This window comes from Conger conger, chromosome 14, assembly GCF_963514075.1.
Source record: "Conger conger chromosome 14, fConCon1.1, whole genome shotgun sequence".
Classification (NCBI taxonomy): domain Eukaryota; kingdom Metazoa; phylum Chordata; class Actinopteri; order Anguilliformes; family Congridae; genus Conger; species Conger conger.
In genome coordinates this window covers 1,771,116-1,912,304 of record NC_083773.1, presented here as the reverse complement: position 1 = coordinate 1,912,304, position 141,189 = coordinate 1,771,116, and the positions used below count along the sequence as shown (strand labels likewise).

Below are 141,189 nucleotides of genomic sequence, written 5' to 3'. Positions count from 1 at the left end.
GATGTGGCATTGAAACTATGATCAATACCTTTTTTTTGGAATTTTCTTTTTTTTGGTATTTTATTTTGAGCAATTCTGGATGAGGTGATCCGAGAGATTACCCTGTACATTGTGTGAGTACCACTGACCGACTGAAGTACCCTTGTCCCTGTCATTCAAACCAGGTTGGACTATTGGGGTGTTTTAAATGACTGCTAAATAATTTGGCCAGTCCCCCCCCCCCCCCGCACACCCACTCAAATACAATTCATTCATATTCTAGCTATTTGACATTTTCGGAAGCACTACTACTTTTACTTTTGTAATTGTTTTGTGGATTTTCCCATCCTAAACTTACACCTATTTCGCAGTTATTCATCAGTAATTTGTTGTGGGTTTATGTGCACTTAAAATGGACTTGAATGTACGGTTGATTTTTGAGGTGGAGTTGCCTTATTAAGAGCTGTTTTTTTTTTTAATCGGTTCAGAAAGGAGACTATATTCCAATATTTGGGGGGTTTTTTGTTATTGATTTCCATGTCCGTTGCGTAAAGCAGGGAAGGCCCACCTCAAGGAACCGCCTCCATTCGCTGGCAGTTTGGTCCCACAATGTACAGAGTGTTCGATGGTGCCCCACCGTGTAAGCCTTCTGCATTGCTTTGTTTGTAAGGGTTAAAGGTCACTTTCCAGCAACTCCTGTGCCTTCCATTCCATTCCATTCCCTGCCCTGTTCCTGTGTTCCTGGAGAACTGTGGATCCACTCCGTTTTCCTGATTTGGCTCTGAAATGGGAACTTAAGACACACGGTTACAGTTAACCTGATTTCTTGGGTCGTAGTTTGGATACTAATTTCAATTTCTGACTTCATTTCAGTGTGTTCAGGTTTGAGACTTGTGCTTATAGTTTAGATTATTATTATTATTCAAGTGCTTATTTTGCTAATTATTATGTTTTCAGTGTAGAGTAATCATCATGAAATGAACAGTAAGCCTGTTTTCAATCTGCTTTTGCAACTGATGATGTTTATTCTGTATGAAATACAGCATCGTCATGATGCTTCATAATTGCCTGCTGAACCGAGAGAGCTTCATTTTCCCTTTTGGGATGTAATGCAGAAGGAATGTGGAACGCGTATAAATCTACAATGTTTATGCTTAAATGTGTGGAAATACTAACACCACGCTGATTAACCTTTTAACATTTGGAAGCTTGCTGGGGGCTGGACCATCAGACAGAGGAAGCATTTCAGAAGCATTTTCTCTGTTTCCACGCCCAGCTAAAGTTTCCCTCCGATACATTTCACAGACTAATTGCCAAAACCCCCCCCCCCCAAAAAAACAACAACAACATAATTTCTAGAATTTCTGCATGTAGACATATTGTGAAACAAACGGAAATGTTTTGACAAAAATATTTTTCAGAGACCAGCCCTGCATTTTAATTCGGAAGGCTTGAAATGCTGGTAATGAAACCAAAGATTCCAACAATTTTAGTGTTGCTTCAAATGCTTAAAATTGTACTCGATTTTGGGAAAAGAAACGGTGCAATTACAAATGAATGAATTTCCCTTGTGACATTTATCCACAACAGACTCCAGCCTCCGGCTCTGGAGGGCGGTCTGACAGCGAAGCGGTCTCTGTATGAGGCCACGTGCAGGGAATCGGGCAAACATCGTCACGCGACACATTTCGGTTCAGATTCGCCTTTGGCTGGCACGGGGACCTGTAACTTGGTTGTTGGACAACCACTATAGTTCTATATTTTAAAGTTAAAACCTATTTTAAAGATGCTTGAATTTTATATATATATATATAGAGAGAGATCTATTCTCATACTACGTTATTCTGTAACTGAGTTGCTGGTCTGCTTGAGTATTTAAAATGGTCGTTACCTATTTAGAATATTTGATAACTACGACAACAACAGTAATGCAGCAAGTATGGAGTTGTTGTTGTTAGTTATAGTGGTAGTACTGTGGTTACAGTTTGACATCCTGAACAGACTATGGTGCTTAACTCCTTTACTAAACGGCAGAAATTGATGTTAACAGAAGCACAAGAGGCAGCACATCGCATGGGGACAGCTCAGTATTTTGGCATTAAGATTTTATTCATGTTATTGATCCTTTTGTATTGAAGCCATAACCACTTATGCTCTGTACTTTGGTTTTAACATTTGTACAGCAATTGTCACTGTGTAACTTCTTGCCGTCACTTTCATGGAAGAAAAGTATTTTTTACTGTATAGGAATAAAGTGACAACTAGAAGATCAGATGTGTGTTTTCTTTCCACGTTTTTTCTAATGATTGCAGCTGGTATGTCTGATCATATATTTAACAATATGTTTGATTGTATGTCAAAGCCTGTTAAAATGCCCTGCCCGTTACGGACGAAAGGGTGCAGATGAGTGAGGGATGCAGTACTACAAGAAGACCACAAGGTGTCAGATATGAGCCAGACTTGAGCTTTGAAGCCTTCAATGTCAAAAGTCTGTAATATCGGTGACGATTGATTTATTTTCTAAATTCAAAACTTGCCTTTGAAGCAGGCCCTCGCCGTTTTATTCAGTTCCACCATGCAACAAGACCCGACTGGAAGCCTAATCTCAACCCCAGATCTGCCACACTGGTCTCCAACTCCAGCCTCTGCTGGTTTCTCTTTATTCCTTTCAATTGGCAGCCAATTTAGGCGAAGGAAACAACATTTGCAGACATTTTAGCGAATCGTTTTCTTAAATTAAGCACTTACAGAAGTGCTAGGACACATAATATAATTTGAGTTTGAGATCCCTGCTCCACAGCTTCTGAATAGGGAGGTTAGGGTTTGTGAGATTAGTTTTGTTGAATATTTCATTTTAACCAATTATGTGTTGCTTTTATAATTGCCTTGAATGGCCATCTGTAACTGGAGTGCGGCCTACCCTACTATCAATGAGGAGTGAAAAGTGACAAACCTTTATTTTATGAAGCAAAGCAAATCCCTGGAATCTGGGCAGACTTGGTTCACCTGAGGGCCTCACAGGTTGTGAGGCTCGGGCTGCTGGAGGCTCTGCTGCCCATCGTGCGTACCATCCTCTCGAAAAAGAACTTTTATATAGCGCCTTTATCCAAAGCTCTGTACAATTGATGTTTCTCATTCACCCATTCATATACACACACACATGGCACCGACCAGCTCGTCAGGAGCATTTAGGGGTTGGGTGTCTTGCTCAGGGCACCGTGACACAGCCCAGGCGGGGGATCGAACCAGCAACCCTCCAACTGCCAGACGACTGCTCTTACTGCCTGAGCCAATGTCACTCCCATCTTATATTCTGCTACCCTCTAAAAATGGGCACATCTGCTTCACCAGAACCAAAAACGGAGAACCTCCAAACTTAACCTCTGGACACTGGATAGGCAGTTTTGCCTGTTATGTTAAGGGAGTCGTGAAGCCTCACAGTCTCTTCACATATTGGTCTGGTTTTACTGAACAATATTACACTTCATCCTGGACTGAATTCAGCTTTGTTTGGTGAATCTCCATTCAAAATAGAATTTAGTTTAGGACTAGGCTTAATCTGTGTCTGTGAAACCGACCCATAATATCCAACTTTTGAGTCCAACATTATATTGTGTTATAAAAAAAAAAATGTTAGTGTGCCACTATGTCCTGGGAAAATCTGGTGAGTCCCAATAAGGCCCAATCTTTTTCAAAGGGCAGTTAGTAGTTCACAATCAAACCCAGAAGGACGGAGGCATGAGTCATGGCATGAGCAACAGGTTGGTTTGGTAACATGACTGATGCCCCGGATTTTGCTCAAGAGTAAATGTGTGGATTTCTCGTCTAGGAGTATTCCAACTCAATTTTACAGATATAGGCCATCTCTTGCAGAATAACACATCCATGTGTCTTAACTTAATATAGATACAGCGCATACAGTGCAGTCTGCATTTATTTGGACAGTGACACATTTTTTGTTGTTTTGGCTCTGTGCTCCGGCACACTGAATTTCTAATTAAACGATGACTACGGAGTTAAAGTGCAGACTTTTAGCTGTAATTTGAGGTTTTTTTACATCCATTTTGGGTGAACGGTGGAAAGTGTGGTGGCGCCACTGTTTCTTGGACAGGCGTGTTAAGTTGTTATCATTAGCTCATGCATAAAACAGCGAGCAAGAGATATGGTTGTAAGAACATTTTTGTTTGCTGGAATACAAAGTGAAAACGACAAAATGTGTCACTGTCCAAACTCTTATGGACTGCACTGTATACCTACGTACAGTTGAAAGGATGGTAGAATAGACAGCATCCCATGATTGCATTTTTTCAGGTTTCAATATCTTGTCAGGGTTTATATATGACACATTCTAAGACTAATCGATTGTGTGTTTAACCGGCTGTATAGAGAATACATTATTTATTATATTAGTAACACCGTTTTGAAACTATAAATAGTTTACTTATTTTTTAAATCATTTCTTTAAGTACACTTCAATTGTGTGTTGTTACTTCCTGTTGTGGAACGGGTTCAGGAATCGGTGCGATGCATGTAGGGATGTGGCACCCGTGACGTCATTTTGTACGCGTTGGAGTTGCTGCTGAAGAACGTGACGTGGCAGAGAGCGAGCGAGACCGACCCGAAAAGCCCCAGCCTGCTTCATTCACGCAACGTAGCCCAATCCATCCCTGCGGTTCTTCCGTCTTAGTTTATATAAACAGTATCTCCCATTTGATTCTTAACTGGGTACGGTCAGAAGATATATAGAAAACGTGCCGATTAGGAGGGCTGAACGAGGTGAAAGAACCGCGAGCCGGTACATCCAAAAAGCAAGTTGTTTAGAAAGGCAGTTTAATTTCAAGTAGCTAGCTAGTTGGCTCTAGCTAAATTGATTTGGCGACAAAGATGGGCCTCTCAATATCTTCTCTCTTCAATCGTCTTTTTGGGAAGAAACAAATGAGGATCCTGATGGGTGAGTTTCTTTTTTTTTTGTTAACGCGAGGAATGTGAGCTATATACTATGGAGCTAGTTAATTGTTAGCAATGGCACTGTAGTATCTAGTGATGCTGACAGGTTTAAAATAACAGGCAACTGCATTTTTGCTGCCTGGAAAACGCCCGCCCTCCTGTTTGTTTCACTGTAATGTTGGCCAAAATAAACTTGCTAACGTGAGCTATCTAGCTCTAACTAGCTAGTCTAGCTAACATTCATTGCTGTGAACTTTTCAGGGAGACGCAACTTTTCTGTAGTCGTTAACTGGCTTTGCATCTTTTGGGCCCTCAATAACTTCGCTGACGTTAGCAGCTGGCTACAACTTTACCCTGAGGAGCGGCTAGCTAATTATCGCGATTGCTAATTTTGAAGTTTGACTTTTGTGGCTAATTTAGCTAGCTTTTGGCAGAATAGTTGATTAGCTAGCTACTAGATAAATAGGCCGTTCACTAAAAGTGTACTTGGCAACCAAAGTTAGCTGGCAGTAACTTTATTGAAGAAAAAGTAACATGTGGCAGCTAGCTTGCTAAGTAGCATAGATATACTAGCATAAGCTCAACTAGGTAGTAACTCAACGTTAGACGGGACGTGACATGAGGAATAGAACGTTTTAGCTACAATCTGTGCTTAATCTAAGTAGTCTTGTAGCAATTTGGGCGGTTCAATAACCCTTTTGGCTAGCTAAGATTGCGAGCTAATGCTACGTTAGCATGATTTGAGATTATCTTACTGTTTGTTAATGCCAGCCCTCTGCTACAAATTCGATGAAAATGGACACCGAATCTGGCCCGGTGATACGATTAGGTAAATTGACTAAATGTAGATAAGATTAAATTATAGCTAAGTTACTCTGCCTACTTCTGAGTGTTACTTAGCTAGCTAAGCTAACTGTTAATGGTGCATAGCGGCAGCTGATTTGATGACAAGCATTTCATTCAGGGCCGTTATGTTGGTTCACGTTAGCTAACATTAGTTGTTAATTTGTCGCTAGATCGCCAACAATATTGCACGTTTTCTTTTTGTATCGTTAGCCAATTAATTTTAGACGTTTCCTTGTTGCCATCACCTAGACGACTAACTGCCTGCTTACAAATGTGGAATGTCAAGAATGCGGGAGTTTTCCTAACTAAATTGGGGATGGTAACTTTAACGTGGCTATGGCTGTCTGCCTTGAGCTCCACTCACTTAACGTTTGTCGACTGCACTCGACTCGTGTCACTCGCCAAACAGGAAATTGGGTACAGATGGACTGAGTCCAAGGAAAGTCAACATTCCCTTCAAGTTTGCGTTTGAGACCAATGTTTGACTTGTAGCCCAATGTTTGAATTGAAGAACGACCAAGCGGAATATTGATTTCACGATGCTGCGATGAATATTATAACATTTCGACACGGTGCTTTTCCCTTTCCCTGCTCGTGTTTCAGTTCACATTGTCGATGCACAAGTCTGTGGAATTTGATGTTTGTTTTTTTGCAGCTGCTTGAAGCCTGAATATATTTTTTACCAACCCTTGCACCTCCTTGTGGTTGAGTTCTTTTTATTTGTAGCATCGGTGCTGAGATTTGATGGAGCACGATGCCAGAGATATACCTGGGAATTTGGTTGCATAGTTCTGTCTTTTGTATTCATGTAAATGAGCTATGCACAGTCATTTTATCTTGTGCATTGCTTCTGAAATGGAGGACATTGACTGTAGCAGATATGTTGGAATTTGCAGACTTTCATTTGTCCTGTGTGGTAATTGTCTTATTTTCCTTCTCAGTTGGTTTAGATGCTGCTGGCAAGACCACCATCCTCTACAAACTGAAGCTTGGGGAAATTGTGACGACGATTCCCACCATTGGTAAGAGCTTCTCTGTGGTGGCAGCAGAATGGGACTCCACGAGCTAGTGTTCCAGCCTTCTCTTTTTTTGTTCCAGTCTACTAATCGTCTGTAACGTGTGTTTTGAAATACTGTAATGAAGCGACTCAAAATTTAAATTTGAGAAAATCAAGATTTGTCTCTCACACACACACACGCATACAATGGATCTCCTTCATCTTGTACAATTTCAAAAAGGAAGCAAAACAATATTACAGGATAAAGCATTGTGGTGCATTATGGTGTATTAGCCATTGCACGTCTGGTAATTTATTCATTTTTTCACGTGTGTGTTTGTGTGTGTGCTGCTCAGGGTTCAACGTGGAGACCGTAGAATACAAGAACATCTGCTTCACGGTGTGGGACGTGGGAGGCCAGGACAAGATCAGACCTCTCTGGAGGCACTACTTCCAAAACACTCAGGTGAGCTCACCTGCCTCGCTGCCACCTGCGTGAGAGCCAGCGTTTCCGTCACCGCCAGCGCGCACCTGAACTTCTGCACTGTGCGTTCACAGGCCCAGGTCTGAGGTTCCTACAGTGTAGCATAGTTAACCACTGTGCTGTCGGCACTGTGCTGTGCATCATAGTTAATCACTGTGTTGTCTTCCTGCACTCAGTTTCTGTACTGTAGTAAGGATGTGAGGGAGTACACTGTGACAGTGGAGGAGAGCGTGAACTTGTTCACACATTGTTCTCAGACGCGTAGCGCTACAGGAAGTGAGCGAGGGGTAGGGGGGGGTGCCGGACGTTGGACAGCTCACCACCACGTTGAGACAATGTTTCTGCAGGCACCGAAAACACAATCGCAACGGCCACTGTGTTCTTTTCAGTGCTGCTCACCCAGTTCAGAAAGACTCTTGGTGACCTCATTACATTACATTACATTATTGGCATTTGGCAGACGCTCTTATCCAGAGTGTACGTCTCTCAAACCTCGTCCTGCGTTGATGAAGCCCCTGGAAGTGGGAATGCTCGGCTTGTGTCCGTTTCCCTTTTAAAGGGGGGCCCGTGGGCCCTGTGGGACGGCCTGTGGGCCCTGTGGGACGGCCGGCTCCCCGCCCACATACAGACCACCCCCCCCGTGCCTGCAGTTCCACTCTCTCCTCCCCCTGACTCTTTCTCTACTGTGATCCCATCTCTGTCTGCCCCTCTGCCCTTCCCCCCTGTGTGTTTCTACTGTGATCCCATCTCTGTCTGCCCCTCTGCCCTTCCCCCCTGTGTGTTTCTACTGTGATCCCATCTCTGTCTGCCGCTCTGCGTGTAAGGTGGTGAGGGAACGCAGAGGGTGGACTGTCTGTCCTCCTTGAACAGGAGCTCCTTAGCCAGCCTCCGAGCAGGGTGGAACGGGCCTGACAGGGCCAGTATGGGAAGGAAGTGTAGCTGCTATTCTGGTCTGATTTAACTGGCCTTCGTGCGCCTTCCTGCCCCGGCAGGGTTCCGTGCCCCTGGGACTTTGTTCCCTACTGATACACATCTGAGGAACACTGGGATGGAAGTGATATTTAGGCCGTTTCTGTATTTCTGGAACAATCCGCTTTGACTCCTGCACTCAAAGACAGGGGAACTGTACCCTGCTGGGAAAGTCACTGAAACGCACACCAATCCAGGACTGGCAGAAATTCCACATTCACGTAAGTTACAGAATGGCTAAGAAGAATCCACAAGCATGTTTTCCTGTGCTTCTGACTGAAATAAAACTACACACGACTGCAGACACTGTGGCCCGCCCCCCATATTTTTATGTTTAGGAAGTCTGAAGACCACATTGAAAATCGGGGGGGAAATGTTTTAGGATTTTGGAAAAAAAAACCAAAACAAATCAAAGCTAATTCAAAGCTATGCAACAACAACTCGAAGACCAAAGTAGAGCAAGGAGTGCTGGACAATCCACAATCTCCTGACCTCAACCCCATTGAACATCAATCGGGGCACTTGAAGACTGACAAAAGCTGAGCATTCAGGAACATCACAGGATGCTGGGATAGCATGAATCATCAGGTTTTACACAAATTTGTGGACTACCTGCCCGCTTGCGTGCACGTTGCCATTAAAGCAAAAGCTGGATGTACCAAATGGCTAGAAATTCTGAAATGAATGTGATTTTTGGCTCAAATAGTTTATAGTGGGAGTAAGGCAGCTGGTGAAGAGCGTATAAGGCAGCAATACGGAGATCAGCAACCTTTTGCTTGGTGTGTGAGGGTCTGCAGGACAAAATGAATTGAGCTTCTTTTTAATGCTGGCTGCGGTGAATCGCCCCAGGGCCAAATTCCTAATAATCCCGCAGATAAAGATCGGTGTGAAGACCATCTTAAGGGGTCGTTTATGTTGAACTCGTCTCTGGCCCGCTCGCTCTCCTGCCCTTGCTGGGAGGGGTGTATTAAGGCCGGGGAGACGGGGAGGATGATGGGAACACGGTCTCAGCCCAGCCCAGCCCAGCTCTCTCTCCCAGCACAGCCCTCTCCCCATTTAACACAGTGGCTGTGACTTGGTAAATGGTTGCCATTGATACAGCGCCTTTATACAATTGATGCTTTTCATTCACCCATTCACACACACACTCGCACGCCAATGAGACGACTGCTCTTACCTCCTGAGCCAATGAGACGACTGCTCTCACCTCCTGAGCCAATGAGACGACTGCTCTCACCTCCTGAGCCAATGAGACGACTGCTCTCACCTCCTGAGCCAATGAGACGACTGCTCTCACCTCCTGAGCCAATGAGACGACTGCTCTCCCCTCCTCAGCCAATGAGACGACTGCTAGTCCGCTGGTATCAGTGCCGGTACCTTAGGAGAGTCCAAACACAATGTGCATTCCCCTGCATGTATCCTGTGGCAATGTTGCTTTCTTACCAGAGCTGGTCAGGCCTGAGGGAGATTAATGGGGCCTGAGCTGCGGAATACATTTTGGGCTTTCTGGGCTGATTTGTGACTGGAGGTCCTGATGATTTGGCTGCGTTAGGCGCTGCACCTGTGGGGCAGGTCACGGAAGGTGTGAGCGGGGCTGAAAGGGGGCGCCTCTCCGGGCGGTTCTGCAGTGTGGTGCGGGTGGAGCTGGCCTTTATCGGTCATCAGCCCAGCAGTAGTGCTGGTTTGGAAGCCCTTTAATCTTTGGCCCGGAGTTGTAAGATGTGTGTGTGTGTGTGTGTGTGTCTGTGCCACAGGGTCTCATCTTTGTGGTGGACAGCAACGACCGCGAGCGTACACAGGAGGCTGCTGAGGAACTGCAGAAGATGGTGAGTGTGAATGCTGAGGCCTGTGTGTGTGTGTGTGTGTGTGTGTGTGTGTGTGTGTGTGTGTGTGTGTGTGTGTCTGTGTGTGTGTGTCTGTGTGTCTGTGTCTGTGTGTCTGTGTGTCTGTGGCCTGAGTGAGTGTGTGTGTGTGCTGCGGCCTGTGTCTGTCTGTGTCTGTCTGTCTGTGTCTGTCTGTGTCTGTCTGTGTCTGTCTGTGTCTGTCTGTGTCTGTCTGTGTGTGTGTGTGTGTGTGCTGCGGCTTGAGTGTGTCTGTGTCTGTCTGTGTCTGTCTGTGTCTGTGTCTGTGTCTGTGTCTGTGTCTGTGTCTGTGTGTGTGTCTGTGTCTGTGTCTGTGTCTGTGTCTGTGTGTGTCTGTGTGTGTGTCTGTGTGTGTGTCTGTGTCTGTGTCTGTCTGTCTGTCTGTGTGTGTGTGTGTGTGTGTGTGTGTGTGTGTGTGTGTGTGTGTGTGTGTGTGTGTGTGTGTGTGTGTCTGTCTGTCTGTCTGTCTGTCTGTCTGTCTGTCTGTCTGTCTGCTGCGGCCTGAGTGAGTGTGTGTCTGTGTGTGTGTGTGCTGCGGCCTGTGTCTGTCTGTCTGTCTGTGTCTGTGTCTGTGTGTCTGTCTGTGTCTGTGTGTGTGTGGCCTGTGTGTGTGTGTGTGTGTGGCCTGTGTGTGTGTGTCTGTGCTGCGGCCTGTGTGTGTGTGTGTGTGTGTGTGTGTGTGTGTGTGTGTGTGTTTCTGCTGCGGTGTGTGTGTGTCTGTGTGCTGCGGCCTGTGTGTGTGTCTGTGTCTGTGCTGCGGCCTGTGTTTGTGTGTGTTTATTTCTGGGCCACATGCAGTAGGCTGACGTGTTGAGTTTAGTTGTGGCGCTGATGTGCGTGTCTGACAGTGAAAGTGCGTGTGGTTTCTGCTCTGCTAATGCCCTGCTAATGCCCTCCTGCCCCTCTGCCCCCCAGCTGCAGGAGGATGAGCTGGCCGACGCCGTGCTGCTGGTGTTTGCCAACAAACAGGACCTGCCCAACGCCATGCCCATGAGCGAAATGACTGAGAAACTGGCCCTGCAGTCATTGAGGAACAGAAAAGTGAGTGACAACGGCCTCCGCCAAACACTGGAGCCTCCGCCAAACACTGTAGCCTCCGCCAAACACTGGAGCCTCCGCCATACACTGTAATCTCCGCCAAACACTGGAGCCTCCGCCATACACTGTAATCTCCGCCATACACTGGAGCCTCCGCCATACACTGTAGCCTCCGCCAAACACTGTAGCCTCCGCCAAACACTGTAGCCTCCGCCAAACACTTGGGGGGGTTTATTGGGTTTTCCCCATTTCAGATTTTCTCTGCCCGCTTGCTGCTTGCCATGTAGCATGTCTAGGTTTTACGACGTAACGGCCCTTAAATTCCACGCTGAACACGGTTTCATAATATCAATCGCGTAATTGCATTGGTATAAATGAATATAACTGATACTAGCATGCATGTACCCCCACCTCCTTTTGGGGGAACTGAACAACTGACATCAAAAGTTTACAAAAAAACTATTTACATACGAAAACCTTTACAGGTATTTTGAATTCATTTTTAACTGGTATAATCGTACGTGCGTTGTGTTTCACATTGCATTACATTATTGGCATTTGGCGGACGCTCTTATCCTGAGCGATGTAAATGGTAAATGGCAGGCATTTATATAGCGCCTTTATCCAAAGCGCTGTACAATTGATGCTTTTCCATTCACCCATTCATACACACACACACACACACACACACCGACGGCGATTGGCTGCCATGCAAGGCCCTGACCAGCTCGTCGGGAGCATTTGGGGGTAAGGTGTCTTGCTCAGGGACACTTCAACACAGCCCGGGCGGGGGATCGAACCGGCAACCCTCCGACTGCCAGACGACTGCTCTTACTGTCTGAGCCATGCCGCCCCTGTACAGTTGTACAGTTGATTAGACTAAGCAGGAGACAATCCAGGGTTAAGGGCCTTGCTGAAGGGCCCAACGGCTGTGCGGATCTTATTGTGGCTACACCAGGATTCAAACCACCGACCTTGTGTGTCCCAGTCATTTACCTTAACCACTACGCTACAGGCCGGCTTCACATGTTGCCCCGACACCAGTGATTAAAGGTGTTCAGCATGAACTGTGAGATGGGGCACACCAGGTATCCTTCCTGATGGGTTCAGCACAATGGCAGAATTGAATCCTGCCTTATCCACGCAGAGGTGGTGCTGCAGCTAGCATAGCCAAAAGCATAGCCACAATAAGAGCAAGGCCCTTGAGCAAGGCCCTTAACCCTGCATTGCTCTAGGGGAGGACTGTCTCCTGCTTTGTCTCACCAACTGTACGTCTGCCAAATGCCATTAATGTAATGTAATGATGTGTTCTCTCTCCCCCCCCCCCCCCCCCCCCCCCAGTGGTACGTCCAGGCCACCTGTGCCACTCAGGGATCGGGCCTGTACGAGGGTCTGGACTGGCTGTCCACCCAGCTCAGTAGCAAGAGCTAGGCCTGGATCCACGACCGGAGAGGCGCTCCTTAACCAAGGACATGTGCAGCAGCTGACCTGGAGGGGGGAAGGAAGATGGCTCGTTTGACATTTAAAGCGTTCCCTGTGCTCTTGTGCTGATGGCATCAGACCACACGCCTCCCTCTGCCTCCTTTCCCCTCCCTTCTCCCCCCCCATCCACCCCTTCTCTCCCCCCCCATCCACACCCCTTCTCTCCCCATCCACTCCTCCCATCCCCCCCTCCTCTTCTCTTTTTTCTTCTTTGTACAAATGCCTTTGCCAGCATTCACCACCCATTTTCTGATGCACATGTAGCGATATGCCGTCGTCAAGGCGAATCCTATAACGTCTATCCAAACTGGTCAGTAATCAATGGGGTGGGGTGGGGTGGGGCGGGTGTTTACATCAGGGGTTCCATTGGACGTGGCCTGGCAAAACGGTTTGTTTCGGCAATTTACAGGGCAGATGTGTGTGTGTGTGTGTGTACGTGTACGTGTACGAACACGGTAGGAAACTTGGAAACTTCAACTCTTCCACCCCCCAATTCTCACTTTTTTTTTTTTCTTTTTTTTTTGAAGTCATTCAGATTTGTTCTAAAGACATTTAGCCTCCATTCCTGTAGTGCACTTCTGTCATTCCAAGCTCTGTCTGCATGCTGGCAATCCTGTCTCTGACTAGCTTTTCTCTGTAAATATGAGGACCGTTTGTTTTTGTTTTGTCTGTTCTTCTTGCAATGGCTGCTTATCATTCCAAGATTCAAGTGCGATTTCTGTGCCCCGCTGCAGAGAGAGAGGCCTGGAATAAGAGTGTGTTGCTTACTTTCCGACACCTCATTGACACGAAAGATTTGGTTTTGGATAAGTATGCGTTTTAAGTTATTAGAACTGTTTCCAAGTTAAGCCACAACCATGTTTTAATAGTTTTTTTTTATTTTATTATTATTATCAGATTAATTAAAATCTTGTTTAAAATCTTAATCACCATGTCTGCCACTGGAATTGGAAGCTTCATTCGGGATATTATTTCCCTGTGATTTTGTAATTTTTGGATCAAATAACTTTCCAATATGAGCTTTATCATATTCCCATTTACCATTATAATTCCTAATAAAACGATTGAAAAAGTAATGCTGAGACTCTTGCCTGTGATTTTGGATCCCTCGGTACCTTGATAACTGCACTTAATCCGACGTGATAACGGAGTACTGCTGCTGCATTCTGGGAGCGATTGGCAGAACGTGATTGTGATTAATACAGTATTTTTGCTGATTCTTCGAGTAGAAGAGTGAATAAGTCCCGCGCCAAGGGCAGTGCAAATTGGCCGACGATCTTCTTGCTTCATCCTTTGAACGAAGTCGACCGCACCTGAATTCTGGGCTTCCTGGTTTATTTTTTCTGCTGTCCCATTTCTCCAGACTTGTGATTTGGAATATAAATTTGCATATAATGTGCCCAAGTGCACAGGGATTTAAAAAAAAAACCCATTTGGGTTTGTTCCCTGGTCCCTATGTAAAGTAATGTATTGTAGTCGCACCACAATTAATTGCTAGTGATAGCTGTGCAAGGCTTGATGCGAGATTACTAACTACAGACGTTAACTGAGTTGGCTAAAGTTAACAATTCCATAATGATGCTGCCATACGAATAAAATAGTTAACGACATCTTTGCAAACACATTTCGGGATGTAAATTAAGAATTCTGCGCAATGTCTGATTTCGTTACGTCAACCCGACCGGTGATCGTTGTTTATTTTCACCAAAAATCTAATTTTAAAAATATTTCCCACAATGCCACGCAGCATACATTTTCGAAATCATCCGTGCAGGAAGAGGTGAGAGTCGAGTAATATTTAATATAGTAGGCCACTGGTCATAAACGATTAATATTTTTTTCCACGATATATCAAGGGTCGTTTATAATCCCACTGGTATTCTGTGTAAATCGGAAGGTTTACAACGGAAATGAATTACGAGAAAGCTGTTCTGACGCGGTCAAACTGCGCATGTGCGTAGATTTGTGAATGGATTCGTCAATCGAACTCTCCCTCCGAGATGAAGTTACAGCGACAACCAGACGAAGTATTAATATTATGAAAATCATCGAAACTTCATTCACATTGAATATTAATATACTTCACAAAATACACAGACTGTGCGCCAGTGAATCATTAACGTAACACCTCTCTCATAAAATAATAACCTTACGACAGAGACTGAAGCATTACTTCAAAATATAAGTATTATATTACAAACAAACAGGTTACAAGTCAAACATGCCAATGTCCATCGTGTTAATTCAACCAGCTATGAACTAAACAAAGTAGGCTATAACGTCTTTATTGGTTACATTTTAAACACCATTCTCGTTCACATCCCCGTTTTTGGACTGAACATTTAAAGACAGTTGAACGGAATATTGAATGGATAGAAGGGCACATACCGACAGGCAATTCTGCATAATGTCTAGCTAGCTAGCTAACACTGGTTATATATTTTAAAGAAGCAATGCAACTTAACTTAAGCGCATTTCTGTTACAATTTGGTGCATAATTTACGCATTAATCATTACGCATATGTTCTTAACACTATCAAAATATGTGCCCTATGTTTAAAAACGACACAAGTAATGAGCAACATGTCCACTTGAACTGCGACAATCTTTTTCAGATAGCATGTATTCCTAATGCCAGTGAAAATAAAGCATGTTTATTACAAATATTTCAGAAGCTACAGCATCGCCACAATCAAAAGTGAAAATAGGTGTCTGACCAATCGGGAAAACATATAAATCAATATCCGATCCCCATCAACACACAATAAATAGGCACTTTTACACAGAAAACCCACTTGCACATACAGACATGAAATAAAGTATTCACACAAGAGTTGGACAAATTAGAAGGAGAAAAAATATATATAACAAAACAGTCTATTTTGTCAACCAGAATATCAGGGGAGAGCGCGAACGCAGTCCCCCACTACCAGAAATTATGCAGTCGAGATTCCCACATTTGAGGAATTCGCAGGGGTCAGCACAACCGGAGTGCAATGGCTGAGCCTCGCCCTGGGTGAACCACCTTCTTGATCATGGTATCTCCCCTGCCAGGTAAGTATGAGTTGTACACATTTCGGGATCAGTCCCTACTCCACACCCTCCCTGTCACACATACGGGGACCACATCTTCCCACTCGCTCAACTGACAACGGCGCCAAATGAATGATTCTGCACAGTGACCGATTTCCTATACGTAAACCCCAATACTGGTGACCGTTATTTGTATTTTCACCTAGAAATACTATTTTTAGTATTTCCCACAATGCCACGCAGCATACATTTTCGAAATCATCCACACAGGAAGAGGCGAGAGTCAAGTAATATTTAATATAGTAGGTCACTGGTCATAAACGATTCATATTTATTTCTCACGATATATCAAGGGTCGTTTATAATCCCACTGGTATTCTGTGTAAATCGGAAGGTTTACAACGGAAATAAATGACATGGAACGAGAAGGTTGCATTGACGTGGTCTCACACTGCGCATGTGCACATGAAGCTCGTCAGTAGAACTCTCCCTCCGAGATTAAATTACAGTGAAAACCAGACTAAGTATTAGTATTATGAAAATAACGTAAGCACATCTTCGAAACTTCATTGAAATGGAATATTCATACAGATACTTCCAAAATACACAATGAACACGGACTGTGCGCTAATGAATGAACATATCTCTCATCAAAAAAAAGCTTACAACAGAGACTGAAAAATTATTTCAAAATATGAATAGTATTATTTCTTTATTAATTTTAAGGTGAAAAAAAGGTGCACAAGGTTGTTGATTTTGATGGCGACTGAATCAAAGTATAATTTCCCTGCATCCAAGTGTGACGTTAGTTTCCATCCGATACCTAGCTAAATAGCGCCCTCCTGTGGGGAAAAAGCAAGAAAAGCTTACAGCACCTGGTATTCCCAGGCGGTCTCCCATCCAAGTACTAACCAGGCCCGACCCTGCTTAGCTTCCGAGATCAGACGAGATCGGGCGTGTTCAGAGTGGTATGGCCGTAAGCGAAAGACCTACGCGCTAAACCAGTTTAAATAGTTAAGCAATGACACAACTCTCCAATATAATCATATAGGTTAAAATGTGCTACATGCTCTCATTGAGCGCACGCATATTTCATCAACAGTAAAACGCATACCATGAATACAAGACCACAAGTAATTGGCTACAGGCTTAAACCAAATCACTCGTACGTTCATTGCATTCTATTCAAAACACGTCTCTCTAAATCAAACATACCAACGCCCATCGTGTTAATTCAACCAGCTGTGAACTAAACTAAGTAGGCTATAAAATGTCTTTATTGGTTACAACATTTTAAACACCATTCTCGTTCACATCCCCGTGTTTGGAGTGAAAATTGAACGGAATAAGTGCAGGATAGACCGGCACATACCGACAGGCAATTTAGCCTAATTTATAGATAGTTAACTAATTAGCATAATATAAATGTTTTGCCGTCAAACTTAAGCAATTTACTTGAGCTCAATTGCATCGCATCAAATGTCAAATCAATAACGTGTCCTCGTCGACACTTTTACCTCAGTGCTGTTGAGCTGTAAGCGACAGAGATGCGTTTGAGGTTAAACTTGTGGGTAAGGTTACCATTAACTACCGTCTCAAATTCAGCATCAACAGTAATGACCGCCAGGTGATCTGTGCGGCAATAGACCGTTCGTGAAAAGACAGGGTACTTTCCTACACAAATATACATGGACTGTACTTTATTGATACCAGGAGGGAATTGTGCTATGTTCTTATTCTCATTCAGACTGCAGTGAATATCACAATAATGTGTGTGAGTAAAACGATAAGTGGGCAGATTTGAAGGTGTTGGGCAGGACACAGGCCAGAGCAGGGCCACAGAAAACCAACGCAGCCTGGAGGTTCTGGAGGGTAAAACCGCATCCCGTCCGATTTCATTACCCGTCGCCTCTTCCGTGCGCCAGTGTTGTCGCAGTATATTTGGATGGGCATGAACAGGCCTCTCTCTGTCCTCCTTCAACCTCGGGGACTCTGTAGACCAGCCTGGGCCTTTTTGAGTTCCCCTTGCTGGTGATCCTGTGTCTCTCTCCCTGTCATTTGGATGTCTGCCTGAATGAGCTGCTAATTGCTTGATTGGCTCCACCTGCCTGCAGCAGAGCGATATTAGAAGATCTTTTGAGCAGACTTTTGGGTATTATTATTATTTTTTTAAGGTGAAAATAAGGGGCACACGGTTGTTGATTTTGATAGCGGCTGAATCGAAGTATAATTTCCCTGCATCCAAGTGTGACGTTAGTTTCCATCCGATACCTAGCTAAATAGCGCCCTCCTGTGGGGGAAAAAAAGCTTACAGCACCGGGTATTCCCAGGCGGTCTCCCATCCGCGCGCTTCCGAGAAAAACGAACGACGTCATTACAGTTCGGATTCCTTAACTTTTCCCATTCATTTTCAACGGAAGTTCTTATCACTTCGGATGCGATATATTCTTGGCCGCACGTTGATATTGCGGCGCTGTTCCGAGAAAAACGAATGACGTCCTTACAGTGCGGATTCCTTAACTATTCGAAATCGGCTGGCGCGAATCATTTCCCTGGGCTCCTTTTGGTAAGTCTATCTAGATAATTATTTAACTATTAACGGGTCCTCGAATGATATTTATGTTGTTGAGGTATTCCCGATGTATTATTGTTATTTTGAATGTTCCAATTGTTCGTTTTTTCTGTGGGAAAATTACAGGTAAACGGGATAATGTCTCTGCATGTCTGTTTCTCAACGTCGTAGCCAGCTACATTAACATGCGATCACTTTACGGTTTTAAAATATCACCGTCATTAATAGTATTGACAATTTGTATACACGTTTGATTTGTGAAGGTTTAGACATAAAATGTATTATTGTTGCTCTTATTTCACTGCCAATTGTTTATTGACATAGGCCTAACTTACTGTCATTCAGACATCTTGGTATATGTTCCTTTATTTTCCATTAATATATTATTGTTGTTGTTGTTGTTGTTGTTAACTTGCCCATATTATGTAGTTGCCCAGCTAAGTACTTAAATAATAGAGCAGTTTCCACAATTATTATATTATACAATATTTACACCCATGTTACCTTAAATTATATGAATGTACAGTAAATACATATACTTTTTGTTCTGTTTTTTCTTTGTTTAGTACAACAATGACTGTAATGCCAGGCATTGCAGTATAATTAGGCACACAGTATAATTAGTACAGGTCTCTTGGTTACTTTCATACATTTGATAACTAATGTTACTTTGATATCTCCAGGTGATCAGCATGTGGAGGCGTCTATATTTTCTCCCAGGTAGGCGCAGATGTACTTCCGAAGAGGTCTGTGAAGTCCTTGGCAAAATCGGAACAATACCAGTACTTCAGGAGACCCAGCCTTCACCTTCCCTCCTGCCCTGGCTATTCCAACTGCCCCAGTCCCAAGCCCAGTCTCCTTTAATACCTATGCATATCCACCATGCTAATGTTGTTACAAACAACAATATATAGTTATTCATTGATATTTTTGTTGCTGTTGTTGTGTTTTTATGTTCATAAGAATTGTAATATGCAATGCCCTCCGTAATGCTTGGGATAAAAACATTAATTTAGCTCAGTACACCACAATTTTATATTCATAAACAAACAATTCAAAGTGCAAGTTCTCATATTTTATTAAAGGGTATTTTTATGCATTCTGGTTTCACCATGTAGACATGACAGCACTTTTTATACATAATCCCCCATTTCAGGGCACCATAATGTTTGGGACATATTTATGTGATGTAAATTACAGTCATGTTTACTGCATATTTTCTGTATGCATGACTGGTTGAAGTCTGTGACCCACTGAGACATGACTGTGGTCTTTTGTGGACAGTAGTCTCTGACACATCCACGCCTGCCTCCTGAAGGGTGTTTCTGATCGGTTGGACACATGTTTGGGATTTTTCTTCATTATGATGAGAATTCTTCAGCTATCAGCTGTAGAGGTCTTACTTGGCTTGCCATGCCCTATGCCCCATTACATGTTCTCTCTCCTTAATGCTGTTCCAAACAGTTGATTTTGTTACACCTAAGGTTTGGCATAACAAAGCAGACATTACAGACTTTTTATTTTAATTTTTCAGTCAATGGCTTCCTTGACATTCATTGGAATTTGGACATTCTGGCCCTCATGTTTAATGCCAACAATAATACAAACCAAAGGCAAGAAAAAGCCGAGAAAAATATGATGTTTATTGTTACTATATATAAAACACACTGTAATTTCAATATGGTGAAACCAAAGTCTGTAAACATGCCCTTCAATATTTGCTGAGAATATGCATTTTTGATTACAAATCTAAAATTGTGGAGAACAGAGCCAAATAAAAAAATGTCTTTGTCCTAAACATTACGGATGGCACTGTATATAACATTGTAATCTTTTTTTGTGTATGTAATAAATTGCAATCATTGATCTAATGTCAGTAGTGATGTAATGTCAGTTCTACATCTAATGTAGAACTTTCCACATATTGTTATACACTGCTATTTTCACATACATACTACTGTACTACTTTTATGTTGCCTCATTGTGTAAGTGTAAATATGTTTATACGGTTCTGTACTTTAATAAGCTATACCCTTCACCTCAGTTACATATTTTGCATGTTCTATTTGAAAATATACACTCACTTTATTGGGTATTTATTAGACGTATTAGGTCTTCTGCTGCTGTAGTCTATCCACTTAGAGGTTTGACGCATTGTGTGTTCAGAGATCTGTTCACTGATGTTATGTGCAGTTATTTGCATTACTGTGACCTTCCTGTCAGCTTAGACCAGTCTGGCCCTTCTCCATTACCTCACTCATCCTCAAGCCATTTCCGTCTGCAGAACTGCTGATCACTGAATGTTTGTTTGTTTTTCGCAACCATTCTGAGTAAACTCAAGAGACTGTTGTGGATGAAAATCCCAGGAGATCAGCAGTTACAGGAATACTCGTACCTTGCACCAACAATCATGCCACAGTCAAAATCACTATTGGTGGATATGAACATGAACTGGAGCTCCTGACCCATATCTGCATGATTTTATGCATTGCACTGCTGCCACGATTAGGTAATCGCATGACTAAGTAGGTGTACAGGTGTTCCTAATAAAGTTCTCAGTGAGTGGATATTTTGGCAATTGTCTGTATCTGTGTGCATGGATAGTAGACAATGTGAAAATATTGTTCTCCTTCAGTTGCCATAAAAACTTTTACCCAATCCAACCAGCTGCCTACCTTTCATTTTATTTCCTGCTTGATATTATTATGTACTTCATTATCGGTCACGACCTGGCTCATTGGCCGTGACAAAGAGGGAGACGCACACTGACGCATTTAAAAAACAAGGTCAAATTTATTTGAAATAAGCAGTTAACAAAAATGTGTAGTGTGAAAGTCAGTTGCATCAGTAGTGTGAGTGAGTGGATGTGTGAAAAGTATGCTGAAGCAATGTTGTCTCATGCAAACCCAAAAAGAACCAACAGGTACGTGGGAAGAGAGTTCCCTCCTTCAGGCAAGAGTCAGGTACATTTTAACATCTGGTCACAGGTGCTCCCAATTGCGCAAATGACCTGGTACTCCACCCACTAGGCACCTGTGAAGTAACGCCAGAATAAGTAGCACAGAGCAGGGGGCCGTAACATATCCCTAATTTTAACAATTGTTAAAATTATAAAACAATAAAATAAAAAAATTTAAAAAACATTCTCAGAGTTACAATAACAGCCATTAAAAACAATGTACTTTAAACAAATTGCATATCCCATATTGTTCAGAGTGAACAGTGGGGGACAGAGCCAAACTAGACTAAACTAAATAGATAACTATTAAGTAGAATGATGGCAGAAAGGATTTCCTATCCATAGTGAAATGGAGCTGGAGATATAATGACACGACAAACATGATTATGGGACAATTCTACAAGGAAATAGTTTCCATTATTTATGTCATGGTTTGGCAAAGGGCGGATTCGAGCCGTGGTGACCATCGTAGGGCTCTACACCTACACACGGCTGGCCCCCGCGTACTAACCAGGCCCGACCCTGCTTAGCTTCCGAGATCAGACAAGATCGGGCGTATTCAGAGTGGTATGGCCGTAAGCGAAGGACCCACGAGCTAAACCAGTTTAAATAGTTAAGCAATGACACAATTCTCCAATATAATCATATAGGTAAAAATGTGCTACATGCTCTCATTGAGCACACGCATATTTCATCAACAGTAAAACGCATACCATGAATACAAGACCACAAGTAATTGGCTACAGGTTTAAACCAAATCATTGCATTCTATTAAAAACACGTCTCTCTAAATCGAACATACAATGCCCATCGTGTTAATTCAACCAGCTATGAACTAAACTAAGTAGGCTATATTGGTGACAACATTATAAAAAAACCTTTCTCGTTCACATCCCCGTGTTTGGAATGAAAATTGAACGGAATAAGTACAGGATAGACTGGCACATTCCGACAGGCAATTTAGCCTAATTTATGGTAAGAGCTTCTCCGGTGGCAGCAGAATGGGACTCCACCAGCTAGTGTTCCAGCCTTCTCTTTTTTTGTTCCAGTCTACTAATCGTCTGTAACGTGTGTTTTGAAATACTGTAATGAAGTGACTCAAAATTTAAATTTGAGAAAATCAAGATTTCTCTCTCACACACACATACACACATACATACGCACAATGGATCTCCTTCATCTTGTACAATTTCAAAAAGGAAGCAAAACAATATTACAGGATAAAGCATTGTGGTGCATTATGGTGTATTAGCCATTGCATGTCTGGTAATTTATTTATTTTTTAACGTGCTCTGTGTGTGTGTGTGTGTGTGTTCTGCTCAGGGTTCAACGGGGAGACCGTAGAATACAAGAACATCTGCTTCACGGTGTGGGACGTGGGAGGCCAGGACAAGATCAGACCTCTCTGGAGGCACTACTTCCAAAACACTCAGGTGAGCTCACCTGCCTCGCTGCCACCTGCGTGAGAGCCAGCGTTTCCGTCACCGCAAGCGTGCACCTGAACTTCTGCACTGTGCGTTCACTGGCCCAGGTCTGAGGTTCCTACAGTGTAGCATAGTTAACCACTGTGCTGTCTGCACTGGGCTGTGCATCATAGTTAATCACTGTGTTGTCTTCCTGCACTCAGTTTCTGTACTGTAGTAAGGATGTGAGGGAGTTCACTGTGACAGTGGAGGAGAGCGTGAACTTGTTCACACATTGTTCTCAGATGAGTAGCGCCTCCCCTCCGTGCCTGCGGAACCACTCCCTTCCTCCCCGACTTTCTCTCCTGTGATCTCATCTCTGTCTGCCCCTCTGCCCTTCCCCCCTGTGTGTTTCTACTGTGATCCCATCTCTGTCTGCCGCTCTGCGTGTAAGGTGGTGAGGGACCGCAGAGGGTGGTCTGTCTGTCCTCCTTGAACAGGAGCTCCTTCGCCAGCCTCATAGCAGGGTGGAACGGGCCTGACAGGGCCAGTATGGGAAGGAAGTGTAGCTGCTATTCTGGTCTGGTTTAACTGGCCTTCGCGCGCCTTCCTGCCCCGGCAGGGTTCCGTGCCCCTGGGACTTTGTTCCCTACTGATACACATCTGAGGAACACTGGGATGTTAGTGATATTAAGGCCGTTTCTGTATCTCTGGAACAATCTGCTTTGACTCCTGCACTCAAAGACAAGGTAACTGTACCCTCTTGGGAAAGTCACTGAAATGCACACCAATCCAGGACTGGCAGAAATTCCACATTCACGTAAGTTACTGAATGGCTAAGAAGAATCCACAAGCCTGTTTTCCGGTGCTTCTGACTGAAATAAAACTACACACGACTGCAGACACTGTGGCCCACTGTGGCCCACTGTGGCCCACTGTGGCCCGCCCCCCATAATTTTAGGTTTAGGAAGTCTGAAGACCACATTGAAAATCGGGGGGGAAATGTTTTAGGATTTTGGGAAAAAAAATAAAACAAATCAAAGCTAATTCAAAGCGATGCAAGAACAACTCGAAGACCAAAGTAGAGCAAGGAGTGCTGGACAATCCACAATCTCCTGACCTCAACCCCATTGAACATCAATCTGGGCACTTGAAGACTGACAAAAGCTGAGCATTCAGGAACATCACAGGATGCTCTTTGTAACATTGTAATGCTGGGATAGCATGAATCATCAGGTTTTACACAAATTTGTGGACTACCTGCCCGCTTGCCTGCACGTTGCCATTAAAGCAAAAGGATGTACCAAATGGCTAGAAATTCTGAAATGAATGTGATTTTGGCTCAAATAGTTTATAGTGGGAGTAAGGCAGCTGGTGAAGAGCGTATAAGGCAGCAATACGGAGATCAGCAACCTTTTGCTTGGTGTGTGAGGGTCTGCAGGACAAAATGAATTGAGCTTCTCTTTAATGCTGGCTGCGGTGAATCGCCCCGTGGCCAAATTCCTAATAATCCCGCAGATAGAGACCGGTGTGAAGACCATCTTAAGGGGTCGTTTATGTTGAATTCGTCTCTGGCCCGCTCGCTCTCCTGCCCTTGCTGGGAGGGGTGTATTAAGGCCGGGGAGACGGGGAGGATGATGGGAACACAGTCTCAGCCCAGCCCAGCCCAGCTCTCTCTCCCAGCCCAGCCCAGCTCTCTCTCCCAGCCCAGCCCAGCTCTCTCTCCCAGCACAGCCCTCTCCCCATTTAACACAGTGCCTGTGACTTGGTAAATGGTTGCCATTGATACAGCGCCTTTATACAATTGATGCTTTTCATTCACCCATTCACACACACACACACTCGCACACCAATGAGACGACTGCTCTTACCTCCTGAGCCAATGAGACGACTGCTCTCACCTCATGAGCCAATGAGATGACCGCTCTCACCTCCTGAGCCAATGAGACGACTGCTCTCACCTCCTGAGCCAATGAGACGACTGCTCTCACCTCCTGAGCCAATGAGACGACTGCTCTCACCTCCTGAGCCAATGAGACGACTGCTCTCCCCTCCTCAGCCAATGAGACGACTGCTAGTCCGCTGGTATCAGTGCCGGTACCTTAGGAGAGTCCAAACACAATGTGCATTCCCCTGCATGTATCCTGTGGCAATGTTGCTTTCTTACCAGAGCTGGTCAGGCCTGAGGGAGATTAATGGGGCCTGAGCTGCGGAATACATTTTGGGCTTTCTGGGCTGATTTGTGACTGGAGGTCCTGATGATTTGGCTGCGTTAGGCGCTGCACCTGTGGGGCAGGTCACGGAAGGTGTGAGCGGGGCTGAAAGGGGGCGCCTCTCCGGGCGGTTCTGCAGTGTGGTGCGGGTGGAGCTGGCCTTTATCGGTCATCAGCCCAGCAGTAGTGCTGGTTTGGAAGCCCTTTAATCTTTGGCCCGGAGTTGTAAGATGTGTGTGTGTGTCTGTGTGTGTGTGTCTGTGCCACAGGGTCTCATCTTTGTGGTGGACAGCAACGACCGCGAGCGTACACAGGAGGCTGCTGAGGAACTGCAGAAGATGGTGAGTGTGAATGCTAAGGCCTGTGTGTGTGTGTGTCTGTGTGTCTGTGTGTCTGTGTGTCTGTGTCTGTCTGTCTGTCTGTCTCTGTCTGTCTGTCTGTCTGTCTGTCTGTCGCTGAGTGAGTGAGTGAGTGAGTGAGTGAGTGAGTGAGTGAGTGAGTGAGTGAGTGAGTGGCCTGTGCGCTGCGGCCTGTGTGTGTGTCTGTGCGCCTGTCTGTCTGTCTGTCTGTCTGTCTGTCTGTCTGTCTGTCTGCGTCTGTGGCCTGTGTGTGTGTGTGTGTGTGTGTGTGTCTGGGGGTGTGTGTGTGTGTCTGCTGCGGTGTGTGTGTGTGTGTGTGTGAGAGTTTGTGTCTGTGTGTGTGTGTGTGTGTGTGTGTGCGGCCTGTGTGTGTGTGTTTCTGCTGCGGCCTGTGTGTGTGTGTTTCTGCTGCGGTGTGTGTCTGTGTCTGTGTCTGTGTGTGTGCGTGTGTGTGTGTGTGTGTGTGTGTGTGCGCGGCCTGTGTGTGTCTGTGTGCTGCGGCCTGTGTGTGTGTGTTTCTGCTGCGGTGTGTGTGTGTGTGTGTGTGTGTGTGTGTGTGTGTGTGTGTGTGTCTGTGCTGCGGCCTGTGTGTCTGTGTGTGTTTATTTCTGGGCCACATGCAGTAGGCTGACGTGTTGAGTTTAGTTGTGGCGCTGATGTGCGTGTCTGACAGTGAAAGTGCGTGTGGTTTCTGCTCTGCTAATGCCCTCCTGCCCCTCTGCCCCTCTGCCCCCCAGCTGCAGGAGGATGAGCTGGCCGATGCCGTGCTGCTGGTGTTTGCCAACAAACAGGACCTGCCCAACGCCATGCCCATGAGCGAAATGACTGAGAAACTGGCCCTGCAGTCATTGAGGAACAGAAAAGTGAGTGACAACGGCCTCCGCCAAACACTGGAGCCTCCGCCAAACACTGGAGCCTCCGCCAAACACTGGAGCCTCCGCCAAACACTGGAGCCTCCGCCAAACACTGGAGCCTCCGCCAAACACTGTAGCCTCCGCCAAACACTGGAGCCTCCGCCAAACACTGGAGCCTCCGCCAAACACTGTAGCCTCCGCCAAACACTGTAGCCTCCGCCAAACACTGGAGCCTCCGCCAAACACTGTAATCTCCGCCAAACACTGGAGCCTCCGCCAAACACTGTAATCTCCGCCATACACTGTAATCTCCGCCAAACACTGTAACCTCCGCCAAACACTGGAGCCTCCGCCATACACTGTAGCCTCCGCCAAACACTGTAGCCTCCGCCAAACACTGTAGCCTCCGCCAAACACTTGGGGGGGGTTTAGTGGGTTTTCCCCATTTCAGATTTTCTCTGCTCGCTTGCTGCTTGCCATGTAGCATGTCTAGGTTTTACGACGTAACGGCCCTTAAATTCCACGCTGAACACGGTTTCATAATATCAATCGCGTAATTGCATTGGTATAAATGAATATAACTGATACTAGCATGCATGTACCCCCACCTCCTTTTGGGGGAACTGAACAACTGACATCAAAAGTTTTTACAAAAAAACTATTTACATACGAAAACCTTTACAGGTATTTTGAATTCATTTTTAACTGGTATAATCGTACGTGCGTTGTGTTTCACATTACATTGCATTACATTATTGGCATTTGGCGGACGCTCTTATCCTGAGCGATGTAAATGGTAAATGGCAGGCATTTATATAGCGCCTTTATCCAAAGCGCTGTACAATTGATGCTTCTCCATTCACCCATTCATACACACACTCACACACCGACGGCGATTGGCTGCCATGCAAGGCCCTGACCAGGGCTCTCGTCGGGAGCATTTGGGGGTTAGGTGTCTTGCTCAGGGACACTTCGACACAGCCCGGGCGGGGGATCGAACCGGCAACCCTCCAACTGCCAGACGACTGCTCTTACTGCCTGAGCCATGCCGCCCCTGTACAGTTGTACAGTTGTACAGTTGTACAGTTGTACTGTTGATTAGACTAAGCAGTAGACAATCCTCCGCAGGAGACAATCCTCCCCAGGAGCAATGCAGGGTTAAGGGCCTTGCTCAAGGGCCCAACGGCTGTGCGGATCTTATTGTGGCTACACCGGGATTCAAACCACCGACCTTGGTGTCCCAGTCATTTACCTTAACCACTACGCTACAGGCCGGCTTCACATGTTGCCCCGACACCAGTGATTAAAGGTGTTCAGCATGAACTGTGAGATGGGGATCCACGACCGGAGAGGCGCTCCTTAACCAAGGACATGTGCAGCAGCTGACCTGGAGGGGGGAAGGAAGATGGCTCGTTTGACATTTAAAGCGTTCCCTGTGCTCTCGTGCTGATGGCATCAGACCACACGCCTCCCTCTGCCTCCTTTCCCCTCCCTTCTCCCCCCCCATCCACCCCTTCTCTCCCCCCCCATCCACACCCCTTCTCTCCCCATCCACTCCTCCCATCCCCCCCTCTTCTCTTTTTTCTTCTTTGTACAAATGCCTTTGCCAGCATTCACCACCCATTTCCTGATGCACATGTAGCGATATGCCGTCGTCAAGGCGAATCCCATAACGTCTATCCAAACTGGTCAGTAATCAATGGGGTGGGGTGGGGTGGGGCGGGTGTTTACATCAGGGGTTCCATTGGACGTGGCCTGGCAAAACGGTTTGTTTCGGCAATTTACAGGGCAGATGTGTGTGTGTGTGTGTACGTGTACGTGTACGAACACGGTAGGAAACTTGGAAACTTCAACTCTTCCACCCCCCAGTTCTCACTTTTTTTTTTTTGAAGTCATTCAGATTTGTTCTAAAGACATTTAGCCTCCATTCCTGTAGTGCACTTCTGTCATTCCAAGCTCTGTCTGCATGCTGGCAATCCTGTCTCTGACTAGCTTTTCTCTGTAAATATGAGGACCGTTTGTTTTTGTTTTGTCTGTTCTTCTTGCAATGGCTGCTTATCATTCCAAGATTCAAGTGCGATTTCTGTGCCCCGCTGCAGAGAGAGAGGCCTGGAATAAGAGTGTGTTGCTTACTTTCCGACACCTCATTGACACGAAAGATTTGGTTTTGGATAAGTATGCGTTTTAAGTTATTAGAACTGTTTCCAAGTTAAGCCACAACCATGTTTTAATAGTTTTTTTTTATTATTATTATTATCAGATTAATTAAAATCTTGTTTAAAATCTTAATCACCATGTCTGCCACTGGAATTGGAAGCTTCATTCGGGATATTATTTCCCTGTGATTTTGTAATTTTTGGATCAAATAACTTTCCAATATGAGCTTTATCATATTCCCATTTACCATTATAATTCCTAATAAAACGATTGAAAAAGTAATGCTGACACTCTTGCCTGTGATTTTGGATCCCTCGGTACCTTGATAACTGCACTTAATCCGACGTGATAACGGAGTACTGCTGCTGCATTCTGGGAGCGATTGGCAGAACGTGATTGTGATTAATACAGTATTTTTGCTGCTGATTCTTCGAGTAGAAGAGTGAATAAGTCTCGCGCCAAGGGCAGTGCAAATTGACGACGATGTTCTTGCTTCGTCCTTTGAACGAAGTCGACCGCACCTGAATTCTGGGCTTCCTGGTTTATTTTTTCTGCTGTCCCATTTCTCCAGACTTGTGATTTGGAATATAAATTTGCAAATAATGTGCCCAAGTGCACAGGGATTAAAAAAAAAAAAACACATTTGGGTTTGTTCCCTGGTCCCTATGTAAAGTAATGTATTGTAGTCGCACCACAATTAATTGCTAGTGATAGCTGTGCAAGGCTTGATGCGAGATTACTAACTACAGACGTTAACTGAATTGGCTAAAGTTAACAATTCCATAATGATGCTGCCATACGAATAAAATAGTTAACGACATCTTTGCAAACACATTTCGGGATGTAAATTAAGAATTCTGCCCAATGTCTGATTTCGTTACGTAAACCCGACCGGTGATCGTTGTTTATTTTCACCAAAAATCTAATTTTAAAAATATTTCCCACAATGCCACGCAGCATACATTTTCGAAATCATCCATGCAGGAAGAGGTGAGAGTCGAGTAATATTTAATATAGTAGGCCACTGGTCATAAACGATTAATATTTTTTTCCACGATATATCAAGGGTCGTTTATAATCCCACTGGTATTCTGTGTAAATCGGAAGGTTTACAACGGAAATGAATTACGAGAAAGCTGTTTTGACGCGGTCAAACTGCGCATGTGCGTAGATTTGTGAATGGATTCGTCAATCGAACTCTCCCTCCGAGATGAAGTTACAGCGACAACCAGACGAAGTATTAATATTATGAAAATCATCGAAACTTCATTCACATTGAATATTAATATACTTCACAAAATACACAAATAACAGACTGTGCGCCAGTGAATCATTAACGTAACGCCTCTCTCATAAAATAATAACCTTACGACAGAGACTGAAGCATTACTTCAAAATATAAGTATTATATTACAAAAAAACAGGTTACAAGTCAAACATGCCAATGTCCATCGTGTTAATTCAACCAGCTATGAACTAAACAAAGTAGGCTATAAAATGTCTTTATTGGTTACATTTTAAACACCATTCTCGTTCACATCCCTGTTTTTGGACTGAACATTTAAAGACAGTTGAACGGAATAATTGAATGGATAGAAGGGCACATACCGACAGGCAATTCTGCATAATGTCTAGCTAGCTAGCTAACACTGGTTATATATTTTAAAGAAGCAATGCAACTTAACTTAAACGCATTTCTGTTACATTTTGGTGCATAATTTACGCATTAATCATTACGTATATGCTCTAAACACTATCAAAAGATGTGCCCTATGTTTAAAAGCGACACAAGTAATGAGCAACATGTCCACTTGAACGGCGACAATCTTTTTCAGATAGCATGTATTCCTAATGCCAGTCAAAATGAAGCATGTTTATTACAAATATTTCAGAAGCTACAGCATCGCCACAATCAAAAGTGAAAATAGGTGTCTGACCAATCGGGAAAACATATAAATCAATATCCGATCCCCATCAACACACAATAAATAGGCACTTTTACACAGAAAAGCCACTTGCACATACAGACATGAAATAAAGTATTCACACAAGAGTTGGACAAACAAGAAAGAGAAAATATATATAATAAAACAGTCTATTTTTTCAACCAGAATATCAGGGGAGAGCGCGAACGCAGTCCCCCACTACCAGAAATTATGCAGTCGAGATTCCCACATTTGAGGAATTCGCAGGGGTCAGCACAACCGGAGTGCAATGGCTGAGCCTCGCCCTGGGTGAACCACCTTCTTGATCATGGTATCTCCCCTGCCAGGTAAGTATGAGTTGTACACATTTCGGGATCAGTCCCTACTCCACACCCTCCCTGTCACACATACGGGGACCACATCTTCCCACTCGCTCGACTGACAACGGCGCCAAATGAATGATTCTGCACAGTGACCGATTTCCTATACGTAAACCCCAATACTGGTGACCGTTATTTGTATTTTCACCTATAAATACTATTTTTAGTATTTCCCACAATGCCACGCAGCATACATTTTCGAAATCATCCACACAGGAAGAGGCGAGAGTCAAGTGATATTTAATATAGTAGGTCACTGGTCATAAACGATTAATATTTATTTCTCACGATATATCAAGGGTCGTTTATAATCCCACTGGTATTCTGTGTAAATCGGAAGGTTTACAACGGAAATAAATGACATGGAACGAGAAGGTTGCATTGACGTGGTCTCACACTGCGCATGTGCACATGAAGCTCGTCAGTAGAACTCTCCCTCCGAGATTAAATTACAGTGAAAACCAGACCAAGTATTAGCATTATGAAAATAACGTAAGCACATCTTCGAAACTTCATTGAAATGGAATATTCATACAGATACTTCCAAAATACACAATGAACACGGACTGTGCGCTAATGAATTAACATATCTCTCATCAAAAAAAAGCTTACAACAGAGACTGAAAAATTCTTTCAAAATATGAATAGTATTATTTCTTTATTAATTTTAAGGTGAAAATAAGGTGCACACGGTTGTTGATTTTGATGGCGACTGAATCAAAGTATAATTTCCCTGCATCCAAGTGTGACGTTAGTTTCCATCCGATACCTAGCTAAATAGCGCCCTCATGTGGGGGAAAAGCAAGAAAAGCTTACAGCACCTGGTATTCCCAGGCGGTCTCCCATCCAAGTACTAACCAGGCCCGACCCTGCTTAGCTTCCGAGATCAGACGAGATCGGGCGTGTTCAGAGTGGTATGGCCGTAAGCGAAAGACCTACGCGCTAAACCAGTTTAAATAGTTAAGCAATGACACAACTCTCCAATATAATCATATAGGTTAAAATGTGCTACATGCTCTCATTGAGCGCACGCATATTTCATCAACAGTAAAACGCATACCACGAATACAAGACCACAAGTAATTGGCTACAGGCTTAAACCAAATCACTCGTACGTTCATTGCATTCTATTAAAAACACGTCTCTCTAAATCAAACATACCAATGCCCATCGTGTTAATTCAACCAGCTGTGAACTAAACTAAGTAGGCTATAAAATGTCTTTATTGGTTACAACATTTTAAATACCATTCTCGCTCACATCCCCGTGTTTGGAATGAAAATTGAACGGAATAAGTGCGGGATAGACTGGCACATACCGACAGCCAATTTAGCCTAATTTATAGATAGTTAACTAATTAGCATAATATAAATGTTTTGCCTTCAAACTTAAGCAATTTACTTGAGCTCAATTGAATCGCATCAAATGTCAAATCAATAACGTGTCCTCGTCGACACTTTTACCTCAGTGCTGTTGAGCTGTTAGCGACAGAGATGCGTTTGAGGTTAAACTTGTGGGTAAGGTTACCATTAACTACCGTCTCAAATTCAGCATCAACAGTAATGACCGCCAGGTGATCTGTGCGGCAATAGACCATTCGTGAAAAGACGGGGTACTTTCCTACACAAATATACATGGACTGTACTTTATTGATACCAGGAGCGAATTGTGCTATGTTCTTATTCTCATTCAGACTGCAGTGAATATCACAATAATGTGTGTGAGTAAAACAATAAGTGGGCAGATTTGAAGGTGTTGGGCAGGACACAGGCCAGAGCAGGGCCACAGAAAACCAACGCAGCCTGGAGGTTCTGGAGGGTAAAACCGCATCCCGTCCGATTTCATTACCCGTCGCCTCTTCCGCGCGCCAGTGTTGTCGCAGTATATTTGGATGGGCATGAACAGGCCTCTCTCTGTCCTCCTTCAACCTCGGGGACTCTGTAGACCAGCCTGGGCCTTTTTGAGTTCCCCTTGCTGGTGATCCTGTGTCTCTCTCCCTGTCATTTGGATGTCTGCCTGAATGAGCTGCTAATTGCTTGATTGGCTCCACCTGCCTGCAGCAGAGGACGATATTAGAAGATCTTTTGAGCAGACTTTTGGGTATTATTATTTTTTTTAAAGGTGAAAATAAGGTGCACACGGTTGTTGATTTTGAAAGCGGCTGAATCGAAGTATAATTTCCCTGCATCCAAGTGTGACGTTAGTTTCCATCCGATACCTAGCTAAATAGCGCCCTCATGTGGGGGAAAAGCAAGAAAAGCTTACAGCACCGGGTATTCCCAGGCGGTCTCCCATCCAAGTACTAACCAGGCCCGACCCTGCTTAGCTTCCGAGATCAGACGAGATCGGGCGTGTTCAGAGTGGTATGGCCGTAAGCGAAGGACCCACGAGCTAAACCCGTTCAAATAGTGAAGCAATGATACAACTCTCCAATATAATCCTTTCGGTTCAAATATGCCACATGCTCTCATTTGGCACACGCATATTTCATCAACAGTAAAACGCATACCATGCATACAAGACCACAAGTAATTGGCTACAGGTTTAAACCAAATCACTCGTACGTTCATTGCATTCTATTCAAAACACGTCTCTCTAAATCGAACATACCAATGCCCATCGTGTTAATTCAACCAGCTGTGAACTAAACTAAGTAGGCTATAAAATGTCTTTATTGGTTACAGCATTTTAAACACCATTCTCGTTCACATCCCCGTGTTTGGAGTGAAAATTGAACGGAATAAGTGCAGGATAGACTGGCACATACCGACAGGCAATTTAGCCTAATTTATAGATAGTTAACTAATTAGCATAATATAAATGTTTTGCCTTCAAACTTAAGCAATTTACTTGAGCTCAATTGAATCGCATCAAATGTCAAATCAATAACGTGTCCTCGTCGACACTTTTACCTCAGTGCTGTTGAGCTGTTAGCGACAGAGATGCGTTTGAGGTTAAACTTGTGGGTAAGGTTACCATTAACTACCGTCTCAAATTCAGCATCAACAGTAATGACCGCCAGGTGATCTGTGCGGCAATAGACCATTCGTGAAAAGACGGGGTACTTTCCTACACAAATATACATGGACTGTACTTTATTGATACCAGGAGGGAATTGTGCTATGTTCTTATTCTTATAGTGGCGTATTTCGTCTAAAAAACTGATGCTTCAAAATAGCCACTGTCCAAGCCGGAGCGGGGGTTTGACGCACAATCAAACAATGGTGGAGATCCGATTTCAAGTTGAAACAAAAAATGCATTTTATTCTGCTTAAATATATTCTCCAAATTGACTTTTTACAATAAACAAAAATAGACTTTGCTTCGGCCTTTTTTGTGTGTTTCTTTCTTTGTATCCTTTCTTTTGTTTGTGTGGTCAAAAAACTATTCCGTCTCCCCGTCTCCCTAGGACTAACACAGGTGCCGCAAATTACTTGGCTGATTAAATAGATGCAGTTGCGGCTCCGGAGGCTTACTATAGGTAGACAAATAATAATATCATATATAATATCAACTCATATCATTATGGCTCCAACATACCGGCCCCTAATTGTTAACATCATAGCAAAACAATTAATCAATCATAATTTAATGGAGCCAATAAATTAAACATAACACACATCATAATTCATGAATGTTCCAGAATGTTCAAAGTCCATATATGTTTAGGTTCTACGTGTATGTAGTTATGTGTAGGTGGAATACAGCAGTCCAGGGGTCAGAGGCGTGCAAGAGGGGGCAAGAGTTCAGGGGTCAGGGGCATGTATGTGCATGTGGATGTATAGGGCTGGTTTCTGGGAATCAGGGACTACCAGCACATAACTCCCATAGGTGCATCTTGACCGTTGACTCTGGAAACCTCTTAATCTTAGCTGACTGAGATTAGCCATCTGCCTCCAGTAGTAGACAGAGTTTATCAATTGGTCTCTGCAAGATGTTGGTCTTGGTTTTTACTAAAACACTCCGTATAAGACCTTTGGACCCTAACAAGGTCTTCACTACACGGCCCATAAGCCATGAGTTCCTGGGTGCCATGTTATCCACTATGACGACAAGATCGCCTAGACAGAGGTTCCGTTTAGGGTTATTCCATTTGCTCCGTTGCTGCATAAGTTGCTGCATTATTCCCTAATCCATCTCCTCCAGAAGAGGTCTGCAAGGTATTGTGCCTGTTTCCATCTCCTCCGGGAGTACAGGTCACCTTTTTGAAATAGTCCTGGTGGCATAACTGGTTTGTTTTTCAACTGAAGTAGGTGGTTTGGAGTGAGAGGCTCTAGATCATTAGGTTCACTTGACACCGTAGTTATTGGTCTGTCATTCATTATTGCCTCCACCTCGCACAAAGTGGTCTGTAATGTCTCATCATCCAGTCTTTGCTCCTTCAGGACTGAATATAATATTTTCTTCACAAGTCTGATTAGCCTCTCCCATACTCCACCATGGTGGGCTCCAAAGGGAGGGTTGAATGTCCATTTCACTCTGTCCTCGAGTAATGCATTTTGAATCCTATTGTGATCCAATTCTTTCAGAGCCTTTCTTAGCTCTGTCTGTGCTCCTATGAAGTTGGTCCCATTGTCTGTTCGAATGCTTGCTACTGGTCCTCTTCGACATATGAACCTGCGCAAGGCATTGATGCAGGAGTCAGTGTCTAAGTAGCTTGCAACTTCTAAATGGACGGCTCGACTCACCAGGCAGGTAAAGATTACTCCCCACCGTTTCACGTGAGCACGGCCTCGCTTCACCTCTATGGGTCCGAAGTAGTCAATACCAACATGGGTAAAGGGTGGTAGATCTGGAGACACACGATCCTTTGGAAGATCAGCCATTTGTTGTTCTCCAACCTTTGCTTGCATGCGCCTGCAGAAAACACAACTCCTTGTGATTTTCCTAGCAGACGAGTTGGCACAAGGCAGCCAGAATCTCTGACCTAGTCTGGAGAGCATGTGACCTCTACCGGAGTGTCCAACTCGTTGATGAATGTGTCGTAGGATCAGTTTGGATATATGAGAGTCTTTGGGCAGGATGATTGGATTCTTCTCTTCTAATGGCATAGCCACTTTGCTTATTCGTCCTCCCACCCTCAGAATTCCTTTATCCACAATTGGATCCAGTTTACAGATGGAGCTGCTTGCCTTGACCCGTCTCCCTGTATCCAAGAGTGCCAGTTCCTTTTTAAAGTGCTGTCTCTGCTCGAAGCGAATGATGGCCTTTTCTGCTTCGTCCATGTCCTCCACAGACAGGTTTTGTGCTCCACATGTAACTTTGAACTGGTCCATTTGTTCCTTTAAATACTTTAAAGTTGTCAGCTCTGATGCTGGATCAGTCTTTGTTAGAGATTTCTTGTTGTGACTTAGCAGTAGAAGGAGTCCTTTCAGTTTCAAAATCCAGGCAACAGCTTTCTGCAATCTGGTCCATGATGAGTAGTACTCAATTAGCTTGCTGGTTGGATTATATTCCTCTACGCTAGCACTGTTCACAGTGAAGTCTCTTCTTACCTCTGGATCCTCCGGAGGGATTTGTCCCAGTTTTTCTGGGATCTGTGGCCATTCGGTTTCCTTTCTCTTCAGGAATTCTGGACCTTTCAGCCATCTTGTGGATTTTAGGAAAGGTTCTACATTTAACCCACGTGAAGCGTCGTCAGCCGGGTTATCTTTGGAGCGCACATGTCTCCATTGTTTCTCTTGAGATAGGTCACGTATCACTGCAACTCTGTTGGCCACATAAGTATGGAATCTTTTTGTTTGGTTGAGGATGTATTTCAGCACGGATGTGCTGTCTGTCCAGAAAGTGGAGCTTTCAAGCTGTACCTGAAGCTCCCTTCTCAGCATCCTGTCCACCCTCACAGCTAGCGTTGCTGCTGCCATCTCCAGTCTGGGGATCGTCATCTGTTTGAGTGGAGCCACCCTAGATTTCCCCAGAATGAATGAAATGTGGACCTTTTCCATACTGTTCGTGAACCTGAGGTAGCTGACAGTGCCATAACCCAGCTCACTTGCATCACAGAAGTGATGCAGCTCTGATGTCTTGACCTGACCGAACACATCGATCAACTTGGAATTTGCACAGCTGATCTAACTCTGTAATCCATCTCTGCCATGGCTTGGATAATTTCTCTGGGATGATTTCATCCCAACCACACTTTGCCTTGCAGAGCTCTTGGAGGATTTGCTTGGCCTTCAGGATGTATGGAGAAAGGAAACCCAATGGATCGTATATTGAGCTGACTGTGGAGAGGATTCCTCTTCTCGTATGAGGTCTGCTCTTGATAGTGACTCTGAAGGTAAATGTGTCACTTTCAATATTCCATTGGATCCCAAGTGCTCTTTCAAGAGGCAGCTTTTCTCTATCCAAGTCCAGTGCCTTTACTAGTGTTGCTTTGTGCTTATCAGGGAGGGATGCCAGGACCCTGCGGCTATTACTGACCCATTTGGTCAGTGTGAAGCCTCCCTGAGAGCATGCATCTCTGAGGTCCTCGGCGAGCCAAATGGCTTGTTCTACTGTGGCTACTGACTTGAGGCAATCATCCACATAGAAGTTGTGCTTGATTGTCTCCATTACCTCCTCATCATACTTCCCACTGTTGTCGTCTGCTGTCCGTTGTAAAGCGAAGTTAGCGATGCTCGGAGATGACACAGCACCAAAGAGGTGGACCTTCATTCTGTAATGTTCCAGGTGTTTTTTGGTATCTCCACCTGGCCACCATAAGAATCTTAGAAAGTCCCTGTGGCTGTTATGGACATGTACTTGGTAAAACATTGCTTCAATGTCTCCCATAATGGCAATTCTTTCTTGGCGGAACCTGAGCAAGACACCAATGAGGGTGTTAGACAGGTCAGGGCCTTGGAGGAGTTCTCTATTGAGAGATGTGCCTTTGTACGATGATGTACAGTCAAACACTACTCTAAGCTTGGCCTTTTGCTTATGGTAAACACCATGATGAGGTATGTACCAGACCTGGCCATCGTTCCGGTGGAGTTGGTCTCGGGGCACTTTCTCTGCGTAACCGTTGCTGATTACATCCTCCATGAAGTCTTTATATTCTGCAGCATAGACCTCATCTTTCTTGAATTTCTTTACCAGGGTCATGGCTCGCTGCTCTGCCATTTTTTGGTTGTCTGGCATGACCACTTCTTTGTTGCGAAAAGGTAAGGGTAAGTGGTAGTGACCATTCTTGAGGATTACTGAGCTGGATGCAATCTGCATGAACTTTTGATCCTCACCTGACATTTCGCTTTTCTCCTCATACGCTCTCTCTGAGAAGTCCTGATTATATTGCCTGACTAGGAGTTCCCCCAGATCAGCAATCGATATTCGGTTGGCCGTCATTGTAGGAGGTCCAGACCCTACCATATCGGTGCAATAATTGAGTGGACCGTTGACCACCCATCCTAAAACTGTCTCCACCGCATATGGTCCATTCCCTTGGCTATTAATTATGCGCCAGGGTTCCATCGCCTTAGGAACGTTGATTCCTATCAGGAGTTCAACGTCTGCATCAATTTCCTTTAATTGGATCCCCTGTAGATAAGGCCACCTTTCCAGTTCAGTTTGAGTGAGTAAGTTTTCTTTTGAGACTGGGATCTTATCCTGGGTATAGACTTTTGGTAGGTCAAGGTATATGCTGCCATCCAGGCTGCCTACCTCTAGTCCAGTGACTTCATAGCTCCTGACAGGTCTCTTCTGCCCCATTGTTCGAAGGAGAATATTTGTTTTGCGTTGGCTAGCATTCAGCTGCTTCATTAGGTTCTCAGTGCAGAATGTTGCTGAGCTGCCAGGGTCGAGGAAAGCATAAGTTAACACAAACTTGTTTCCCTTGGCCACTTTGACTCTGACTGGCACAATAGCCAGTGCACAATCCTTACCGGCCCCAGTCACTTCCCCAGCTGAAACAAGAGCACAGCTGACTGATGTTTTCTTCAATTCCTTAGGACCCACCTCCTTTGGAGGTTCCTGGTTTGAAGTTTTCATTGTTTCAATATGTAATATAGTTGGGTGCCTCCTTTGACACTTTTGACATGTTAGCTTTCTTCTGCAGTCTTTGCTTAGATGACCCTTAGTTAAACATCCGAAGCAAAGGCCGTTCATCTTCACAAACTCCACCTTCTTCTCATGAGTATGTGCCTTGATCTGTTGACAAATCAGTTAGTGAATGGTTGCCCTGACAAAAGTTGCATGAGGCAGTACGAGCACCTGGGGTGTTGCCTTGTTGGTTTTGTTTGAATGACAGAGTAGTAGAGTTGTCATTAGTGTTGCCATCACCCACTATTGCCACTGTAGTGGCAAAGCTGCTCCCTCTATTCTTTGGCATTCTTGATTGCTGTTTAAGGTCAGCTATCCTGCTCTTTAAAACCACCCTTTTACTGGAGAGAGGATCTTGTATATCCCCAAACAGTGGGTCCAAAAGGATTCTAGCTTGTTTCTCCATGAATCCCACTAGGTGTTGGAATGTAGCCCTCGTATTGGTCCTCTCAAACGTGTCATAGGCTGCTGATCTCCATCTTTCACGTAGCTTGTAAGGAAGCTTAGATGCAATCAGCCTTAGATTGGAGGGCATATCAAGCTCCTCCAGATAGTGCAAGTCGTGCATGGCGTTACAGCATCCTCTCAGGTAGAGTGCATAAGCGTGCAGTGCCTTTCCATCCTCAGGTCTAATCACTGTCCAATTCAATGCCTTTTCCAAATAAGCACTTGTGACTTTGATCTCATCCCCAAAGTGCTCCTTTAATAGTCGTTGAGCTTTAGCATAGCCTCTGCTTGCTTCCATGTGTAGGCAGCTGCGGACCAAATCCCTGGGCTGGCCACAAGTATACTGCTCAAGAAAGTAGAGCCTGTCCTGACAGTTACTTGTCTTATCCTCAATTAAGTGTTCAAATGCTCGGATGAAAGATTGATAGGTCAGCGGATCACCGTCAAACACTGTGATCTCCCTAGTGGGGAGTAAGGCTATTTTTTGTTGCATGATGATAAGATCAACAATGTCACTCTGTCTTTGCATAACAGTGGTGATGTCATCATGGTTAGTAGCTGCATTGGTATTCTCATTAGATCTAGATGGATTGGACCCTGCTGGAGGTTGCTGACTGCTGCCTTGGCGATCAAAAACAACCCTTTGAAGTGGTATTTTTGGAAGAGCACCTAGTTGAATAAATTCAGCCACTGGCAGCTCTGATTCCACAAGCTCAGTGGTCTTTTCCTTGCTGGCTTCAAAATAAGAGTCCATGCCGTCTTTTTGGATTTGCTCATCCATCTCAAAACTCTGAAGGGCTTTTATTTTGGTGGCTGATGCTGCTATATTGGTTTCCAGCTCCAACCTTTCCATTCTTGTTTTTAGTTGAACTTCTTCCAGTCTTAAGGCATGTTGGGTCTTTAAGGCCTCAGCACGGGCTAATAGAGCTGCCTGCTCTGCCACTGCTTTCCTGCATGCTGAAGAGACTGAGGAGGCTTTTGATCCTGTCTGGGATTTGTTGGATTTGTGTGACACATTAGAAATGCTGTCCTGAGGGATGACATGTAATTGTGCAATTTGACCCTTTTTCCAGGTTTGTACTTCATTCAAAAAATATTTAAAAATAGTAATTCTGGGTTCATACCAGTCCACATTTTCATTCTCCTGCCCCTCCTCTGAGAAGAGCATTTGCACAGATTTATGTACATCATTAAATTCTTTTACAGCCTGTTTGAATGCTGCAAGGCCGTCATTTACTTTCTCCACATCTCCATCATCCACAAGAAAAGTTTTTAATTCATTCATCCTGCGTGTGCATACACTCAGTTTCCCCCTGCGAGTTGCAATGAGTGAAGTTAACATTTCCTCTGCCGCACCAGCGGCCCCAGTATTGTCAGTCATTTTTACTGTAATCACACTGTATAACGTGGTGCGTTGCTGACGGTGGCTTTTTTTTTTTTTGTCCGCTCTATTGGCGCATTAAAACAGCCGTAGCAGTCCGTCTTTATAGTTATGACCGCGGTTGCAATCAGTCTTTACTTTACATAGTGTCTTTTAAACTCCTTAATTATTTGGTTCATCCAATATCTGCAATGCAACGTATTATTCACAGCACTGTGTTATTATTCCCGTTTCCACCGTCATCAAACATTCCATTCATAGCGCACGGGGCGCTTTCTTTTAATATGTTTGACCAAACCATTGCCTCACGCAGATCAGCCCATACATAATTTGTTGCGGTTACTCACGACCGGCGAATCCTTGTTTGGGGGCTGTCCTTTTGTCCGATGCAAACGGTATCTGGCTGTGACCGTGGCTGTCCTTTCGTCCGTCAATCCTTTGCGGAAAGTTTTTTGACTTGTTATAGTGGCGTATTTCGTCTAAAAAACTGATGCTTCAAAAATAGCCACTGTCCAAGCCGGAGCGGGGGTTTGACGCACAATCAAACAATGGTGGAGATCCGATTTCAAGTTGAAACAAAAAATGCATTTTATTCTGCTTAAACATTGAACAAAAATATTCTCCAAATTGACTTTTTACAATAAACAAAAATAGACTTTGCTTCGGCCTTTTTTGTGTGTTTCTTTCTTTGTATCCTTTCTTTTGTTTGTGTGGTCAAAAAACTATTCCGTCTCCCCGTCTCCCTAGGACTAACACAGGTGCCGCAAATTACTTGGCTGATTAAATAGATGCAGTTGCGGCTCTGGAGGCTTACTATAGGTAGACAAATAATAATATCATATATAATATCAACTCATATCATTATGGCTCCAACAATTCTCATTCAGACTGCAGTGAATATCACAATAATGTGTGTGAGTAAAACGATAAGTGGGCAGATTTGAAGGTGTTGGGCAGGACACAGGCCAGAGCAGGGCCACAGAAAACCAACGCAGCCTGGAGGTTCTGGAGGGTAAAACCGCATCCCGTCCGATTTCATTACCCGTCGCCTCTTCCGCGCGCCAGTGTTGTCGCAGTATATTTGGATGGGCATGAACAGGCCTCTCTCTGTCCTCCTTCAACCTCGGGGACTCTGTAGACCAGCCTGGGCCTTTTTGAGTTCCCCTTGCTGGTGATCCTGTGTCTCTCTCCCTGTCATTTGGATGTCTGCCTGAATGAGCTGCTAATTGCTTGATTGGCTCCACCTGCCTGCAGCAGAGGACGATATTAGAAGATCTTTTGAGCAGACTTTTAGGTATTATTTTTTTTTTTTAAAGGTGAAAATAAGGTGCACACGGTTGTTGATTTTGATGGCGACTGAATCAAAGTATAATTTCCCTGCATCCAAGTGTGACGTTAGTTTCCATCCGATACCTAGCTAAATAGCGCCCTCATGTGGGGGAAAAGCAAGAAACGCTTACAGCACCTGGTATTCCCAGGCGGTCTCCCATCCAAGTACTAACCAGGCCCGACCCTGCTTAGCTTCCGAGATCAGACGAGATCGGGCGTGTTCAGAGTGGTATGGCCGTAAGCGAAAGACCTACGCGCTAAACCAGTTTAAATAGTTAAGCAATGACACAACTCTCCAATATAATCATATAGGTTAAAATGTGCTACATGCTCTCATTGAGCGCACGCATATTTCATCAACAGTAAAACGCATACCACGAATACAAGACCACAAGTAATTGGCTACAGGCTTAAACCAAATCACTCGTACGTTCATTGCATTCTATTAAAAACACGTCTCTCTAAATCAAACATACCAATGCCCATCGTGTTAATTCAACCAGCTGTGGACTAAACTAAGTATGCTATAAAATGTCTTTATTGGTTACAACATTTTAAATACCATTCTCGTTCACATCCCCGTGTTTGGAGTGAAAATTGAACGGAATAAGTGCGGGATAGACTGGCACATACCGACAGGCAATTTAGCCTAATTTATAGATAGTTAACTAATTAGCATAATATAAATGTTTTGCCTTCAAACTTAAGCAATTTACTTGAGCTCAATTGAATCGCATCAAATGTCAAATCAATAACGTGTCCTCGTCGACACTTTTACCTCAGTGCTGTTGAGCTGTTAGCGACAGAGATGCGTTTGAGGTTAAACTTGTGGGTAAGGTTACCATTAACTACCGTCTCAAATTCAGCATCAACAGTAATGACCGCCAGGTGATCTGTGCGGCAATAGACCATTCGTGAAAAGACAGGGTACTTTCCGACACAAATATACATGGACTGTACTTTATTGATACCAGGAGGGAATTGTGCTATGTTCTTATTCTCATTCAGACTGCAGTGAATATCACAATAATGTGTGTGAGTAAAACAATAAGTGGGCAGATTTGAAGGTGTTGGGCAGGACACAGGCCAGAGCAGGGCCACAGAAAACCAACGCAGCCTGGAGGTTCTGGAGGGTAAAACCGCATCCCGTCCGATTTCATTACCCGTCGCCTCTTCCGCGCGCCAGTGTTGTCGCAGTATATTTGGATGGGCATGAACAGGCCTCTCTCTGTCCTCCTTCAACCTCGGGGACTCTGTAGACCAGCCTGGGCCTTTTTGAGTTCCCCTTGCTGGTGATCCTGTGTCTCTCTCCCTGTCATTTGGATGTCTGCCTGAATGAGCTGCTAATTGCTTGATTGGCTCCACCTGCCTGCAGCAGAGGACGATATTAGAAGATCTTTTGAGCAGACTTTTGGGTAATATTATTTTTTTTTAAAGGTGAAAATAAGGTGCACACGGTTGTTGATTTTGATAGCGGCTGAATCGAAGTATAATTTCCCTGCATCCAAGTGTGACGTTAGTTTCCATCCGATACCTAGCTAAATAGCGCCCTCCTGTGGGGAAAAAGCAAGAAAAGCTTACAGCACCGGGTATTCCCAGGCGGTCTCCCATCCAAGTACTAACCTGGCCCGACCCTGCTTAGCTTCCGAGATCAGACGAGATCGGGCGTATTCAGAGTGGTATGGCCGTAAGCGAAGGACCCAGAGCTAAACCCGTTCAAATAGTGAAGCAATGATACAACTCTCCAATATAATCCTTTCGGTTCAAATATGCCACATGCTCTCATTTGGCACACGCATATTTCATCAACAGTAAAACGCATACCATGCATACAAGACCACAAGTAATTGGCTACAGGTTTAAACCAAATCACTCGTACGTTCATTGCATTCTATTCAAAACACGTCTCTCTAAATCGAACATACCAATGCCCATCGTGTTAATTCAACCAGCTGTGAACTAAACTAAGTAGGCTATAAAATGTCTTTATTGGTTACAGCATTTTAAACACCATTCTCGTTCACATCCCCGTTTTTGGAATGAAAATTGAACGGAATAAGTGCAGGATAGACTGGCACATACCGACAGCCAATTTAGCCTAATTTATAGATGGTTAACGAATTAGCATAATACAAATGTTTTGCCTTCAAACTTAAGCAATTTACTTGAGCTCAATTGAATTGCATCAAATGTCAAATCAATAACGTGTCCTCAAGCGAGAGACTAATGAGCCAACACTGGTTATATATTTTAGAGAAGCAACGCAACTGACCGTAAACGCATTTCTCTTACATTTTTGTGCTTCGTTTAGGAATTAAACATTACGCATATGTTCTCAACACTATCAAAATATGTGCCCTATGTTTAAATACTACACAAGTAATGAGCAACATGTCCACTTGAACGGCGACAATCTTTTTCAGATAGCATGTATTCCTAATGCCAGTGAAAATAAAGCATGTTTATTACAAATATTTCAGAAGCTACAGCATCGCCACAATCAAAAGTGAAAATAGGTGTCTGACCAATCGGGAAAACATATAAATCAATATCCGATCCCCATCAACACACAATAAATAGGCACTTTTATACAGAAAACCCACTTGCACATACAGACATGAAATAAAGTATTCACACAAGAGTTGGACAAATTAGAAAGAGAAAATATATATATATAATAAAACAGTCTATTTTTTCAACCAGAATATCAGGGGAGAACGCGAACGCAGTCCCCCACTACCAGAAATTATGCAGTCGAGATTCCCACATTTGAGGAATTCGCAGGGGTCAGCACAACCGGAGTGCAATGGCTGAGCCTCGCCCTGGGTGAACCACCTTCTTGATCATGGTATCTCCCCTGCCAGGTAAGTATGAGTTGTACACATTTCGGGATCAGTCCCTACTCCACACCCTCCCTGTCACACATACGGGGACCACATCTTCCCACTCGCTCAACTGACAACGGCGCAAAATGAATGATTCTGCACAGTGACCGATTTCCTATACGTAAACCCCAATACTGGTGACCGTTATTTGTATTTTCACCTATAAATACTATTTTTAGTATTTCCCACAATGCCACGCAGCATACATTTTCGAAATCATCCACACAGGAAGAGGCGAGAGTCAAGTGATATTTAATATAGTAGGTCACTGGTCATAAACGATTAATATTTATTTCTCACGATATATCAAGGGTCGTTTATAATCCCACTGGTATTCTGTGTAAATCGGAAGGTTTACAACGGAAATAAATGACATGGAACGAGAAGGTTGCATTGACGTGGTCTCACACTGCGCATGTGCACATGAAGCTCGTCAGTAGAACTCTCCCTCCGAGATTAAATTACAGTGAAAACCAGACTAAGTATTAGCATTATGAAAATAACGTAAGCACATCTTCGAAACTTCATTGAAATGGAATATTCATACAGATACTTCCAAAATACACAATGAACACGGACTGTGCGCTAATGAATGAACATATTTCTCATCAAAAAAAGGCTTACAACAGAGACTGAAAAATTATTTCAAAATATGAATAGTATTATTTCTTTATTAATTTTAAGGTGAAAATAAGGTGCACACGGTTGTTGATTTTGATGGCGACTGAATCAAAGTATAATTTCCCTGCATCCAAGTGTGACGTTAGTTTCCATCCGATACCTAGCTAAATAGCGCCCTCCTGTGGGGAAAAAGCAAGAAAAGCTTACAGCACCTGGTATTCCCAGGCGGTCTCCCATCCAAGTACTAACCAGGCCCGACCCTGCTTAGCTTCCGAGATCAGACGAGATCGGGCGTGTTCAGAGTGGTATGGCCGTAAGCGAAAGACCTACGCGCTAAACCAGTTTAAATAGTTAAGCAATGACACAACTCTCCAATATAATCATATAGATTAAAATGTGCTACATGCTCTCATTGAGCGCACGCATATTTCATCAACAGTAAAACGCATACCATGAATACAAGACCACAAGTAATTGGCTACAGGCTTAAACCAAATCACTCGTACGTTCATTGCATTCTATTAAAAACACGTCTCTCTAAATCAAACATACCAATGCCCATCGTGTTAATTCAACCAGCTGTGAACTAAACTAAGTAGGCTATAAAATGTCTTTATTGGTTACAACATTTTAAACACCATTATCGTTCACATCCCCGTGTTTGGAATGAAAATTGAACGGAATAAGTGCGGGATAGACTGGCACATACCGACAGGCAATTTAGCCTAATTTATAGATAGTTAACTAATTAGCATAATATAAATGTTTTGCCTTCAAACTTAAGCAATTTACTTGAGCTCAATTGAATCGCATCAAATGTCAAATCAATAACGTGTCCTCATCGACACTTTTACCTCAGTGCTGTTGAGCTGTTAGCGACAGAGATGCGTTTGAGGTTAAACTTGTGGGTAAGGTTACCATTAACTACCGTCTCAAATTCAGCATCAACAGTAATGACCGCCAGGTGATCTGTGCGGCAATAGACCATTCGTGAAAAGACAGGGTACTTTCCTACACAAATATACATGGACTGTACTTTATTGATACCAGGAGGGAATTGTGCTATGTTCTTATTCTTATTCAGACTGCAGTGAATATCACAATAATGTGTGTGAGTAAAACAATAAGTGGGCAGATTTGAAGGTGTTGGGCAGGACACAGGCCAGAGCAGGGCCACAGAAAACCAACGCAGCCTGGAGGTTCTGGAGGGTAAAACCGCATCCCGTCCGATTTCATTACCCGTCGCCTCTTCCGCGCGCCAGTGTTGTCGCAGTATATTTGGATGGGCATGAACAGGCCTCTCTCTGTCCTCCTTCAACCTCGTTGACTCTGTAGACCAGCCTGGGCCTTTTTGAGTTCCCCTTGCTGGTGATCCTGTGTCTCTCTCCCTGTCATTCGGATGTCTGCCTGAATGAGCTGCTAATTGCTTGATTGGCTCCACCTGCCTGCAGCAGAGGACGATATTAGAAGATCTTTTGAGCAGACTTTTGGGTATTATTATTTTTTTTTAAAGGTGAAAATAAGGTGCACACGGTTGTTGATTTTGATAGCGGCTGAATCGAAGTATAATTTCCCTGCATCCAAGTGTGACGTTAGTTTCCATCCGATACCTAGCTAAATAGCGCCCTCCTGTGGGGAAAAAGCAAGAAAAGCTTACAGCACCGGGTATTCCCAGGCGGTCTCCCATCCAAGTACTAACCAGGCCCGACCCTGCTTAGCTTCCGAGATCAGACGAGATCGGGCGTGTTCAGAGTGGTATGGCCGTAAGCGAAGGACCCACGAGCTAAACCCGTTCAAATAGTGAAGCAATGATACAACTCTCCAATATAATCCTTTCGGTTCAAATATGCTACATGCTCTCATTTGACACACGCATATTTCATCAACAGTAAAACGCATACCATGCATACAAGACCACAAGTAATTGGCTACAGGTTTAAACCAAATCACTCGTACGTTCATTGCACTCTATTAAAAACACGTCTCTCTAAATCGAACATACCAATGCACCCATCGTGTTAATTCAACCAGCTATGAACCAAACTAAGTAGGCTATAAAATGTCTTTATTGGTTACAGCATTTTAAACACCATTCTCGTTCACATCCCCGTTTTTGGAATGAAAATTGAACGGAATAAGTGCAGGATAGACTGGCACATACCGACAGGCAATTTTGCCTAATTTATAGATAGTTAACGAATTAGCATAATACAAATGTTTTGCCTTCAAACTTAAGCAATTTACTTGAGCTCAATTGAATTGCATCAAATGTCAAATCAATAACGTGTCCTCAAGCGAGAGACTAATGAGCCAACACTGGTTATATATTTTAGAGAAGCAACGCAACTGACCGTAAACGCATTTCTCTTACATTTTGGTGCTTCGTTTAGGAATTAAACATTACGCATATGTTCTCAACACTTTCAAAATATGTGCCCTATGTTTAAATACTACACAAGTAATGAGCAACATGTCCACTTGAACGGCGACAATCTTTTTCAGATAGCATGTATTCCTAATGCCAGTGAAAATAAAGCATGTTTATTACAAATATTTCAGAAGTTACAGCATCGCCACAATCAAAAGTGAAAATAGGTGTCTGACCAATCGGGAAAACATATAAATCAATATCCGATCCCCATCAACACACAATAAATAGGCACTTTTACAAAGAAAACCCACTTGCACATACAGACATGAAATAAAGTATTGACACAAGAGTTGGACAAATTAGAAAGAGAAAATATATATATATATATAATAAAACAGTGTATTTTTTCAACCAGAATATCAGGGGAGAGCGCGAACGCAGTCCCCCACTACCAGAAATTATGCAGTCGAGATTCCCACATTTGAGGAATTCGCAGGGGTCAGCACAACCGGAGTGCAATGGCTGAGCCTCGCCCTGGGTGAACCACCTTCTTGATCATGGTATCTCCCCTGCCAGGTAAGTATGAGTTGTACACATTTCGGGATCAGTCCCTACTCCACACCCTCCCTGTCACACATACGGGGACCACATCTTCCCACTCGCTCAACTGACAACGGCGCCAAATGAATGATTCTGCACAGTGACCGATTTCCTATACGTAAACCCCAATACTGGTGACCGTTATTTGTATTTTCACCTAGAAATACTATTTTTAGTATTTCCCACAATGCCACGCAGCATACATTTCCGAAATCATCCACACAGGAAGAGGCGAGAGTCAAGTAATATTTAATATAGCAGGTCACTGGTCATAAACGATTAATATTTATTTCTCACGATATATCAAGGGTCGTTTATAATCCCACTGGTATTCTGTGTAAATCGGAAGGTTTACAACGGAAATAAATGACATGGAACGAGAAGGTTGCATTGACGTGGTCTCACACTGCGCATGTGCACATGAAGCTCGTCAGTAGAACTCTCCCTCCGAGATTAAATTACAGCGAAAACCAGACTAAGTATTAGCATTATGAAAATAACGTAAGCACATCTTCGAAACTTCATTGAAATGGAATATTCATACAGATACTTCCAAAATACACAATGAACACGGACTGTGCGCTAATGAATTAACATATCTCTCATCAAAAAAAAGCTTACAACAGACTGAAAAATTATTTCAAAATATGAATAGTATTATTTCTTTATTAATTTTAAGGTGAAAATAAGGTGCACAAGGTTGTTGATTTTGATGGCAACTGAATCAAAGTATCATTTCCCTGCATCCAAGTGTGACGTTAGTTTCCATCCGATACCTAGCTAAATAGCGCCCTCCTGTGGGGAAAAAGCAAGAAAAGCTTACAGCACCTGGTATTCCCAGGCGGTCTCCCATCCAAGTACTAACCAGGCCCGACCCTGCTTAGCTTCCGAGATCAGACGAGATCGGGCGTGTTCAGAGTGGTATGGCCGTAAGCGAAAGACCTACGCGCTAAACCAGTTTAAATAGTTAAGCAATGACACAACTCTCCAATATAATCATATAGATTAAAATGTGCTACATGCTCTCATTGAGCGCACGCATATTTCATCAACAGTAAAACGCATACCATGAATACAAGACCACAAGTAATTGGCTACAGGCTTAAACCAAATCACTCGTACGTTCATTGCATTCTATTAAAAACACGTCTCTCTAAATCAAACATACCAATGCCCATCGTGTTAATTCAACCAGCTGTGAACTAAACTAAGTAGGCTATAAAATGTCTTTATTGGTTACAACATTTTAAACACCATTATCGTTCACATCCCCGTGTTTGGAATGAAAATTGAACGGAATAAGTGCAGGATAGACTGGCACATACCGACAGGCAATTTAGCCTAATTTATAGATAGTTAACTAATTAGCATAATATAAATGTTTTGCCTTCAAACTTAAGCAATTTACTTGAGCTCAATTGAATCGCATCAAATGTCAAATCAATAACGTGTCCTCATCGACACTTTTACCTCAGTGCTGTTGAGCTGTTAGCGACAGAGATGCGTTTGAGGTTAAACTTGTGGGTAAGGTTACCATTAACTACCGTCTCAAATTCAGCATCAACAGTAATGACCGCCAGGTGATCTGTGCGGCAATAGACCATTCGTGAAAAGACAGGGTACTTTCCTACACAAATATACATGGACTGTACTTTATTGATACCAGGAGGGAATTGTGCTATGTTCTTATTCTTATTCAGACTGCAGTGAATATCACAATAATGTGTGTGAGTAAAACAATAAGTGGGCAGATTTGAAGGTGTTGGGCAGGACACAGGCCAGAGCAGGGCCACAGAAAACCAACGCAGCCTGGAGGTTCTGGAGGGTAAAACCGCATCCCGTCCGATTTCATTACCCGTCGCCTCTTCCGCGCGCCAGTGTTGTCGCAGTATATTTGGATGGGCATGAACAGGCCTCTCTCTGTCCTCCTTCAACCTCGGGGACTCTGTAGACCAGCCTGGGCCTTTTTGAGTTCCCCTTGCTGGTGATCCTGTGTCTCTCTCCCTGTCATTTGGATGTCTGCCTGAATGAGCTGCTAATTGCTTGATTGGCTCCACCTGCCTGCAGCAGAGGACGATATTAGAAGATCTTTTGAGCAGACTTTTGGGTATTATTATTTTTTTTTAAAGGTGAAAATAAGGTGCACACGGTTGTTGATTTTGATAGCGGCTGAATCGAAGTATAATTTCCCTGCATCCAAGTGTGACGTTAGTTTCCATCCGATACCTAGCTAAATAGCGCCCTCCTGTGGGGAAAAAGCAAGAAAAGCTTACAGCACCGGGTATTCCCAGGCGGTCTCCCATCCAAGTACTAACCAGGCCCGACCCTGCTTAGCTTCCGAGATCAGACGAGATCGGGCGTGTTCAGAGTGGTATGGCCGTAAGCGAAAGACCTACGCGCTAAACCAGTTTAAATAGTTAAGCAATGACACAACTCTCCAATATAATCCTTTCGGTTCAAATATGCTACATGCTCTCATTTGACACACGCATATTTCATCAACAGTAAAACGCATACCATGCATACAAGACCACAAGTAATTGGCTACAGGTTTAAACCAAATCACTCGTACGTTCATTGCACTCTATTAAAAACACGTCTCTCTAAATCGAACATACCAATGCACCCATCGTGTTAATTCAACCAGCTATGAACCAAACTAAGTAGGCTATAAAATGTCTTTATTGGTTACAGCATTTTAAACACCATTCTCGTTCACATCCCCGTTTTTGGAATGAAAATTGAACGGAATAAGTGCAGGATAGACTGGCACATACCGACAGGCAATTTTGCCTAATTTATAGATAGTTAACGAATTAGCATAATACAAATGTTTTGCCTTCAAACTTAAGCAATTTACTTGAGCTCAATTGAATTGCATCAAATGTCAAATCAATAACGTGTCCTCAAGCGAGAGACTAATGAGCCAACACTGGTTATATATTTTAGAGAAGCAACGCAACTGACCGTAAACGCATTTCTCTTACATTTTGGTGCTTCGTTTAGGAATTAAACATTACGCATATGTTCTCAACACTTTCAAAATATGTGCCCTATGTTTAAATACTACACAAGTAATGAGCAACATGTCCACTTGAACGGCGACAATCTTTTTCAGATAGCATGTATTCCTAATGCCAGTGAAAATAAAGCATGTTTATTACAAATATTTCAGAAGTTACAGCATCGCCACAATCAAAAGTGAAAATAGGTGTCTGACCAATCGGGAAAACATATAAATCAATATCCGATCCCCATCAACACACAATAAATAGGCACTTTTACAAAGAAAACCCACTTGCACATACAGACATGAAATAAAGTATTGACACAAGAGTTGGACAAATTAGAAAGAGAAAATATATATATATATAATAAAACAGTGTATTTTTTCAACCAGAATATCAGGGGAGAGCGCGAACGCAGTCCCCCACTACCAGAAATTATGCAGTCGAGATTCCCACATTTGAGGAATTCGCAGGGGTCAGCACAACCGGAGTGCAATGGCTGAGCCTCGCCCTGGGTGAACCACCTTCTTGATCATGGTATCTCCCCTGCCAGGTAAGTATGAGTTGTACACATTTCGGGATCAGTCCCTACTCCACACCCTCCCTGTCACACATACGGGGACCACATCTTCCCACTCGCTCAACTGACAACGGCGCCAAATGAATGATTCTGCACAGTGACCGATTTCCTATACGTAAACCCCAATACTGGTGACCGTTATTTGTATTTTCACCTAGAAATACTATTTTTAGTATTTCCCACAATGCCACGCAGCATACATTTCCGAAATCATCCACACAGGAAGAGGCGAGAGTCAAGTAATATTTAATATAGCAGGTCACTGGTCATAAACGATTAATATTTATTTCTCACGATATATCAAGGGTCGTTTATAATCCCACTGGTATTCTGTGTAAATCGGAAGGTTTACAACGGAAATAAATGACATGGAACGAGAAGGTTGCATTGACGTGGTCTCACACTGCGCATGTGCACATGAAGCTCGTCAGTAGAACTCTCCCTCCGAGATTAAATTACAGCGAAAACCAGACTAAGTATTAGCATTATGAAAATAACGTAAGCACATCTTCGAAACTTCATTGAAATGGAATATTCATACAGATACTTCCAAAATACACAATGAACACGGACTGTGCGCTAATGAATTAACATATCTCTCATCAAAAAAAAGCTTACAACAGACTGAAAAATTATTTCAAAATATGAATAGTATTATTTCTTTATTAATTTTAAGGTGAAAATAAGGTGCACAAGGTTGTTGATTTTGATGGCAACTGAATCAAAGTATCATTTCCCTGCATCCAAGTGTGACGTTAGTTTCCATCCGATACCTAGCTAAATAGCGCCCTCCTGTGGGGGAAAAAAAGCTTACAGCACCTGGTATTCCCAGGCGGTCTCCCATCCGCGCGCTTCCGAGAAAAACGAACGACGTCATTACAGTTCGGATTCCTTAACTTTTCCCATTCATTTTCAACGGAAGTTCTTATCACTTCGGATGCGATATATTCTTGGCCGCACGTTGATATTGCGGCGCTGTTCCGAGAAAATCGAATGACGTCCTTACAGTGCGGATTCCTTAACTATTCGAAATCGCCTGGCGCGAATCATTTCCCTGGGCTCCTTTTGGTAAGTCTATCTAGATAATTATTTTACTATTAACGGGTCCTCGAATGATATTTATGTTGTTGAGGTATTCCCGATGTATTATTGTTATTTTGAATGTTCCAATTGTTCGTTTTTTCTGTGGGAAAATTACAGGCAAACGGGATAATGTCTCTGCATGTCTGTTTCTCAACGTCGTAGCCAGCTACATTAACATGCGATCACTTTACGGTTTTAAAATATCACCGTCATTAATAGTATTGACAATTTGTATACACGTTTGATTCGTGAAGGTTTAGACATAAAATGTATTATTGTTGCTCTTATTTCACTGCCAATTGTTTATTGACATAGGCCTAACTTACTGTCATTCAGACATCTTGGTATATGTTCCTTTATTTTCCATTAATATATTATTGTTGTTGTTGTTGTTGTTGTTGTTAACTTGCCCATATTATGTAGTTGCCCAGCTAAGTACTTAAATAATAGAGCAGTTTCCACAATTATTATATTATACAATATTTACACCCATGTTACCTTAAATTATATGAATGTACAGTAAATACATATACTTTTTGTTCTGTTTTTTCTTTGTTTAGTACAACAATGACTGTAATGCCAGGCATTGCAGTATAATTAGGCACACAGTATAATTAGTACAGGTCTCTTGGTTACTTTCATACATTTGATAACTAATGTTACTTTGATATCTCCAGGTGATCAGCATGTGGAGGCGTCTATATTTTCTCCCAGGTAGGCGCAGATGTACTTCCGAAGAGGTCTGTGAAGTCCTTGGCAAAATCGGAACAATACCAGTACTTCAGGAGACCCAGCCTTCACCTTCCCTCCTGCCCTGGCTATTCCAACTGCCCCAGTCCCAAGCCCAGTCTCCTTTAATACCTATGCATATCCACCATGCTAATGTTGTTACAAACAACAATATATAGTTATTCATTGATATTTTTGTTGCTGTTGTTGTGTTTATATGTTCATAAGAATTGTAATATGCAATGCCCTCCGTAATGCTTGGGATACAAACATTAATTTAGCTCAGTACACCACAATTTTATATTCATAAACAAACGATTCAAAGTGCAAGTTCTCATATTTTATTAAAGGGTATTTTTATGCATTCTGGTTTCACCATGTAGACATGACAGCACTTTTTATACATAATCCCCCATTTCAGGGCACCATAATGTTTGGGACATATTTATGTGATGTAAATTATGTTTACTGCATATTTTCTGTATGCATGACTGGTTGAAGTCTGTGACCCACTGAGACATGACTGTGGTCTTTTGTGGACAGTAGTCTCTGACACATCCACGCCTGCCTCCTGAAGGGTGTTTCTGATCGGTTGGACACATGTTTGGGATTTTTCTTCATTATGATGAGAATTCTTCAGCTATCAGCTGTAGAGGTCTTACTTGGCTTGCCATGCCCTATGCCCCATTACATGTTCTCTCTCCTTAATGCTGTTCCAAACAGTTGATTTTGTTACACCTAAGGTTTGGCATAACAAAGCAGACATTACAGACTTTTTATTGTAATTTTTCAGTCAATGGCTTCCTTGACATTCATTGGAATTTGGACATTCTGGCCCTCATGTTTAATGCCAACAATAATACAAACCAAAGGCAAGAAAAAGCCGAGAAAAATATGATGTTTATTGTTACTATATATAAAACACACTGTAATTTCAATATGGTGAAACCAAAGTCTGTAAACATGCCCTTCAATATTTGCTGAGAATATGCATTTTTGATTACAAATCTAAAATTGTGGAGAACAGAGCCAAATAAAAAAATGTCTTTGTCCTAAACATTACAGATGGCACTGTATATAACATTGTAATCTTTTTTTGTGTATGTAATAAATTGCAATCATTGATCTAATGTCAGTAGTGATGTAATGTCAGTTCTACATCTAATGTAGAACTTTCCACATATTGTTATACACTGCTATTTTCACATACATACTACTGTACTACTTTTATGTTGCCTCATTGTGTAAGTGTAAATATGTTTATACGGTTCTGTACTTTAATAAGCTATACCCTTCACCTCAGTTACATATTTTGCATGTTCTATTTGAAAATATACACTCACTTTATTGGGTATTTATTAGACGTATTAGGTCTTCTGCTGCTGTAGTCTATCCACTTAGAGGTTTGACGCATTGTGTGTTCAGAGATCTGTTCACTGATGTTATGTGCAGTTATTTGCATTACTGTGACCTTCCTGTCAGCTTAGACCAGTCTGGCCCTTCTCCATTACCTCACTCATCCTCAAGCCATTTCCGTCTGCAGAACTGCTGATCACTGAATGTTTGTTTGTTTTTCGCAACCATTCTGAGTAAACTCAAGAGACTGTTGTGGATGAAAATCCCAGGAGATCAGCAGTTACAGGAATACTCGTACCTTGCACCAACAATCATGCCACAGTCAAAATCACTATTGGTGGATATGAACATGAACTGGAGCTCCTGACCCATATCTGCATGATTTTATGCATTGCACTGCTGCCACGATTAGGTAATCGCATGACTAAGTAGGTGTACAGGTGTTCCTAATAAAGTTCTCAGTGAGTGGATATTTTGGCAATTGTCTGTATCTGTGTGCATGGATAGTAGACAAGTTGAAAATATTGTTCTCCTTCAGTTGCCATAAAAACTTTTACCCAATCCAACCAGCTGCCTACCTTTCATTTTATTTCCTGCTTGATATTATTATGTACTTCATTATCGGTCACGACCTGGCTCATTGGCCGTGACAAAGAGGGAGACGCACACTGACGCATTTAAAAAACAAGGTCAAATTTATATGAAATAAGCAGTTAACAAAAATGTGTAGTGTGAAAGTCAGTTGCATCAGTAGTGTGAGTGAGTGGATGTGTGAAAAGTATGCTGAAGCAATGTTGTCTCATGCAAACCCAAAAAGAACCAACAGGTACGTGGGAAGAGAGTTCCCTCCTTCAGGCAAGAGTCAGGTACATTTTAACATCTGGTCATAGGTGCTCCCAATTGCGCAAATGACCTGGTACTCCACCCACTAGGCACCTGTGAAGTAACGCCAGAATAAGTAGCACAGAGCAGGGGGCCGTAACATATCCCTAATTTTAACAATTGTTAAAATTATAAAACAATAAAATAAAAAAATGTAAAAAACATTCTCAGAGTTACAATAACAGCCATTAAAAACAATGTACTTTAAACAAATTGCATGTCCCATATTGTTCAGAGTGAACAGTGGGGGACAGAGCCAAATACCTTAATTGTATTTGAGATAACTATTAAGTAGAATGATGGCAGAAAGGATTTCCTATCCATAGTGAAATGGAGCTGGAGATATAATGACACGACAAACATGATTATGGGACAATTCTACAAGGAAATAGTTTCCATTATTTATGTCATGGTTTGGCAAAGGGCGGATTCGAGCCGTGGTGACCATCGTAGGGCTCTACACCTACACACGGCTGGCCCCCGCGTACTAACCAGGCCCGACCCTGCTTAGCTTCCGAGATCAGACAAGATCGGGCGTATTCAGAGTGGTATGGCCGTAAGCGAAGGACCCACGAGCTAAACCAGTTTAAATAGTTAAGCAATGACACAATTCTCCAATATAATCATATAGGTAAAAATGTACTACATGCTCTCATTGAGCACACGCATATTTCATCAACAGTAAAACGCATACCATGAATACAAGACCACAAGTAATTGGCTACAGGTTTAAACCAAATCATTGCATTCTATTAAAAACACGTCTCTCTAAATCGAACATACCAATGCCCATCGTGTTAATTCAACCAGCTATGAACTAAACTAAGTAGGCTATATTGGTGACAACATTATAAAAAAACCTTTCTCGTTCACATCCCCGTGTTTGGAATGAAAATTGAACGGAATAAGTACAGGATAGACTGGCACATACCGACAGCCAATTTAGCCTAATTTATGGTAAGAGCTTCTCCGGTGGCAGCAGAATGGGACTCCACGAGCTAGTGTTCCAGCCTTCTCTTTTTTTGTTCCAGTCTACTAATCGTCTGTAACGTGTGTTTTGAAATACTGTAATGAAGTGACTCAAAATTTAAATTTGAGAAAATCAAGATTTCTCTCTCACACACACATACACACATACATACGCACAATGGATCTCCTTCATCTTGTACAATTTCAAAAAGGAAGCAAAACAATATTACAGGATAAAGCATTGTGGTGCATTATGGTGTATTAGCCATTGCATGTCTGGTAATTTATTTATTTTTTAACGTGCTCTGTGTGTGTGTGTGTGTGTGTGTGTGTTCTGCTCAGGGTTCAACGGGGAGACCGTAGAATACAAGAACATCTGCTTCACGGTGTGGGACGTGGGAGGCCAGGACAAGATCAGACCTCTCTGGAGGCACTACTTCCAAAACACTCAGGTGAGCTCACCTGCCTCGCTGCCACCTGCGTGAGAGCCAGCGTTTCCGTCACCGCAAGCGTGCACCTGAACTTCTGCACTGTTTGTTCACTGGCCCAGGTCTGAGGTTCCTACAGTGTAGCATAGTTAACCACTGTGCTGTCTGCACTGGGCTGTGCATCATAGTTAATCACTGTGTTGTCTTCCTGCACTCAGTTTCTGTACTGTAGTAAGGATGTGAGGGAGTTCACTGTGACAGTGGAGGAGAGCGTGAACTTGTTTACACATTGTTCTCAGATGAGTAGCGCCTCCCCCCCGTGCCTGCGGAACCACTCCCTTCCTCCCCGACTTTCTCTCCTGTGATCTCATCTCTGTCTCCCCCTCTGCCCTTCCCCCCTGTGTGTTTCTACTGTGATCCCATCTCTGTCTGCCGCTCTGCGTGTAAGGTGGTGAGGGACCGCAGAGGGTGGACTGTCTGTCCTCCTTGAACAGGAGCTCCTTCGCCAGCCTCCGAGCAGGGTGGAACGGGCCTGACAGGGCCAGTATGGGAAGGAAGTGTAGCTGCTATTCTGGTCTGGTTTAACTGGCCTTCGTGCGCCTTCCTGCCCCGGCAGGGTTCCGTGCCCCTGGGACTTTGTTCCCTACTGATACACATCTGAGGAACACTGGGATGGAAGTGATATTAAGGCCGTTTCTGTATTTCTGGAACAATCCGCTTTGACTCCTGCACTCAAAGACAAGGGAAATGTACCCTGCTGGGAAAGTCACTGAAACGCACACCAATCCAGGACTGGCAGAAATTCCACATTCACGTAAGTTAAATGGCTAAGAAGAATCCACAAGCATGTTTTCCTGTGCTTCTGACTGAATTAAAACTACACACGACTGCAGACACTGTGGCCCACTGTGGCCCACTGTGGCCCGCCCCCCATAATTTTAGGTTTAGGAAGTCTGAAGACCACATTGAAAATCGGGGGGGAAATGTTTTAGGATTTTGGGAAAAAAAAAATATAACAAATCAAAGCTAATTCAAAGCGATGCAAGAACAACTCGAAGACCAAAGTAGAGCAAGGAGTGCTGGACAATCCACAATCTCCTGACCTCAACCCCACTGAACATCAATCTGGGCACTTGAAGACTGACAAAAGCTGAGCATTCAGGAACATCACAGGATGCTCTTTGGAACATTGTCAAATAATGCTGGGATAGCATGAATCATCAGGTGAATGAATGTAATTTTGGCTCAAATAGTTTATAGTGGGAGTAAGGCAGCAGGTGAAGAGCGTATAAGGCAGCAGTACGGAGATCAGCAACCTTTTGCTTGGTGTGTGAGGGTCTGCAGGACAAAATGAATTGAGCTTCTTTTTAATGCTGGCTGCGGTGAATCGCCCCAGGGCCAAATTCCTAATAATCCCGCAGATAAAGACGGGTGTGAAGACCATCTTAAGGGGTCGTTTATGTTGAACTCGTCTCTGGCCCGCTCGCTCTCCTGCCCTTGCTGGGAGGGCTGTATTAAGGCCGGGGAGACGGGGAGGATGATGGGAACACGGTCTCAGCCCAGTCCTCTCTCCCAGCCCAGCCCAGCCCAGCCCAGCCCAGCCCAGCCCTCTCTCCCAGCCCTCTCTCCCAGCCCAGCCCAGCCCAGCCCAGCCCAGCCCAGCCCTCTCTCCCAGCCCTCTCTCCCAGCCCTCTCTCCCAGCCCAGCCCAGCCCTCTCTCCCAGCCCAGCCCAGCCCAGCCCTCTCTCCCAGCACAGCCCTCTCCCCATTTAACACAGTGGCTGTGACTTGGTAAATGGTTGCCATTGATACAGCGCCTTTATACAATTGATGCTTTTCATTCACCCATTCACACACACACACACTCGCACACCAATGAGACGACTGCTCTTACCTCCTGAGCCAATGAGACGACTGCTCTTACCTCCTGAGCCAATGAGACGACTGCTCTCACCTCCTGAGCCAATGAGACGACTGCTCTCACCTCCTGAGCCAATGAGACGACTGCTCTCACCTCCTGAGCCAATGAGACGACCGCTCTCACCTCCTGAGCCAATGAGACGACTGCTCTCACCTCCTGAGCCAATGAGACGACTGCTCTCACCTCCTGAGCCAATGAGACGACTGCTCTCCCCTCCTCAGCCAATGAGACGACTGCTAGTCTGCTGGTATCAGTGCCGGTACCTTAGGAGAGTCCAAACACAATGTGCATTCCCCTGCATGTATCCTGTGGCAATGTTGCTTTCTTACCAGAGCTGGTCAGGCCTGAGGGAGATTAATGGGGCCTGAGCTGCGGAATACATTTTGGGCTTTCTGGGCTGATTTGTGACTGGAGGTCCTGATGATTTGGCTGCGTTAGGCGCTGTACCTGTGGGGCAGGTCATGGAAGGTGTGAGCGGGGCTGAAAGGGGGAGCCTCTCCGGGCGGTTCTGCAGTGTGGTGCGGGTGGAGCTGGCCTTTATCGGTCATCAGCCCAGCAGTAGTGCTGGTTTGGAAGCCCTTTAATCTTTGGCCCGGAGTTGTAAGATGTGTGTGTGTCTGTGTGTGTGTGTCTGTGCCACAGGGTCTCATCTTTGTGGTGGACAGCAACGACCGCGAGCGCACACAGGAGGCTGCTGAGGAACTGCAGAAGATGGTGAGTGTGAATGCTAAGGCCTGTGTGTGTGTGTGTGTGTGTGTGTGTGTGTGTGTGTGTGTGTGTGTCTGTGTGTGTGTGTCTGTGTGTGTGTGTCTGTGTGTCTGTGTGTCTGTGGCCTGAGTGAGTGTGTGTGTGTGCTGCGGCCTGTGTCTGTCTGTGTCTGTCTGTGTCTGTCTGTGTGTGTGTGTGTGTGTGCTGCGGCTTGAGTGTGTCTGTGTCTGTCTGTGTCTGTGTCTGTGTCTGTGTGTGTGTCTGTGTCTGTGTCTGTGTGTCTGTGTGTGTGTGTGTCTGTGTGTGTGTCTGTGTCTGTGTCTGTCTGTCTGTGTGTGTGTGTGTGTGTGTGTGTGTGTGTGTGTGTGTGTGTCTGTCTGTCTGTCTGCTGCGGCCTGAGTGAGTGTGTGTGTGTGTCTGTGTGTGTGTGTGCTGCGGCCTGTGTCTGTCTGTCTGTCTGTGTCTGTGTCTGTGTGTCTGTCTGTGTCTGTGTGTGTGTGGCCTGTGTGTGTGTGTGTGTGTGGCCTGTGTGTGTGTCTGTGCTGCGGCCTGTGTGTGTGTGTGTGTGTGTGTGTGTGTGTGTTTCTGCTGCGGTGTGTGTGTGTCTGTGTGCTGCGGCCTGTGTGTGTGTCTGTGTCTGTGCTGCGGCCTGTGTTTGTGTGTGTTTATTTCTGGGCCACATGCAGTAGGCTGACGTGTTGAGTTTAGTTGTGGCGCTGATGTGCGTGTCTGACAGTGAAAGTGCGTGTGGTTTCTGCTCTGCTAATGCCCTGCTAATGCCCTCCTGCCCCTCTGCCCCCCAGCTGCAGGAGGATGAGCTGGCCGACGCCGTGCTGCTGGTGTTTGCCAACAAACAGGACCTGCCCAACGCCATGCCCATGAGCGAAATGACTGAGAAACTGGCCCTGCAGTCATTGAGGAACAGAAAAGTGAGTGACAACGGCCTCCGCCAAACACTGGAGCCTCCGCCAAACACTGTAGCCTCCGCCAAACACTGGAGCCTCCGCCATACACTGTAATCTCCGCCAAACACTGGAGCCTCCGCCATACACTGTAATCTCCGCCATACACTGGAGCCTCCGCCATACACTGTAGCCTCCGCCATACACTGTAGCCTCCGCCAAACACTGTAGCCTCCGCCAAACACTTGGGGGGGTTTATTGGGTTTTCCCCATTTCAGATTTTCTCTGCCCGCTTGCTGCTTGCCATGTAGCATGTCTAGGTTTTACGACGTAACGGCCCTTAAATTCCACGCTGAACACGGTTTCATAATATCAATCGCGTAATTGCATTGGTATAAATGAATATAACTGATACTAGCATGCATGTACCCCCACCTCCTTTTGGGGGAACTGAACAACTGACATCAAAAGTTTACAAAAAAACTATTTACATACGAAAACCTTTACAGGTATTTTGAATTCATTTTTAACTGGTATAATCGTACGTGCGTTGTGTTTCACATTGCATTACATTATTGGCATTTGGCGGACGCTCTTATCCTGAGCGATGTAAATGGTAAATGGCAGGCATTTATATAGCGCCTTTATCCAAAGCGCTGTACAATTGATGCTTTTCCATTCACCCATTCATACACACACACACACACCGACAGCGATTGGCTGCCATGCAAGGCCCTGACCAGCTCGTCGGGAGCATTTGGGGGTAAGGTGTCTTGCTCAGGGACACTTCAACACAGCCCGGGCGGGGGATCGAACCGGCAACCCTCCGACTGCCAGACGACTGCTCTTACTGCCTGAGCCATGCCGCCCCTGTACAGTTGTACAGTTGATTAGACTAAGCAGGAGACAATCCAGGGTTAAGGGCCTTGCTGAAGGGCCCAACGGCTGTGCGGATCTTATTGTGGCTACACCAGGATTCAAACCACCGACCTTGTGTGTCCCAGTCATTTACCTTAACCACTACGCTACAGGCCGGCTTCACATGTTGCCCCGACACCAGTGATTAAAGGTGTTCAGCATGAACTGTGAGATGGGGCACACCAGGTATCCTTCCTGATGGGTTCAGCACAATGGCAGAATTGAATCCTGCCTTATCCACGCAGAGGTGGTGCTGCAGCTAGCATAGCCAAAAGCATAGCCACAATAAGAGCAAGGCCCTTGAGCAAGGCCCTTAACCCTGCATTGCTCTAGGGGAGGACTGTCTCCTGCTTTGTCTCACCAACTGTACGTCTGCCAAATGCCATTAATGTAATGTAATGATGTGTTCTCTCTCTCCCCCCCCCAGTGGTACGTCCAGGCCACCTGTGCCACTCAGGGATCGGGCCTGTACGAGGGTCTGGACTGGCTGTCCACCCAGCTCAGTAGCAAGAGCTAGGCCTGGATCCACGACCGGAGAGGCGCTCCTTAACCAAGGACATGTGCAGCAGCTGACCTGGAGGGGGGAAGGAAGATGGCTCGTTTGACATTTAAAGCGTTCCCTGTGCTCTTGTGCTGATGGCATCAGACCACACGCCTCCCTCTGCCTCCTTTCCCCTCCCTTCTCCCCCCCCATCCACCCCTTCTCTCCCCCCCCATCCACACCCCTTCTCTCCCCATCCACTCCTCCCATCCCCCCCTCCTCTTCTCTTTTTTCTTCTTTGTACAAATGCCTTTGTTGCCAGCATTCACCACCCATTTTCTGATGCACATGTAGCGATATGCCGTCGTCAAGGCGAATCCTATAACGTCTATCCAAACTGGTCAGTAATCAATGGGGTGGGGTGGGGTGGGGCGGGTGTTTACATCAGGGGTTCCATTGGACGTGGCCTGGCAAAACGGTTTGTTTCGGCAATTTACAGGGCAGATGTGTGTGTGTGTGTGTGTACGTGTACGTGTACGAACACGGTAGGAAACTTGGAAACTTCAACTCTTCCACCCCCCAATTCTCACTTTTTTTTTTTTCTTTTTTTTTTGAAGTCATTCAGATTTGTTCTAAAGACATTTAGCCTCCATTCCTGTAGTGCACTTCTGTCATTCCAAGCTCTGTCTGCATGCTGGCAATCCTGTCTCTGACTAGCTTTTCTCTGTAAATATGAGGACCGTTTGTTTTTGTTTTGTCTGTTCTTCTTGCAATGGCTGCTTATCATTCCAAGATTCAAGTGCGATTTCTGTGCCCCGCTGCAGAGAGAGAGGCCTGGAATAAGAGTGTGTTGCTTACTTTCCGACACCTCATTGACACGAAAGATTTGGTTTTGGATAAGTATGCGTTTTAAGTTATTAGAACTGTTTCCAAGTTAAGCCACAACCATGTTAAAATTATCAGATTAATTAAAATCTTGTTTAAAATCTTAATCACCATGTCTGCCACTGGAATTGGAAGCTTCATTCGGGATATTATTTCCCTGTGATTTTGTAATTTTTGGATCAAATAACTTTCCAATATGAGCTTTATCATATTCCCATTTACCATTATAATTCCTAATAAAACGATTGAAAAAGTAATGCTGAGACTCTTGCCTGTGATTTTGGATCCCTCGGTACCTTGATAACTGCACTTAATCCGACGTGATAACGGAGTACTGCTGCTGCATTCTGGGAGCGATTGGCAGAACGTGATTGTGATTAATACAGTATTTTTGCTGATTCTTCGAGTAGAAGAGTGAATAAGTCCCGCGCCAAGGGCAGTGCAAATTGGCCGACGATCTTCTTGCTTCATCCTTTGAACGAAGTCGACCGCACCTGAATTCTGGGCTTCCTGGTTTATTTTTTCTGCTGTCCCATTTCTCCAGACTTGTGATTTGGAATATAAATTTGCATATAATGTGCCCAAGTGCACAGGGATTAAAAAAAAAAACCCATTTGGGTTTGTTCCCTGGTCCCTATGTAAAGTAATGTATTGTAGTCGCACCACAATTAATTGCTAGTGATAGCTGTGCAAGGCTTGATGCGAGATTACTAACTACAGACGTTAACTGAGTTGGCTAAAGTTAACAATTCCATAATGATGCTGCCATACGAATAAAATAGTTAACGACATCTTTGCAAACACATTTCGGGATGTAAATTAAGAATTCTGCGCAATGTCTGATTTCGTTACGTCAACCCGACCGGTGATCGTTGTTTATTTTCACCAAAAATCTAATTTTAAAAATATTTCCCACAATGCCACGCAGCATACATTTTCGAAATCATCCGTGCAGGAAGAGGTGAGAGTCGAGTAATATTTAATATAGTAGGCCACTGGTCATAAACGATTAATATTTTTTTCCACGATATATCAAGGGTCGTTTATAATCCCACTGGTATTCTGTGTAAATCGGAAGGTTTACAACGGAAATGAATTACGAGAAAGCTGTTCTGACGCGGTCAAACTGCGCATGTGCGTAGATTTGTGAATGGATTCGTCAATCGAACTCTCCCTCCGAGATGAAGTTACAGCGACAACCAGACGAAGTATTAATATTATGAAAATCATCGAAACTTCATTCACATTGAATATTAATATACTTCACAAAATACACAGACTGTGCGCCAGTGAATCATTAACGTAACACCTCTCTCATAAAATAATAACCTTACGACAGAGACTGAAGCATTACTTCAAAATATAAGTATTATATTACAAAAAAACAGGTTACAAGTCAAACATGCCAATGTCCATCGTGTTAATTCAACCAGCTATGAACTAAACAAAGTAGGCTATAACGTCTTTATTGGTTACATTTTAAACACCATTCTCGTTCACATCCCCGTTTTTGGACTGAACATTTAAAGACAGTTGAACGGAATATTGAATGGATAGAAGGGCACATACCGACAGGCAATTCTGCATAATGTCTAGCTAGCTAGCTAACACTGGTTATATATTTTAAAGAAGCAATGCAACTTAACTTAAGCGCATTTCTGTTACAATTTGGTGCATAATTTACGCATTAATCATTACGCATATGTTCTTAACACTATCAAAATATGTGCCCTATGTTTAAAAACGACACAAGTAATGAGCAACATGTCCACTTGAACTGCGACAATCTTTTTCAGATAGCATGTATTCCTAATGCCAGTCAAAATAAAGCATGTTTATTACAAATATTTCAGAAGCTACAGCATCGCCACAATCAAAAGTGAAAATAGGTGTCTGACCAATCGGGAAAACATATAAATCAATATCCGATCCCCATCAACACACAATAAATAGGCACTTTTACACAGAAAACCCACTTGCACATACAGACATGAAATAAAGTATTCACACAAGAGTTGGACAAATTAGAAGGAGAAAAAATATATATAACAAAACAGTCTATTTTGTCAACCAGAATATCAGGGGAGAGCGCGAACGCAGTCCCCCACTACCAGAAATTATGCAGTCGAGATTCCCACATTTGAGGAATTCGCAGGGGTCAGCACAACCGGAGTGCAATGGCTGAGCCTCGCCCTGGGTGAACCACCTTCTTGATCATGGTATCTCCCCTGCCAGGTAAGTATGAGTTGTACACATTTCGGGATCAGTCCCTACTCCACACCCTCCCTGTCACACATACGGGGACCACATCTTCCCACTCGCTCAACTGACAACGGCGCCAAATGAATGATTCTGCACAGTGACCGATTTCCTATACGTAAACCCCAATACTGGTGACCGTTATTTGTATTTTCACCTAGAAATACTATTTTTAGTATTTCCCACAATGCCACGCAGCATACATTTTCGAAATCATCCACACAGGAAGAGGCGAGAGTCAAGTGATATTTAATATAGTAGGTCACTGGTCATAAACGATTAATATTTATTTCTCACGATATATCAAGGGTCGTTTATAATCCCACTGGTATTCTGTGTAAATCGGAAGGTTTACAACGGAAATAAATGACATGGAACGAGAAGGTTGCATTGACGTGGTCTCACACTGCGCATGTGCACATGAAGCTCGTCAGTAGAACTCTCCCTCCGAGATTAAATTACAGTGAAAACCAGACTAAGTATTAGCATTATGAAAATAACGTAAGCACATCTTCGAAACTTCATTGAAATGGAATATTCATACAGATACTTCCAAAATACACAATGAACACGGACTGTGCGCTAATGAATTAACATATCTCTCATCAAAAAAAAGCTTACAACAGAGACTGAAAAATTATTTCAAAATATGAATAGTATTATTTCTTTATTAATTTTAAGGTGAAAATAAGGTGCACACGGTTGTTGATTTTGATGGCGACTGAATCAAAGTATAATTTCCCTGCATCCAAGTGTGACGTTAGTTTCCATCCGATACCTAGCTAAATAGCGCCCTCCTGTGGGGAAAAAGCAAGAAAAGCTTACAGCACCTGGTATTCCCAGGCGGTCTCCCATCCAAGTACTAACCAGGCCCGACCCTGCTTAGCTTCCGAGATCAGACGAGATCGGGCGTGTTCAGAGTGGTATGGCCGTAAGCGAAAGACCTACGCGCTAAACCAGTTTAAATAGTTAAGCAATGACACAACTCTCCAATATAATCATATAGGTTAAAATGTGCTACATGCTCTCATTGAGCGCACGCATATTTCATCAACAGTAAAACGCATACAAGACCACAAGTAATTGGCTACAGGCTTAAACCAAATCACTCGTACGTTCATTGCATTCTATTAAAAACACGTCTCTCTAAATCAAACATACCAATGCCCATCGTGTTAATTCAACCAGCTGTGAACTAAACTAAGTAGGCTATAAAATGTCTTTATTGGTTACAACATTTGAAATACCATTCTCGTTCACATCCCCGTGTTTGGAATGAAAATTGAACGGAATAAGTGCAGGATAGACCGGCACATACCGACAGCCAATTTAGCCTAATTTATAGATAGTTAACTAATTCGCATAATATAAATGTTTTGCCTTCAAACTTAAGCAATTTACTTGAGCTCAATTGAATTGCATCAAATGTCAAATCAATAACGTGTCCTCAAGCGAGAGACTAATGAGCCAACACTGGTTATATATTTTAGAGAAGCAACGCAACTGACCGTAAACGCATTTCTCTTACATTTTTGTGCTTCGTTTAGGAATTAAACATTACGCATATGTTCTTAACACTATCAAAATATGTGCCCTATGTTTAAATACTACACAAGTAATGAGCAACATGTCCACTTGAACGGCGACAATCTTTTTCAGATAGCATGTATTCCTAATGCCAGTCAAAATAAAGCATGTTTATTACAAATATTTCAGAAGCTACAGCATCGCCACAATCAATCGTGAAAACATATAAATCAATATCCGATCCCCATCAACACACAATAAATAGGCACTTGAAGACAGAAAACCCACTTGCACATACAGACATGAAATAAAGTATTCACACAAGAGTTGGAGAAATTAGAAAGAGAAAATATATACATAATAAAACAGTCTATTTTTTCAACCAGAATATCAGGGGAGAGCGCGAACGCAGTCCCCCACTACCAGAAATTATGCAGTCGAGATTCCCACATTTGGGGAATTCGCAGGGGTCAGCACAACCGGAGTGCAATGGCTGAGCCTCGCCCTGGGTGAACCACCTTCATGATCATGGTATCTCCCCTGCCAGGTAAGTATGAGTTGTACACATTTCGGGATCAGTCCCTACTCCACACCCTCCCTGTCACACATACGGGGACCACATCTTCCCACTCGCTCAACTGACGCTAAATTAACGATTCTGCACAGTGCGCCTTTTCATTACGTAAGTCCGAACATTGGTGATGATCGTTCTTAAATATTTTCTCCGATAAATCCCATTTTAAAGCCATTTCCCACAATACCACACAGCACATTTTCGAAATCGTCCATACAGGAAGAAGCGAGAGGTAGCAAATCTTGAAGATAGTATTCACTGGTCAGAAACGATTAATAGGCCTATTTATTTTTTTACGATTTATTGTAGTTTATCATTTGTAGTTTATTCTGTGTAAATCGGAACGGTTAGTTACAGAACTTAGAGGAGCAAGAGAAAGCAGCTGACACGGTCTCACACTGCGCATGTGCGCAGATTTGAAGCTCGTCTACTCAACTCTCGGAGATGAAGTTTCAGCGAAAACCAAACTAAATATGAACATTATGAAACTTATGCATGTTAAATTAAAACATTCAATATGCACACACAATTCACAAACGCACATAAACACAAACGCTCGTGAATCCGTTAGGCTACGATACGATACGATACGATGAACTTTATTGTCCCGCTCAGGGAAATTTGTCTTGGACTCTGCGATGCGTCATGAATGCCTTGACAGTCACAATGACAACAAACAATACATCCTCAGCCATAACAGCATCAACAATTACATAACAGTATTGCACATATCCCATAACATAACACATACATACACCTCATAATAGTACATGCTAAAAGATCACCGTAATAAAGGCACTATAAAAATTATGACATAAACTTCAGCCTCAAGCAGCATTGTTAAGAAATTGAATGGAAGTTGGAACAAATGAGTTCTTAAAACGATTGAGTTTGCAGTGAGGGACTCTATATCGCCTCCCCGAGGGTAGGAGGTCATACTCTGAATGGAGAATGTGAGAAGGGTCGTTAACTATTCTCTGGGCTTGCCTAAGAACAGTTTGTTCATAAATAGACTGCAAGGTCTGGTAGCTGCTTTTTCCAATGACCTTCATGGCCGTATGCACCAGACGAGCGAGTTTAGTTTTTAGTTTTGCGGTGAGGTTGCCATACCAGGATGACATCCCATATCTGATTAAACTCTCCAGCACTGCCTGGTAAAATAAAAACATGATGCTTTTGTCCACCCCATATACTCTCAGTCTGCGTAGGAAATACAGTCTCTGCTGTAGACGAGAACACAAGATATCAACATGCACATACCAACTAAAAGTGTCATCTAAGTGAACTCCAAGATACTTATAAGAGCTGACCTGTTCAATGGGTGAGTCGTGTATAACGACAGGGCTATGATCCCCTACTGATCTCGGGTCTAAGACCAACTCTTTAGTTTTGTTAACATTCAGAGTGAGGTGGTGAGCATCACACCATTGCACAAAGTTTTCTATTTCAGAAAAATAGGCTGAGGTACTGGAATCTTTGTGCAGTAGACTGAGGATGGCGGTATCATCAGAAAATTTAAAAACAAGGTTCCCTGGGTGGCTGTTTATACAGTCATTAGTATAAAGTGTAAAAAGAACCGGGGAGCTGACACAACCCTGTGGAGCACCTGTGCTGATTGATTTACATTCTGAGAGGGTGTTATTGACTCTAACCTGCTGACTCCGATTGGTTAAAAAGGAAAAATACCACTTAATTAAAAAAGGGTTAACACTCATCTGCCTCAGTTTAGAAATGAGCAGATGGGGTTGAAGTGTGTTAAAAGCCGAGCTAAAATCAATAAATAAAATCCGTGCATATGCTTTTGGGCATTCCAAGTGCTTGACAGTGGAGTGGGTGATGCTGTTAATAGCGTCATCAGTACCTCTCCCCTGCCTATAAGCAAACTGGTATGGATCAAGTACCAAGTTGACCTCTGCCTTAAGCACAGATAACATGTATTTCTCAAAACTTTTCATTACAATCGAAGTCAGGGCCACAGGTCTAAAATCATTGTTATCAACTGGACACGGTTTCTTAGCTACAGGAACTATGATGGATTTTTTCCACAGAGCAGGAACAGTGTGTGAATCCACAGACCGCTGAAAGATGGGGCACCAAGCTGGAGTAAGCTCTTCTGCACATGCCTTTAAAAGCAGTGCAGAAATGCCATCTGGGCCGGTGGATTTATTAGTGCATACATGTTTGAAAATAGACTGAATCCTGAGTGGATCAATTATAATCCTACAGCTAACATCAGTTAAGATAGTTTCTATGACATTATTAGATTCCACAGAAAAGTCATGGTTGTCAAATCTGAGAAAAAAGTAATTCAGTTCATTTGCCTTCCCCAGATCATCATCAGTACTGAGGCGTTTCTTGGTGGTATTCATATTTGTAATAGCCTTCATGGAGTCCCACAGCTTTTTTGAATCCATTGCCATAAAAGTCTGCTCTATGGTGTCCTTGTGATGTTTTCTGGCTTCCCTCAGCCTCTGGTTGAGTTCTCTTTGCACCGTTTTCAGTCCTGCTCTATCATTATTTTTAAAGGCTAACTTTTTCCTATTAATACAGTCCTTTACACTCTTGGATATATAGGGCTTATTGTTGGGATACTCAATAATTTCCTTTTTTGTAACCACATTGTCTGCACAGAAATGTATGTAGTCTGTTATCACTTCAGTAGCCTCATCAATCTCCAGATTAGAGAATATGTCCCAGTCTGTGCAGAGAAAGGATCCTTTGAGTGTTTCTATGCTGTCCTTGTCCCACACTGTCACTGTCTTAGTTTGTGGTTTACTCCTTTTAAAAACAGCCTTATAAATTGGGATTAACTGGACAGTGTTATGATCAGAGTTTGACAGTGGGGACAATGGTTTTGCTATGTATGCATTTTTTATGTTTCCGTAACATTTATCCAAAACTCTGTTGTTTCGTGTGCCGCATGTCACATATTGCTCAAATCCAGGGAGAGATAGTTCCAATTTACAATGGTTGAAATCCCCGAGAATCACAATCGGGGCTCCCGGTGTGCGTTGCAGTTGTTGGTGAACATTCTGATAGCAGCCCTTGCTGCGTTTCCACTGGGGGGAATATACACAGCACATATTAAAATATTTCCAAACTCCCTCGGTAAGTAGTGGGGTCTCAGAGACAGGCACAGCAGCTCCACGTCAGCAGTGCATACAGTCTCTCTCACAGTGTAATTCCTACACCAGCTGTCATTCACAAACAGACAGACCCCACCCCCTCGGCTCTTCCCCGACAGCTAACGCCTCCTCTCATTATGAAAATGATTTCGAAATAAAAATAGCATTCATATTATATTCATAATAATGTATATAATATCACGCAACGTTATAAAAACGAGTTAACGTTATGTTGCACACAGTTATTGATCTTCGGGTGACTGGAGCAAAGTATAATTTCCCTTTTTCTAAGTGTGAATAAATACGACGACGTTTGTTTCCATCTGAAAACCTGCGAAATAGCGCCCTCCTATGGGAAAAAGCAAGAAAAGCTTACAGCACCTGGTATTCCCAGGCGGTCTCCCATCCAAGTACTAACCAGGCCCGACCCTGCTTAGCTTCCGAGATCAGACGAGATCGGGCGTGTTCAGAGTGGTATGGCCGTAAGCGAAAGACCTACGCGCTAAACCAGTTTAAATAGTTAAGCAATGACACAACTCTCCAATATAATCATATAGGTTAAAATGTGCTACATGCTCTCATTGAGCGCACGCATATTTCATCAACAGTAAAACGCATACCATGAATACAAGACCACAAGTAATTGGCTACAGGCTTAAACCAAATCACTCGTACGTTCATTGCATTCTATTAAAAACACGTCTCTCTAAATCAAACATACCAACGCCCATCGTGTTAATTCAACCAGCTGTGAACTAAACTAAGTAGGCTATAAAATGTCTTTATTGGTTACAACATTTTAAATACCATTCTCGTTCACATCCCCGTGTTTGGAATGAAAATTGAACGGAATAAGTGCAGGATAGACCGGCACATACCGACAGGCAATTTAGCCTAATTTATAGATAGTTAACTAATTCGCATAATATAAATGTTTTGCCTTCAAACTTAAGCAATTTACTTGAGCTCAATTGAATCGCATCAAATGTCAAATCAATAACGTGTCCTCGTCGACACTTTTACCTCAGTGCTGTTGAGCTGTTAGCGACAGAGATGCGTTTGAGGTTAAACTTGTGGGTAAGGTTACCATTAACTACCGTCTCAAATTCAGCATCAACAGTAATGACCGCCAGGTGATCTGTGCGGCAATAGACCATTCGTGAAAAGACAGGGTACTTTCCGACACAAATATACATGGACTGTACTTTATTGATACCAGGAGGGAATTGTGCTATGTTCTTATTCTCATTCAGACTGCAGTGAATATCACAATAATGTGTGTGAGTAAAACAATAAGTGGGCAGATTTGAAGGTGTTGGGCAGGACACAGGCCAGAGCAGGGCCACAGAAAACCAACGCAGCCTGGAGGTTCTGGAGGGTAAAACCGCATCCCGTCCGATTTCATTACCCGTCGCCTCTTCCGCGCGCCAGTGTTGTCGCAGTATATTTGGATGGGCATGAACAGGCCTCTCTCTGTCCTCCTTCAACCTCGGGGACTCTGTAGACCAGCCTGGGCCTTTTTGAGTTCCCCTTGCTGGTGATCCTGTGTCTCTCTCCCTGTCATTTGGATGTCTGCCTGAATGAGCTGCTAATTGCTTGATTGGCTCCACCTGCCTGCAGCAGAGGACGATATTAGAAGATCTTTTGAGCAGACTTTTGGGTATTATTATTTTTTTTTAAAGGTGAAAATAAGGTGCACACGGTTGTTGATTTTGATAGCGGCTGAATCGAAGTATAATTTCCCTGCATCCAAGTGTGACGTTAGTTTCCATCCGATACCTAGCTAAATAGCGCCCTCCTGTGGGGAAAAAGCAAGAAAAGCTTACAGCACCGGGTATTCCCAGGCGGTCTCCCATCCAAGTACTAACCAGGCCCGACCCTGCTTAGCTTCCGAGATCAGACGAGATCGGGCGTATTCAGAGTGGTATGGCCGTAAGCGAAGGACCCACGAGCTAAACCCGTTCAAATAGTGAAGCAATGATACAACTCTCCAATATAATCCTTTCGGTTCAAATATGCTACATGCTCTCATTTGGCACACGCATATTTCATCAACAGTAAAACGCATACCATGCATACAAGACCACAAGTAATTGGCTACAGGTTTAAAACAAATCACTCGTACGTTCATTGCATTCTATTCAAAACACGTCTCTCTAAATCGAACATACCAATGCCCATCGTGTTAATTCAACCAGCTATGAACTAAACTAAGTAGGCTATAAAATGTCTTTATTGGTTACAGCATTTTAAACACCATTCTCGTTCACATCCCCGTTTTTGGAATGAAAATTGAACGGAATAAGTGCAGGATAGACCGGCACATACCGACAGCCAATTTAGCCTAATTTATAGATAGTTAACGAATTAGCATAATACAAATGTTTTGCCTTCAAACTTAAGCAATTTACTTGAGCTCAATTGAATTGCATCAAATGTCAAATCAATAACGTGTCCTCAAGCGAGAGACTAATGAGCCAACACTGGTTATATATTTTAGAGAAGCAACGCAACTGACCGTAAACGCATTTCTCTTACATTTTGGTGCTTCGTTTAGGAATTAAACATTACGCATATGTTCTTAACACTATCAAAATATGTGCCCTATGTTTAAATACTACACAAGTAATGAGCAACATTTTTCAAGATAGCATGTATTCCTAATGCCAGTCAAAATAAAGCATGTTTATTACAAATATTTCAGAAGCTACAGCATCGCCACAATCAATCGTGAAAACATATAAATCAATATCCGATCCCCATCAACACACAATAAATAGGCACTTGAAGACAGAAAACCCACTTGCACATACAGACATGAAATAAAGTATTCACACAAGAGTTGGAGAAATTAGAAAGAGAAAATATATACATAATAAAACAGTCTATTTTTTCAACCAGAATATCAGGGGAGAGCGCGAACGCAGTCCCCCACTACCAGAAATTATGCAGTCGAGATTCCCACATTTGAGGAATTCGCAGGGGTCAGCACAACCGGAGTGCAATGGCTGAGCCTCGCCCTGGGTGAACCACCTTCATGATCATGGTATCTCCCCTGCCAGGTAAGTATGAGTTGTACACATTTCGGGATCAGTCCCTACTCCACACCCTCCCTGTCACACATACGGGGACCACATCTTCCCACTCGCTCAACTGACGCTAAATTAACGATTCTGCACAGTGCGCCTTTTCATTACGTAAGTCCGAACATTGGTGATGATCGTTCTTAAATATTTTCTCCGATAAATCCCATTTTAAAGCCATTTCCCACAATACCACACAGCACATTTTCGAAATCGTCCATACAGGAAGAAGCGAGAGGTAGCAAATCTTGAAGATAGTATTCACTGGTCAGAAACGATTAATAGGCCTATTTATTTTTTTACGATTTATTGTAGTTTATCATTTGTAGTTTATTCTGTGTAAATCGGAACGGTTAGTTACAGAACTTAGAGGAGCAAGAGAAAGCAGCTGACACGGTCTCACACTGCGCATGTGCGCAGATTTGAAGCTCGTCGACTCAACTCTCGGAGATGAAGTTTCAGCGAAAACCAAACTAAATATGAACATTATGAAACTTATTCATGTTAAATTAAAACATTCAATATGCACACACAATTCACAAACGCACATAAACACAAACGCTCGTGAATCCGTTAGGCTAACGCCTCCTCTCATTATGAAAATGATTTCGAAATAAAAATAGCATTCATATTATATTCATAATAATGTATATAATATCACGCAACGTTATAAAAACGAGTTAACGTTATGTTGCACACAGTTATTGATCTTCGGGTGACTGGAGCAAAGTATAATTTCCCTTTTTCTAAGTGTGAATAAATACGACGACGTTTGTTTCCATCTGAAAACCTGCGAAATAGCGCCCTCCTATGGGAAAAAGCAAGAAAAGCTTACAGCACCGGGTATTCCCAGGCGGTCTCCCATCCAAGTACTAACCAGGCCCGACCCTGCTTAGCTTCCGAGATCAGACGAGATCGGGCGTATTCAGAGTGGTATGGCCGTAAGCGAAAGACCAACGAGCTAAACCCGTTTAAATAGCTAAAGAACAACAGCAGTCTCCTACCAACGTGATTTTAAATCCAGGTCCAAATCCAGGAGAACCCCCGTATATGCTGAGACCAAACAGCCAAAACGGTTTGAATAGTCACTGTAAGGCAACGCAATCAGCCTCAATGTTGCACCACTTAAATTGAGCTATTTAATGGTATTCACAGTGAATTTATATAATGTGAATATTATCCAGGGGATGTAACTACATTGAGGTGCTAAACTATTTGACAACTATTTTTAATAACGATCATAAGTGTTGGACAGATTGATCAGTAAAAGCTATGTTCACTGAGCACCAGTGGTGTTCAGTACTTGTACCTGCCTATATCTATCCGTTTTCACGGTGAGAATTACAGAATTCCGTTACAGAAAAAGAAGCCAACATGGTTTTCAGTTGATACAAAACCACTGACAACTACTACCGTTAAGCATTGGTAACTCACCAGCAACAATAACACGGGTCTGCTACTACACAAAATAAACGAATGTCCAATTGACAGAAATTGTATCTTATTCAACACGTACTGTGACAAGAAACTAAGTCCGAAAAGAGTTCAAAAGAAAAGAGTGCCTGCATCAGACCAACATTAAACGAAATCACTCAATAATATAATCTGACGTCGCTAAATCAGACGCGAAATTGCACGTGCTGTGAGAAACATCACCTTCAATATGATATTTTTTTCAACCAGAATATCAGGGGAGAGCGCGAACGCAGTCCCCCACTACCAGAAATTATGCAGTCGAGATTCCCACATTTGGGGAATTCGCAGGGGTCAGCACAACCGGAGTGCAATGGCTGAGCCTCGCCCTGGGTGAACCACCTTCATGATCATGGTATCTCCCCTGCCAGGTAAGTATGAGTTGTACACATTTCGGGATCAGTCCCTACTCCACACCCTCCCTGTCACACATACGGGGACCACATATTCCCACTCGCTCAACTGACGACAGCGCAAGATTAACGATTCTGCACACTGTGCCATTTCATTACGGAAGCCCGAATATTGTTGATCGTTATTTATATTTCCACATACAAATACATATTATATGACATTTCCCACAATGCCACACTGCATACATTTTTGAAATCACCCATACAGGAAGAGGTGATATTTAAGAAAACCTGAATATAGCATTCACTGCCTATAAACGATGAATAGGTATTTCTCACAATATAGTAACGGTCTTTAATAATTCAACTGGTATTCTGTGTAAATCGGAACGTTTAAAACGTAAATAAGCGATATGGAACAAGAGAAAGCGGCTTGACAGGGTGTCACACTGCGCATGTGCGCAGATATGTGAAGCTCGTCGACTCAACTCTCCGAGATGAAGTTACAGCGAAACCCAAACTAAATATTAATATTATGAAAATAACTTGAGCATGTAGAATTAATTTATATTCAATATGCACACACAATTCATGAATCGTTAGGCTTACGCTTCATCTCTCATTCTGAAAAATAAGATTGACAGAATCTGAATCTGGCTGAAGCATTATTTCGTCATAGAAATAGCATTTCTAAAAACGAGTTAACGTTACGTTGCGTGAAAATAAGGTGCACACAGTTATTGATCTTAGGCTGACTGCAGCAAAGTATAATTTCCCTTTTTCTCCGTGTGAATAATACAACGACGTTAGTTTCCATCCGAAAGCATGCTAAATAGCGCCCTCCTGTGGGAAAAAAGCAAGAAAAGCTTACAGCACCGGGTATTCCCAGGCGGTCTCCCATCCAAGTACTAACCAGGCCCGACCCTGCTTAGCTTCCGAGATCAGACGAGATCGGGCGTATTCAGAGTGGTATGGCCGTAAGCGAAAGACCAACGAGCTAAACCCGTTTAAATAGGTAAAGAACAGCAGCAGTCTCCTACCATCGTGATTTTAAATCCAGGTCCAAATCCAGGAGAACCCCCGTGTATGCGGAGCCCAAACAGCCAAAACGGTTTAAAAAGTCACTGTAAGGCAATGCAATCAGCCTCAAAAGTGTTGCACCACTTAAATGAGCTATTTATTGGTATTCACAGTGAACTGATGTAATGTAAAAAAAAATTTAAATTAAGGGGACACTTAATCATCACAGTATAACACCAAGTCCCTTAAACTTCAGGGATATCAATCTGTCCATTTAGGAAGCACAAGTGATTGTGAATAAATTTCACCTGCTTTGGTGCAAATTAAATGACAACAGGTGCAATGGAAATGCAAAAGCAAGACAACTCCCAAAAAGATAATGGATTTGCACGTGGTGGCCACAGACAATTGCTCTCTCCTTATCCTTCCTGACTGATTCTTCTCCTCCAGGATGGCACATCCATACATGCAGTGGGTAGGTTTGCTGTGTCTCCTAGCACAGTCTCGAGAGCACGGAGGAGATACCAGGAGACAGGCTGTTACACAAGGAGAGCTGGACAGGGCATCAACCCAGCAGCAGGACCGGTATCTGCTCCTTTGTGTGAGAAGGAACAGGAGGAGCACTGCCAGAGCCCTACAAAATGACCTCCAGCAGGCTACTGGTGTGCACGTTTCTGACCAAACTGGCAGAAACAAGACCCCATGAGGGTGGCATGAGGGCCCAACGTCCTCTAGTGGGACCTGTGCTCACAGCCCAACACCATGCAGCTCGATTGGCACCAGGGGTGGTCTCTCGCACCAGGGGTGGTCTCCAACCCTTTCATTGTTACTCTGCACTTAATTGTAATGAACTAGTCTAATTGATTAACTCACCTCACCTGGTTACCTGGGTCATAACAGGGTGCTGATTTTACGGTGAAAACAAAAACCAGCAAACCCAGTAGCTCTCCAGGATCAGGCATGGAGACCCCTGGTGTAGGCAGTTCCTGGATGAGGAAGGCATTGATGCCATTGACTGGCCCTCACGTTCCCCTGACCTAAATCCAATTGAGCACCTATGGGACGTTGTATCGGTGCATCCGACACAATAAATAAATCGTAGATCCAACGTCAATAATGCAGTGGTGCAACTGTCTCACCCGTTACACAACCAAACATTTCAGGAAGGAACATTTGCAAAAACTCCCCCCGCCAAATACAAAAAAATGAGAATTTCAAGAAATGGTAGGCATTAGCCAAATACGTTTTTTAAGCCTATAGATTTAGTTGGCATAATTATCCGAAACTGGACCAAAACATGCCCAAGCGGACATCGACATCCACATCCCTAACAAATGTTATCTTTCTAGGTTTTGTTTGACATCGATTTTTCAAGCAAAACGACTTTGGCCTTTTATTCTACAAGAAAAAAGGTGCCTTCCAAATCTAGTTCGGTGCAATTTATGCTGATTATGCGCTTTGGGTAATGCCAATCATTATAGCCGTTACTGATTTAATTCAACCTTTGCGATCTTGTTGTTTACAAAAACTGAATTGGGTATTTATCAAAAGCAAACCGTATCTGCCCCCTGCTATCATATAAAGCAATGAAACCTACCTTTGTTCCCAAGACGTCCTCGCTTAGAATATCCAACAGTGAGATCGTTTGGAAAACACGATCAGCAAGAAAACTCTCCATCACGGTAGCCGTTTTTGTTCAAGCAAAGTTCACTGGAAATTTATAAGATATGACATTGCCCAGTACGTTCGATAAATAGCCAACTTGCCACATGTTTAGCTGGCCGTAAATTTGATCGGGCCTGATCTTAGCTAGCTAATTTAGTTGCCTAACTTAGCCAATTAACCAAGTCAAAGCTTCTTTTTTTGTTATCCCGTTTTAACGTCACAGGTTGCAAATTAGATTATAATTATAATAACGTATTATTATACTGTTATTCGTGGTAATTTAATACATAGCACAAACAAAGTAGCCTACATTTGACACGTGCTCACGATATTGAAGCTCAAGTCTCGCTAGCAATGGTTTGATATTGGAAGCTAGATAGCGTTAATAGCTAATTAGATAGCGAAGTTAGATTTTGCAATCGAAAACTAGGTTGTATAACATTAGCTACATTTAACGTTATGCACGGTTAAAGTTTCAATGCAATGTTTAAAATGAGAAGCTGGGAAAGCAATTGCCATCACGTGAAATTCGTAGTAGCCTACAGTCCAGTGAGCCTAGCCACCTTTATGATAGCCTAGATTTATTTATATATAACGACGTTAGGGTGAAGGAATGACCAATTTAGTCAATTTAACTTCCTATGTACCGAGTATAATACCGCCCAGTTTATTTTTTTATAATAAACACCGTCGACTGAATCAAAGCACCAATATTAAAATCAGAACTTAGGCTTTTCTGCTCTTCGTGAGAGATCGAGGCTTAACGTTAGCTAGGCATATTTGGTCTGAACGTTAATTGAGCGGAACTCGACGTGAAACGTCGGTCATAACTAGTGTATGCAAGTATAGATATTAATAGCACTAGTTAACCGGTAAGACGCGAAAATGCTTAACCTAATATAAATATTGCGTCGTCCCCAGTACGCTAGTCAGCAAACACAGACGATCTAACTGGGCAACATGTCCGCCATAACTCTCCGCACCATCTTTGCCCTGTATGAGTCAAAAGTAGGCCGACGCATTTTACGTCTGGTTGTAGCGGACGTGAACAATATTGTACATCTTTGTATTGCACTGCAATTTGAACTTTTAAAATAATAATAAATCTGGTAGTTTATATATAATCGGTTCCCACATGCTTGTGTGCCTTGTTCCAGCTCTACAGTCTGATTTATAAATATTCTACTTGCTAATACACAATTATAAATTAATAAATTCCACCGCACCATTCTTCAACTAAGTCATGTAAAAATATATCCAGCTTTCAGTTAATCTAAAGTCTACCTTGTAAAATCGTTAATGATGACGACTATGCAGTCGACTTAGCCTTAGCCCTAAACACAAACTTGGGTCATTCATCTTTAATGCGTTATAAATATGTGTACGGGACCTATATCCTGCAATTATTGGACACACAAACACCTCCGAAGACTGAAAATGCCACAGAATTACCACCAACATTTTATTCAATATTGCAGAAATATCCATGAAACAACAAACATTTATATATAACTATATATAAAACTATAAATATATTTTAAGTACAGTAGTTGAAATCTTTTGACAATCAAAACATGGTTTACGATTAAAATTACAGTTCATTAAAAAAACCCCAAAAAAACATTTTTCTTTTTTTCACAGTAAAAAAACAGCCATGTCGGCTGTGTCTTGTTCCCGAGTCCGACCAATCAGACCGGGTTAGGGTCTTCCTCAACGCCCGTAATCCACATTAAAGCCTCAGCGTCGACTCCACGCAGAAGTATAAATCAGGCTTCAGGTCGGGACTCCCGGCAGGAGGGCAGCAGCACGAATCAAATAAATAGACGAGGTTCCTCCAGGATGGGTCCAACGCGCGCCCGGAGGCACAGTCCGCTTCAGCTACACCTGGCTGGCAATCTCCGCGTCCTCGTGCAGGAACCACTGCGCCGGGGTCCCGTCGGCGGGGCTGCGGAGGCCAGCCTTCTGGGGGACCTGTGGAGGAGGGACACGGTGAGGGGGGTCACTGCGGCGTTCGAGGTAAAAACACTTCCGCCGTGTTAGCCAGGGCGCTGACGTGGGAGGAGCTGGTACTGGCTGAACCCAGAACCCGCGACGGGCCGGTTCTGAGTGGGTGATGAGTGCTGCCAGGAGAATCATCTGCACACGCTCAGAAATGCAGTGAGAGTGGAGGTACATTTTTGGGCTTCAAGGATCAAATTTCCAAAATGTAGCCTGAAAGTTCAGTAATGTTCTCTTTGGGTGCAAATGAGTATGTTTTCCAAGCAAAAAAGGTACAAATTAATGATATATTGCTGGCTAGGGGTACAATTTTGTGTAACTATAGGGTACCGCCCCAGCAACAGTATTTGTACCTTTTTAGGCACTTTTACCAAACACCTTTATTTCTGAGAGTGTATGGGGGGGCGGGGTGACTTGGTCAAACGTAGAAATTTCAAATTGCCCCAGGTAAGGTTGTCTTGCGAAGTAAACACATATAATATATAACAGGCTTGTATGTTGGAATGCTCTCGAGTCACACAGGCAGCAGCCAGAGGTGAAGCCAATGCCCTGGGCGTTTAGGGGCTCTCAAAATTCTCAAAATTCTCAAAATTCATCAGTCAATCTGTGTCACAACCATGATTTAAAATGATGGAGCTTTAAACTGGAATTTTCCCTAGAAATGTAACTACTTGATGATAAACCCTAAGGCAAGTGAGAACTCAAGAGTTTTCAAGCACACATTAAATCAACGCTTTGGCAATGATATGAGCCTGAAACATTAAAGGAGGCTGTGATGTTTGGGTGATAATGATGAGGGTGATGATGAATGTGAAATGTGGCCAAGCCCAGAGCTAAAGTATGTCTTTGATGTGGTGATTGACAGTGGGCAAACACGGCTGTGGCCAATCACTGAGAGGGGAGGGGAGATCAGCTGACACTGGGACCTCCCACGAACAGTGTGCGCAGTGAAAGCTGTCAGCAGATGAAGGGGCTGTCACTCAACAGTCAATCAGTGGAGCAGGACAGACTGGACTGTGTGTGTGTGTGTGTGTGTGTGTGTGTGTGTGTGTGTGTGTGTGTGTAAAATACTGGACCCACACAGGGCATTCAGCAGCAGTCGTGTTGTCATCTGAAGACACAGCTGCACAAATATAAATCTAACTGATGATTGTGACCAGAGTTGAAGGTGGCACAACATAAAAAAATAAAATTAAAAAATTGAAAGGAGAGGAATGTGACAACTGGTCGACCTTCGTCATGTAGCATGACGATTGTGGATTTGTAACTTACATCACATTAGTTATTTTGCTGACACTTTTCTCGAAAGTGACTGACAGTTGACTAGACTAAGAAGTAATGTGGCCTTGCTCAAGGGCCCAACAGCTGCACTGATCTTATTGTGGCTACACCGGGGCTTGAACCACCGACCTTCCAGATTCCCGTCATCAAGCATCTTAACCACTACGCTGCAGGCTGCCGCTCTGACTTCGTCCCTGACTAACTGAGGCTCAGTTTTCCTTGTGGGGGTGTTGTACATTTGAGCAGGTAAACATCCCTGAATGTATTCAATAGATAACCAGCTATATAAATGGATTGTATATGTATAACAAAAAGTTTTAAAGTGACTCTGGACAAGAGCATCTGCTAAATGTTAACTTTACGTACTTTTACTTGTCTACAAAACACAGCTTCAGATCGGACAAACTGGACATCCAACAAAGATGTTTCTAGAAGGACGTTGGACTTACTTTCACTCAAGTCAAACAGTTCAAAAAAAGGGAAAAGAAAAACTTCCCCATTTCCGAGCTGGCAGGCGAGTCTTTTGCAGTTGTACCACGGTGAGCTTTTGCACAATGAGCATGGTCATCTGAAGTGCGAGCGTTTTCTGTTCTCTGTACGCACGGACAAGCACCCATTGATCTACCCATTGAGTCAGTGTTTAAATTACGCCAAGTCAAGCCTTGAAGAGCAGACATTTTACAACAACAACAAGACAGGGCCTGAGATACAGCCCTGAGGTCAGCCCTGTGGGTGGAGAGCCACACCAGAAGCCCGTTACTGACTCATTCCTGCGGTTTTGAACTCTATGGAGCAGCGGCAGGATCTGTAACCCTCCGATCTGATAAAGGCTCTGAGACACAGGCGTGTCCCTCCCATGTCCCTTTACACCGGGGCCGCCCAACCCTGTTCCTGGAGACCTACCGTCCTGTAGGTTTTCACTCCAACCCTGACAAAGCACACCTCATTCAACAGCTAGAGCAGGGCTGCCCAACCCTGTTCCTGGAGACCTACCATCCTGTAGGTTTTCACTCCAACCCTGACAAAGCACACCTCATTCAACAGCTAGAGCAGGGCTGCCCAACCCTGTTCCTGGAGACCTACCATCCTGTAGGTTTTCACTCCAACCCTGACAAAGCACACCTCATTCAACAGCTAGAGCAGGGCTGCCCAACCCTGTTCCTGGAGACCTACTGTCCTGTCGGTTTTCAGTCCAACCCTAACAGAGCACACCTCACACCTCATGTCAACCCAAATTTGGCACACCCAATCAGTAGCTCTGTTGAATGAGGTGTCTCCAGCAACAGGGTTGGGAAGCCCTGCTCTACGGTCTGGCCAGATTAAATAAATCAATCAAGCTATCAATCACTCTTTATTGACCCACATGGGTAAACTCTCGACAGTCAGCAGACAGAACCCTATTAGCACCACACCAACATGGCCTCTCTGTGTAAAGCTGGTGATGGACAGCCCACCAGGCCAGAATGGAACACGTCATTACATTTAGGCTTTTAGCAGATGCTCTTAAACACAGCTCATATGTTTACATACAATCAATGTACACAGCTCTATATTTCACTGAAGCAATTCAGGTACAACATCAGACCCAGCTAGGAATCAAACCTGAAATCTAGAAGGTTCCAAGCCTGTCCCCAACCACAACCTCCAAGCTGCCCCCGTGTGTCCACAAAAACATTCCCCCAAAACTTTATTCCCCTTTTCACAGCAGACATCATGAGTGTGACATCTACGGAAAGCAACAATGTTTTTTTTTTTTTTTCATCATATTAATTGCGTGTTTTGTGATTGAAGCTTTCAGTAATTACCCATCATCTCAAACCCCCCCACCCCTGTCAGCTCCCTGAGACCCCCCCCCCCCCCCCCTGGCCCCTGCCCCAGCTGAAAACCACAGTGCTACAAAACCATCATTATAACTTGTTTTCTCTGTTACGGGGGCTGAATGAGATTTCAGCAAGAACACACAAAACCGGGATAATGGCCGTCTGTTCTAAAAACAACGGCTAACCAACACAGCCCCCGACCTCCTTCTGACCCGTCAACACATCCATTGTTTCCGAGACGGCACCATCGGCAGGGAGGAATGTGACCACTTCGCCTAAATCCCCCACATGTCCCGGATACGCTCACACAACCCTCCTGTTCCACAACTGGGATCGTTCGGGTCAAGCTGATGAACAAATGACGCCCGTATTGCTGTAGTAGTATTTTTGGCGAAGAACCCCACACTTGGCCACTGTTACCAGCAGCGCACACCCAGAGTGTCATAGTAATAATGGCACGCAGTTCAGGAGCTATGCCGTTCTGCCAGTTTGATTCAGATGTGGTGTGTGCAGCCTATGGGCGGTCTGTAGCGTAGTGGTTAAGGTAAATGACTGGGACACGCAAGGTCGGTGGTTCTAATCCCGGTGTAGCCACAATAATATCCGCACAGCTGTTGGGCCCTTAACCCTGCATTGCTCCAGGGGAGGATTGTCTCCTGCTTAGTCTAATCAACTGTACGTCGCTCTGGATAAGAGCGTCTGCCAAATGCCAATAATGTAATGTAATGTAATGTCATTAATATGAATCGACAGATTACCCATTTCTCAAAGATTCATTTTTGGATTTAATGAGTAAAAACTACATCCGCCGCATCGACTTTTAACTGCCAAGCGTGAACGTGGCACAGATTTGCTTTCTCCCAAGACGTTTGTTGAAAGGCAATGAATAGATGAATAAATTTAAAGAAGAGATTTCCATTTAAACTATGGTTTCCATTTCAGCAACAATGATCAAAACCTCCACCGTGTGATGACTAATGGATGACTCATCTACATCCGAGTTCTCCTCACAACACAGTGAAACAAACAGCCCTGCGATTATCCCGGACTGCTGACGTGTGCAACTCAAAGGGCCACGAAAAGGTGTACGATGGGAGGATTATGACCTTAAATTAAAATAAACGTGCTCATTGCTCAGTCATAGGCATGATGTACTGTTAATGCACAGAACAGACAGCACAGCCCTTGAGCAAGGCCCCTGACCCCGCATTGCTCCAGGGGAGGACTGTCTCCCGCTTAGGCTAAATCAACTGTAAGTCGCTTTGGATAAAAGCATCAACCAAATGACATGTAATGTAATATAATCAAATTTTTATGAACATTTTTATTTTTAAACTTGTTTTATGTTGTAATCTTGGCACCACTGCAAACACAGGCTCGCACTCTCAATGCGTCTTTTGAGAGCCAAGTAAAGGCTGAATTAATTAATATTTTAAATTAATAAATTAACTTCATGTTTTGCACACCGCAAGTGCGTAAAAATCTGGGACTCAAACGCAGGTAAGACACACTCCCGCCACCACACCTCTACACCCGGGTGCGCTGGCTCACTGTCGGAGGGGTGTGACCGCGAAACCGGCCTGATCCAGCAGGTCAGAAACCCAGGAAGCCAAATTAAAAGAAGAAGAAATGGTGCCCTACTGCAGATTCCTCAGGGACCTCGGAACTACCCACAATCCCTTGCTCTGAGAGAGCACCCCACCCATTATGTGTCATATTGTTTTTCAACTACAAAACAGCCTGCATCCCTTCCCCCCATGTGCATGGAACCAGGCTCAATGCCGCCAAGTCAAAAATATTATAGTATCAAATTGCAAACGCTGTTATGGCAGCATCTTGTATTTTAAGCTTAAGCTTAAGTTTCGACCCAAAAGAAAACCACCAGACAGCAGTTTATATTTAAATGTTAGCTCTGGGCCACAGGCAATGCGTTTATAATGTTTAAGACTGGGTTTGTCCAAAATACCTCAATACCTAACAAATAATTTCCATTACATTGTGCCTTGGCTCAAGAAAATCTCACACTTGCATAAAATTCCCTTAATTATTTTGCCATTCTTATCTGGTGTTCTTATGCAAGACCTCCCTACATATTTGTTTTCTCACTCACTGTGGGAAATGGCACACAGTATGTTTTGTAACGTGACTAAGATGGGAGCCTACAAAGAAAAAAACGGTTTTCTGAGAAGTAAGATGAAATCACAAATCAGTTTAATATAATGGTGGGCAAGCCTACAGCCAAGGTGCTTGGCTGGGCCCTGGAAGGTTGGTAGTTAAAGCCCCGGCGTAGCCACAATAAGATCAGTGCAGCTGTTGGGCCTTTGAGCAAGGCCCTTAACCCCACATTGCTCCCGGGAGGATGGATTGCCTCCTGCCTCGTCTAATGAACGGTAGGTTGTTCTGGTTTAGAGTGCCAGCGAGCTGTGATGTGTAACGGGGGCCGGTGTGTTACCTGCTCCAGGTAGCGTTGCTGCGGCGGCGGCCGGCGCTGTTGGCGGTGCGGGAACGCGAGGGGAGACTCCCGCTCCTGGACGCTGCGGAGGCGGACCGCGCCCTTCCTGTCGAGCGAGCGCGGGCGCGGCTCCCTCTGCTGGCCGCGCTGCTGCCACAACGCCAGCCCCTCCGGCACGCGGTCGCCGTGGGGACGGGGCGGGGCCGGCCCTCTGAGGGAGGGGGCGCGGGACAGCCGGGCGTGGGGGGGCAGGGGCCGGGCCGCCAGCCGCGGCGGGGGCGGGGGGGCGTCCTCGTACCAGCACTCGTAGCGCCCGGGGGGGCCGGGGTGGGGGCCCAGGTACAGCCGCCCCACGTCCATTTCGGGAGGGAACCCCAGATCCTCCTCCACATACCCCCTGTAGAAGCTGGGGCTGGACTGGTGCATGGGGTTCTTGTAGAAGCTGGGGCCCGTGTAGGCCAGGGGCCCGCCGTGGGGGCCAGGGAAGTCCAGGGGCGGCCTGTAGGCCACGGGGGGTCCGTGGGGCCCAGCGTAGGCCAGGGGGTGTCCGTGGGGCCCCGGGTAGGAGTACCCGTAGGGGGACAGGTGGGGGGTGTTCCCGGGGAGGTCGCCGCAGGGAGAGGAGGTGTAGGAGGGGGCCGAGTGCTCCGAGCAGCTGTCCTCGGAGCCAGACTGGTACAGCGCGTTACTCATCCCCACCATCAGGGGGCCGCAGTCCCCCGGCATCACGCCAAACTCCACGATCCGCCGCCTCGGCATCCGGGGACGGCCCTGCCGAAGGTCCGGCTCGTGGGGTAGCTCTCTGCTCGGGAGCCTGCCCGGGAGAAAAATTACATTTTTACATTTTGTTTCATATAAATCGCCCTACGTTACAACGGTCTGAAAGGTTTGTGATGTGTGACTTAACTGCAATAGTTGCAAAAGTTGCAGTCTTACTACAAATTAATTTAGCTGGCGTGATTGTAGCAAAACCTTCACCTGCTATGGTAGTTTGCTAGCTAGTAAGCTACAATGTGAGAGGAGGCATAGCAAATTAGCTTGCTAGTTTGCATTACATTACATTACATTAATGGCATTTGGCAGACGCTCTTATCCAGAGCGACATACAGTTGAGTAGACTAACCAGGAGACAATCCTCCCCTGGAGCAATGCAGGGCTAAGGGCCTCGCTCAAGGGCCCAACAGCTGCGCGGATCTTATTGTGGCTACACCGGGGATCGAACCACTGACCTTGCGGGGCCCAGTCCTGCACCTAAACCACTACGCTACAGGCCGTTTGCAAGCATGAAGATACGCTATAAAGGCACTCATGCAGCACTTATTTAAAGAAATGCAGAAATGCATTAAAGAAATATTCAGATATTTTGTAATCCCTGGTCAGACGCCACGGCAGGAGGTAGAGTAACCACGGCGACGCTGACCTGAACGACTGAGACTGCTGTCGGCGCAGTTGCAGCTCCGGGGTGCAGGGGGCGCTGTTGCACTGGGCGGGCCGCAGCTCCACGGTCCTGATTGGAGTGAACTGCAGCGGGTGGGCGGAGCTGCCGAACTGGGGGTCCACCGGGGTCGACACCGGGGTGGACATGGGGGTGGACATGGGGGTGGACATGGGGGTGCTGAAAACGGACACAACGATTTCGGGGAAGTGAGGAAGAGGAAGAAGACCAGGAGGAAGGCCTGGGGCCTGGGGCCCTCCTTGCCTTCACTCCTCTCCTCCCCCCATACCTCCAGACAGGACAAGGTTGTTTTTACTTGGGAACTCGGCGTATTGGGAGGAAGAATGGATGCAGATAGACAAAGACAAAGTATAATATTCTCTGCTCATATTCACGTTCCTGCTTCCAGTTCTTCACACAACACAAAGTACGAGACCCAAGACGTTTTGGATGAGAAAATCCACATTGAATCTGTATTTCAAAACCTAAGATGGTTAAGCTACACATCTCACACAGCTAAACACCCCAAGGCAGTGTGTGAGGAATTAACTGCTTCCACTACAGCAGTAACCTTATTGGAGGTACTGAACCCTGCAAGCTTCATCAGTGCATTCACCGAACCCTTCGTAATTGGAAAAATAAAATATGATTTCTTCAAAACATAGGTATACATTTCATGACCCCTGCCGAACCCCTGGGACTGTCTCAACGAACCCCTGGGGTTCGATCTAACCCAGGTTAAGAACCACTGCACTACAGGGTATTCCCAAAGAAACGTAGCCCAGGGTTTACAGGGGAAATTCTCTGGCACATTTACAGAAATGTAATTAAATGTGAATGTTATGAACATGCATTGACTGTTGAATTAAATTTGCCTGAGCGGGTCAATAAAAATGCCCACAACCAACAAGTCAGAACTGTACACTGCTGCGATCTTGTATTTCAGCTGCAATGTGCCAAGGAAGGGAACACGATGGATGTGTGCCACTGCAAAGACTGTCGAAAACGCCCTGCATCTTTTAATCCTGAGGAATCAACCAAGCCTATGCCCAAAATCATTTTATTCCTCTTTATCTCCTGCAGAATCAGTAGGTGTAACATAATGCGCAATATGACGAAACCACTTCAAGGCACGGTCTCGTCCCGAAACCCGTTTATTGCTTGCTTCTGAGGCCAAAGCTGGCATTAGACTCACATAATTGTGGTGTATTAGGATGCCTTTATCAGCCTCACACACAGTCACACCCACAGGCACACACCTGGTTTGGTGCAGAACCTGATCCCATGTGATCGCACGAGGCGAGGAACGCCAGCGTTTACCTGGCCTGGCTGCTGTAGCTGGAGCGGCTCTTCTTCTTTTGTTTCTGGTAGGGCTCGTCCAGGCTGGACTCTGTCCAGGGAGAGTTCTGGATGGGGGGCAGGTCGTAGTCCACGCTGGGGCTGTAGCTGGGCCTCAGCTCCCCCAGGGCCTGTAGAGGGGGGAACAGCGGGGGGAACAGCGGGGTCTGGGGGGTCTCCGGGGCAGGCGGGAGGGGGTCCGGGACAGGGGAGGACTCTCGGCTTCGGTCCGAACCCTGGCTGGGAGCCTCATCTACAGAAACGACAGAGGCAGGGGTCATTCCTCACCACTCAGGGTTCCTCCTGCTTTTGTCCTGAGAAAACCAGAGACTGGGAAACAGAGGCTGAGCAGATTTCTAAATAACTTTTGTAACGTGTTGACACAGCCCACGTACAAAATCACTTTTTCTGAACAGAAAATGCCAGGAAAGGCCACTTTCTCTTTTGTGTTCCCGACGCCAACACTGATCTCCCTTTAATGCAAGGGAGTAAATGTAACGTAACAATGTAATGTAATGCAGTGTAATGTACAGTGATGTAATGTGATTTAATGTAACAAGATGCAATGTAATGTAACGAGATGTCACAAAATGTAACGTAACGCATTGTAATGAGATGTAACACGTTGTAATGAGATGTAATGTAATGTGATTTACTTTATTTAATTGAGATGTAACAATATGTCATGAGATGTTTTGAGATGTAATGCCACTTCTCCTCACCTTCGTCCTGCAAAGCCGAGTCCGACAGGGAGGTGTCATCTGACGGGCCGAGATCTGGAAACACAAATCACAGACTTCATCAGGTCACTACAGATTCAACCTAACCCCGAAACCCCAAATCCTAACCCTAACCCTTAACCCCTAACCCCTAACCCCAAATCCTAACCCTAACCCTTAACCCCTTACCCCTAACCCCAAATCCTAACCCTAACACTTAGCCCCTAACCCCAAATCCTAACCCTTAACCCCTGACCCCAAATCCTAACCCTAACACTTAACCCCTAACCCCTAACCCAAAATCCTAACCCTAACCCTTAACCCCTAACCCTTTAATGCATTCAGTAGTCTAATTAAAAACTAGTAAAATGTATTGAGATATTGAGAAGCGAGACGTGATTGGGCTTGGCGGCCGGAGGCAGGAAGTGACCTCACCGGTGTGGCGGCGGTGGGGGCGGGGCGAGCCTCGGCCCAGGCGCAGGCGGAGCTGGAAGGCGGACTCCTGCAGCTCCTTCACCCGCCGCTCGGCCGCGCGGCACTGCTGCAGCCGGCTGCGCCGCACCGCCTTGCTGCGGTGTTCCTCCTGGCACAGTCCTCGGGCCGCCTCGTAAATCTGCAGCTGCAGCGCCAGCTCCGCCTCCAGGGGGCCCAGCTCCGGGTGCTGCGGGGGGGCGGGGGGGAGGAGGGGCGGGACGGGAGGGGACAGGTGAGACCCGGAGAACCCCATCCTGTCACGAGTTTAACCAAATGCCGTTTCCTCAGGTTATAAAAACGTCCCGAGGAGAATGTGACAGAGCTCTCGCTCAGCGGGGCTGGATCAGTGACGTAAGCTGTCTGCTCGCGTGAGTTTCATGCGTTAATACTGCGGCCAGTGATTTTTCATCATGCTGCATTTATACCTGATCATCTGTGTAGTTGTGCTTTCTTTAGTTACAGCACAAATTGTGGTTTATTAGGCTAAGGTCACCCACATTGGTTATTAATGGGCCTGCCTGTGTGATATCACAGTTTTGTATTCCTGAGAGTGACACCAATGTTCTCCACTTCCGTACGTTTATCTGGATAAGTGATTCTGCCTTAAAAAAGTAAAGTTTCTTTCGTGGTTTTAGCAAATTCTTTACAAATGTAAAAACATTTTTCTTTTAAAATGCAAACCAATGTTTCACACAATTAATAACCATCCACATTATCATCAATCACGCAGATCAATAATTCAGAAAAGGCTATTATTAACAATTTCAAATAAAGCATTACATCATGTATAATATGGAAAAGTGAAAAGGCCAATATTAACACAAAAGCTTAATAAATACAAAATGTTCCATATATACACATAACCGTTTTTACAAACTGAATCAAAAAGCTAAATGATGAAGGGATTCAAAAGGATGGGTAAAAACTCCATTGTGAGTGAATGATGTGAGGTAATGCTTCCCACAGTCCTCTCTGTCTGGATGAGCCGCCACAATCCGGTTCTCTGAGCCCCTGCAGCACGGGCGGGAGACCCCTTACCTCATCCCCCTGGAGGATGCTCTCCTCGTCCAATCGGAAAGCGGTTCCGACGCGGCGGCGGATGTTTGGCGGCTCCTCCCCCGGCAACAGCGGGTAGTCCGACGACAAGTGCCCGGTCAGCTCCTGCCAGAGACGGAGAGCCCGTGTCAATCAAACCGGCGCTAGGCAACAGAGGTCAGACACAGAACCGGCTGCATGGGCATAAAAATGGACAGCTGATTGTAAGGGCCTTCCTCTGTGAGAGAGAGGGATTACACGGTTTGTTCTAGGGTTGCATCACACCAAATACGCACTGCGAATTCGTGCAGAATCAAGTAATATTTACATTTAAATGCAACAATGACAAACCTTTTTTTTTTTTTTTTTTTTTTTTTTAAGAGAGATAGATCTCATGGCAGTCATCGCAAAGAGTATGGGGTTCCCCTGGCTAAATTCCCAACCTGCCTCTTTCAACCTGCCACCTAATCCTCCCCTGATTTAATGGACTAAAAATTGTTTTCTGACTCTCCAACTCAGCGAATGTGTTTTGAGCAACCTGGCACAAAATGGCTGCCGTTGCTTCACCCAGGTGGGTGCTGCACATTGGTGGTGGTTGAGGCGAGTTTCCTCCTCATCGCTGCAGTTTGAGAAATGCACTACATAAATTAAAAAAGATTTATCTAGCTTTCTTATTTGCTTTAAGAAAGCTGAGGGTAACAGATAGGGACGGGGCCACAGCTGAGACAATGTGGGAATTGAACCCCAGCCATACCCCAGAGACGGCTGCCCCGATGGATCATGTCACATCTCAAACAAACTTTTTTTTTAATGTGTCGAACATTTTGTGCATGTGTCACACCTCCAACACTAATCCCTGAGAAGGAACTCTTAAGCCCTCTTTAAGCTAATATATTACTGTTCATATATTACCGTAAAGCTCTGCCTGTAAATCGAAACTTGGAAAGGTGTAGATGTAAGTGTGGGGGTAGTTTGGGTATGGGTCAGGTGTAGGTGGGGTAACAGGTGAATGTGTGGGGGTAGTTTGGGTATGGGTCAGGTGTAGGTGGGGTAACAGGTGAATGTGTGGGGGTAGTTTGGGTATGGGTCAGGTGTAGGTGGGGTAACAGGTGAATGTGTGGGGGTAGTTTGGGTATGGGTCAGGTGTAGGTGGGGTATGGGTCAGGTGTAGGTGGGGTAACAGGTGAATGTGTGGGGGTAGTTTGGGTATGGGTCAGGTGTAGGTGGGGTATGGGTCAGGTGTAGGTGGGGTAACAGGTGAATGTGTGGGGGTAGTTTGGGTATGGGTCAGGTGTAGGTGGGGTAACAGGTGAATGTGTGGGGGTAGTTTGGGTATGGGTCAGGTGTAGGTGGGGTAACAGGTGAATGTGTGGGGGTAGTTTGGGTATGGGTCAGGTGGAGGTGGGCTAACAGGTGAATGTGTGGGGGTAGTTTGGGTATGGGTCAGGTGTAGGTGGGGTAACAGGTGAATGTGTGGGGGTAGTTTGGGTATGGGTCAGGTGGAGGTGGGGTAACAGGTGAATGTGTGGGGGTAGTTTGGGTATGGGTCAGGTGTAGGTGGGGTAACAGGTGAATGTGTGGGGGTAGTTTGGGTATGGGTCAGGTGTAGGTGGGGTAACAGGTGAATGTGTGGGGGTAGTTTGGGTGTGGGTCAGGTGTAGGTGGGGTAACAGCTGAATGTGTGGGGGTAGTTTGGGTATGGGTCAGGTGTAGGTGGGGTAACAGGTGAATGTGTGGGGGTAGTTTGGGTATGGGTCAGGTGTAGGTGGGGTAACAGGTGAATGTGTGGGGGTAGTTTGGGTGTGGGTCAGGTGTAGGTGGTGTAGGTACAGGTAGAGCTGCAGTGGTGTGTCAGTGTAGGTGTACAGTAGGTGCAGTTGGTGTAGGTGGGGTATCGGTTTGGTGTTCATATATTACCGTAAAGCTCTGCCTGTAAATAGAAACTTGGAAAGGCCCTGGTTTTTGTGGGAATTTCCATTGTAGTTTCGAGCTTTCCATAATTGTGACACCATCGGCTGATCTTTCCCACAAAAGATCTCCCAATGCCGGCAATCACAGATGACTGCAAGGTTCCCTTCCCCTCCCGTCCAGAGTGGTTATACCCAGCACGTCTCACTAACACTGCAGGGTACTGCAACAAGTCAAGACACGGCCATCCCTCTTGCGCAAACACTCCTATTGTAGTTCATCCATTTTCCCCCTTTCACAACAGTTAGGAATGTCTTCACCTGCCCAACACCTTAAAACATTATTTTTTTCTTCCATTTAATCTTCAGCATGATTATCATCATTATTATTATTAATCACATTAGCTAAGAGCTGCACCTCTGCCAGACGTATCATGGCTATTTCATTGTTTATGTACAAAAGCATTACATTAAGCAACTTTCTTTCTGTGCTTGCGGAAGACACACCCAGTTTCACAGCTAAATTACATTATCCTTGTTACCTGCCGGATGCTTTTAAAGCGGCTTACAGTTGACTAGACTAAGCAATCCCCCCTGGAGCAATGTGGGGTTAAGATCCTTGCTCAAGGGCCCAACAGCTGCACTGATCTTACTGTGGCTTAATCTGCCAACCTTCTGGGTCCCAGTCATGTACCTAATCCACTAGGTTGCAGGCACCTTAGCTGCTAGGCTACAGGCACCTTAGCCGCTAGCCTACAGGCACCTTAGCCGCTAGCCTCCAGGCACCTTAGCCGCTAGGCTACAGGCACCTTAGCCGCTAGACTACAGGCTCCTTAGCCCCCAGCCTACAGGCACCTTAGCCGCTAGCCTACAGGCACCTTAGCCGCTAGCCTACAGGCACCTTAGCCGCTAGGTTACAGGCACCGTAGCCACTAGGCTACAGGCACCTTAGCCGCTAGCCTACAGGCACCTTAGCCGCTAGCCTACAGGCAGCTTAGCCACTAGACTACATCACCTTAGCCGCTAGGCGACAGGCACCTTAGCCGCTAGGCTACAGGCACCTTAGCCGTTAGCCTACAGGCACCTTAGCCACTAGCCTACAGGCTGCCCTCAGAACCTAAAGCCACGTTAAGATGATGAACCGAAAGACACGCAGAGGCGGTGCTGACTGGAGGCCCCGGTCCTGCCCACAGCGGCTGGATTTCAGGAGCCCCTGGAGAGGCTCATTCCAGCACACCTGGACAAGCCCCGGCAGGTGGGCCCTCCTCCGGTGTGAAAATGCGATCAGGATCAGCCATGTGACATTTCACAAGTTGTTACCTAAGAACTGCGCTGCCAAACCATGATAAATTACTTCGCCAGGAGAACAACATTTTAGAGCAGAGTTTTTGAACCCCCTGGGTTTTGGGAGGGGGGAGGGGGGTTACCTCTGGGTGCAAGATGTGGAAAAAAATGTCTCAGTGTGTTGTACACAACAGAGCTCTGTATGCAGCAATCCCAACATTGATAGAGTGGATGGGGTGTGTGGAGATATGGGAGGGGGTATAGGTTAGGTTTGGGTGTAAGTTAGCTGGGGGATGGGTTGTGGGGAACATATAGGTGTGGGTTAGGTATGGCTGAGGTATAGGTGTCGCTGTGGGTCAGTTGTAGGCACTAGGCAGTGTAGGTAAATGTGCAGCTCTGGGTCAGGTGAAGATGTAGGTGGGGTGTGGGTTCGGTGTAGGCGCAGTCGGTATAGGTGCAGCTGTGGGTCAGGTGTAGGTGGTTTAGGTATAGGTAAAGATGTAGCTGTGTGTCAGGTATAGGTATAGGTGTACAGTAGGTGTAGTATTTGTCGGTGGGGTATTGGTTAGTTGTAGGTGCAGTAGGTGTACTTGTGACGTAGCTGTCAGTATAGGTGTACAGTTGGTGCAGTAGTGTAGCTGGTGTAGGTGGGGTGTGGGTTAGGTGTAGCTACAGAAGGTGTAGGTGTGACACAGGTGTAGGTGTAGCTACAGAAGGTGTAGGTGTGACACAGGTGTAGGTGTAGCTACAGAAGGTGTAGGTGTGACACAGGTGTAGGTGTAGCTACAGAAGGTGTAGGTGCAGAAGGTGCAGGTGTGACACAGGTGTAGGTGTAGCTACAGAAGGTGTAGGTGTAGCTGCAGAAGGTGTAGGTGTGACACAGGTGTAGGTGTAGCTACAGAAGGTGTAGGTGCAGAAGGTGCAGGTGTGACACAGGTGTAGGTGTAGCTACAGAAGGTGTAGGTGTGACACAGGTGTAGGTGTAGCTACAGAAGGCGAAGGTGTAGGTGCAGGACTCACAGCCTCTCGGATGCACACTTTCTTCAGCTCCTTCAGACACTCCTCCAGCCGGTCCTGCAGGCTCTGCTGCCGCAGTTTGGCGGCCTGCATGCGCGTGTGTGCATCCTTCAGGGGGGAGGTGGGGCTGTCCGAGCCTGCGGGGAACACAACAACAACCATAACCACACCAGCAACAACAACCATAACCACACCAGCAACAACCATAACCACACCAGCAACAACCATAACCACACCAGCAACAACAACAACCATAAACACACCAGCAACAACAAGAACTGTAAACACACCAGCAACAACAACAACCATAAACACACCAGCAACAACAACAACCATAACCACACCAGCAACAACAACAACCGTAAACACACCAGCAACAACAAGAACCGTAAACACACCAGCAACAACAAGAACCGTAAACACACCAGCAACAACAACAACCATAAACACACCAGCAACAACAACAACCGTAAACACACCAGCAACAACAAGAACCGTAAACACACCAGCAACAACAACAACCGTAAACACACCAGCAACAACAACAACCATAAACACACCAGCAACAACAACAACCATAAACACACCAGCAACAACAAGAACCGTAAACACACCAGCAACAACAACAACCATAAACACACCAGCAACAACAACCATCCATTCCTCCATAGCACCACAAACCAGCAACAACAACCATCCATTCCTCCATAGCACCACAAACCAGCAGCAACACAACACAAACCTACCTCTACACCAAGTGCCAGAATACCAAAGACGGCTCATTACAGAGAACATCATACATCTCTGAATCACTTAATAACACTTAGATTCTTAATAACAATTAGTTGATTTCAGTAGTTTCCCAAAATGGGAAAAAAGGTTTTCATATTTTTGTTCTATATTTTGTGTGAGTATAACTTGAAAGAAAATCCGAGTAAATGTAAAAAATGTGAGTAGCATCCAGTAACTGAAGCGACTTATCGGGTTTGAACACGTCTACGCGCCGTGACGCGTACAGAGTGCACCGGCTACTCAGTCACGCAACTCGTCTTCAGACGCACTCAGGTGACAGGGGCGGCCTGCGGACTCTGCAGGCGTCCCGGCGTAGACGTGTCCAGGCCTGAGAAGTCGCCGCTCAGGTCAGGGGCTGTAGGGCCGCCTCACCCCCTGACACTGCGAACGCCCAACTCTGAGTGACGGGGGACACACAAAGCCGCGGCTCCGCACATAAAGAGACACCGGGAAAACGAGCGGCCCGGAACGCAGCCGGGCTCCCAGAGCGCAAGAGACACAGTGTCACCGGGTTCACGCCGAGGCCCAGATCAGGGCTGGCCCGCGTGCCCCAGAGATCAGAGGGCGACACACAAGACAGGTAGGGACACCTTCGTGCCATCAGAGGTGGCGCTCGGGACAAAAGAGGCGGCTTAAAAAGTCCGTAACTGCAGCCGGAAAAGCGACAATAACAAAGAAAAACAGCAACTGCGCGGCGGTAATCTCGGCTATTGTAAGGGCCGGGGCGAGCTGAATGACGTCTGGCACGCAGGAATGTCACCCGACGCTCCCTGGGAGATTAATTAAACGGCTACGACTCCCGGTTTCACCCCGTATGAAAGAGCCGCAGCCGGAGTTACGACCCGGCTCCCCTTTCCCCGCGGCGGATCTCCTTTCTGTCGGTTGCACCGGAAGGCGAACGGCACCCGGAGGCGGATTACAGCGCATGCAAATAGAAGGCCGCACGGCTCCATGCAAAAACTCGTACTCGGGGTCGACGTGACAAGCCCGACGAAAGATGTTAAGAAGAAGACTCGATGCAAGTCCTGTGGGAGGCATCGGGTTAAGTCCCTGACCTGTTTGAGGCCCATAGAAAACGCAGGGCTGCGGCCACACCCTTCTGAACTGGCCAATGTGCCGCCCTGCATGCTGGGAATTCTATTCATGCCTCCGCTGAACTGTCCCAGCATGCCGTCTCATTACCGGGGCGGGGGGGGGCTGTGCTAAGCATGTTCAATCAGGTGTGTTACTGCTTGATTGGAAGAATCGCTGTAATAGATTTCTTACTCTGTGACATCTTGTTTTTATCCATCTTTACTTTACACCTTGCCGGCCAATGGAGGATCTCAGAGGAAAGAGGCGCGTGGGCAAACTGTACACTGCACACACAGGATGCAGCTCACCTGACTGTCGAAAGCTGCACTCACCTGACGGCAGAATGCTGCACACACCTGACGGCAGAATGCTGCACACACCTGACGGCAGAATGCTGCACACACCTGACGGCAGAATGCTGCACACACCTGACTGCAGAATGCTGCACACACCTGACTGCAGAATGCTGCACACACCTGACTGCAGAATGCTGCACACACCTGACTGCAGAATGCTGCACACACCTGACGGCAGAATGCTGCACACACCTGACGGCAGAATGCTGCACACACCTGACGGCAGAATGCTGCACACACCTGACGGCAGAATGCTGCACACACCTGACGGCAGAATGCTGTACTCACCTGACGGCAGAATGCTGTACTCACCTGACGGCAGAATGCTGCACACACCTGACGGCAGAATGCTGCACACACCTGACTGCAGAATGCTGCACACACCTGACTGCAGAATGATGCACTCACCTGACTGCAGAATGATGCCGCTGTCTGTATCGCTGGCCTCCTCTTTACTCTCCATGTTGGGGGTTCCTCTGCAGCTGAGGATCGAGGTTTCAGGATTCCCTGAAAACGAAGACAGCGCTTAGAGCAACTAAAGTGATTCTCTGAAATTAGGAGCTGAATTAGTTCCTCTTGTGAGCACTGTTGTACATTACTTCAGTAATAGCATTCAGCAATGTAATATCTGCATTTTTAAAATGAGATCCAAGAGATGAGAAGGTTCTTCGGCAGCAAAATCAAGTCTAAACACCTGATGCCTCCAGGTATTTTGCAAAGCATAATGTTAGTGTCATCTAAACAGTGTTGTAAAATTTATTTACACTGTAATGTAAATGTGATGTGTGCAAATTAAACGTAAATGAAGTTAATGTAAAGTAAAAGTAAACATCGTTAAAATAAACGTAAAAGTAAAAATTTCTGACAGTTTCAGTTTTCAGTTTCAGTTTTACTGCAACCCCCAGAATGCAGTTAACCCTGAGCATAGAATGTCAATCATCTGGAATTCTGAAGTAATTCTGGGAATCCTACACCACAGGAAGTACACCTGGTCTTCTGATATTCAGGCCTATGAACAATAGCTCGGTTGGGGCCGAAGTTAAAGCCATATCCCTGCATTACACTTCAGACCCAAGGCAAATACCTCCACCCCCCCACCCCCCCCAACTAACCTCAGGGTGCCTTTCAACAAGCCACAGGAGCAACAATCACCCCTCCCTCCCCTCCCCACTCCCCTCCCCCAATTCAAATCCAAATGAACACTTCCCCAAAGCTCGACTGAAATATATAAATATTTGCCCCACACACGGATGCCTGGGAGAAAAGGCCACAGTGTACAGTCAAGTCAGGAAGTGTGAGGTACAAACAGAACATTCCAGAGAAGTGTCCCGGAGAGACGGGGGTGGGCAATTATATTATACACGGGTACGGGTACTGGTCATCAGCCATTCAGACAGAAAGACCGAACAGGAGATCCACCACCAGCTTCTGATTAGGAAACAACGCCATTCCGGCTCTCGCCATCTCCACTGCATCGCTTCCATTCTGGCTCAAATGACCAGTGGCGGGAGAAAGTCCAATTTGTTTATGTATACATCTTAAAACTAAGCCAAGTCATACAACAGGTAGAAAACAGTGATCTGCGGAGTGATTCTGAAACATAGCTAGTTTTATCCTGATACATAAAGGGCCGGTTTTGCTGGCACAGACTAATCCTAGTCCGAGACTAAATACAATTTTGAATGGAGATTCTCCCTACAAAACACAGTTTAGTCCCAGACTAAGATTAATCTGTACAAATCTGAGGAAAGTCTGCCCATAAACTTATATAGGACAGAGGTCAAATTATATACAAACTAAATGTTGGGTTCAATCCAATCGAGGCACAAAAACCAAATTGTGAATGTAACAATGTAATTTATGTAATCACAGTCTCTAATCAATTTAAGACAGCATCGCTATTTTTGAACGATCACATGTTCAAATGCATGATTTAACAGTGTTCGCCACATTACCACAGCAGTGCTTTGGCCATTTGAACAATTAAACCCTTATCGCTACTATCTGTGTACTACCACCATAATGTGATGAGCCATGACATCACGACATGACTTAACGACCACAAGTCCACAACCCAGACCGAAACACCGCAGGGGATAATGCCCAAATCACTGTGACACACACATGGTACATGTCATATGATGGCGCAGCCGTCTGTCTAGAATGCTTCCCGTCTCCAGGAAGACTTGCGTCGCATTCGTCACTGGAGGTGAACAAGCTGGGAAATTCGACAAGGGAAGACAGGCGCGCAGAATGAGAGAGAGAGAGAGAGAGAGAGAGAGAGAGAGAGAGAGAGAGAGAGAGAGGCTCAACTCCTTATTTCTCTCTCAAAATTGCCCGCATATATAGTGCATGTGTATATGCAACACCCATCTCCATTAATTTAATAAGAGACGAAAAAATAATTCGTCATAATTTATCAAATCCTACGTGTAAAATAACACGTACTATGCAAAATTGAGGGTTGACTGGTTGTCTGGTTCGGGTCAAATCTATCGCCGAACTCTCCATACTGTCTAATTGGAAAAATTGTGGCTGATAAGTAAAAAAAACAAAAAAACCTCGAGCTTCGAGACAAAAGCTTTAAATGACTTGCTGAAACAGCCGGAGGCGCGTCTGTTTCATCCAGAGGGAGAAACATGGATGGACTAAGATCTGCGCGCATATGTCCGCAAATCACGCGTTGAAAATTGAACGAGGAAACACGCGTTGATGTGGCTTGATTACGAAAAACACACTACAATATGATAAGCTAGATTCAATTTTCATCTCAATTCCCAATTCACCTGGTCTTTCCAGACGCGGTACGCACACACATGAAGCAGGTTAACATGCATCATATATTAGGACATACGCTCAAAATTAAAAAGAAAGGAGAAATTTAAAGCCAACACGCCTTTCGTCCACGGGTTTCTACAGTCAGAAAATGCGCACTACACCCTCACCTAACGGAGGCAACGCACAGTGAAAAAAGCGAGCACACTCACCTACCTTCCAATCGCTCAAAGCATTGTGCGCAAAAGCAAATCGTTACAGTGCAACTCTCAAGTTTAATCACAACGTTTTTTGAAGGGCACTTACATTGCAGAACAAAGCTAACGCTGACAGAACTTCTGCATGCAATCTCTCTCTCTCTCTCTCTCTCTCTCTCTCTCTCTCTCCGACAGTGCTCTCTGACGCGCAGCTCCGCAGTGGAACCTGCTTCGTAAGGTGGAGGTGAGGTAAGCAGGCTGGCTCCGAAAAGGGGCGTGCGCGAGGAGGCGCTTATGTCGGAGTAACTGACAGCGAGAACAGCAGCGAGATTCTGTGTTGCAACCTTTACCTAAACACCCAGGTCCACAGGTAAATATTTGGATAGTTATCTAATGTTTTTATATTGTTATATATTTCAATCGAACGAAAACGCCCATGTAGTCGATTTAAAGGCACACAGCTTTATAATACAGTTGCAGCTACCGAACAGCCAGCCAATGAGCAGGGAGTGAACTGCGAAAGAAGGCTATGCATTTTGGTGGAGTCACAGAGGCATAAAGTTGCTTCTACTACAACCTGGTCGGTTTTGAGAACAACCGTTTCAAATTCAGCTTAATGAGTCTATTCCAAAGTCTCCCACAGGAGGGCAGAAAACATCCAAATTGTCTTAAAATTTTATTTATTCCTTTTTTTTGCACGCAGCGGTTGGTACTGGAACTGGCAGAGCAGGAATAGTCCACCAAGAGGACGCCGCTCATTTTCTGCATCTTTAATACATTCATGGCCAGATTCGCATACCATGCGCATTAAAAGAAAAATGTCAGGGAACAGATGTCGGCGAGACTGTCCGGGGTAGAACGCACCAGGGCGCCCCCCACCTGCTCCACTTGCACGCGGCTCGCATACCGGGCCACCTCCCCAATCAACGCGGGCCTCGGAGCCGAGGAACGGCAGCTGCGCGTTCCGCGGCGCGCATCCCAACCAAGGTCCACGGGATCACATCGCAAATACCCGCAAGGGAGAGCGCTGCCATGTACATCTGCCTTAGCTTCGATTTCATCACTGGTCTGAGCAATGTGTCTCTGAAAAGACATTTGCCTCCCACGTATAAATAGCTCGGGTCTCAGACAGTTGTGGCAAAAATACGCAAACTATATCGCATGTCTGACCAGTGGTTTGAAGTGAAGCCACTTGGCTGGCATGCGGTTTGTTTGGGGGCCGGGGGGATGGGGAGACATGGATTTAGAGGGATTATGATGACGATCATGGTGATGAAACTACCAACACAACAACAACAATAATAATAATAATAATGATCACCCCTACTTTCTATGATCACAAATTATTTTTAAAATATTAGACATGTAGCCACACTGCACCACAGGCAATATGACTGAGGTAACGGAAGGGCAGCACTTAATCACTTCTCTAAGAAATGAAATAAAATAATAGGAAGAGAGTATGAGTGGCAGCTAATGTTGAACCACACTAAACAGGAAGACTTCAAAGCCAACTGGGCTGTTTATAAAATTGTCTCAACTCAATAAAAACACTGTCTGGAAAATGGACTCATTCCTGAGCAGAAATAGTCATGTTTGTGTTTCCTTTGTCATCACTTTTTCCCCCTCCAGAACAAACATGCACTGTAGTCCATGGTTTTTATTTTGGCTGTAAAGACATGGTTTGGGTTCTCATGCAGACAGAGCTGCACTTGCAGCAGCTCATGGTTACTCCACTGCCATCCCAGGATTGCCCGGCTGAGCCCAATATAAAAACTCTTATTCACACGCTGAACTCAATTACACCTTTTAGGTGCCACAGAGGTTTTATAAAAACACACCCTCGATTCTACTCATTTGAAAGCAGTGGTCGTGTGATGGGACCACTGGGCTCTTTTTATAGCCAGGAAGCCACAAGCCTGCCCCCATCGCCTTTACGATGGGGGGAGAAAATAGACACTTGGGAAATTCTGCTTTAAGGACTTTCAAAACATGTGCCGTTTAGCCTTACACCAAGTTAAATCCGTCTGTGACTCCTGCATCATGAGGTCATAATCTCCCAGTAACATTTTCCCCCAGATTAAAATGCAGCCTGTCATTACGTAATCATAATTGTTTACAGAAGCCTGTATTTTGAGAAATTATGAGACGCGGTCATAATTGCAGTTATCACAATCGGGTCTTCCGGTTTGGTTTTCTCCATCCTGTTTTATAGGGCCGAGAAATGTCCGCCCAATCAGTGCAGTGAAGAGAGACTCCAAAACACCGGAACACAAGATGGCCGCCCTGCAGTGATGCCACTGCTGCTGTACATGAAGTGAAAACGTCATGCTCAGAAAAAAAAAAAAGTAGAATCCTCATTGAATCCTGTCATTTATCTCTAATGTATTAATGTATCATTTCTACCAGTCAGTCTCTTAAGCAAAGCAAAGCAGAAACTAATGCTCTCTGTTCAAGATGAAATTTTGCTCTCCAAGTAAAATTAGTTCTCCTTCATAAGCTGATAGTCGTAATCAACTACTTCTCACATGAATGTGAAAAGGCGGTTGCAGTTTGAATTTGTGCCATGATGTAAAACAGGGACATTACATTACATTACATTAAAGGCATTTGGCAGACACTCTTATCCAGAGCGACGTACTTAGACTAAGCAGGAGACTAAGCAGGAGACAATCCTCCCCTGGAGCAATGCAGGGTTAATGGCCTTGCTCAAGGGCCCAACGGCTGTGTGGATGTTATTGTGGCTACACCAGGGATCAAACTACCGACCTTGTGGGTCCCAGTTATGTACCTTAACCACTACGCTACAGTCATGTACCTTAACCACTACACTACAGTCATGTACCTTAACCACTACACAACAGTCATGTACCTTAACCACTACGCTACAGTCATGTACCTTAACCACTACGCTACAGTCATGTACCTTAACCACTACACTACAGTCATGTACCTTAACCACTACGCTACAGTCATGTACCTTAACCACTACACTACAGTCATGTACCTTAACCACTACACTACAGTCATGTACCTTAACCACTACACTACAGTCATGTACCTTAACCACTACACTACAGTCATGTACCTTAACCACTACGCTACAGGGTCATGTACCTTAACCACTACACTACAGGCCAGCCCGGATAAGGCAATCGAAGATAGGTCATCAATATCGGCTTTGGGACGTCTGTATCGTGGACCGCCCAATGACAGCCCAAACATCAAAACCAGAAAGGCCGCCTAAATATAGCGCCTAAATGGCAGAGTAGCCTGTTCAGTGTATATCCCTCAACACGTATCCACAGGATGAACACTCAACACGTATCCACAGGATGAACACAGAAACAAGTCACTGCACATGCCATCACAAGGCTTTTCATAACAAGTAATGAAATAATTCCAGTTTCTTTTATCCCACACTCTCAGAAATACAGGTACCAAAAAAAGTACAAATGCTTGTTGCTGGGGTGGTACCCTAGTATAGAATTGTACCCCTAGGCAGCAAAATATAATTAATTAGTACCTTTTTTGCTTGGAAAAAAATACTCATTTCTACCCGATGAGAACATCTGTATTGTCAGGGTACGTTTGGGAAATTTGATCCTTGAAGAACAAAAATGTTCCTCCACTGTCACTTTACTGTGTGAGTGGGCTGGTTGTGTGGAACGTTAAGGGGTCCCAAACGAGCTCCAGCCCTGCTCCCTCACAGCCCCGTGGGTGTCCAGGGCCCAGACAGGAGGGACCCAGCGCTACCCACCGAAAAACCAGCCGCAGTGACACGCCCAACACGCTCCCAGCGAAGCCCGTCTGCCAGAGACACACACAGTGCGCTGTTAAAGCATTTCCTGAATTCCAAAAGTGACTCAGGAATGGTTTAATCAATAATCCCACAGTGGAGTCAGGAAAAGACCCGACAGATCAAAAGGTCACCGCTCGGGGGCGAGACCTACCCCGTGGTGGGGGGCGATCACCCAGGGAGGGGTCCCTCTCACCACAGGCTCCAGCCCACCGAGCAGAGCATTCCCAGCACACTGATTCAAGAGAGCTCCAGTACACACACACACACACACACACACACACACACACACACACACACACACACACAGGTAAGCAGGAAACTTGGTGGTTCTCTAGGGCAGACAAGCTCCCTCTCACACTCTCTCACACTCTCTCACGCTCTCACACACTCTCACACTCTCACACACTCTCACACACTCTCACACACTCTCACACACTCTCACACACTCTCACACACTCTCACACACTCTCACACACTCTCACACACTCTCACACACTCCTAATTAAACAGGAAACTCTCGGTGGTCCTCTCGGGCAGACTCGCTCCCATCTTCAGTTCCCACATGACCCCCAATTACCTCTCTGGCTCCGTCGTTAGCTGTAATTACTCCAAATGGCCGTGCGTTAGAGGAATGTATCAGTAGCTGGTGGTTTGGAGCGCTCCCAATGCCCTGGAGGGAAGGACTGCTCCTCCACTCCAGCATCCCCTCAGACTTCCTCTCGTGCACCTCACCCCTCACCCCCCCACACCCCTCACCCCCCCACACCCCTCATCCCCCCTCACCCCTCACCCCCCCACACCCCCCCTCACCCCTCACCCCCCCTCACCCCACACCCCTCATCCCACACCCCCCCCTCACCCCACACCCCTCACTCCACACCCCCCCTCACCCCACACCCCACACCCCCCCCTCACCCCACACCCCTCACTCCACACCCCCCCTCACCCCACACCCCTCACCCCCCCTCACCCCACACCCTTTCTACATCCTGCAGTTCCACACACCCTGTGCATGATACATCGAGCCTCGTAAACAGTATTTCACAAGAGCCGAAATGACTCCAGGTGATTTGGCTCTGCCAGCTGTCTGGCAAGCTGTACTGGCTTCACAACCAGGCAGCAACCGCCACAACCACGATTCCACGATTAGTTAATCAATCAGAAGTTAATGAGAGGTGATAGTCCGTAGGCTAATTTAGCTGGATGCCCATCAGAAAGCAGAGCATATGTTTGCCATAACTGGGACAGTACGGTCAAGGCAAAAGGGAACAGTTATCCTCCATATCCTTTGCAGACCAGGCACCTATGCTTGTGCAGTTCATCTGAAGGGCACCGTTCACTTGTCGTGTGAACAGCTCCGCACAGAAGTGCAGGGCAGTGACCGCAGGCACATTACTCACTATTAACAGACCAATGAAGAAATTAATGGGATAAATGCTGAAATCTCCCTGGATATTTTATAAGTAGCTCCATGGAACCAGACGTCTAAAGGGAGAGCTCCACTAAAGCATTGCTCTATGGTGTGACTGCAAGATTCATTTTTCGAACACAGAGGGAGATTAATGCAGTTTTCCATTCACATGCAGCCAGGTTTTCAAGGAAAAGAGTCCATGTGTTTTAGGATCTGAGGAGTCAAGACTTACTGTAGGAACATCAGACAAAACAGTTCAACAAGCTAATTCCTGGAACAAGACCAGGACATAAAGAAAGCATACACCTATTCCTGTCCAAAAAAAAAAAAAATTATATATATATATATATATATATATATTTACAAACACAGATAGACAATAACTAAGGGCTATTTTTTGAGAAGGTGAGATGGCCTAAATATTGAGGCACACATGTAACTGGATATGTGAGGGAGGAAGGCTGGCATAATGTTTAGGGAACTGGGCTTAAAAGTCCACCTGGTTAAAACTCTCTGACTGAATTATCGCTGTTAAAGAAGAGAATGTGTGCGTGTGTATGTGTGTGTTGTTATTACAGACTCCCGTACCGATGGGTCCGTTCAGGGCTTGACACAGACTGACAGATTATCGCAGTGCTCTCTCCGCATTCATTCAAACTCACCCAAGCCCGTTTCCCTCCACTCGTGTAATTCTGTGCAGCAGTGGTGGAGTAGCACATTTCAAAAGCTGTGTCACAGTGCGTGAGGCTGCAGCACCGTTAACTCTCCAAAAAGCGTGGGACGGTTAAACGACGAGGAACGCATCGACGCTTCAGGCTTCCAAATGACAAATGAATGCTTTTCTAGTCTTGAGCAACATCTTATGCTGATCGTTTTACATTCATAACTACTACGTGCAAACAGAGGTAAACGAAATGATCGCGTGTAACACGCGTTTAGTGAGCGACAATCAAGATATAGATATGAATCATATGTGTAGTATTAATATATTCATATTTTACTATATAATATAGATCTGGGCGGTTTGGCTTCTGAGAATACTCCGACTTTTACGGTTTTTAGACTGCGGCAACAGTAAAATGTGCTTATAGCGGTCTTTTAAGAGCTCCATCAACACTACAACCAAAGTGTGCTCTCTGGTTTACTGGTTTATGTGAAAAACGTAATTGAAGTTTATTAGCTCATTAACTCGCACATGTTCTCATAGTCGTAGGCTATTTGTAGTAGCTGGTGAAAGAACTTTACAGAATACGAAATAAACCTATTTATGCATCATTCTTTAAAAATGTAAGGACAACGTTACAGATTACCCTTACATTTAGCAATTAGCAAGGTTCAGTGACGACGAAATGTCATCTTGCTAACTAGCTACCCTGCTAGCTATATTATCTTGATTAATGTTGTCCTGTAATGTTATCTTTGCACAAGGCTACTGTATTCGTCTAAGCAAGAGTACAGGTTATGCGTTTCCTTACCTTTTGCTGTGTAGCTTGTTGGGGCGATTAAAGAACATCAACAGAACTTTCCGTAAAGTCCTGCTTGACCACGACCATACCGACCGACATCCACGTTTTCCATCGGGCACAATCCGAATGTTTTGGAATTGGGATACTCCGTCCAAAGGCTAAACCATTCTGTCAACCACGGAGGGGACTTCAGTCAGACTTTGATTTTTTTCATTTAAGATCACGCGAAATTAAATACCAGTTGTTCCCATTAAAACGTAGATATTTAGGGTGTAATTAAATAGCTAGAGCCCAATATAACTGGTTGCATCCAACAGGTGCCAGAGAACAAACGTAGTTAGAGAGTTCGTTTGTAAACGTGACCACTACGATATCCGACCGTCTAGCTTTTGGTACGACCCAACCATCCGAAACTTTTTCAGCCTTTAGATTGGTTCTTTCGGCGACTCCACGCCTGGATGCGTAGCGACCTCCATACTGCAGGCTTGCTGAAGTTTGCAGAAAACAGTGAATTTACGAAGTGCATGCTGTTGTGTGGAAGTTAAAAGTAAAATGTGTTCAATGTGCAAATCGTTTAAATTATTATTTTATTTTATTTGCATTTTCAGGAGGCTGTAGATTCCGGAGATGGGCACCTCTAATAAACAATGCTGTAAATTATATATGTTATGAGATACTGTTATTTTATGCATGTGCAATTAAAAAAATAGTAATAATTCTGTGAGATTGCATAATAGAATGCAATTGTCCGATTTCGAGTATGAAATGCTGCAGCCCATGACCCGTGTTGTTTGTAGGCTATTTTATCATTTGCTCATCTTTGTCAAGGGAAACTTTGGGCGGAGACTTAAGTATTGTTAGTATATCCGAGTATAGTATATATAGGCGCTAGCCTATATGTTTCTTGGAGGGTGGCAGGGTAGTGCAGTGGACCCTGACCAGGAAAATAATGGATGGATGGACGTTTCTAACGGCGCTTTGTCACTGTGATTGAAATGGACGGATAATAGGGAAACGGAGAATGCGGCCATTTTGCATGGCTACCGTCAGGAAATCTGGAGCTTTTGATGTGTGACTCGTCGTGGTTTACCACAATATGCAATAATAGAAGCCTCTGGTAAAAAAAAAAAAACAACTGGTAGGTTATTGTCGCTAGGTGGCATCAGAAAATATTTGAAGGCATTCTGCACAATAGGTGCGGTTACGAAGTGCGCTCTCTCTCTCTCTCTCTCTCTCTCTCGCTCTCTCTCTCTCTCTCATACACATACACATACATACACACACACACACACACACACACACGACAACCCTTCATTTATGGTGTCTAGTGTGTTGCATTCAGCTACATTAATGGCTACATTTTATGGAATATATTTTTATCTGGAGTATCTTCAACAAAAATCTTTAACATTTGTGCAGCTGGATATTATGTATTTACTCAAGTATTTTTTTGTGTCTTTCTCCAGGATTCAAGCGCAATGCATCATTTGAGAAATAATTCTGGGGCTTTTAGGGTACAAAGCCTACTGTGTCCCGTCCCCAATGCACTCGATCAGAGTGTCTGCATCCGATCTTACTCGAAAAGGGCTGGCGTTTTTGTTTTAACCCAGCACTAGGCCACATGATTGTACTTATCGAGGTCTTCATTAAGTGCCATGACTACTTAAATTGTTAAATCCATGATTAGTTCAGTTGTGTAGTGCAAGGCTAAAGCAAAAACCTGTATCGACTCCGGTCATTTTTTGGATAGGTTTGGATGCCCCTGCACTAAAGACATACATGTTCGTCTTATTTTCGGTCGTATCACCATTTCAGCACAGGCACCTGTGTGCAGCATAAGATTTAAATGATACTCAACACTGTTAAAGAAAAGGTAATAATTTCTCGAGTCGATGTTTATCAATGCCAGCGCAGCGGCGCCGGGTCTCAGATCAGATAAGGTGCGCTGAAAACGCCGTCAACGTTTGTTTTGCGCCGGGCCTCGAGCTGAAAGCGCGCTCCGCAGCGTAGCATCAAAGGCGACGACAAGAATTTGAATGGTTTCTAGCAGAAATTGGCCAGTAGTACAAACTCAGCCAAATCAGCGAGATCCGCTTTTCTTATCACAAACACACGCCTGGTGAAGAAAGCCGTCACCTTTTCTGTTATATATGTAATGTAATCCTGTTCCTGTTATGTAATATTTATATTCCTTCTATAGACACAATGACGCGAAAAAGCATTTGCCACCTCCCCGATTTCCGCAGTCATTTTGTATTTTTCCACACAGAATAGTTTCAAGTCTGGTGATTTGGGTGTTTCATAACTTTTTTCGTTGAAGAAATTCAAAAAGATTAAATATAAAAAAAAGTGTTTACTCAAGTTCCCTTAGATTACATTCTGTCTAAAAATAAAATAATAATATGCTCTAATAGAGGAAATCAGGAAGGGGCAAATACTTTTTCGCGGCACTGTAGGTGCCCCCCGTTGTCCATGTCGTAGTGAATTAGTGAATCGCATTTGGTGTGAGTAAAATCACAGTTAACCAGGCATTCCTGGAATGACTTTCCATAGAAACAAATCTAATTATTGGAGTCACATTGAAACTAGACTAACGACATTAGTTGTCGGCTAACAACAGGATAGTTTTCACACACTGAAAACTGTACACTTTATATATTTGGCTGACAAGTTTAGCCACAGAATCGATAGCAAGTTGCAATGTAACATTTCGGGGGTTTTTTGTGTCAATTAATAATTCAATATACCCATGTACTCATGTAGAATGTATGAAATAAGCATGTATTCAGTATTGCATGTATTACTCATATACAGTGCAGTCCCAAAGTATTTGGACTGTGATATCATTTGTTTGGGCTCTGTACTCTGTATGGTATGAGGTTAAATTGCAGTCATATCGGGTAAATCATATCGGCATTTCTATCCACGGTCCTCCCATTTTAGGGGTCCAAAAGTAATTGGACTACTCGGCTGTTAAGGAAGCTAAGAAGAAAAGAGGTTGATTAGAGTGGAGTCTATGTGTGAAATTAGAATTTGTGGTCTGTTGCTGTTGTCTCTCAACATGAGGAACAAATCAGTGACGATGCCAGTGAAGCAGGCCGTCATCCCGCGGAAGATCTGAATGAATCAAAAATCATAATCAACAAATTGTGTCACAAGTGTGTCACGATCGACTGTTTGGTAAGAAGCAAGAACACACTGGTGAACAACCTGGTAAACCATGGAAAACCACTGTAATGGGTGACCAAATACTTTCATTTGTGAAGAAAACGGTGCTTTTCAAAGGTCAAAACAGACAAGAGCACTCTCCAGGATGTGGGCATCGACGCGCGAAAGGCTGAAATAAAGAGTAGACGACCTCAGAGGGGCCAGGGCTGAGGCTGAAGAACAGAACGCCGGAGACACTGTCGTGGACAGTTGAGATGAGTATTAACCGGTGAGAACGTGGCGGGGAGAGAAAAGTGTGGCGAAAGAAAGGACCCGCTCCTGGTCCAGAGCTCCCCTCCCCTCTCTGCAGCATGGAGGTGGTGTTCTGGCGCCACTGGAATGGTCTTATTGATGATTGACTGACTGCAGCAGAAGTACTTGCTTGCATGTGTCCCTGCTGCTTGCTGTTAGTGCCCCTCTCGTAGGCAGTGTGACACATGGTCAGGACTTCTCCCGGCCTCCTCGGCTAAAGGCCCCGGGGCTGGCTACGTCTCAGGCTGCAGGGAGAGGAACTATTTGGCCAGATCCATCCAAATCCACCTCAAAACTGCAATCACAGTACGAAGGGCAAAAAAGTGGAATGCTCTTGACTGGCTAAGTCAGTCACCCGACCTGAATCCAATTGAACGCCTGTTTCACTTCCCGAAGACAAGACTTAATGCGAAATTCCCCTGAAACAAACGGGGACTGAACATGGCTGCAGGACTGATTGTCCTGAGAGGGTCTTACTCGGGAAGATCAGTGTGTGGGGATGTCTGTGGGTCACAGAATTCAAGCAGTCATCAAATGCAAAGGATTTACAACCAAGTACTGAATATGATGACTTTATTTATTTTCGATTATGTTCATTTGTGTAATTACTTTTGGTCCCCTAAAATGGGGGGGACTATGTACAAAAAAGACTGTAATTCCTACATCAATCACTGGATTCAATAAACAGATTCAACTTAAGGTCTGTACTTCAGCATCATGTTCATCCTTTCATTTCAAATCCAATGTGCTGGAGTACAGAGCCAAAACAACTAATTGTGTCACTGTCCAAATACTCACGGATAATTTATATGGCCCTGGATATTTCCCTGCTTCTTTAATTATGAAGTGAGTTAAGTTCACAGAATTGTTTGAATCGATCAGTAATGATTGTGGAAAAAAAAGTTGAAAATGATTAAACTTGAACTTCCTTTCTGAGCGAGAAAGAAAAGACATCAGAAAAATCTCGTTGGCAACGAGTGCAGCCATTTTGCCGTTCTCACCTTGGGATAGACACATAATGATAGTTTCCCACAGATGGGGCACGTAGAATGCCCTTTGCTCATGAAAGAAGTGAAACTGTGACTCATGTCTGCCCGGGCACACATGGCGGAGTGGGCACAACTGAACCCTTGAACTCTCGTTTGCGCAGCAGAGTAATTTTCCATGTGAAAAAAACCTCTGACCTCGGTGAAGCCAAGTTCTTCTCTCACGATCCAGGTCCCTTTAAATGCACTTCATCTGCCGGCATTCCTGCAGGCCGCCGGCGTGCTCTGCTCTCACCACTTCACCACAGTCGCCACTGGTCTTAAAGGTGAGTAATCTGTTTTTTTAAATCGCTTTTTACAGTTTTGTTAAGATGGCAGCAATGGATGACTTTTCAATTTAGACTTTTTTTTTTTGTTGACTATTTTTATTTAATTTTTACCAGGAAATAGTCCCATTGAGCTTTTAAAGCATCTCTTTTACAAGGGAGTGCTGGCCAAAATGCCTTAAAATAGAACAAATAAAACAGATAGACACAGCAGAAGAATATAGACATGATACAAACAATTTAGGCTGTAAAACAAGTGCATACAGTGTCCATTGCATCGCCGATAAGCAGCTAAAAAAATTCTAAAGGTGTCAGTGTATTAAGCTGGATTTTCTCTTGTAGCTTCTTCTATGCTGAGGGAGCAGCGTAGCTGAACGCTTTTTCACCAAAAACAGTACACACTTTTGGGACATTAAACAAACTTAAGTCATGTGATCTCAATGCATATGAATTTGTTTTTGTCTCCTCTCATAAAGAACTTAAATACAGTGGGAGCTGACCAAGGAAAGCTTTATAAATCAAAATCAACCAATGATATTACCTACGGGCTGAGAGTTAATGAGTTCGAGAAAATGCAGTCAAAATCATAAACATCATAATAATATTTATTTTGTAAAGGTAAATATTTATTTGTTAACAGGTCAAGCAAAACAGCATATTTATTACAATATGTAGCCATGCAGCTTTTATCTATTTTTACATTTTGTCACATCTGAACTTTTATCATTTTTGTTGCAAAAGCCATGATGATACATTGGTGCCTTGCACATACAAGAGTACAATGCAATTCAAAATCCAGTCGTTACAAATAAAAAGAACTCACATTTCCGCAATGTTTTTCAAGTAAAGCTTTGAGTTACATAGCAATGCGTGTACAGAAGCAAAAGAAAGAAAGAAATGCAAGTAATCAATAAACAAAAGAGAGAATCGGTTTCCTTTGGATGATGGGAGTTTACGAATGCTTGTGAAAAAGCATTTATAATATTCCGTCTGTCATCTTTCTTCAACTTTCTTCACTTCTTTTCTTCAGATTTGTAATATTTTATGCCACACACAAGATATACAATACAGAATAAAATCTTATTAAAACTTGTGTCAACTCATTTATAGTCTATTTTAGTCTTTTTTGAAGCATTCATTATTCCAAGTATTATAAATGTTATATAGTTATAGTTAATGCACAACATTGGTGTTTGTTTTATCCTTAATCCTTTGGAATAATATAGATTTATTTTGATTGTATTTAATTTTTTTGAGTATATTATTTGTACTATCAACTCATTGGTTTGTGACAACACTACTTAAACAGAAACATGCATAAAACTATTTTATAATTATAACTAGCTATAATTATAAAATATGCTTACTCAATTATAAAATGAAAAAGGCAAAATATAATGCAAAACTTTTTCAGCCTGTTCGGATGTTCTTAATGATGTTCATTGGATGTTCTTAATTTCTGAAATACAATAGATTGAAGAAAATTCATTCAGAGTGTTGACATTTTCATAAACATTCAGCTTGCTCGCTAGAGATTTGTTCTGTATTTATTTCTTGTTTATTTTAATTAATTGGTTGACTGTTGTCAGGTTTTTAATACACAAATCAGTAACTAAAGCACAGACGCCCGGAGCAGTATTGTCAGTACAGTACATTTATCTGTCTGAATTAAAATGTGGTAAAAGACGAACGTAAGAATCACAGGACCGTGTTTAGTCTGTATACCACCCGTCTGAGGCTCTCTATGACTAATCACGCACGGATGCAGATGTTTCCCTATCTCCTGAAATGAGTGATTAAACAAACCCAGACTTCATGACTTGATAACTTCTTATATCATGAAAATATTTCTGCCGTTGGTTGCGGTTGGCTCAGGGTGGAGGTGCACTCTCAGAAATAAAGGTACAAAAAGTACAAATGCTGTACAAGGTACAAGTTTCTGGGTCGGTGTCCTGTACGACGATAAAATAGTTCCCCTAGCCACCGATATACGTAATTAAATTTTTGCTCGGAACTCATTTAGACCCAAAGAGAACATGACTGTATTTTCAGGGCACAGGTGGGAAATGTGAATGGACGAATGTCCCTCGGCTTTCTCGTTATCTCTGAGAGTGTGGGGCGGGGGCGGAGGGCTTCTGGCTTCAGTCGGACTGAGTGACGGAGAACAGGCTGCCGGGGGCGGAGGTGAACCCGGAGCCGGTGTCGGAGGTTCCGTAGGGGGACGCGACCCGCCCCCGACGGGGGCCCAGCGCCCCGGGACATCCCCGGCAGAGCTCCCGGGCCCGCCTGCGGAAGTTCTGGTCCAGCAGCAGGTAGATGGCGGGGTTGGCGCAGCTGTTGAAGAAGGCCAAACAGGAGGAGAGGACGAGCCCGCGGGTCAGCAGGGCCTCCGGGCCGCACGGCAGGAGCACGCCCCGCATCCGCACGGCGATCACGGCCGTCTTGAAGACGTTGAAGGGCAGCCAGGAGAGCAGGAAGGCCGCCACGATGGCGAAGACGATCCGGAGCGAGGTCCGGCGCCGCGCCTCCGTCTGGGCCTTGCCCGCCCCGGCCCGCCGGCCCAGGCGCGACAGCAGGGACCCGTAGCAGAACAGGAGCACCGCCACGGGCAGCACGAACGTGAGGAGGAGGGACACCAGGCACAGGCCCTGTAGGACGGGGGACTCGATGTCCTCCAGGCAGAAGGCCCCCCCGGCCTCGTCCAGCTCCACCGCGCGGCGGTAGTGCAGGGCGGGGGCCCCCAGGGCCAGCGACAGGGCCCACACGGCCCCGCAGGCCAGCCGCACGCAACGCGGCGTGCGCAGCGCGCGGGAGTCCAGCGTGCGCACCACGGCCAGGTAGCGGTCGGCGCTCATGCAGGTGAGGAGGAAGACGTTGGAGAAGCGGTTGACGGTGATGACGTAGCTGCTGAGGCGGCACAGCAGGTCGCCGAACGGCCAGCGGTCGTCCAGCAGGGCCGACACGGCCCACAGAGGCAGCGTGCAGGTGAAGACCAGGTCCGCCGCCGCCAGGTTCACGATGAACGTGTCCACCCGCCGGCCCGCGCCCCTGCGCTTGGACCGCACCACCGCCACCACGAAGACGTTCCCCACCGCGCCGGCCAGGAACACCAGCAGGTAGAGAGCGGGGAGGTAGACGTTGGACCAGGGGAGGCTCGTGGGGGGGCAGTGCTCCAGGGGAATCAGGTAGTCGTAGGCTGAGATGTTGAAATCGTAGTAGTCCATTGTGGGGAACGCTGTAGAGTCCTCCTGAACTGTTGGCTCTGTGTACATAGCCCCGGCTTTCAGACACAAAATGTATATTGTGCCAGATAGTATCACTTGTATAAATACTCCCCCCCCCCCCCTCTCTCTCTCTCTCTTTCTCTCTGAGATAGTGGTGGCTGTCTTCCTGTTTCTCTGTGTATGTACACCACCCTGGTGAAGTCTCTGTATGTAGATCACGCTGGTGAAGGCAAGTGAACATCGAGATTATGAAATGTGCTCTTGTGTGATATGACAATATCTTCAATGCCCCTTCCTTGTTCTGACCAAAATATCAGATAAACGTGAAATCTTAAATGTCCAAACGTTTGTGTTTTAATGGCAGTTTGTGAGCAGTTCTTTCATTGATGAGTATTTTCATGAGTATTATTAATTTATTTACTGTTGGTTATCAACCCTCTATTGCACTCATTTTGGTTTCACAATGATGTTCTACCCCATTTATTGGATTATTACATTTCATTATTATATTATAAATTGTATCCATGATAATTTACTTCTAAATATATTGTGTGCTGTGCGATTCGGATATTAAAGCATGAAAGTCACGCATTTTCTGGAAATATATTTAATTAAATTATTTCAATTTAATAAAGGACTAAAATAAGGAATGAAATTTAAGAAGTGAGGCGTGAAGAGAGAAGCAATGGGAAGAAAATTGCTTAAATCTTTTTTTCAAGTTTTCATTTTAAAATTAAAACTTTTTTAGACACTAGTAAAATTCATGTAGGTTACTGACAATTTTATTATTGGATCTGTTTAATATCCAATAATATTATGAGCAAAATTTCACCAGCATTTAAGTGTAGATTTCAACTATAATTTATTTGACATAGACCAGCCCTCCAATATACAACAATACTGTCAGCTGTTGCCAGTCATATTTACTTGAGGCTACCTTACTGTTTTGTTATGGATTTTTATTCGTAGTATCATTTTGAATTTGAAAACCACCAATTGTAGGTTATAGTTTATGCACAAGGCAGTAACAGAGGTTACAGTTGTTTTTGTGAGAATGATGCTGGTGCAGTCATACAGGAAATGAGAGGAAAATAAGGTATGCCAAAGGTTCATTTCAGACCATGCACTTCTGTCCACATTTACGACATAAACAAAACTTTTACAAATATTTTTTTTATGTGTGATTGCCCACACAGGTGTGGCAAATAATTGCTTGATTTAGAGAGTGAAGAAATTGAGATGCATTGCAAATGTTTTTATTATGTTTTTTATACATTTGGATTATTATGCATAACATATATATTTTTTTAATTGTACTGTATAAACTTTGGATTTAGATTTCAGGCTCATCACGGTGAGCCACTATCAAAATCATGTTTCTTGAATAGAAATGAAAATAATTGTCGTCTTCATCTTGCCCAATGACCAGTCCATTGAGAAATGAACAGACACCAGTTTCTGGGCTGCAGTTGTACTTTCGATGTGAACATTTTTAGTTGAAGTTAATTTTGTACTCCCTGAGAATGAACAACCACAAGTTTATTAACACGCAAGAGGAATAGAGTAGTTTCAAATAAAGTGGTGTTGCCTGGGTTACATACCACACTTGGTTTGTACACAAACCAAAAGAAAAGTACACTTAAAAAAACTGGACTGAGAACCACATGTTTGTTTGTTCTGATCAGGAGATGATTACCAGGATAGTTTGGACTATGTCCAGAACTTGAACCTAATACATCAACACAATAAACATCTAGGGTGACATTGGCTCAGGGGGTAAGAGCAGTCCTCTGACAGTTGGGGAGTTGTCAGTTTGGTCCCACCCTGGGTGTGTCGAAGTGTCCCTGAGCAAAACACCTAACCCTCAAATGCTCCTGACGAGCTGGTTGGTGCCTTGCATGGCAGCCAATCGCTGTTGGTGTGTGAGTGTGTGCATAAATGGGTGATTGAGCAGCATCAATTGTACGGCGCGCTTTGGATAAATGCGCTGTATAAATGCAGATATTTACCATTTACATTTACTCAAGAATGTCAAAACATGCAAATAACCAAGCCTATACATTCACCATTACTTTGATTATTTCCTCCAGTGCACATATTCTGCACAACCCCATACATGACCAGTCACACTGAAACTACTCTTTGTGTGACCAATGAAAGGAGCTTCTAGAGCGTGTTGGGTTTCATTTAACATCCATTCAGCCGTTCATTTTTACACAGCTCGGCCTAAAGGAACACCTAAAGGACCAAATCTGTGTCGTGCAATATGAAAAGCTTGCTTGTGGTTTCATCACGAGTGTATGCAGCGGAAAATGAAAAAAAGTTTTGAAATGTGGGCCGCTGCTGAGGGAGGATCCAGCTGGGTGCACCAGGCCGCGTCGTCTGACAGGAACTCACACGTGATTCTGAGGATGCGCTGCGGGATCTCTGTTTGAGCACAGGGATCTCTGTTCCCTGTTTGAGCACAGGGATCTCTGTTCCCTGTTTGAGCGCAGGGATCTCCTCGCTGGGCCTGCTGCCTGTGTGTGTGTGTGTGTGAGAGTGTGTGTGTGTGAGAGTGTGAGAGAGTGTGTGTGTGAGAGTGTGTGAGAGTGTGTGTGTGTATGTGTGTGTGTGTGGGTGTACATACGTGTGTGTATATATCTGCATGTGTGTGAGTATGTGCCTGTGCATGTGTGTGATATCTGTCTGAGTGTTTGTGTGTGTGCATGAGTGTGTGTGCCTCTGTGTCTGTATGTGTGTGTATGTATCTGTTTTTGTGTGTGCACGTGTGGGTATGTGTGTGCGCAGACACAGACACACACTCACATACACAGACACACTCACACAGACACACATAGAGACACACTCACACACACACTCACAGACACACACACACACACTCACACACACAGACACACTCACACAGACACACATAGAGACACACTCATACACACACTCACAGACACACTCACACAGACACACACACACACACACACACACACACACACACACTGCACTGTGAGTTGGCACATTGGTCCCCCGGAGAAGCAGCCTCTTCTCGGTAGCCTGTATGTGTTCAGGTGGTGTGGTAAAACATTCTTTCTATTCGTTCATATTTTTCAGCTCTGCAGTGTTTCAGCCACGGACCATCACACAGGAAGTGGAGGCAGGGAGCTGTGACCCGCCCCACCAGCACGGTGACAAACACAATCACGTCACCCCGCGCTGAATATCGCACCACGCTTAGCATGTTTTGCTGAAGGCTTATCACAGTGGTCCCGGGCAAACATCTGTGTGATGAAAAACAAACAAAACTGTTTGCCGTCTGTAGCGCTGCAAGATGACTGGTTCAGATTGACAGAATGCTGGCGATACTGTACTGTATCACATGAGGATGTGTGAACAGGTGCCACACTAACATGTCTAGAAGCCAAAGATGACTAGACACTTAAAAACATCATGCAAATGTGCTACAAATCAAAGCCACTGTGCTTTTGAATTCTAAGGCAACCCAAGTACTATGGATGATTGTTGTAGCTTTCTTAAGCAAATGCTGAGAATCAAATTAAATTATTGTTTTCCATTGGATAAATTACCCCCCCAGTGACCACTATTTCGTACACCTGTACACCAGCTCATAAATTCATTCATTCATTCATTCATTCATTCATTCATTATCCTAACCTGCTTATCCTGAACAGGGTTGCAGGGGGGCTGGAGCCTATCCCAGCATACATTGGGCGAAAGCCGCTTCTACTCAACTTTCTTCTTTCTTTTCTAACAACAACCTGCTAGACCCCCATCAGTCTGGCTTCAGATTGGGCCACTCGAAAGAGACTGCGCTCCTCTCCGTCAGTGAGTCACTCCATGCCGCACGAGCAGCCTCCCTCTCCTCTGTCCTCATTCTTCTAGATCTCTCTGCTGCCTTCGATACTGTGGATCACTCCATCCTCCTGTCTGCCCTGTCAGCAACGGGCATCTGTGGCACAGCCCTGGACTGGATTGAGTCCTACCTCTCTGGTCGCTCCTTCCAGGTTGCCTGGGCTTGTTCGGTATCGACACCTCGGCCCCTCGCCACAGGAGTTCCCCAGGGCTCAGTCCTAGGCCCGCTTCTTTTTTCTCTTTACACTCGCTCCCTTGGCCCTGTGATCACTGCACATGGGCTATCCTACCACTACTACGCGGACGATACCCAACTCTTCGTCTCGTTCCCGCTGTCTGATACGCAGGTTTCAGCCCGTATCTCTGCTTGCCTGAGGGACATCCAGAGCTGGATGGACAACCACCATCTAAAGCTCAACCCAGGCAAGACTGAAATGATATTCATCCCTGCTAAATGCTAAAACCTCTCCCCATCTGGATCTCTCCATTTCCCTTGGGGATACCACACTCACGCCGTCACCCAGTGCAAGGAACCTCGGCGTGGTGATGGACAGCAGACTGTCCCTGTCCGAGAACATTGCGGCGGTGACCCGGTCTTGCAGGTTCTTCCTATACAATATACGGAGAATCCGCCCCTTTCTCACCCCCTACTCGACCCAGCTCCTGGTCCAAGCGATGGTTCTGTCCCGCCTGGACTACTGCAATTCCCTCTTGGCTGGCCTCCCAGCGTCTGCCATCAGACCCCTCCAACTCATCCAGAATGCAGCAGCTCGTCTGGTCTTCAACCTTCCCAAATACTCACACGTCACCCCCCTGCTTACTTCCCTCCACTGGCTGCCTGTCATGGCTCACATCAAATTCAAAACATTGGTGCTAGCCTTCCAAGCAGTTAAAGGGTCTTCCCCAGCTTATCTACAAAAAATCATCAGACCCTACACCCCTGCCAGACCTCTTCGTTCAGCCTCCACAGGCCGCTTGGCACCTCCCCCTCTCCGAACCTCCACATCCTCCTACTGTCTGTTCTGGCTCCACGGTGGTGGAACAAACTCCCCGTTGAGGTCAGAACTGTAGAATCTCTCCCCACCTTCAAGCGCAAGCTGAAGACACACCTCTTCAAGCAGCACCTCTCCCCATCCCTCCCTACCTCCCTGTGAACCTTAATTGTTGTCTCTGTGACGTGCTTTGTGTATCGGTATTTTTAGTTGGCTAGGTAAGCAGTGTTTGGATAACTTTGGTCACTTTTGCTCTGTTTCTTTGTTTCTTTGTTCTCAAAAAAAATAAAAAAAATAAAAAAGGCCCTCGTCCTTATCTTTGTTGTACAGGTAGCAGTTGAAATTGTACTTCCCTCTAGGGTCTTTCAGTGAACTTATCCCTGGTTATGGGTATGCACTTTGTTGTACGTCGCTCTGGATAAGAGCGTCTGCCAATTGCCAATAATGTAATGTAATGTAATGAAAGGCAGGAATACACCCCGGACAGGTCGTCAGTCCATCGCAGGGCACACACACCATTCACTCACACCTATGGGCAATTTAGACTCTCCAATCAGCCTAACCTGCAAGTCTGTGAGAGGAAACCCACGCAAAAACACGGGGAGAACATGCAAACTCCACACAGAGAGGCCCTGGCCGACGGGGATTCGAACCCAAGACCTCCTTGCTGTGAGGCGGCAGTGCTACCCACTGCACCATCCGTGCCGCCGCCAGCTCATAAACGTTAATATCTAATCAGCCAATCATGTGGCAGCAACACAATGCATAAAAGCATGCAAACGTGGTCGAGTAGTTTGATTGTTGATGCCAGATGGGGTGGTTTGAGTATCTTTGAAACTGCTGATCTCCTGGTATTTTCATGCACAGAAGTTTCAAGAGTTTACAGAGAATGGTGAACAAACCAAAAAAAAAACATCCAGTGAGCAGAAATTCTGTGGGTGAACACGCCTTGTAAATGAGAGGTGGCAGAGGAGAAGGGCCACACTAGTTCAAGCTGACAGGAAGGCGACAATAACTCAAATGACTGCACGTTACAAAGGTGGTATGCAGAAAAGCATCTTTGTACACACACGTTGGATAGGTCACAGCAGCAGAAGACCAATAAGTTAAAAAAGCCTAATAAAGTTGTCACTGAGTGTACATGCATCCTATTTCTCTTTGTAAGATTTACCCCCGTCATAAATGTTTTAGTGTGAATTATTGCAGGCTGAGATTAAAGGTTCTATGTTTCTTATATTAATTCGGAGTGCTGCTAAATGCGCTGAGGTTTAAGAAAAAAACAAAAAAACAAATCTTGCTACACAGACTCCAAACTGCCATTTTCCTGCGGTTACAGCGCGTAAATACAGGCAGACGGCAGCGCTTCTGCCAACATTCGTACCGCTCTAACTGGCCACAGAGACCGCTGTGGCTTGCTTCTGCTCCGCGCTCCCGTTTCAGAGCTGAACAACACGCTTTCAACTTCACTTTGTTTAGTTGGCACCGGTTCCACCCTAGCTTTGATTTTGTAGACGGTACTGCTATGCAATACATTCGCTAACATGAGAATAAACTAACAAAGACATTTTTTTTTTCCTTTTCTGAAAATCTGTTGGCAGGTGTGTCACAGAGGACTGCAGATTCCTCCACAAAGAGGATCAAAGAGGCAGTGCGCTTCTTGAGAGAATCACAAATCACAACCGGCCCAGTGAGCCCACTGACTTCACCGGCCAACTCTCCCTTTCCATCTCAGGGTAAACCGTGTACAGTATGTTGTTCCACAGTGGTTTTATCAGGTTGTGCATATAAAACTACCGACAGCTCATTAACGATCTCTCCATCTATCTGTCATGTCACCAAGTGCTCTCGAATTACACAAATTAATCAGCATGATTTCATGCGTCACCACGATTACATTCCGATTTTTTTTTACACTTTTGTGCCCAGTCATAGCGTTGCCGGTTCGAACCCCCGCCCGGGCTGTGTCGAAGTGTCCCTGAGCAAGACACCTAACCCCCAAATGCTCCTGACGAGCTGGTCGGCGCCTTGCATGGCAGCCAATCGCCGTTGGGGTGTGAGTGTGTGTATGAATGGGTGAATGAGAAGCATCAATTGTACAGAGCTTTGGATAAAGGCGCTATATAAATGCCAACCATTTACCAGTTACCATTTACTGTGCTGTGTGCCTGTTCACTGTGCTGTGTGCTCTCATGGTGCCCGTTCACTGTGCTGCGTGCTTCGTTCACTGAGTTGTGTTCCCTGTTCACTGTGCTGTGTGCTTCGTTTACTGTGTTGTGTTCCTTGTTCACTGTGCTGTGTGCCTGTTCACTGTGTTGTGTTCCTTGTTCACTGTGCTGTGTGCCTTCATGGGGCACCTAGCCCTGGGGCACCTCTTCTGCAGCACAATGCGAAAATAAAAATAAAATATTTTTTGCTAGCATAGCTTCTTCAAAACAGCATTCTCCCTTGCCTTGAATCTTTTGTGGTGTACCATATGCAAGTTTTCTACTTGATGTTTTCATATTTTAAAATGAAACTTCAAAAATGAAAGTTCTTGTGACTGTGTGAACCTTGGAAAACATTATATGACATTAGGCGCAGTACCTGGCCAAATCTTTTCATTCGACACTAAACAGAATTACCTCATTTTATTAAAATATTTTTTTTTGTCTTTGTGTGCATTGAAAAAAGTAAAAAAAACAAACAAAAAAAAAACAACAGACCTGGATGACCTCTGTGAGCACTGCTTTCTGCTCTCAAAACTCTTATTGCATCATTAATATTATTAATAGCTCTTATTTCATCAGCCCGAAAAAGAGTAATATGTGTTTTGCACACAGCAGAAATATAGGATGTTGTTTACTGCATCTCAGCAGCCTTTCCACTCTAATCACCCAAAGCTTTGTGGTCACAGCCTAATCGCAGGAGGAAGAGGAAGCAGTCGCTCCAGGTGCGTCCCAATACACAAATAACGTATCCTCCTTTACTTTCCTTCACTGCCACCTCGTCTCCTACCACCAAGTGCGGGCGGAGAAGACGTGTGGAGGGAAGGAGGATCATCTAACACACCAAACCCCAGTAACAACTAAAAGGTGACATCTTACCTGAAGATGCACCAATACTCTGTACAATCCACAAATCCAGACAGAGGATAAGCAGGTCCGGAGGCACTCAGGAGCTCTCCTGTCCCAGACGTGGCCCCAGAGCAACAGCCTCCGCTCCTCCAGGGAGAGCTTCGGCTGCAAGGAGAGCTTCAGCAGCCAGACCAGACCAGGCCAGACCCAGACCCCCTCACTGAAATCAGATTACCCGGCTAATTTGGGGATTCATGTTCGGGAGGAACCAGATGGTGCCACAGATTACTGGGCGTATAGAGACGGGGATGTGCAGACGGGGATATCCTCAAACACAGTGCTGCAGCTCCACCAGGCTCCTCTTCATAAGCACTGCATTTTCATCTTATAAGAATAATAATAATAATATTAATAAGATGAAAGCTCAAAGTGCATTCAGCACTAAGATCAAATCAAATTCCAAAGAATTCCAAAGAATGAAGACGAGACATTGTAAATAAAAATAATTCACAGACGACTGAGGTTCAAACTAAAAAAATGAGATGATAAAGCCAATTCCTCTGCCTAAATAAAAGAAGAATATTGTCGATGTAAGCATCGGGCCTTTGTTGTCTGGTTACCAGTATAAAACCTGCCCAAAAGGTGCTAAGCCTGAAACACAATGGGGTAGCTGAGCCTGAAGCACAATGGGTGTTGGGCTCAAAGGTAAACAGGATATTTACTGAGATACAGGAGCTCCATGAGAGCTACACTCTGGACACTTTAAATGGTAAAAATGGTAAATGGTTGGAATTTATATAGCGCCTTCATCCAAAGCGCCGTACAATTGATGCTTCTCATTCACCCATTCATACACACACTCACACACTGATGGCGATTGGCTGCCATGCAAGGCACCAACCAGCTCGTCAGGAGCATTAGGGGGTTAGGTGTCTTGCTCAGAGACACTTTGACACAGCCCAGGTGGGGGATCAAACCAGCAACCCTCCGACTGCTAGACGACTGCTCTTACTGCCTGAACCATGTCGTCCCCAACTTTAGATGTCGTTCTCTAGGAAAGCGCAGACCAGTGGGGAATAAAAGCCCCTTCAACATTTGAAGACAAACATTTGAAGGCAAACAAAATGGTAGGAATGCAGCCCATGCAGCATTGCTATTACAAAAAAAATTGAAATTGCAAACTGCGCTGAGAATATACCTGCTACTCAGATCACTCAAAGTCATAGATAAAGGCTATAGTCAACATAACCAGACCAAGTCAGAAGCTCCATATGGTTTGTCTTTTTACAGGTTTTCCCCAACTTATTTTATGTCATGTCTGGAATGAACTGGACATTTAACCTTACATTACATTAAACATATGCAGAGCAACTTGTACAACTTTTGACACAGTATCAATTTATACATCTGGATGTTTACGATAGAATATTTACTCATCTAGGTTAAGTACCTGGCTCAAGTGTTATAATAATAATAATATTATTATTAATAATTTCTTAAAGTGACTTACAGTTGATGAGACTAAGCAGTCCCCTCAAGACTCAAGGGCCCAACAGCTGTGTGGATCTTAACGTGGCTACACTGGGGCTTGAACCGGCAACAGTCTGGGTTCCAATCAAGTTCTCTAACCATTAAACTACCCTGCCACCCATAGCTAATTTTGGAGAAGGAAATTCTAAATTCCTCTCATTAATTTTTTATTGCTGCCAAACTTCCCTGATTACATTGCTTTCGCTCAAACCACACTCCCTCTTTACGCCTTCTGGTACAGCACGTGACTCTGTGCACTTGTAGCACAGTGTTGTTACTGTGGTGGGCCATAATTGCAGGGCGACACCCCAACGCACAACTATAAACGCTCACAACGGCGGCCACAGTCAGGTGAGAGCGTCGTCAATCTGGGCTTTCTGGCATCGTTTGGTTTTGACTAAGCGGGTACGCATGCGCACAATTGTTCTTGTATTGTTTTTCGATGCTCGACTGCCCACCCTGGGTTTACTGTTTACTGTTGCAATGCTAGCTAGAGCAATGTTGCAGCCGTAAAATGAAGGCGTGAAAGAAGTGGACATAGAACATAGTGGAACATAAGCAAATTGCGACGATGACGAATGGTATGCTTTGTAACATGTTTAACAACATGTCTTGAAGCATTCAGAGTCTTCATTTGTGAAGTAGCACGCAGCTAACTCGCCAACTTTAACAAGACCACTGGCTAGCGTTGTGAATGAGTTGGATAGCTCTAGGTAGCGAGGTAGATTTGCTACATTTGGTATTTTTCATACGTGGCTCAGTTGGAAGACAGATTGGGCATTATAATTTATCTGTTACTTAGCTACTTGATCTGTCTGTACTTATTGTGTTTTATTTGCTATTTTAAGATGCAAGTAATGAATTCGAGTGGAGTATTCTGCTTGCTAACAAAACTGCTAGCTAGTGCTAGCTTCTTCCTCGCACTAGGCACGATTTCATTATTTTGCTTAAATGCCATGTTTTAAGTACACAATGTCATGTATGAAATCTGTGTTTGAGAGTGTTCATTGTGTGGTTACGTTGTTTTAAGACAACCAGCGTTGTAAGCAATATTAAGTCGGCATGTTGACATCTAACTTAGTCAACTAACCAACCCCGTCGTCGCGAGAACCTGAAGTACGATGCTTGTCATCATGTGAGTAATTTCCCTCGGCAGTGTCATTTCAAGCTTGCATTATGAGAACACTAAATGTGAGGTTAATTTAACCATGTTTAATGAAACGATGAGATCAAGTGAAGGTGTGGGTTTTTTATGTCTGAGAAATCGGTAACCATTGCCTTGAATCCTACGCTTGTCGGTGAAATAGTAAGAACTTAGAAAGTCTCACTTTTTTCTTCTTTTTTTTTTTACTGTAACTACACCGGGAAAGTAACGCCTACCGCCGTCTGCAGAACAGGTTTCAGGTGCATTCCAAAGAAACGCGGAAGGAAGCGCACATTCACACGCCCGAAACTTGCTACCATTTCGGTTAGATGGTCGATTGAACTGCTTGATAAGCAGGGGTGCAAAGTCCAGGGGTCAGAACGTAAAGGTCCTGCCATGTGTTTCTTCCATCCATTACAAATTAGTGTGCAAATCCAGGCGATTGGAACATAATACTGCATTTTTACTTTCTGAACTTCTGATTTTTCACCTCTGCTGATAATATAGTAGTTCAGAGGGCAAGATAAATTCCATATTACATTGCATTACAGTTGCTTGGCAGACTCTCTTCTCCAGAGAAATGTACAGCAGTGGGTCCAGTGAACGATGCAGGCGTTGTTGAAGATGTGTTTGAAAGCGCGAGCGTGTCTCCTTTGTCGGCAGTGTACTCCTTTGACGGCATCCTGGTGTTCGGGCTGCTGTTCATCTGCACCTGTGCGTACCTGAAGAAAGTCCCGCGCATGAACGCCTGGCTGCTGTCGGAGAAGAGGGGTGTGTGGGGAGTTTTCTACAAAGGTAGGAATCACACACACACACACACACACACACACACACACGCCTGCTCGGGGCTCTGCCACTGTGCTGGAGCCCCCGGTCTGGAGTCTGATCCTGAGAGAGAGAGGGAAAGGGAAAGAGGGCTGAAGAGGGAGGGAGAGAGAGAGAGAGGGCTGAAGAGTGAGTGAGTGAGTGAGTGAGTGAGTGAGTGAGTGAGTGAGAGAGTGAGAGAGTGAGAGAGTGAGAGAGAGAGAGAGAGAGAGAATCCTCTCCCTTAATACAGACTCCTCTTCCTGTAGTGCTGTTCTGCTGTTGGACGAGTGTATGGGTTAGCATTACTGTGTTACTGATAATATAATATATTTGATTTATAATATATTTGATTTATATAGTGATTTTTTTCAAACCCAAGGACATTTTACATCTACATTTTACAGGATAAAACGATATCCAACAGAAAACAATAAGAATACAGAGATACCAGAAAAAAGTGACTTGATAAATACATAAATTACTGAAATGAATGAAAAGCAAAACTAAGCAGCGGAAACAAAGAAAAAGGAAATAAAAAATGAAAGTAGGAAAGTGGGAGGGAGGGGAATATAGTTGAGGTCGGTTTTTAAGCAGGATTTGAACGCTGGTGCAGTAGTGGAGATGTCGGGGCTGTGGGTTCCAGGGTTTGGGGGCCATAGATAGTCTGGTTTTGGGGACCACAAGTAAATGCTAAATTCTAAATGGTAAAAAGTCCAGTGCCAGAAGGTCTGAGGGTATAGGTTAGGTTAGTGCAGAGGTCACCAACCCTGGGCCTGGAGAGCTACAGGGTCTGCTGGTCTGGTTTTTGTTTTCACCTTAAAATCAGCACCCTGTTGAGACCCAGGTAACCAGGTGAGGTGATTTAGCTGTGTAATCATCTGCTCTAATTGATTAATTAAGTGCAGAGCAACAGCGAAAACCAGCAGACACAGTAGCTCTCAAGGACCAGGGTTGGTGACCTCTGGGTTAGTGTGTTCCTGGTTACAGGTTAGCAGTAATGTGTTCCTGGTTACAGGTTAGCAGTAATGTGTTCCTGGTTGCAGGTTAGCAGTAATGTGTTCCTGGTTACAGGTTAGCAGTAATGTGTTCCTGGTTACAGGTTAGCAGTAATGTGTTCCTGGTTGCAGGTTAGCAGTAATGTGTTCCTGGTTGCAGGTTAGCAGTAATGTGTTCCTGGTTACAGGTTAGCAGTAATGTGTTCCTGGTAGCAGGTTAGCATTCTCACACGTTCCCCTCTTGTCCCTCCCAGCGGCGGTGATTGGCACTCGGCTTCACGCGGCCGTGGCGCTGTGCTGCGTGTCCATGGCCTTCTACGTGCTCTTCATAAAGTGACGGACAGCGGGCGGCCCTCACAGGCAGTGTGGACAGCATGTGTGCGCACGCCCAGTGCGGCAGTGCACCCGTACAGGACAGACGAGCGCTGCCCTCTGCTGGCCGAAGAGTGCGCCTGCATCCTCTGAAACTTCTCGAGGCCACCTGACACATCGTGGATTTCCTGTTTTTATAGAACATAGAAAAACACCTGCCCTTATGCAGGTAGTTTCCTAATTGTTTACACTGCGGGTATAGTGGTGATGGGGTAAGTATATGTGGTAAGGTTAAACAAAAGTAAACCACTTAAGTACTTTACGGGCAATAAATATAAATATGTATTTTGACCAGTGATTTTACGTTGAAAATGTGACATTGTCTGAAGTACTTTTGGTGTCAAAGGTGTTACATGGACAAAATACAACTTGCAACCAAATCACTTTTAGTTTGCTGTTGGGGCTCCCTTTTTCAATTCATATAATAACAAAATGAGCGATATCACTGGTGGAAATGGGTTGGGCATTTGGGTTTAGTTGGCACTGCATGAGTCTACTGAAAACAGAGGATTCTCGGGGACTTCTCGGTGTCTGTCAGAATGTGTCTGTCGGGAATATCCGATGACTTTAGCGGTGCAGCTGCTGCTCGTTTTCGCGGTATGCGTGCGTGTTTCGCGGTATGCGTGCGCGGGCGCCACCATTTTAAGAGTCCTGAGGGAACTACGTGACGGGCGGGTGCAGGAATGTAAGAATGGGAAATATGAAGTATGTCTATTGCTGCGTGGCGAGAGCATATTAAAAACATGGTTATTGGTGACAGTCCGACTTAATGTTCTGTGTAATTCTGTTTTCACCTTAAACGTACACTCCTAACTCCCTGCTCAGTCAGCATTACTGATAGTGTGTGTGTGAGTGTGAGTGTGAGTGAGAACGTGTGTGTGTGTGTATATATGTATGTGTGTGTGTGTTCTTAAAACCCCGTTAGGGTTCTGGCACAAGGTTGCAGGGAGGGAAAGGCCTGGTTTGTCGTAAGCTCAGTTTCTTTATTTATTTGCGGTTAGGTCTCAGCGGTGTCCTGGGTTGCTGTTGTAGCACCCATGCCCAGCACTGTGGCTGAAGCTTCAGCTCTCCTCTGATGCAGCCATTGGCCAATCAGTGACGTTTTCCCACACGACGGGCCCACTGATTGGATGGAGAGGGTGGGGGAAGCCTATGGGCTGTAACAGGTACTGCGCATGTCGAGGGCAGAAGAGCTGACTGCCCATGAATTCAGTGTAGAGACGCCAGGTGATCTAACAACCAAAGAACAACCAGATCGGTCCATTTTTTTTTGTGATCATAAGTCTCATTATGTGTCGCAGTTTGTGAAGCAATGGATGTTTTTGTTTTTTTATTAAAAAAATAAAAAATGTGCATATTATATTACGCATTGCATATTTTCACAATCTGCTTTTGATTGTTTCTTGATTGTTAATCAAGGTTCAGGGAAGCTTAATTTTGTCTTCAGAAGTCTAATATTCCCCATCCCGTTTACTGGGAGCTCCAGTGTTTTGCCCTCGACATGCGCAGTGGCGTCTCGCATCCAGGGCTGCTCAAGGCGGGCCTGCCTGTCCAGTAATATGCATGTCTGTGTACTGAGCTCTGATTGGAGGAGAGGCACGTCAATCACAGAAACGGGTAGCCTGTGGACATGTGCTGCATTTGTGGGAGGAGCTAATGGAACGGTAACCGCAACCTAAGATAGGCTGGTGAACTTAAACTCACCCTACCCCCCCCCCCCCCCCCCCAACTGGGTCAAAGGTCATGTGGGTGATGTCATCATCCGTACCCTTTTTTTGGACGCGTCTCATCTCAGATTGTTCACACTTGATCGAGTCTGTTTCCCATCCCTGGTTTTGCTGGTTTTATCAGAGCAATACTATGAATCCCGACATTACTCCCTAAACCTCTGTCTGTGTGCTACTGTGGGCGGATACACTAACGCGCAGTGGTGAGCTGGCTTTGCTCTCACCTTTCACACTGCAGTGGAAAATATTTATTTTCCACGTCTGAGGAAACCACACTGAGTCTCTTTTTTGCTGGTACATGAACAGTAACCAGTCGGTACCATCTCTATGTCCGGTTCGATTGCAGTCAGGAAGCCCATTGGAAGTCGAGAGGTGCAGCTTCATCATGTTGGAGGAGTGTGTTAAATGAGGAAGCCCGTTCTGTATGCAATATTATATGTATGACTGTACAGTTGTTGATGTTGTATTGAAATGGATATTTATACCGGTTCTTGTCAATCTTGTTGAGATTATGATGGATATGCATAAATATTATTATTATGATGATATGCATATATGTTCATTCATTTCTTTCTCCCTGTCGTCCAGCTTCTGTAAAATAGTTTGTGAACACACTCTGTTATCTCCATTAAAATGAAGTGAATCTGCTCTGTGGCGTGTTTACCTCTTCATGAGCAACAGCACTGACGCTGTGTCAACATTTCATTTTATTCAGTTGTGGGGCGTTAACTTTGAAAGCCATTATTGCTGATCACGATTAAATGAGTGTGCTTGATTCAACCTCATTAAAATAAATAACTATGTAATAATGTTGAACAAGGGTGTACCTGATCAGTTTGAAGCATGTTGAGTTTGTGATTACAGGCGGCATTACAGTATGCCTTGTGAAAAGTGCGCTGCCATGTAGGATGTTTAATTAAATCTGAAAGCATGATTAGTATAGTATTAATTCTCCTTCACTGATTAGTATTAGTATAAATGCTCCTTTACGGAGAAAACAGAACAATGTGGTTGGAGACATACCCACATCTCCTGATGCACTGAACCCTTCCTCATGATGAATTTTAACTAATGGAGCCATTTTCACACAAATATTACAGGCTTATGATGACTATGTCACTATGGAAGTGTCCAAGCACAATTCATTCAAAGGTCAATGTTTTGAAGGTGGGCTTCTGTGAATTTCTGCTGTGGGTGTTAGGGGAGAATAAAACTTTCAGATGCCTTAGCAGAAATATTATGTTACCAAGGTCTTACTAATAAGCAGTATAGCAAGCATTCTGTTGTCAAGAGACTTTTCCACAGAGAGCAAAAAGCAGGGCCGATGAACAGCGCTTGGATCGTGGGTTTGGATCAGACGTTTGTCCGTGTGTTTTTGCGGACCTTCCTGAATTATTCCACAAGGTGGCAGTGTGTTTGACCCTGCAAGCCTGCAACCCCCTTTTGTTTGTAATGACATCATCGCCAACTGAAAAATGGTACAGTTTTATTTCACATTTTACATTATTGTACTGTTCTTAAATTTACTATGATGTCTGTGGCATGGTAGAGAGCTTTGGAATGTTAAACATTTACTGATTATAGAAATAAATAAATCAAATGTATTTTAAGTACAAAAAGGGACCACATATTTAAATAGTGTAATTAAAACAGTATACACTACCGAACTACCTGCAATAGACAACGCAAAAAATGAGTACACGCAACTGAACGCACCAGCTGGGTTGGGTTGTTATGCGAACGAAAGGTGTTTATTGCAAACTGGCTGCGCTGCTCGTTCTCACACTCAGTTCACGCGAGACTTGGGAGGGTTTGGGAACGCAGTGCAGGAAGAATCGTGCGCTGGGGAAACCCACGGCGGACGCTGCTCATTCCCAATTTACGCTTCCAAATGAAAGATTCCTCTTTGTGCGCTGAGACTCAAACTGCACACGGATCCACGACGGAGCTGCACATTTGTACCGGATCAAGCTCTCACATCGACCACGTCTGAGATCGTCTTTATTTATTGATATTGCCATCGCCATAGCCAGCTACTCCCATTGACAAAGGACGATAACTTGTTAACAACTTGTTCGCCTGTTTTTTTGCGGGGCTGACTGTTCTGCTGGAATGTCGCAGAAAGAGAGACCTACTTTCTACCGACAGGAGCTCAACAAAACGATATGGGAGGTCCCGGAGCGCTACCAGAGTTTGTCTCCAGTCGGATCTGGTGCCTACGGAACCGTATGGTAAATTACTTTATTTCTGATGTGTTTTAACAGGGTGCACACTTGCATAGTCATTGCCTCAGCAAGTTCACGAAAGCTGGCCCAGACCCAGGCCTGGGGAGGACTATATATATTGTTGCTCAATCATCGCGGCAAAGAACTCTGCGAGGGCCGGGAGTGACTGCCGTGGAACTGGCTAGATAACACTAATGGGTAGTAGTTCGCTAACCGGCGAAAACAATGATGCATTTGTTTAGTGAATGTTGGATATGTTTAGTTTTTACAGAAATCGCACAGTGCACAGATGACAAATTAGCAAGAGCATGTTGTTCGGATTCGCAGATCTTGCTTGACTTCGATGGCCAGCTATCTTGCGAATCACACAACGTGGACGCGGGGGCTGTTTCAAACGTATCGATGGGTCCGCTTTAGCGAGCTAGCTAATAACAGTAGCAAAGTTTATTTACAAATTCTTGCAGTACATTGCCAAATTGCCTTCAATAAAATGTTGCTGTGCATGCTTTCTTTGACGAGTTTCAGTTTGGGGGTTTAATCTTAAATTGTTTTGTGAAGACCGCGTAAATTATGCGGAATAATTGCTCCGTTGCTAAAAGGACAAAAGTATCACTGTGAAATTATGAAAAGCATATTCGAGTAAGTCTTAGCACAGCGTTCCCGGGACACGGTTCATTAGTCTAATGTGAGTACAGTTTAGGTCGTTCTGTACAGAACGTTTTAACCTGTAAACAAAACGACGGCGTGTTGTAATATGCACACGGGTTGGTGTCAGCAAGGGCACTCAGTTGTTCGGGCATGAGGCTGCTAAGCTAGAACACGCCATCTCCTTAGTGTTGTACACGACGATTGACAGCCTTGACATTATGACGGACGTCCGTGCCAGATGGTCAATTTATCTGCAGCCGTGGGATGGAATATTTCCCTTGGCTGTGTTTGTGCGTACGTCTTCTCTACAATGTATAGTACGGTTGTGTTTTGCTTTTAAGTGCGTCACGTTTCGTTGTCTTGTTCAACTTAACTGTGCAATCCGCGAAAGTAGGCTAAACGAAGTCTTTAATGCATCTACGACACATTTGCGTTCCTACTTTGTTCTATTGCTTGTGTTTTTATGTGGTTGTGTCTTGTACTCGCGTAGATATGCGCAGATCGTATTAATGGTGGCTTTCAATTCTATGTTGTTCCACTGCAAAATAAAATAAATAAATACAAATAAAAATAACCTTCCCCTGTTCGGAAGAAGGCAACGTCCCGCTGCAGTCATTGTGCATTCTACAGGCATATGTTGATGTAAATCTACCCGATGATGTCACCCCGGTTTTCCTTCTATGACTCATGTCCCAACAAGATTAGGTCCAACTCTCGGACGGACACTTCGGGGTCGGCGTCTTATCCGTGCTGCTTTCAGCGAAGTGACATTCTGCCGAACGTATGAAATGCGGGGAGTTTCTCGGGACTTAAGATGTAGACACAGGATCTTAATTCTCGTCCGTGTTTTGCGCAAGGGCGGCACGTCACATGGAATTATTTAGTAGTGTGGCACTCCCTCGCTCAGCCGTAAGAACATGGGAACCCGTGGGCGTTGACAGATAACCCCCCCCCCTCCTGCGAGCACACAAGCACACAAACGGAATTTTGTTACCTAACTGGCGTGGTGGTTTGTACTTGTGCTTGAGGTATGAGGATCATGTAATTGAAGAAGAAAAAAGGTCAGCGCCATTTTTCTTTCATTAAAAGAGTTTTGAGGATACTTGGGTCATTCTTGTCATTGCAGACAGGGCCCCTGTGTATGCAGGTTTAACTCCAGTCCTGGAGGGCCCCTGTGTATGCAGGTTTAACTCCAGTCCTGGAGGACCGCAGTGTCTCCAGGTTTAACTCCAGTCCTGGAGGGTCGCAGTGTCTGCAGGTTTAACTCCAGTCCTGGAGGGCCTCAGTGTCTGCAGGTTTAACTCCAGTCCTGAAGGGCCGCAGTGTCTGCAGGTTTAACTCCAGTCCTGGAGGGCTGCAGTGTCTGCAGGTTTACCTCCAGTCCTGGAGGGCTGCAGTGTCTGCAGGTTTACCTCCAGTCCTGGAGGGCCACAGTGTCTGCAGGTTTAACTCCAGTCCTGCAGGGCCGCAGTGTCTGCAGGTTTAACTCCAGTCCTGGAGGACCGCAGTGTCTGCAGCTTTAATCCAGTCCTGGAGGGCCGCAGTGTCTGCAGGTTTAACTCCAGTCCTGGAGGGCCGCAGTGTCTGCAGGTTTAACTCCAGTCCTGGAGGGCCGCAGTGTCTGCAGGTTTAACTCCAGTCCTGGAGGACCGCAGCTGTGCTTGGATACGTCTCCTAGATCCCTCCCCATTGTCTGTAATTTCAGTGTGAAATTTCATGAGCGTTAGTATGCTGTAGAGTAGAACACCAGTTTGCTGCTGTTTGAGAAGCCGCAGACACCTGTGGTGAGCTTCCCCCCCCCCCTACGTAGTGATCGCCAATTTAAGTGATGATTTCCAGGGATCGAGGGGATTGCGCTGTAATCCAGCGTTTTGTGTGTCTGCTGTAATCTTCCCGGTGCGTACCCCTGTAATCAGAGGTCCACTGCTCCTTTTGGGAAGAGCTGGATATCCCACTCGCAGAATAACTGGGATAACTCCCGGGATAATTTTCGGGATAACCCCGTGCGCACGGGCCTCCGCAGGAACGTCACTGGGCTGAAATCACTCCTGGAGCTGCAGGTGAGAACAGAACCAGCTCTGCGATCTGGAGAGGGACTGACATGTCTGTAGAGAGGGCACTGAGGTGTCTGTAGAGAGGGGACTGACATGTCTGTAGAGAGGGCACTGAGGTGTCTGTAGAGAGGGCACTGAGGTGTCTGTAGAGAGGACTGACATGTCTGTAGAGAGGGTACTGACATGTCTGTAGAGAGGGCACTGAGGTGTCTGTAGAGAGGGCACTGAGGTGTCTGTAGAGAGGACTGACGTGTCTGTAGAGAGGGCACTGAGGTGTCTGTAGAGAGGGCACTGACGTGTCTGTAGAGAGGGCACTGACGTGTCTGTAGAGAGGGCACTGACGTGTCTGTAGAGAGGGTACTGACGTGTCTGTAGAGAGGGCACTGAGGTGACTGTAGAGAGGGCACTGAGGTGTCTGTAGAGAGGGCACTGACGTGTCTGTAGAGAGGGCACTGAGGTGTCTGTAGAGAGGGCACTGAGGTGTCTGTAGAGAGGGCACTGAGGTGTCTGTAGAGAGGGCACTGAGGTGACTGTAGAGAGGGCACTGAGGTGTCTGTAGAGAGGGCACTGACGTGTCTGTAGAGAGGGCACTGAGCTGTCTGTAGAGAGGGCACTGAGGTGTCTGTAGAGAGGGCACTGAGGTGTCTGTAGAGAGGGCACTGACGTGTCTGTAGAGAGGGCACTGACGTGTCTGTAGAGAGGGCACTGAGCTGTCTGTAGAGAGGGCACTGAGGTGACTGTAGAGAGGGCACTGAGGTGACTGTAGAGAGGGCACTGAGGTGTCTGTAGAGAGGGCACTGAGGTGTCTGTAGAGAGGGCACTGAGGTGTCTGTAGAGAGGGCACTGAGGTGTCTGTAGAGAGGGCACTGAGGTGTCTGTAGAGAGGGCACTGAGGTGTCTGTAGAGAGGGCACTGAGGTGTCTGTAGAGAGGGCACTGAGGTGACTGTAGAGAGGGCACTGAGCTGTCTGTAGAGAGGGTACTGACGTGTCTGTAGAGAGGGCACTGAGGTGTCTGTAGAGAGGGCACTGAGGTGTCTGTAGAGAGGGCACTGACGTGTCTGTAGAGAGGGCACTGAGCTGTCTGTAGAGAGGGCACTGAGGTGTCTGTAGAGAGGGCACTGAGGTGACTGTAGAGAGGGCACTGAGGTGTCTGTTGAGGCACTGAAATGCACACTCATGCTGGTGTGGCCTGTGCCAGTCCTCACCACAACCTGCACATGCCCAGTCAAAGCTCAGAGTGTCACTTCCTGACTGTCAGCTCTCCAACCAATCACATCGCTCGTCTGCGCCCTGTGCGATCCCCTTCACCAAATGCTGTTAGATGCTCAGAACGAGTTCCTGGAACGTTTTAAATTGCATCAAATTAAGATATTCTTCTCCTTCTTTTTGTTGTTAATTATGAAAGACTCTTTTGGGGGAAGGAATGTGAATGATAAGGAAACCTTGAACATTTTATTTCTTTGACGTGCGCATAACGAGGTCTCCAGTTGGAGTGTATCGTTTCTAAGCCTTGCGCCCCAGCTGCTGAAATGGAACGGGCCATCGTAGAGAAAAACACCGAAATAAAGGTGACGTGATCTGGTGGCCAGGAACACGATCAACCGGCTGGGGTTTCGCAGGGCTGCTGCTGTGTGATTGGACATCTCATCCCGGTCGGGCTTGTGCTCGAACGTACCCTCAGGTCCCGGAACCATGTAGGGCACAGGTGTCAAAATCCAGTCCTGGAGGGCCGTAGTGTCTGCTGGTTTTTGGTGTGTTCTGGGTTCATTCAAGTCGTTGATTGGTTAAAGTATCCACATGCCTTTTTCTCAAGGCCTTAATTGGCCTTAATTGGCAGCTGATTGAAAGGAAACCGCAAAAACCCGCAGACACTGCGGCCCCCTGGGGATTCAGTTTGACACCCCTGATGTAGGGCCACTGAATTCTGTACAATTTCATCCAGTTATTATAATTAGCATAATTTTTAAATCGGGGTGGTCCAAAGCCACTAACAGTTGATTTGTCCAAGCAGGAAACAATCCCCCTGTTTATTATTGCCTTGTAGCAAGAGGCTAGTTGATATGGATTCTGGGCCAGGGAACTCTAAAGTGATTCTTGTTGACGTTATTTGTTTGGAGTATTTCCTGGTAGTGTTTGCTGGTGTTGGGATGTAAGGTGCGGTGTTGTATTCGCGCATTAGCTGGCTGCTCCAGCGTTGTGTATCAAGATGTCGGCGCTCTAAGAGTGATGTAACGCGTTCGTGGGAGGAAGTAGGGGGTGGGTGGGGTGTTGTCGTTCTGAAACCAAAAAGCCAGGAAAATGCATCCTGTTGCAGCGGTTCATGTTTTTTGCCCTCAAGCGCTTTTTGGGCATAGCTGGTGAGTACACCTCACCTTCTCTTGAAGCCGTGTCAAAAGAGCATTCTCCTCTAGGTGAGAGAGGCTGCAGTAACTGAGGCGTGTTGTTTTTGTGGTGCCGGTTTTTTTTTCTGTCGGGTGGTCTTCAAAGTGTTTCAAAGCCACGTCACAGTTGCTTTGTCTTCACACCGTGATTCAGCTTGGAGCAGCGAGGCTGTTGAACCTGGGTGTGTTTGGACAGGTTCTGCCTCTATCGTCATAACTGCTTCCCAGTCTTTGTTTTTGGCCTGTTAAAAACCCTGGTGGAGTAAAAAAAAAAAAAAATAAATAAATAAATAAATAGATAGATAGATAGATAAATGTTTTAGATTGTGCAAATCAGGGCTGTCCAACCCTGTTGCTGGAGATCTACCGTCCTGTAGGTTTTCACTCCAACCCTAACAAAGCACACCTCATTCAACAGCTAAAGCAGGGCTGCCCAACCCTGTTCCTGGAGATCTACCGTCCTGTAGGTTTTCACTCCAACCCTAACAGAGCACACCTCATTCAACAGCTAGAGATCTTTATGAGCTACTAATTAGTAGAATCAGATGCGCTAAATTAGTGTTGGAGTGAAAACCTGCAGGGTTGGGCAACAGCTGTAAATGAAACGTGGGAGGATGATCAGGGGCCGGGGTCGCTTCCATTTGAACACATTCCTGCCCTTGCTGTCTTTTCTCAAGGGAGGCATCCTGATTAATTTGGTGACATGCAACCAGCAAACTTAACATCTGATCTGCAAGTGGGGGATAGACGATCAAATTGCACCCCCCCCCCCCCCTTTCATGATTTTGGAACCGAACCCCACTTGGCGTGGCCTCCTTACTCAGCTCATCCTGGCATTTTGGGGGATTCCCTTCTTGACTCAAGGGAAGGGAACATCCGGGAACGCGTCCTATTTGGAACCGAAACCAGCCAGAGTTTTTCCTGGAAATGTTTTCTCTCTAAAGTTCAGCAGGCGGAGATGGGTGGAGGGGGCGGGGTGGGGATCTTCTTGGCGATGGGGCCTGGCTCTTCTGCCTGCTGATTGGCTCTTATGCGTGCTGATTGGCTCTTCTGCGTGCTGATTGGCTATTCTGCGTGCTGACTGGCTCTTCTGCGCGCTGACTGGCTCCTCCCCCTGCCTGGCGCGCTGTTGACCCGGAGCCCGGAGACGTGGTTCTGTGGAAATCCTCGCTGGCCTCTCCCCTCTTGTGTTTGTGCGACGGCGGCTCTGGGTTTGTTATGGCGAGCCCTTTCCGTAAGGGCGGGGCTGTTTGTGTCACTCTGCTGAGGGCCAGAATTGATGGCTCTTTATTTATCCCCGTGGGGAAATTTCAATCTCACAGCAGCAGAGATTAATAGAATAAAAGGAATAAGGGAATAAATAGGGGCAACACAGTTCACAGTTGTGTGTGTCAACGTATGAGAGTTTGAAAGTATAAAAGTGCAAGGTGTCCATAATAATAAATACTACGCGTTTAGTCCATTTAGAGGTGACCAGTGTGTGGGCTTCAGGAACCACCACGGCAGACAGCGTTACACAGACGAATGCCTGAGAGAATAAAGGAGCGTCTGAAGCTGAAAAACTTCCTCCCAGAGCTTCACGTTATGTTGAGTTATGTAGAGTCGATTAGAGTCGATTGCCTGCCACGGCAGATGAACCAATGATAAACGTTTGAGCTATTACATCATTTTCATGTCAGAGCATTTCTTGGGACATAAAAGCATCCATATCTTTGTCAACTTCATATCAATTGGCAAAACTAATAGTTCTGTAGCTGGCCCCTTGGATTATGCTGTTATGCTGCAGAGTGAATTCTACTCTGCTGAGGTGTAGAGACCACCTCCCGGATCTGGATCATGGACTGAGCTAAAGAGGTGTTCCGGGTTTTACTCAGTGCAGTTATCCAGCTAACTCGGTAACCCTGCTTTTTGTGGGTTTTGCTCAGTGCAGTTATCCAGCTAACTCGGTAATCCTGCTTTGTGGGTTTTACTCAGTACAGTTATCCAGCTAACTCAGTAATCCTGCTTTGTGGGTTTTACTCAGTGCAGTTATCCAGCTAACTCAGTAATCCTGCTTTGTGGGTTTCACTCAGTGTAGTTATCCAGCTAACTCAGTAATCCTGCTTTGTGGGTTTTACTCAGTGCAGTTATCCAGCTAACTCAGTAATCCTGCTTTGTGGGTTTCACTCAGTGCAGTTATCCAGCTAACTCAGTAATCCTGCATTGTGGGTTTTACTCAGTGTAGTTATCCAGCTAACTCAGTAATCCTGCTTTGTGGGTTTTACTCTGTGCAGTTATCCAGCTACCTCGGTATTCACGGTGCCAGAAGGGTAGAGCTGGCTGTCGGATCTGGAAAAAGTCTCTGGGACATTGTCACATGCCAACCCCTGCTGAGGTCACTGTGTTGCTGCTGCACTCCAGGGCCGCTATGTATTGTATGCCTGGTATTTGCAGACAGGAGATCTGATTTGACACCAGAAAGAGGGGGTGATATTTGTTAGAAACAAGTTATACAAGGCTAGGGAGTGTGCACTGAAGTGCGTGCTGCTTTAGCTGCTGTGATGAGCCAAGTCCTGCTTTCAGAGAGAACAGAGCCAGCTTCTTTTCTCCGTCCTGTATTGAAGCAGGGGAGGTGTTTCTCTTTTCCTGGGAGAAATTCCGGAGAGAACAGTTGCAATCGGGATGAGAGTACAGGGGTAAAACCCCTGGAGCAGTTTTTGGGTTAAGGGCCTCGCTCAAAATCCCAAAATCGTCTAGGGACCCGACTTTATCTTTCCAAATGCAGGTCAACATCCCTATAAGCTGACCAGGGGCTCAAACCAGCAACTCTACAGTTGCCAGTTGAATACCCTACTCTCAAATTTCTTATTTATTTTGCAGGCATAGGCTATTCACTGTTTGTCTGGGGTCAATGTTAGCAGTGTGCCTAAAGCAGTAATACATTTGAACTGTACACAATTCAATATTTGTTTATCGCGAGTCATATCGTCATTGCAATATTCAACAACGATATTTTCCTCATATCGTGTAGCCGTACCGCAGTGCATTCTGGGAAGGTCACGCGACAGGTCACCTGACGCGGGAAAGGTTCTGCAGTCTGGATTCCCGGCAGACACGTCCAGCTGTGCCGGGAGAGGGATGTGTGGCCCTGCGTCTGAAATGAAAGCCGGAGCTAAAATGAGCGGTTTGCATAGGGCGTCCCGAATTAGAACGCAGCCCGAAATATACACTGAACAATAACTCTTTATGAAGTCTGAGGGCGAGCGGCATGTCTGGAGTGGTCTTGTGAACGGCTCTGCGCAGTTGCCGTCTGGTCCTTTATATTTGGCTGTGCGTGTAGGAAACTGGGAACCGTGGCTCTGTTCACTGAGTTGGTTGACTCCAGATAGAGGCAGGTGATCACAGGTAACGTTGTGATCACAGGTGACGTTTCTCCCTTCCTCAGGGTGCCCATGCCTGTCCGCTGCTCACCGCGGGCAGACGGTGCCGTGAGACGAAGCGCGTGGAGCTTTCTGGTTTTTGGCTTCTCTGCGCGGTCGAGTCTCCCTGTGGCTTTGTGTGGCCTGTATCCAGGGAGGCTGCTTATTGGCTGAGAAGCCGGCTCATTTGCGTTTCCTGGAAAGATGACTTCGCCCGGTTTGATCCCCAGACAGGATGGGAAGACGCTGACCTGGTGCCCTTTCCCTGTTGGTTTTTTTGTCTGCGCAAGAGGAAGTAGTCCGGTTAAAGGTTGACTTGCGTTAAGATTGTCAAAGCAATTTACGGCTGTGTGTAATTGTACTGTGTACTGATAACCTACGCATCCATAATCTGGGAGAACATTTTTTAATTTTTTAATTTTGTCTTTCTAGAAATGACCCGTTTTAGCAAACAGTTTTTAGCAAATGGATGCAGTGTGCAACAGCAGCTCCCAGCTGGGAGTCGAGCCCACAACCTCACAGCTGCAAGTCCAGTTCCCAAACCACGACACAGGGGACTTCTGCGTGAAAGTGTGTTCCATGTATTGACTATGAAAAGGTGGAGTGTCAGACTCATTCCTGCTGCACCTCAGACTGGCCTGTTTCTGATTCAGTGTGTTTTTGGCTGAAGACCTGGACAGAAATTAGTCTCACGACAATACCAGTGTAATCCAGCCGGTGTTACCTGCATGGGGAGGGCATGTGTTTGCTGGCTTTCCTCCCAACCACAATTACAAAATCTGCTTTGTAACAAGCTCCTCTGTTGACCGTCTCCGTGCCTCCTGAAGGCTGATTTACCCTGATTAGCACGTACTGCAGGGGTGCACAACTCCGGTCCTGCAGGTCTGGTCTGCGAGCTGGTTTTTGTGCTTACCTGGATTTATAAAGCCGAACCCCTGTCTCTCTCTGCAGCTCCTCGTACGATGTGAAGACGGGGCTGAAGGTGGCGGTGAAGAAGCTCTCGCGCCCGTTCCAGTCCATCATCCACGCCAAGCGCACATACCGTGAGCTGCGTCTGCTCAAACACATGAAGCACGAAAACGTGAGTCCTCCTCTTCCTCCTTCCCCCTCATCCTCATCCTCCTCTTCCTCCTTACCCCTCATCCTCATCCTCCTCTGCCTCCTTATCCCTCATCCTCATCCTCCTCTTCCTCCTGCCCCCTCATCCTCCTCTTCCTCCTGCCCCCTCATCCTCCTCTTCCTCCTACCCCCTCATCCTCCTATTCCTCCTGCCCCCTCATCCTCCGCTTCCTCCTACCCCCCTCATCCTCCTCTTCCTCCCTAATAAAA

At 44.9% G+C, this 141,189-nt stretch overlaps 7 protein-coding genes and 23 non-coding genes across 32 annotated transcripts in view; 5 read left to right on the top strand and 25 right to left on the bottom strand.

Moving 5' to 3' along the window:
* The first annotated feature begins 4,546 nt into the window (after positions 1-4,546).
* Positions 4,547-13,680, top strand: LOC133109380 (ADP-ribosylation factor 4). The gene is made up of 6 exons (XM_061218705.1): positions 4,547-4,930; positions 6,714-6,794; positions 7,126-7,235; positions 9,977-10,048; positions 11,000-11,125; positions 12,464-13,680. The coding sequence occupies exons 1-6, from the start codon at positions 4,864-4,866 to the stop codon at positions 12,551-12,553; spliced, it is 546 nt and encodes a 181-aa protein (XP_061074689.1). The 5' UTR covers positions 4,547-4,863; the 3' UTR covers positions 12,554-13,680.
* Positions 13,681-15,502: 1,822 nt separating this feature from the next.
* On the bottom strand, positions 15,503-15,666 carry LOC133110799 (U1 spliceosomal RNA). The gene has a single exon (XR_009704932.1). It is a non-coding gene; the product is annotated as a U1 spliceosomal RNA (small nuclear RNA).
* Positions 15,667-16,500: 834 nt separating this feature from the next.
* LOC133110772 (5S ribosomal RNA) lies at positions 16,501-16,619 on the bottom strand. The gene has a single exon (XR_009704911.1). It is a non-coding gene; the product is annotated as a 5S ribosomal RNA (ribosomal RNA).
* Positions 16,620-22,074: 5,455 nt separating this feature from the next.
* LOC133110060 (ADP-ribosylation factor 4-like) lies at positions 22,075-26,210 on the top strand. The gene is made up of 4 exons (XM_061219927.1): positions 22,075-22,123; positions 22,492-22,601; positions 25,054-25,125; positions 25,881-26,210. The coding sequence occupies exons 1-4, from the start codon at positions 22,075-22,077 to the stop codon at positions 26,208-26,210; spliced, it is 561 nt and encodes a 186-aa protein (XP_061075911.1).
* A 4,060-nt stretch (positions 26,211-30,270) lies between these two features.
* On the bottom strand, positions 30,271-30,434 carry LOC133110797 (U1 spliceosomal RNA). The gene has a single exon (XR_009704931.1). It is a non-coding gene; the product is annotated as a U1 spliceosomal RNA (small nuclear RNA).
* An 834-nt stretch (positions 30,435-31,268) lies between these two features.
* On the bottom strand, positions 31,269-31,387 carry LOC133110805 (5S ribosomal RNA). The gene has a single exon (XR_009704938.1). It is a non-coding gene; the product is annotated as a 5S ribosomal RNA (ribosomal RNA).
* Positions 31,388-32,717: 1,330 nt separating this feature from the next.
* On the bottom strand, positions 32,718-32,836 carry LOC133110781 (5S ribosomal RNA). The gene has a single exon (XR_009704919.1). It is a non-coding gene; the product is annotated as a 5S ribosomal RNA (ribosomal RNA).
* Positions 32,837-41,759: 8,923 nt separating this feature from the next.
* LOC133110782 (5S ribosomal RNA) lies at positions 41,760-41,878 on the bottom strand. The gene has a single exon (XR_009704920.1). It is a non-coding gene; the product is annotated as a 5S ribosomal RNA (ribosomal RNA).
* Positions 41,879-43,209: 1,331 nt separating this feature from the next.
* On the bottom strand, positions 43,210-43,328 carry LOC133110773 (5S ribosomal RNA). The gene has a single exon (XR_009704912.1). It is a non-coding gene; the product is annotated as a 5S ribosomal RNA (ribosomal RNA).
* Positions 43,329-44,343: 1,015 nt separating this feature from the next.
* On the bottom strand, positions 44,344-44,507 carry LOC133110801 (U1 spliceosomal RNA). The gene has a single exon (XR_009704934.1). It is a non-coding gene; the product is annotated as a U1 spliceosomal RNA (small nuclear RNA).
* An 834-nt stretch (positions 44,508-45,341) lies between these two features.
* Positions 45,342-45,460, bottom strand: LOC133110793 (5S ribosomal RNA). Its single transcript, XR_009704927.1, has one exon. It is a non-coding gene; the product is annotated as a 5S ribosomal RNA (ribosomal RNA).
* A 1,331-nt stretch (positions 45,461-46,791) lies between these two features.
* On the bottom strand, positions 46,792-46,910 carry LOC133110780 (5S ribosomal RNA). The gene has a single exon (XR_009704918.1). It is a non-coding gene; the product is annotated as a 5S ribosomal RNA (ribosomal RNA).
* A 1,022-nt stretch (positions 46,911-47,932) lies between these two features.
* Positions 47,933-48,096, bottom strand: LOC133110796 (U1 spliceosomal RNA). The gene has a single exon (XR_009704930.1). It is a non-coding gene; the product is annotated as a U1 spliceosomal RNA (small nuclear RNA).
* An 832-nt stretch (positions 48,097-48,928) lies between these two features.
* LOC133110789 (5S ribosomal RNA) lies at positions 48,929-49,047 on the bottom strand. The gene has a single exon (XR_009704924.1). It is a non-coding gene; the product is annotated as a 5S ribosomal RNA (ribosomal RNA).
* Positions 49,048-50,378: 1,331 nt separating this feature from the next.
* On the bottom strand, positions 50,379-50,497 carry LOC133110779 (5S ribosomal RNA). Its single transcript, XR_009704917.1, has one exon. It is a non-coding gene; the product is annotated as a 5S ribosomal RNA (ribosomal RNA).
* A 1,020-nt stretch (positions 50,498-51,517) lies between these two features.
* On the bottom strand, positions 51,518-51,681 carry LOC133110795 (U1 spliceosomal RNA). Its single transcript, XR_009704929.1, has one exon. It is a non-coding gene; the product is annotated as a U1 spliceosomal RNA (small nuclear RNA).
* A 5,310-nt stretch (positions 51,682-56,991) lies between these two features.
* LOC133110058 (ADP-ribosylation factor 4-like) lies at positions 56,992-62,860 on the top strand. The gene is made up of 5 exons (XM_061219925.1): positions 56,992-56,998; positions 57,062-57,171; positions 59,711-59,782; positions 60,580-60,705; positions 62,024-62,860. Exons 1-5 carry the CDS (start codon positions 56,992-56,994, stop codon positions 62,111-62,113), a joined length of 405 nt encoding a protein of 134 aa, XP_061075909.1. The 3' UTR covers positions 62,114-62,860.
* A 2,181-nt stretch (positions 62,861-65,041) lies between these two features.
* LOC133110794 (U1 spliceosomal RNA) lies at positions 65,042-65,205 on the bottom strand. Its single transcript, XR_009704928.1, has one exon. It is a non-coding gene; the product is annotated as a U1 spliceosomal RNA (small nuclear RNA).
* An 834-nt stretch (positions 65,206-66,039) lies between these two features.
* On the bottom strand, positions 66,040-66,158 carry LOC133110783 (5S ribosomal RNA). The gene has a single exon (XR_009704921.1). It is a non-coding gene; the product is annotated as a 5S ribosomal RNA (ribosomal RNA).
* A 981-nt stretch (positions 66,159-67,139) lies between these two features.
* LOC133110791 (U1 spliceosomal RNA) lies at positions 67,140-67,303 on the bottom strand. Its single transcript, XR_009704926.1, has one exon. It is a non-coding gene; the product is annotated as a U1 spliceosomal RNA (small nuclear RNA).
* Positions 67,304-70,816: 3,513 nt separating this feature from the next.
* Positions 70,817-70,935, bottom strand: LOC133110771 (5S ribosomal RNA). Its single transcript, XR_009704910.1, has one exon. It is a non-coding gene; the product is annotated as a 5S ribosomal RNA (ribosomal RNA).
* Positions 70,936-72,266: 1,331 nt separating this feature from the next.
* LOC133110777 (5S ribosomal RNA) lies at positions 72,267-72,385 on the bottom strand. Its single transcript, XR_009704915.1, has one exon. It is a non-coding gene; the product is annotated as a 5S ribosomal RNA (ribosomal RNA).
* A 968-nt stretch (positions 72,386-73,353) lies between these two features.
* On the bottom strand, positions 73,354-73,517 carry LOC133110800 (U1 spliceosomal RNA). The gene has a single exon (XR_009704933.1). It is a non-coding gene; the product is annotated as a U1 spliceosomal RNA (small nuclear RNA).
* An 841-nt stretch (positions 73,518-74,358) lies between these two features.
* LOC133110776 (5S ribosomal RNA) lies at positions 74,359-74,477 on the bottom strand. The gene has a single exon (XR_009704914.1). It is a non-coding gene; the product is annotated as a 5S ribosomal RNA (ribosomal RNA).
* A 741-nt stretch (positions 74,478-75,218) lies between these two features.
* Positions 75,219-75,382, bottom strand: LOC133110790 (U1 spliceosomal RNA). The gene has a single exon (XR_009704925.1). It is a non-coding gene; the product is annotated as a U1 spliceosomal RNA (small nuclear RNA).
* An 838-nt stretch (positions 75,383-76,220) lies between these two features.
* On the bottom strand, positions 76,221-76,339 carry LOC133110774 (5S ribosomal RNA). The gene has a single exon (XR_009704913.1). It is a non-coding gene; the product is annotated as a 5S ribosomal RNA (ribosomal RNA).
* Positions 76,340-79,489: 3,150 nt separating this feature from the next.
* LOC133109538 (innate immunity activator protein-like) lies at positions 79,490-106,816 on the bottom strand. 3 transcript variants are annotated; one of them, XM_061218886.1, is made up of 10 exons: positions 106,684-106,816; positions 97,432-97,530; positions 94,805-94,938; positions 90,597-90,719; positions 89,520-89,745; positions 89,088-89,141; positions 88,348-88,618; positions 87,013-87,207; positions 85,593-86,406; positions 79,490-80,012 (listed from the first exon to the last, which is right to left on the bottom strand). In XM_061218886.1, the coding sequence occupies exons 2-10, from the start codon at positions 97,484-97,486 to the stop codon at positions 79,920-79,922; spliced, it is 1,965 nt and encodes a 654-aa protein (XP_061074870.1). In that variant the 5' UTR covers positions 97,487-97,530; positions 106,684-106,816; the 3' UTR covers positions 79,490-79,919. The 3 variants fall into 3 exon arrangements, with proteins under 3 accessions (XP_061074870.1, XP_061074872.1, XP_061074871.1); XM_061218888.1 differs by lacking the exon at positions 106,684-106,816 and adding an exon at positions 105,871-106,018; XM_061218887.1 differs by lacking the exon at positions 106,684-106,816 and adding an exon at positions 100,105-100,227.
* A 5,208-nt stretch (positions 106,817-112,024) lies between these two features.
* On the bottom strand, positions 112,025-114,787 carry LOC133110268 (probable G-protein coupled receptor 25). The gene has a single exon (XM_061220245.1). It carries the CDS (start codon positions 114,715-114,717, stop codon positions 113,587-113,589), a length of 1,131 nt encoding a protein of 376 aa, XP_061076229.1. The 5' UTR covers positions 114,718-114,787; the 3' UTR covers positions 112,025-113,586.
* A 9,768-nt stretch (positions 114,788-124,555) lies between these two features.
* On the top strand, positions 124,556-129,800 carry LOC133110054 (protein kish-B). The gene is made up of 3 exons (XM_061219917.1): positions 124,556-124,689; positions 125,916-126,047; positions 127,309-129,800. Exons 1-3 carry the CDS (start codon positions 124,680-124,682, stop codon positions 127,389-127,391), a joined length of 225 nt encoding a protein of 74 aa, XP_061075901.1. The 5' UTR covers positions 124,556-124,679; the 3' UTR covers positions 127,392-129,800.
* Positions 129,801-130,943: 1,143 nt separating this feature from the next.
* The window catches only part of LOC133109532 (mitogen-activated protein kinase 14A-like), a 24,136-nt gene continuing 13,890 nt past the window's right edge, over positions 130,944-141,189 (top strand). The window contains exons 1-2 of the mRNA XM_061218875.1: positions 130,944-131,384; positions 140,812-140,941. Of these exons, the coding sequence (XP_061074859.1) occupies positions 131,266-131,384; positions 140,812-140,941 (249 nt within the window). The 5' untranslated portion in view covers positions 130,944-131,265. The remainder of the gene's footprint in view (positions 131,385-140,811; positions 140,942-141,189) is intronic.

Excerpts from the sequence above, each read along its gene's own strand:
- LOC133110060 (XM_061219927.1), top strand. The coding sequence starts at position 22,075 with ATGAAAATTGAACGGAATAAGTACAGGATAGACTGGCACATTCCGACA. Across the intron at positions 22,124-22,491 it reads AGACTGGCACATTCCGACAG|GGTTCAACGGGGAGACCGTA; the intron begins GCAATTTAGCCT and ends TGTTCTGCTCAG. Across the intron at positions 25,126-25,880 it reads CTGAGGAACTGCAGAAGATG|CTGCAGGAGGATGAGCTGGC; the intron begins GTGAGTGTGAAT and ends TCTGCCCCCCAG.
- LOC133109538 (XM_061218886.1), bottom strand. The coding sequence starts at position 97,486 with ATGGAGAGTAAAGAGGAGGCCAGCGATACAGACAGCGGCATCATTCTG. Across the intron at positions 88,619-89,087 it reads CTCGGCTTTGCAGGACGAAG|ATGAGGCTCCCAGCCAGGGT; the intron begins GTGAGGAGAAGT and ends TCGTTTCTGTAG. Across the intron at positions 86,407-87,012 it reads CAGCAGTCTCAGTCGTTCAG|GCTCCCGAGCAGAGAGCTAC; the intron begins GTCAGCGTCGCC and ends TCTCCCGGGCAG.
- LOC133110268 (XM_061220245.1), bottom strand. The coding sequence starts at position 114,717 with ATGTACACAGAGCCAACAGTTCAGGAGGACTCTACAGCGTTCCCCACA.
- LOC133110058 (XM_061219925.1), top strand. Across the intron at positions 57,172-59,710 it reads ACTACTTCCAAAACACTCAG|GGTCTCATCTTTGTGGTGGA; the intron begins GTGAGCTCACCT and ends TCTGTGCCACAG. Across the intron at positions 59,783-60,579 it reads CTGAGGAACTGCAGAAGATG|CTGCAGGAGGATGAGCTGGC; the intron begins GTGAGTGTGAAT and ends TCTGCCCCCCAG.
- LOC133109380 (XM_061218705.1), top strand. The coding sequence starts at position 4,864 with ATGGGCCTCTCAATATCTTCTCTCTTCAATCGTCTTTTTGGGAAGAAA. Across the intron at positions 4,931-6,713 it reads ACAAATGAGGATCCTGATGG|TTGGTTTAGATGCTGCTGGC; the intron begins GTGAGTTTCTTT and ends TTTCCTTCTCAG. Across the intron at positions 11,126-12,463 it reads AGTCATTGAGGAACAGAAAA|TGGTACGTCCAGGCCACCTG; the intron begins GTGAGTGACAAC and ends CCCCCCCCCCAG.
- LOC133110054 (XM_061219917.1), top strand. Across the intron at positions 126,048-127,308 it reads GTGGGGAGTTTTCTACAAAG|CGGCGGTGATTGGCACTCGG; the intron begins GTAGGAATCACA and ends TGTCCCTCCCAG.